Source organism: Stomoxys calcitrans, chromosome 3 (genome assembly GCF_963082655.1).
Source record: "Stomoxys calcitrans chromosome 3, idStoCalc2.1, whole genome shotgun sequence".
NCBI classification, from domain to species: domain Eukaryota; kingdom Metazoa; phylum Arthropoda; class Insecta; order Diptera; family Muscidae; genus Stomoxys; species Stomoxys calcitrans.
In genome coordinates, this window is record NC_081554.1 from 12,113,957 (window position 1) to 12,258,135 (window position 144,179).

Below are 144,179 nucleotides of genomic sequence, written 5' to 3' on the forward strand. Positions count from 1 at the left end.
TATTAGGAGTCAGAAGAATTCTTTCTGCCAAATTTTGAGAGACTCGGTCAAAAAATTACCACTTTTTTTCAATATTAGTCCATATCTGACGAACACATATATGAGAGCTATATCTAAATCTGAACTAGCAAACTTCTTAGATATTGTGGTAGTCGTCGGGAAAAGCGCTGTACAAAATTTTGGCAAGATTGGTCAATAACTGCGCTTGCAGTGACCATAGAAGTGAAAATCGGGCGATATATTGGGTTGTCCAAAAAGTAATTGCGGATTTTTCATATAGTCGGCGTTGACAAATTTTTTCACAGCTTGTGACTCTGTAATTGCATTCTTTCTTCTGTCTGCTATCAGCTGTTACTTTTATCTTGCTTTAGAAACGTGTAAAAAAAGTATATTTGATTAAAGTTCATTCTAAGTTTTATCAAAAATGCATTTATTTTCTTTTAAAAAATCCGCAATTACTTTTTGGGCAACCCAATATATATATGACAGCTGTATCAAAATTTTAACCGACTTCTATGAAATTCACCAGCAATATCAAGAGTCATAAAAAAATCTCCCCTACCAAATTTCGAGAGAATCGATTAACAAATGACTATTTTATTGCATTAATACTAAAAATCGAACGAACATATATATGGGAGCTATATCCAAATCTGAACCGATTTTTACCAATTTCAATAGGATACGTCTCTAGGCCGAAAAATATAGCTGTATCAAATTTGAAGACGATCGGATGAAAACTGCGACCTTTAGTTCGTACACAAATTAACATGGACAGACAGACGGACATAGCTAAATCGAATCAGAAAGTGATACTGAGTCGATCGGTATAATTGTCTATGGGTCTATCTCTCTTCCTTCTAGGTGTTACAAACAAATGCACTAAGTTCTAATACCCAGTACCACAGTAGTGGTGTAATTTTCTTTTTCGTCAAAAAAAATTTCTGCGTCAAAATTATTGTTTGTTTCTCTTTCGAGGCGAGCTTAATGATAGGAGATTTTCTTTGCAGAAATCGCAACACAAAATACAACAAACGAAATTTCTTTTTATATTGGGTTGCCCAAAAAGTAATTGCGGATTTTTCATATAGTCGGCGTTGACAAATTTTTTCACAGCTTGTGACTCTGTAATTGCATTCTTTTTTCTGTCAGTTATCAGCTGTTACTTTTAGCTTGCTTTAGAAAAAGTGTAAAAAAAGTATATTTGATTAAAGTTCATTCTAAGCTTTATTAAAAATGCATTTACTTTCTTTTAAAAAATCCGCAATTACTCTTTGGGCAACCCAATAACTCTCAATGCTACCGGAGGAGCTCCCTGAAATGTAATCAATCAGGATTAAAACTTGTTTTGCCTAATCCCAGTAATCTCAAGTTCCCGAATACCTCACCAGGCCGATGTCAGCCAAACAAAAATAAAACAGATTTATATATTTGGGTGTTTAACTTTACTTGGCTAACCTATACTAAATTTAAAACTGTAATCTAGCCTTATTTAAATATTAAATTATGTTCTCTTCTTCTTGGCATCGTTAAACATACACGATTATTTACTTTTTCTGTACTTGTATTTGTACTTGTACTTTTTCTCTTTCTGTGTTTTAAAATCTGTTTTCCTGATATCTACACAGTTTCAAAAATTCCATTCTCAAATTGTTGAGAGTAAAAAGATTACCTGATATTGATAATTTTGTAATCAAGAGGAATCAAACGAGGTTTCACAAAAATAAAACTATATATGTTGGTCACCACACAAAACACCACAGTTCAAAAAAATGTCTTTATGTGCACTCGCAACTAAGAGTTCTTTCTTATTCTGCTTTTGACTCTAAATGGATTGATCATCATCATAGCAAGGTGTGCTTGGACTTAATCACTTCCATATTAACCATCTTATCGAAACCCTTCTATCAAAAGTTATTCTATTTATCCCTTTTTATTTAGCTACCAACTCCCTCTTAATTAATCTCTCACACCCAATAATATTACACATACCTTTTTCTCACTACATGGTTACCCTCAGTACGCTTTTATGCAACTACGCATGTCAAAGTGATATGTCATCTAGACAAAATCATACAAGTTAAAGTCATTAGCCACTTTGCATTTAGAATTCGTCTGAAGTGGACGCTTCGGGATTCGGTGCATAGTCATCGTTATACTCAGTACAGTTATAACTGTACATTGTTTTTAATTCTGTAATTTTATTACACGTGTTTTTATATACAGTTGGAGGGGACACCTACTTCGGAAGTACAACCTGGCATATAGAGTCGTACTCTGCCATTTCAATTAAAGTCCAAAAAAAAAAAAAAGTCATTAGCCCAGTACCGTAATTCTGTGACTTAAGGGTGGTACTTTATTTACTTTTACTTACTTTTTATTTATTAATTTATTTAATCAATACGAACCCAAGTGGGTTTTATGTTGATAGAATTTTAAACAAAATAGGGATTAATACATCTTGACATAATACTTGAATATTATGTACGCACATCCTTTTAACAATAATAAAATATATGTTTATAAAACGTAAAGGTGATGTGGTAATTGTCAATGAATGATTTATTCTTTAATTAGGTTAATTATTTAATATTTAGTTATTTTGAAAGTTTGAAATTAGTCTTTTTTTAAATGTGCTAGAACTTACTGAAAAATATTTCATATCAGCAGATAGATGATTCCAGAGCCTTGCAATGCGAATTACGAAAGCTTTTTCGAAAATATTGTGGGTAAAATGCTCCACAAGAAGATGAGAGTTTCTAGTAGTATTTAAAAAATTAAAATGCGATAAAACATAGGAGGGCTGGCGGCGTTTCATAACTTTAAAAAAGAAACAGAGACATCTACCGAGAAAGCCCTTGGTAAAATGAAGGTAGTCACGTCTACAGCTTTTTCCATAAAAAAACCGGAGAATGCAGTGAAAACTGGATTGCAATCTGGTAATGTTAGAACGATTTGATCGCATGTAAACTTTAGCACCATATAAAATATGAGGCACGAACAAGGATTGTGCCAACATATATTTAATTTGAGTTGGTAGTATAACATTTAGACTGTAAAGTTTCTTAAGAATTAAATTCAGTTTCGCACAAATATGAGAGATATGAGATGTGAGATGAGACGAAAGATCACTATTAAGTTCGAAGCCAAGTGAGTTTAAAGAAGAAAACTGTTTTTTGCATGATCATTTCGTGATCGATTAAAAACAATACATTTAGTTTTGCTAATGTTGATAGTAACCCTATAGCAACGAGTCTATTCACAGAAACGACAAATATCAGAATCCAAAATTGACACACAAGTCTCTATAGAACTATTTGCACTAGTGCTAAATAATTGAAAGCCATCGGCATATATAGCCAAGACAACATTTTTTATATAACGATAAACATCATTTACGTAGACCCAAAATATACCCTTGGGGTACACCTGCTTGAATTGAGTCGATATTTGAGCTATGGCCACGGCATAAAACAAACTGTCTACGATCAGAAAGAAAATATCATATAAGCTTACATGATGAATGCGAAACATTAAATTCATGTTTGAATTTATTGCAAAAACGATTATGATCAACAGAATCAAACGCCTTGCTTAAATCAAGTACAGCAAGAACAGCAGGATTCCGATTATCTATTGCAAGTTTATATCATCCGTAAATTTAATCATAAATAATGTAGTGCTATGAAATTTCCTGTAGCCAGAGTAACAGGAGGCAAATAAAGAAAAACGATTAACGTGATCAATAAATTGGTCTTTAATTTCAGATAATTGATCTTGAAGCAAAAAAACTTCCTGATTTCATTCAGTAGGACATTCCCTCATTACTTGTAAAAAAAAAATTTATAAAAGTATTATGTTATCATTGAGATTGAAAAACATGTGTTTTCACCGGTAAAAAGCGAACGTAGCCATTATAAGGAAAATATTTTAGTTAAATTTGTCGCCAAAAAAATCGTTTGCACTAACGATTATGTTATTCTCTAAATCCTAGTTAATGGTAAATCGTAATCTATTTTTTCTCTTTGGCAACTCTACCCAAAAAAAAAAAACGAAAAGCACAAAAAGAAATAGACAATTATAACAAATTATTCTTGCCATAGCCTGAAAATCATTTTATTTAAATTTAAAAAATCCCTAATCTAAACAAAGTGTAAGCAATTAGGAAAAGTGTTATCAATACTTTTTTTCATATTACGAAAAGCACGCTACCGCTTATTAATTGATTGCGCAGGGGTATCCGAAGTGTTTTAGGAAAAAAACCAGAGGAAAATACTCTGAAGCCACTATAAGTAACGATGTTCATTTCCCGTCGTTAAAGTAAACACCAAATAATTGTCAGTCGTTTTGTTTTCTTTTCGTCAACAAAAACAGCTGATTTTAATGATGTCGATTATCGTTGAGAGGCAACTGAATACCAAATTCGCTAACTTTTCTGTTATCTCTTTTTAACTTAACGAATTTCGTTAAAACACTTTACAGAATTCCACTACAGCTGGAGGCCACCGTAGCGTAGAGGTTAGCGTGTCCGCCTATGACGCTGAATGTCTAGGTTCGAATCCTGGCGAGAACATCAGAAAAACTATTCTGCGGTGATTGTCCCCTCCTAATGCTGGCGACGTTTGAGAGGAACTATGCCATATAAAAACTGCTTCCCAAAGAGGTGTCGCACTGCAGCACACCGTTCGGAATCGGCTATAAAAAGGAGGCCCCTTATCATTGAGCTTATACTTGAATGGGACAGCACTTATTGATATGTGAGAAGTTTGCCCTTGTTCCCTAAAGGAATATTGATGGACAAATTTGCATGGGGTTGTCGAAGACATATCGTTTAGGAAGAAGGTTCAAGGAATATTGAAATTTTTACTTATGCGAAAGAAGAAACATCGACTAGTGAGGGGAGAAGGTTCAAGGCTTGCATGTACTAAAAACGGATATTAAGATAATTATAGTGATCTACTATTACGTACATTGTTCAGGTTGCAATTTGAAATTTTTACTTATGTCAAAGATTGGGGTTGTCGAAGAAACATCGAGTAGGGAGAAGGTTCAAAGCGCAAGACTGAGGCTGAGTACGTTCTGAATTAGTGCATTCTACCATATCAAATTTGCGCATCAAAGATCAGCGAATCATCCACCCCAACCCATGTTTATCGACTACCCATTTTTGTCCAAGAATACCTCTTTCATCCAAGCTAACAAATACTACTTACCTGTCGTAATCCTTGTAACAGTAAATCGGGATTTAAAATCTTTTCACCACATGCTGCCGTCAAATTGGCCAATAATTTTGTGGTCATTTCTGAATCTTTAGCATCATTGGCTTTCTGAAAAAGTCAATTCCAACTTGTAAACAAAAAAAAAAATACTCAAGCGCAATTGATTTACCTCGTCTTTTTTCACCAAATTATTATTGCCTTCCGATGTTGCATCGCTTAATTTATTATTTTTAGCCTCATTTAAAGTCTCTTCATTTTCTCCAACACACTCAATTGCTGCAGTAGTTGAGCTATTAGCTCGTTGAACCGCCTGCGGTTCATCTTCTGGCAGCTTTATGACAACTTGCGAACGTACGTCATAATCAAATTTACAAATATTATTAACCAAAGGTTTGGCCCAACCAATATGAAGTATGGGTGTCAAACTGTCCTCTTCCCATTGGCAAATGCCATCGTAGAATCTTAGCAAATTGGCAAAGACCTCGGAATCTCTTAATATGCTGCGTGCCGAATGGCCGGAACTTTCAGTTTTCATAACATATGGTATCATTTCATTGGCTATATCCAAGAGCTCTTTGTAGATTTCTTCATCGTCTCGACATTGATAGGTATAGAGACGTATAACATCGCCGGCATTAGCCCAGGCGGCAAAAGCTTCACGATATTTGTTTAAACGATTGTAGTAATTCCCTTGATAGGTATAAGGATAGACATGATGATTTTGATAATGGGCCTTGGCTGATTCAATGGCCTCGCGATACAGTTGGTCACAAGAAGCTCGTTTGGGTGTGGGATTTATTTCCTCCAGTTCCCCCAAAGTACCTAAGGATTTAAATAATCTCTTAAAATAATTGCCTTTATAGATATTTCTTTTTCAATCACTTACCTATGGCCATGGGATATTTTCTTAGGTGGCCCATATCATACAGCAGCCACAACAATCTCTGCTGCATTTCGGCAACTTCTGCACAATCACTATTGCTTGATATGGAAATATTAATGGCCGAAGCTATCGCTGCCACCTCCATGGGTTTATCGCAGACCACTGCCAACCCTCCAAGATATAGCCACGAACCAGATTCAACGCCTGCTTGAATATCCTGACCGCGCTTATCTTCACTGCCTTTGCCATGCCAAGTTATTTCAATTGTCTCCACTTTCTTGTTGCCAAACACAACCCAGGCATGATCTTCAGATATGGCCAAACGCACATCGCGATAACCCAAAAGTTGACAGCCTGCAACTACGGCCAAGGCCACGCCAAAACAATCCAATTTATTACCCGATAGATAGGTATAGAGATTTTGTAAATGAGCTCGATCCTTATAGCTGCTGCGTATTAAAGAGTGCCATATTACATCGGAGACTTTCTTAATAACTTCCCTAGTTGCTTGACGACTATTACAAGTCGATGAAATTTTTGGCTTGTCCACAATGGAAAGTATGCTTTGGAATTTCTTGTATAGACCCGATACAAGTTCAAATGTAACCACGGGAAAAGGTACGGAGTTGTTGCTTATAACATCGCCATTTGCTGTTAAAGATAGAAAAAGACCTTTTTTAGTATATAAAGTATAAAATCGATTCTTGTAATCAGATAGCGGGAGGAACTGAAGAATGTCTCAAACTGCCATGCAAGCCAAGTCTTGATAGCCTTTGATAAATACCAGATAGCAGACTCACGGTAAAACTGTGAACAAACCATTACGTCTGATGGTTTGTCTACCAACTAGTGAGAGATAAGAAAGTAATAGGTACCCTAAGAAAGCGAAGAAACTATCAGTCGAAGGCAAACCACTGTTATTTAAAGGCAAAAAATTGCTGAAGTAAGCGAAGGCAATTATGACAAGCTTTTGATCAAAAGAGATATCAAGATTGGTGCTCCATCATCTAGTTGGCAGTTGATTAGCGCCCAGAATGAACCCCTCCAATTTGACATAGTTTTTGGAATGGTATTTGCTACACATTGCATAGGAAATAAACATTTCAACTACGAACCACCTCATTTCCTTTTGATGAGTTCTATTCCTGATACCATAAAAACAATTTTTCGTTTGATACATACCTTGTTCTAGCGCCGCTTGGGCAGCATCTCCCGTAGTCAATGATAGCTCAATGTAGCCCGCTACTATTGATAATAATGTCAAATCGGGTTCTACACAATGGGTGTGGTACAGTTCCAGGGATCTTTTGAAAAAATTAACCACATCATCTATGGATGTGAGAGGAAAAAGGCTGGGATCCAGAGGTGAATTCAAATTAATCGAAGGACTATTGCTGCTACGTGTTACTGTGGCCATGACGATGATGCGGATGGTTTTTGTACAGACGACGACAGATGGATGTGTTGTATTGTGTGGGAAACGCAATGCAATTCCTTTACACAAAAAAACTTGGCTTAACTTAGCTCTGGTGACAATCTGCCGCACAATCTTTGCTTTTCTCTTTTTGTGTGTTTTTTTGGCAGTTGGTGAAATGCAACTGCTCTTTAGTTTAGTTCTATGTTCTGGACTCTTTTTTGGTCTTTTCAATTATTTCTTCTGCTACTTGTTGTTGTCGTTGTTGTATTGCTTATTGCAGCAGGCTAAGAGGCTGGTTTGTTTCGTCCAAGAACGAAGACGACGACTGCGACAACGATGAACGCCACAAGTTGACAAACCACTTTTTGATTGGCCTGTTTTGCACCTTGTTCGCCCAAATGTACGTATTACGTGCATCAATATGTGTAAAATGTGCAACAACTTCAAGTGTACAACAACTTCCTTTTCTCCTTATTTCCCATTCGATTTATTGCCGTAGGGCGCATCGGGTTGTATCATCAAATTGTGCAAATTTTCCAATTTGATGACAGATTTTGCTGATTAATAATGATGATGATGATGATAGTGCGTAGAAATGTTTCAATTTTTTTTCTTCTAATGGACACGTTACTTTTTTTGGTAATTTGGTTATGAGACAACCATGTTTACGTGCCCATTAGCATGTTGATTCAATATTGTGAAAATGATTCACATACACATGGAAGAAGGGCTGAAATTCCTTTACCTTTACCACCAACATTGGCAAAGCAGGTATGGTTGCGGCACTTTTTTTAGCCCTTTCTTACAACCTGACCACCTTGCAATCTAATGATTTTGTTTTTTTTTTCAAGCCCCCGTGGTAACTCCGCACTATTCGGTATTTTGATAAGCTGCTGCTACTAGTCTAATTTCACAACTTTCTCTTATTTTAACAAAACAATGATTTAATAAAATGTAAATAGTTTGCTTTGTGAATATTCATATATTCTCCTTCAATTGTAATTTATAGTATAATCAAGTCATATGTAATCTTTTTATTTTATCCAGCATCAATGATTAATTCAAAATATTGCAATACAATTAGATTCGCTTTTCCAGATATCAGTTTTCCACACTCACTATGTTTTGTTTTTTACGTCTTTAAAATTGAGCAGATACGCAGATACCAGATACGAAGAAAAGTTGAATAACCGAATACGTTTATCGAAAAAACTTGAATAGCCGAATAAGTTTATCAATTGATTTATGCGTTATCGATTCGTTCACTCGGAAAATATTTAATGGGGAGTTTACATAACACATCATAATACTTAGGCCCATATTCATAAAACAATATGCGAGAAAGAAGATAACAACAAAGAGAATGCAAACAAAATCTGATATCTTATCAAACCTGGCCGATTGTAAACAGCTGTTCGCGTGAGACCACCGTATTAAATCCGCCTTGCATGTCCATGAAAGTCCTATGTAGTCAAAAGCAAAAATAAACATTTTTTTATTGGTGTCTCCCATTTTCCAAATCCATTGGAATGCATTGAATTCATTAAAAATTCAGTGAATGAGTTAAAGGCGTTATATAAGCCAATAGGAGTTGTTCTAAAGTTACGCTGGTTATAATTCATTGCAATTTGAGATGTTCCGATGGCTATTTGTGCAATTTTTTGATTTTGTAATAAAATTGCAAATAAATGAAACAAAACTCAACATCCGACCCATGGCGAAACAATTAAAGGTGGTCTCATATGTACAACAATAACAATTCATTTGGTGTAATCCGCCATCAAACTGATGGACGTTTTGCAAACACACACAAAGAAATTTGTGTGCGTGGATGTATACGTATGCGTACGTGAGCAAAGAATATGCGAGAAAGAAGATAACAACAAAGAGAATGCAAACAAAATGCGTGAGACCATTGCACCGGTTTATAAAAATAAACAATATTATTATGTTTAAAATTGCATGCTTATTATATCGCAGCTGCTTAAGGCAAGAGCAACTGCATTTGTTCTTAGTGAATTATTTTTTAAATAATTATTACACAAATAAGTTTGATAATATCCGAAACCGATTAGCATTAATACGGCATTTGGATACCAAAGCAAAATAAAGGATAGCAGCTTAGTTATTAAACTTCTATTGGAGGTTTTTGAATACGAAATGCTATATTGGGTTTATTGTACAATAATCGTTTAATAACTTTTGTGCACTTTAACATTTTATTAGAAAATGTTTGTGAATACGGCTATCCGACTTTTGTACAGACTTCTGAACGACTGATTCCTGGGCAGTTTACTACCTGGATAAATATGTCTTGGGTTCTTCACAATTTTGCGAAAATCGATAGTAATATGGCGGCGATTAACGATAACTGATTTAGGCGCAAATGGCTATACGCCATTGTTTTTGAACTAAGGAACGAAGCAACCACACAAAATCAATAAAAGAAACTATAAAAACAATAAGTATAATTAAATAGAAATGTCTCAATTTAACTTTTTCAACGAAATAAATAGTGCCCTTACCATGGATGGTGAGATAACTCGAGGCCCAATACCAAGATGGCAAAAAAAATTAATGGAAGCTTCTTCGACAAGTTTAAATCAATCAACAAATCAGCGCTCAGTGCTTTCGGTGTCCTACAATACAAGCTTTTCGGGAGCCAATCCACCAACAAAAACGCCCGGTAAAAATGGTGATGCTAAAAACAAAAAGACTCCTACGCCAAGTAAGGGCTCTAAGACACCAGGTGGAGGTGGAGATAGATTTATTCCCAATCGCGGTACAACAAATTTTGAATTGGGTCACTATCTGGTAAGTAAAAATGCTTTGGTATAAAATTTGCTTATAGTACTAAGGTACAATTGTTTCAAAGATAAAACAAGAGCAGGAGAAAAACGAAAATGACGAGGAGAATGAGAGCGGCAACTCCAATAATAGCAATAAAATGACACCAGCCAAAGCAGAGCGTCAAAAACTTATTTCTGACTCCATGCAGGTAGCTGATAGCAAAACAACTAGAATTTTATCATATCAGAACAAAGCACCTGCAGCCCCTGAATCACATACAAATCCTTTAAAAGTAGTGTATTCCATTAAAACCCCATCATCGACAAAAAGCGGATCACGTTACATACCCACAACATCGGATCGTATTTTGGATGCCCCTGATATCATCAATGACTATTGTAAGACGAAAATTGGTAGATTATTAGCTGTGTTTTATTTTAGTACTGTAGAGTGCAGTGAAATTTGATAAACTACCAGTGCAGGCTAATGAAGAACATTTGTCGTCAGGATTGCCATGATATGTTTTTCACACATTAGTATGACCATCCGCAAATAGCCTCTACTGGGAATGGCCAAATAAAATCCATTTATTTATAAAATTGTGCGCATAAATCTCAGTAAATTTTATTTGACTGAATCCCACAAGTTTTGCAAATTTTATTATAAATTTTACAAATATTTTCCCTTTTTACTGGTATTGTTTTGACCTTCACGTCTTGTCTAACCAGTGCTAAAATAAAACACAGCATTTTTTGTCATTTCATAATGTTTCGTTTTTTCCAGATTTAAATCTATTGGACTGGAGTGCCGATAACATTGTCACTGTAGCTTTAGGAAATTCAGTATACCTTTGGAATGCTGTTACCGGCAACATAGAACAATTGGTAGAATATGACGAAGGTGATCATGCCTGTGCCTTAGCTTGGATACAAGAGGGACAAATTTTAGCAATAGGCAACAATACCGGAGCTGTCGAACTCTGGGATTGTTCCAAAATTAAGCGGCTACGTGTAATGGATGGCCATGCAGCTCGTGTGGGTTCATTGGCTTGGAATTCCTTTTTAGTTTCTTCGGGTAGTCGTGATGGCACAATTATACACCATGATGTCAGAGCTCGAGAACATAAAGTGGGCAATCTTGCGGGACACACTCAAGAGGTGTGTGGCCTTAAATGGTCAACTGACTTCAAATATCTTGCCAGTGGTGGCAATGATAATTTGGTTAATGTTTGGGCTGCTGCCGGTGGAGGTGTAGGCACTGGCACCGAACCCCTTCATATTTTAAACCAACATCAGGCTGCTGTTAGAGCTTTGGCTTGGTGCCCTTGGCAGCCCAATTTATTGGCTTCAGGAGGCGGTACTGCAGATCGTTGCATTAAATTCTGGAATGTTAACAATGGCGCTTTGGTTAATTCAGTGGATTCCAAGTCACAAGTTTGCGCTTTATTATTTTCCAAAAACTACAAGGAGCTAATATCAGCCCATGGTTTTGCAAATAATCAACTGACCATTTGGAAATATCCCTCAATGGTTAAACAAGCCGAGCTAACGGGTCATACTTCGAGAGTATTACAAATGGCCTTGTCACCTGATGGCAGTACAGTAATAAGTGCTGGAGCTGATGAAACCCTACGCCTCTGGAACTGCTTTGCTCCTGATCCACATGTGGCGAAGAAAACCAGTTCTGCCTCAAGCAAAGCTAAACAAAGTGTTTTTCGCCAAAGCATACGATAGAGTAAGGAGATGTTGAAATAGAACTTTAAGGATGAGTAACATCTGAATTTTTTGTATTTTTTACATTTTAACTTTTTTTAAACTTTTTCAATTGTGTTTTATTATTTTTTATGTTGTGACTACTAAAATAAAATTATTTTTATACCTACCTACTAGAATTTTTATGATAATCATAGAAAAATATTGTAATCACATATTTATTCGAATAAAACTTTGCCTAATTTTTCCACAAAAATCATTTGCTGTTGATAATGAAATAATATACTTTATGGTTCGCAGTAAGCAAAAGCTTGTAACACTTTTGTCAACATGTCGAAGACACTGTATAGCCTCGAATTGCTAAAGACCATAGGGTACTTAGCTTCACTTTGAACCAACCATTAAAATAAAACTCAAACTCAGTTGTCATTACGCACTTTTTACATATATATTCCTCTAAATGTTTATTTCTCTTACATATTTTTCTTTTTTTTATCTCTTAAACATACTTTCTCAGATATATACTCTTTCTTATTTTATACATTTATACTTTCTAATGTACTACTTGCTATGTTCATAAAGTATACTCAACTGATTAGCTTACACGTAAATATTATAAATATATATATATACGTTCTATTTCATTATATTTTTGCATTATTTAGTTATCAATGTATGTATGTAGGCCCTTGTATATCTTTATTCTTTAAAAGTATGTAGTTATATGGCGAAACTCGTAAGATATTTCTTTTTATCAAGTGATCGCTTTTAATATTATCTGGAAAACAACAGAATCCTTTTAAAGCAATTTTAACTTTTTTTCCTGTCAAAGAATTGGAGATGTAAAGGCTTATCCAAAAGTTAGGTGTTAAAGATTATGAACGTAAAATACCAAGGAAATAAAACGCCAGGTAAAATGTCTCGTGTGAAACTTTCACTTCCACTTTAGAACGCAACAAGATAGTACAAGATTCCCTAATTACCAGAAAGAAGCTGACCAATGACTGCAACCCCCTCTATTTTAGAAGGAAACCACAACAAGAAGGATTTAATAGATTAAAAGAGGTAGTGTAGGAGCAAGAAGCTATAATTGTATGTTAAGGTGAAATTGTCTGAGTTTCATATCCCTGCAAAAACAGTAGGACTTCATTAAAGCACCTTAACTGAAACTCAATCTTCAGTTAAAATAAGGGAGAACCTCTTCATACCAGTTGATATTTTGTTAACAGGTTTATGACAAGGATTGTCATCCTATCGTGTGATCATTTTAACATCCTACAGGAGAAGGTTGTACAAAATTCAAATGTGAGTAGAAAAGGCACCTTTGTTTTTTTTCGTTCTTGTAGCAGTGTGCTGTACACTGAGGCGACAGCCCTTGCCGATGAAGGATTCCATCGGGTCAATCCGGAACATTCAACCTGCTGCCATGACTGTTAGTCATTCCGACTTGTAAAACCTCGAAATATTGATCTTCTGGCATCCGGTTCTGAATATCAGATTGACCCGATGGAAACCTCCATAAGCCAGGGGCGGCAGTCTCAGTTAACGTGTTCGTCCTTTTTTCGTCATGGGCCCTGGTTCTGTTTGGTTTTGCCAGAACCGCCTTTATCATTGGTATGTGTCAGTGTGGTGTAACCGGTTCATGGCGTGCGTGCATTTTCGATCTTCCACTGGCCTAGCATCACTAACAGAGTATAGATGCAACGAATATGTTGAAAGGTGTTGTGCTATCAACAGTGGGTCCCAAGCGTCGCACCATGTGACCCCTCCCACTATTCTGGTGCTGCAATATACACATCAGCAACACCCAGCCCCAATACCTCCGGGGAGAGCAACTGTCTTGCAATTGAAATGACTTTTAGACTTTTTAAGTCGGAAAAACATAAAGGTTTCAGCGATCCAGCAAACCAACTGATCAGCACCTGCAGCCTACACCGTTGTCACGATTATGCTACGTAAGAATCGCATACGGAATGGAGGTGGGGAAATGGCTTTCGTGATACACTATTTCATGCAGCATAGACGCATCTCGCCTTTACCTGGTGCTAGTGACCTCTTCATGGCACGTATGGGGATAGCAGTAAGGTCCGGTACTGCCGAGATAGAGCTTCACTATGTGTATATACCTCTGATTGACAGTTGTATAAACCTCTGATTGACAGTTGATTGACCCACATGATGCCCAAGTTTATATGTCCGACATTAGTGGCCTATTGTCTGGCCATAGCCGCCTGGTTCTAGAAGACTTTAATAGGCAACACGTATCATGGCATTTCGTCAATTTAATTGGCTATGACAGAACGTATGTATGTCAAATTAGCTGAACTTAGAATAGCGTTCTAAGAGCCTCGATCTTCTGCGCTCCTTCTATAATCTCTGATACCAAGTTTAGAGGTGTCTCTCCCCACTTGATCTTTCCATCGAGCTTTTGGCCGACCCGGTTTGCGGGTACCATGGCATTCAACCCTAGGTAGCGACAAGCGGGCTATAGCTTTGGCCAAGCGGATTGACGCTCCTCTGATTATCCTGGCAAGCCGTCTTTTTCTTTAGGATCAGAACTCCTTCCTTTAACACTCACCATTAACTGGCCAGCAGGTTTCATAACCTCTGAGCGCCAGACTTATATCAATCAGAAGAAGGCTGATTGGGTCGACCTCAGATAGTACACAAATCGCAGTTAAAAGGAAATTCTGAGAAATTTTTTAAGCAGCAGCCGGTCGAGTATTCTAATTGCGACCCAACTTCGTGGCGCAGGCAGTGTTAGTCGCAGACGAGCATGACGGGATTCTACTGACCCCAGAAACAGGGAATTGAATCTGGTCAAAGAACATAAGCTCCAATCCCGGTGGAGTCCTTCATCGGCAAGGTCTGCCGCCTCAGTGTATATCGCACTGCTACAACAATATAGAGTTCGTATCATATGCGGACGATTGTACGATTATGGTATCAAGTCCCCCACCCATTGATGACATCTGCAATATGTTGAACGTCTTTCTCAATGAACTTGCCTGTTATTTTGCTGCAAGAGATCTGAAGATATCTGTCGCCAAATCTTCAGCCACATTTTTCACTACAAATACGCGTGAGGTGAGTAATGAGATGAATGTGATCGTCGATAGAGAAATGATTCCAACCGTCAAGTGTCCCAAAATAATTGGCGTCACATTTGTTATTTAGTCGTAAGGTTTTTAGTATTATATTGAAATAAATAAATAAATAAAATAGAATACGATCCGGCAGATGCAGTCGATTGTGTCCAGTGGTCCCTGGTCACAATCGGGCTGTTTAATTGTCATCAGACCCAGATCCACCAATCAGACCCAGATCCTTCTGGACGCACCCCATTTTAGTCACAGATTTCCTGGATCCGTATACTCAACAGAATCAAGCGGACGATAGTTAGAGCACAACACACTGCTACAAAATAAGCAAAAAATTATGGCTAGAGCAATTGAAGCAATGTTACTTAGTCGTGGGTTTTGGCAGGTCTACTGTTGGGTCACTTTTGAACCGCTGCAAGAGGGATGACAGGACCTATCACTTTTAGCAATGTAACAGTGACTGATCCGAAGAGATTCGGTCATTCAATTTATTGTGCACCCCGAGAGTTGCCAGGAGGAGAGCCATTAGCACACATATTAACCGTGGTCTGAATCAGGCCAGTCCCACGGCATTACTGTCCTCTCGAAGAGGTCCAGAGGCACATGGCCAATACGTTCTCCAAGCCGGGAGAACGTATTATATGCGGACGAAATTGTACGATTATGGCTTCAGGACCCCTCGTTGAAGAGGTGAACAGCTACCGAATGAACACCTTATGAATTTAGCAGATTCAGTCGCCTCAACTCGCCGACGCTCGCTTTCAAGCGTCAAAGTTGAATTTTGTTTAAATTTTCTTATGTGGGATTCTTGGCCAAAACATAACGTCCGCGTTGAGGAGCGTTGCGTTGAAAAATACAACTCTGCAAACAAATCCCACAAAAGCACGCGCAAAAATTAAATAATTTTCAATATTGACGAGTGACATCGAGCGTCATTTTGTGTTACAATACATGACATGATATCCCATACGTGTTCATTGCTTAGCTGCGGCCTACCGGGCGCGTCTACAGGATGCGGATAGTATAATGCTCCATACGGAGTAGCTGCAATCGAGCGGATAGTCTCAGTAAGAGGCCGGGCGACACCGGCTCTTGCACAAATACTGAGTGCCTATGCTCAATAGGACAAGGCGTGTTATTGGCGCCATAAACCAATGGCCACCTTGTCCCTGCGGCGATCGGTCCTTTGGACCGGAACGAGCTTGCTCACATACAGGAACTTGACAAGAATCGCAACCTCCACATGAAAATGTGGCTACAGGCGTCGAATATTTTTTTTTTACTTTTGCGCTTTGCTTTTTGACATTTTTCTGCTGTTTTGCTTGCAAATTTTTTCAAGAAAGTAAACTGGTTCTTGCTCTCTTGCAAATTTTTACAGGCAAATTTTTACGGAAAAGTACGCGAAGAGACCTTTTATTTACACACACACAACCCGAGCTGCATTTGGGTGTACCTGCTTTTTCCAACATGAAGATTTATTGATCCGTGACGATTTAAAGTTTTCTTCTTGCAGCCTATAAACAAACAAATAAAAACGCGCTAAGTTCGGCCGGGCCGAATCTTATATATCCTCTACCATGGATCGCATTTGTCGATTTCTTTCCTGGTATCTCTTTTTAGACAAACAAAGGATAAAAGAAAAGAATTGTGCTAATTGAATTGAATGTTGTGGACCACAGAGTAAGTCTATGTGTAAAATTGCATCCAAATCGAATAAGAATTTTGCCTTTTAGGAGCTCAAGAAGTAAAATAGGGAGATCGGTTTATATGGGAGCTGTATCTGGCTAAAGACCGATTCAGACCGTATTTGAAACGTATGTTGGAGGTCATGGAAGAAGCCGTTGTAAAAAATTTCAACCAATTCGGATGATAATTACGCCCTCTTGAGGCTCAAGAAGTCAAGATCCCTGATCGGTTTATATGGCAGCTATATCAGGTTATGGACCGATTTGAAACATATTTGGCACAATTATTGGAAGTCGTAATAAAACACCTAGTGCAAAATTTCAGCCAAATCGGATGAGAATTGTGCCCTCTAGTGGCTCAAGAAGTCAAGACCCGAGATGGGTTAATATGGCAGCTATATCAGGTTATGGACTGATTTCAACCATACTCAGCATAATTGTTGGAAGTCATAATAAAACTCCTTATGCAAAATTTCGGCCAAATTGAATAAAAATTGTGCCCTCTAGTGGCTCAAGAAGTCAAGACCCGAGATGGGTTTATATGGCAGCTATATCAGGTTATGGACTGATTTCAACCATACTCAGCATAATTGTTGGAAGGCATAATAAAACACCTCATGCAAAATTTCGGCCAAATTGGATAATAATTAACCCCCTTGAGGGTCAAGAAGTCATGATCCCCGATCGGTTTATATGGCAGTTATATCAGGTTAAGGACCGATTTCAACCATACTCAGTATAATTGTTGGAAGTCATAATGAAACTCCTCATGCAAAATTTCAGCCAAATCGGATAAGAATTGTGCTCTCTAATGGGTCAATAAGTCAAGACTAGAGATCGGTTTATATGGCAATTATATCAGGTTAAGGACCGATTTCAACCATACTCAGCATAGTTGTTGGAAGTCATAATAAAACTTCTCATGCAAAATTTCGGCCAAATTGGATAAAAATTGTGCCCTCTAGTAGCTCAAGAAGTCAAGACCCGAGATCGGTTTATATGGCAGCTATACCAAAACATGGAACGATAAAGCCCATTTACAATCCCAACCGACCTACACAAATAAGAAGTATTTGTGCAAAATTTCAAGCGGCTGGCTTTACTCCTCCGAAAGTTAGCGTGCTTTCGGCAGACAAACGGACGGACATGGCAAAATCGACCTCAAATGCCACGACGAACAAGAATATATATACTTTATGGGGTCTTAGTCAAATATTTCGAGTAGTTATAAACAGAATGACGACATTAGTATACCCCCATCCTATGGTGGAGGGTATAAAAATTAGTTGCCGAAAAATCCCACAAAACTGAAATTGGCAACTTCAGTTGAAAGTTGCCACCCTTAATTTTAATTTGTCAACTGACAACGCAATTGAACTAAGGTTGCCATCCATAATCGACCAAGTCTCGTTCGAAATGAGATTGATTGTCACCTTTAAACTCTGTTTGCCAATGAATTGCCTTGCTGTAAGGGTATGAGTAAGCAATGTAGCCATAATGGGAAATTCAATACACCTTCATAATCATGAAAATCTTCTTCTTCTTGCAGAATTATAACACAACATTTTTTATATATTTCCTATAATTTGTTTTAGATCATAAATATTTCATTTAATGTTGTTATTTCCCCATAGTTGTTTATTTATTTATTTATTTATTTGATGAATACCTACACAACAAGATAAAAAATCTTATAATTATAGTGCAGGCTTATAAGAACAGTCATATATCCTTTGAAAAAAAAAAATAATAATAAAAATAATATAAAAATTTTAAGGAAATATAAAAGAAATGTAAAAAAATTTTTTGAATATTAATGATGGAAATACAAATTATTGAGAAAAATAATAAATTAAAATAGTTTTCACTTTAAGGAAGAAGTTAACAATGTTTAAAAGGAGAGAAAAACAATTTTTGAATAATTAGTTACTAAGAAGAATAAAAAGTCTTTTCTTAAAGTCTGACGCGTTGCTGATGTTTTGGATTTCGTGGGGAATGGTATTCCAAAGACGTATGGTACTCGTATAAAATTGCCATTTAGATACTAGACTCCTTCTTCGAAAAGGTACAAGTTTTCTACCCCTTCTAGATCGGGCGAATACTAATTTGTCGTAGAGGAAATTGGGTGTTTGTGTCACAATGATCTTATGCAGGAATTGTAGAGATCTGATTCTGAGTAAATTGTCAAAACTACAGCCATAAAGGGAATTCGCCATGGTGGAAATATGTTGATTTCTTCTTACACCATAGACATACCGAATAATGCTGTTAAAAACTACATTCAATTTCCGTTGGCTTAGTGAATCGCAGTTCGCAAACAGTTCACAGCCATAGATCAAACCAGGAATTAGAAACATCTTCGCTAATAGAGTCCGAACCTCAATAGGTGTATAAGAGTGTGTGATCCACAGTGTACGCAGCTTTGCATATGTCTGCCCTGCTATAGCATTCACATGATTAGACCAAGTCAATGAGCTATTAAAAATTACACCTAAATTCTTCGCACTAGACACAATATCAATCTTCTGACGATTTATAGTGACATCCAAGTCTCGTAGAGTAAATCTTTTACTCTTGTGAAAAACAATAATTTTCGATTTATGAGGATTCAGAAATAAACCATTTGCTGTGGCCCAGTTATAAACACGTGAAAGGTCCTGGTTGAGTTTTGTAACGCATTCACCAATATCATCAACAGAACCGCTAAGAAACAACTGAACGTCATCAGCATACATGATGATCTGACTGTGGACTAGCTGGCTTGGAAGATCGTTTGCGTAAAGTGAAAAAAGAAGCGGACCTATTATAGAGCCTTGGGGAACCCCCTTGGGCACTATTATTGACTCTGATATGGCATCTCCTACGTACACTGACTGCTGCCGATTACTGAGATACGATTGAAAAAGCTTTATAGAAGTATCACTGAACTTGAAGAATCTTCTGAGCTTCATATATAGATTACGATGATCAACCGAGTCGAAAGCCTTTGAATGGTCAAGAAGGACGAGAAAACTAACATTACCATCATCAATTTTACTCCTTATCGATTCCGAAACTTCAACTAATGCACTAACGCAACTATAATGAGCTCGAAACCCGGTTTGTCTATCAGATAACAGCGATTCCCTTTGGAGATATTCAGACATTTGTCTATGTAAAATCTTTTCGAAAACTTTCGAGAGGTAGCATAATATCGAAATCGGACGCAAATCGCCATTGGATTTAGGGATAGGAATTATCTTTGATCGTTTCCAGATACTCGGATATCTACTGGAGATTAGAATTGAGTTAAAGAGATGAGTAAAATAAGGTAGTAGGTAAGGAATCAGTATTTTAATAAATCTTGGGTCAATACCATCAAGACCAATGGCATTAGACTTCACTGACATAAGACTATGTATAACTTCATCGTGCGATACACATCTAAACTCAAAACTGCAGTCAACATGTGTGTTGTCCACTACCCTATTAGTGACTTGATAGAAAGTGGTGTCTATATCCAAGGTCGGAATATTAACAAAAGATCTATTCAATTCGTTGATATCTCCATGGTAGGTAGAAATCGCCTTGGATTTACCAACTCCGATATCATTTATAACCTTCCACTTGCTTCTCGTGTCTAACGCCGAATAATATTTGGATGAAAAATATCGTAACTTTGCATCATTAATAACTTTATTAACCTTATTCCTGGCCGTGCGAAATTCTTCCTGAAGTTCAGGAGTCTTAAAACGTTTCCACCTAGAGTAGGCTAGGTCCCTATTTCTAATGAAATTTCTAATAGTGGAATTAAACCAAGGCTTAGTGTTTGATCTTTTCATTTTCGTTTTAATAGGGACTGTTGTATCATAGATACGAAGAATGTTTTCTTGAAGAAAGCTCAATTTATCATCAACAGATATAAGTCCATATATTTCATGCCAATCGACTTCCTGAATCCTCTCATCTAAAGCAGAATAGTTCAAGTTCCTGAAATCGCGGTACGAAAACTTCTCCACTTTCTCCGACAAGGTGAAATTGTAAGCTAGATAAATCAAATCGTGTTTCGAGAAACAAGGAGCAGATATTTGTTCATTAAGTAAAATATTGGAGGCATTATTTACAAAGAATAAATCTAAAAGGGTATTAACAGTTGAAGAGAAATGAGTAGGGTTTGTAGTATTAGTAGGGTAGAGACCCAGTGTCAACATATTGTCCGTTAAAAGCGAGTCTACAAGAATATTGGAATTAAAGTCTCCAGTTATGACAACGTCACTATATCCCAATGTCACGGACTCTAAGACGTTATGTATTTGATCCAAATCTATCGTATTGTTTGGCCGGTAAAAACAACCAATCAAAATTTTCCTCGAGTTACTTGAAAGTTCAACGAAAATATACTCCGTCTGATCCTCAGGATTAGATCTCAACCGCAGTTTAGCTTTCAGAGCGTTCCTTGCATAGATGGCAACACCACCTCCACGACGTTCTCGATCCGATCTGAAAACCGTGTATCCTTTCAAGTTTATCAAGCTATCGGGTATAGCACTGTGTAGCCAAGTCTCCGAAAGACATATAATATCAATTTCCCCATTCTCAAATATATATTTAAACTCATCCACTTTGTTTACTATACTTTGGGAATTTATGTGACAAAATTTCAAACCATCTCTTTGTTTTGCTAGTATGCGCAGTAAATTTCGAGTTACGTCTTTGGAATATCTATCAAAATTAATCATGTGTGTCACAGAGAGGCAAACAAAAGTAAAGAGTAACATCAGCATCGCGTTTGAAAGAGAATGTCCCTGTTTGTATTAGCCAAAAAATATAAATATGATAAATAAAATTATAAGAAAAACAAATTAAAAAACTCTTTGGAATATTAAGTTGTAAATTCGATAATACATACAAAATCAGGAAGATTATAAACAAGCGTACTATAAGTCTAGCTATGAATTTCTGCATGAGGAGATATTATTTCTCAGCAACGTATACATTATGGATTCTAAGTTTGCATTTAAAAAATACGCTTACATATCTTTATGTATTAGATTATTTCTATGAACATACTTTATTAGCTATTTTATGCATTTACTTGTATGCTTTGTAGTAGTGTGGGGTATCTATCATAAAGTCTATTCTATTTGCCTATATTTTATGGATGTACCTTATGATTTTTTTTATTTTCTGTGTTTTTCCCAATTTTGTTTTTTGTTTTATCTATGAACTATATCAGTATGTATGTGATGTAATTTTTTGTATAAATATCTCATAAATTATTGTTTTCATCTTTTTAATTGGGTTTTCTTTTGTTTCTTGTAAATATGTATGTATGTATTTGATTAGCTTTTTTTAATATGGCTTATTATTTTCTTTGCGTTAAACAATTATTATTGCATCTAGGAATCTAGTTTGATGATGATTTGCTATGGTATGATAAAAAAATATTTATTTTTTGATCCCTGCTGTTTTGGAACAAAGGTAGTACAATCGACAATTGTGCTACTTTCATGTACAAGGGGGGTTTGTATAAGGAAATATGAAAGGAAAATTTAATATTAAAATTAAGGACACTCGAACACAAAAGTGATTAATACACAGACAACATTTATTCTCACCCATTAAACGACCTAAAAAAAATTTTAAAAAATCTGGTTAATCCTTTGGTTATTTTCTTAAAAATCTTCAATCTATAACTTAATCTAAATCATTTGTAGAAGTTTTACATAACTACAATAAAATACAATTATTTCCAGCAAGGTAGTTGTTGTTGTTGTAGCCACATTTTCATGTGGAGATGGCGATCCTCGTCAAGCTCCTGTAGGTGAGTGAGCAAGCTCGTTTCGTTCCAAAGGACCGATCGCCGCGCGAATTGGGTGGCCATTGGATATTTAAAGGCGCCAATAACCCACCTTGTCATATCGAGCATCATAGGCACTCAGTATTTGTGCAGGAGCCGGTGCCGCCCGTCCACTCAGTGAGACTCTCCGCTCAATACCGCTGATTGTCCGCGACTGCCGTTGCAGCTACTGCGGAGCATTCCACAACCTGTGGACGCGATAAACCAAATTGATCATATTGTCATATATGAAAGGAAGTTTTACAGCTTCCTAGACGTACGATCGGGTGCTGCAAAAGCAATAGATTGAAGAAAATACTCTATATCGCGATGATTAAGCGGCCAATTATCCCTTCATGTAAATGATGAAAAATCTTGCATACCAAACACCTCCCCTAAGAAGGTTGTATACAAATATAAATGTAAATTTGCCTATCCATTAAGGAACAGGAGCAAACATATTATATTTCAATAAATGTTGTTGTTGTTGTAGCAGAGTGTTATACACTGAGGCCGATGAAGAACTCCATCGCGCCAATCCGGCTGCCATGGGATTGTCAATGAGTGCTGTCCGATACAAGTTTTAGTTAGCTCAATGATAAGGGACCACCTGTTAATAGCCGAGTCTGAAAGGCGGGCCAGGACGCAATGCTACACCTCTTTGGGGAGACGTTGTTACATGGCTTCTATGCATGGCATACTAAACTACTAAATTTCTCATAAACATTCCATTAAGGAACTGGGGATACTTCTCTGATACCAATGATAGCGTCATAGGCGGAAATGCTTTCCCATGTGCTACTGCAGCCTGTGATTAAGGGTGTCTTATTAATTCGTAGTTAAGGATGCCTCATAATTTCGTTTTCGCCAAATTTGACTTTCGTATTCGAATAACGTGATACATACTAAAAAGAGAATTTTCGCCTTCGACAATCATACTACCATATTTTATACGACCGTAGGATAGGGGGTATATTCATTTAGTTATTACGTTTGCAACACATCGAAATATCAATTTCTGACCCAACAAAGTATATATATTTCGGACCGTCGTAAAATTCTAAGACGATTTAACGATGTCCGTGTGTGTAATCCCTCTACAGTATTCAAAAATCAAGATATAGAGCTGACATTTGGCACAGATACGTCTTTTTTATGCACGCTGGCTAAGATCTTGAACGGGCCAAATCGGACCACGTTTGGATATAGCTGCTATATAGACCGATCTGCCGATGAAGGGTCTATGCCCATAAATGCTTTATTTTTTATCCGATTTCGCTGAAATTTGAAACAGTTAGGAGTTTAAGGCTTCGGACTACTGACCCATATATGGTTCAGACCGGACTATATTTATATATAGCTGCCATATATACCGATCTGCCGATAAAGGGTCTGAAGCCTATAAACTCTTTTTTTAACCGATTTCGCTGAAATTTGAAACTGTGAGTAGTTTTACGCCTTCCAATATAGGACCCAAATATGGTTCTGATCAGACTGTATTTATATATAGCTGTCATATAGATCGATATGCCGGTTAAGGGTCTGAAGCTCACAAAAGCTTTATTCATTACCCGATTTTGGTGAAATTCGAGATACAAAATTCAACAGTGATTTATATTTATTAGACCACTCAATGTTCGTGCCGAATTTGAGTGCATAAGTTATCCAATTTTCACCTGATTGTGACGAAAAGGGGTTTACAGCTGGTGGGTATCCAAAGTTCGGCACGGCCGAACTTAATGCTTTTTTATTACTAGTTAAAAATGTCGAAATTCGACTACGCCATTGCTAACCGGAATATGGGTGATTGTCAAAATGTTACTTAAGTCAGGATGCGGTGGGAAAACTGCAGTTTATAGGGCGCACCCCCTTAATATAACATCAGCTCGAATCTGAAGTCGGTTTTTGGGGCAAAGTCTCCTGGCCCACCCTAGGGGCCAAAAACCTCCCTTTTGGGGGGATGTGGTCCATCCTAGGCAATATAGATAAAAATGGGACCCGGGAAGAACCTACGGGTCTTGAGAAATGTTTCTTTTTTTTAGAACTAAGTTTATTTTTTTGCATACTTATCGAATTTACTTTTTCTCACCTTTCATATCATACCCATATTGCCTATGTTAACAAGGTGAGAAATTCTCAAGACCCCGTAGGTCCTTCCCGGATCAAAGTTTTAGGCATGTTTTAGCATATTCATAATCTACTCAACACTATTTTTCATTTGATACCAATATTGACTAGGTAGGACAAGATTTGAACTCCACAAAAAGAAGATAGAATGTAACACTAATGGAAGTGACAAGCTGCGAGTGTGACCAAACCGAGATCTTCAGCTGTCAGCAGAATGAAGCTTGAACATTTTACCAAAAAAATTTAACTTCAAACTAATTGCTTTGGTACATGAATACCTCCTGCAAAGACAAAGATAGATATCTGGTAGCAGATAATATGATATCCAGTTTTCCCACCTGCTGGTTTCCATTAGTGGCGACAACGAGAATACTCAAGAAGCAATTCCTAATCACTGTAAAGAATACATAATGCTTAGTCAGAATGAGCCCGGTGTAGCTGCAAACCGGCTAAATAACAACAAGGCATTAGAAGCCCATGGGTGCTAACTGAACCAACCCTACATGCTGATGAGGCGTGCGCATCAGCTCTTCTGCTAGAAGAATACATCCCCGATGATTGGAGTCTCAGCATGCGATTTATGGTACATAAGAAAAAGTGACAGAACAGTATGTGCCAACATCAAGTGGCTAATTCTGCTTCCCATCGCAAAGAATATAATGTGTAAGGATTAAATTCTAAGGTCGGGATAAATATCAATTTAGCTTTAGACCTGGGGCCCAATTCCCGCATCCGTAATCGACTTCTTACGATCAAGTTTCGCATTTTTTGGATGATGGTATTCGTTATCGATTTATTCTATACGAAACTTCGAATATTGTAAAAATGTGCGAGTTTTTACCCGCAAAATTGGCAACGCAAATTATTAAACTGTCCACCAACATGAGAAAAGCAAAAATTTTGTGGGTCGATTATGGATGGCAACCCAACTGAAGTTGGGTTACATTTGTTACAGAAATATTTGTATGGAATTACGTACCTTTTTACAAATGTCTTAGTAGCTGAACTTTAAAAATACTGATATTGAATGAAATTGACAAAAATGTCCAACTTTATACCAATTTTTACTTCGTGGTTTTGTCTCTTGGCAACGCAATTGTAGTCGAGTTGCAATCCATAATCGACCATTAATTCTGTCTTTCAACCACTAAAGTTAATGCGGCAGGACATTTTTCGAGGAAAAGCTTCTTACCTTATCGAATTTTACATTGTACTTTGTATTGTACGTAAGCCAAATATTTTTTAGTCCTCTTTCACAATAAATAAATTATAAATAAATAAATTATTGTGTTAAAACAGTAACACAATGGGGTATTGTTTAAGAGTGTTTTTATTTATTCTGTTACTAGTAATACATTTTTCGAACAACCACCATTTGCTTTGTTTACCTTTGAGATGGTCTGATATGCTGGGTTTATCGATATTTTCTTTTCCGAAATCGATAATTAATTTTTAAACAAAAACTCGTTCGATAACGGATGCGAGAATTAGACTCCTGCCAAGCCCACCATACCCCAGATATTCAAACTACGCCATACGCTTGAGAAAATTCAAGAGAGCTAGGCACACACTTACCAACGTTCCGTTCCTTTTACAGCCCTGAGCGTTCAAAGAAGTTTCAAGCCATATTTCGCTAAGTTCGGCCGGATCGAATCTTATATACCCTCCAGTATAGGCGCATTTCTCACGATCTTTGAATTACTTTTTCAAATATATTAAAGCTATATGATGTCATTGACCAATATGGACCGTACTTGTTATGCCGTACAAATCATAGAAAAATATCACCTTCAAAATTTCAGGCAAATTCAATAATAATTGCGCCCTCAAAAGACTCAGAAAGTCAAATTGTGAGATCGGATTGTATGGCAGCTATATCATGTTATCAATCGATTAAGTTCATATTTGGCACAGTTGTTGGAAGTCATACCAAAGCGGCATATGCAAAATTTCAGCCAAATTGGATAAGAATTACGGCGTCTTGGACTCAAAAAGTCAAATCTGGAGATCGGTTTATATGGCAGCTGTATCAGGATATGGACTGATTTAGACCATACTTAACACAGTTGTTGGAAGTCTTAACAAAACACTTCATGAACATTTGCAGCCAAATCGGATGCGCCCTCTAAAAGCTCAAGAAATCAAGACCCAGGATGGTTTATATGACAGCTATATGAAAACATGGATCGATTTGGCCCATTTACAATCCAAACCGTCGTACACTAATAAGAAGTATTTATAACAAAATTTCAGACGCCTAGCTTTAGGTTCGGTTAGGTTGAAAAGAGGGTGCAGATATTAATACGCCCCATGCTACTATGGACATACACCTAAGCCAGTAATCGGCTTGTTGTGCTCTCTAAATACAAAAAAAGTAACCTCGAAAAAGAAAATCTAAGTTAGAAATTCCGTGCTACTTACAAAATCCTTGCTTGGTTTCCATGCCACTCCCCTAAGAAGGTTCATGTCTGGTGTAGTGTCCCCACCTAAATACCGGTATCTGTCAGACGCGGAAGCCAGGCAATGACAAAGGAAAGCTCCAAAGTCTCATCATTTTACATAAGTGAGCTCGTAGTCCTATGTGTCCCGTCATGATACCAAGAGCTATACTGACCTTTTTAATACTTCCTTTCAGTAATAGCCCCGTCTTCTCATGATCTGGATCCCCCATAAGATTTTCGCCGTCCTACTGACCGTTTCGCTGTTTCACGGGGTTGCATCCGCATTCGTCGCCGACGCCCCTAACCCGGACTGCGTCGACCCGAAAGGCTTCGGATTAACCAACCTTAGCGCCTACCTTTGGTTTGGCTGGATCGACTTAAAATGTCATGACGATATATACCTAATGGGGTCTTAGACGAATATTTCGAGGTGTTACAAACGGAGTGACGAAATAAGTATAGCCCCATCCTATGGAGATAAACATAGTTGATGGTATCAAAGAGGCTTTCAGAGGAAATCCTCTCGCCCTTCGACGCTTTGACTGTCAAGTCACATGTTCTGGATAGAATAACATACATAAATAAATACGATAACAGGCAGTACTAACCGATTAATCGTGATTTGCAGTATAAAGCATAGACAGTGGAAGAGAGAGAGAGTGGAAGATGATTTGTCGTACTCTTCAAAAAATTCTTGAGTTGCAACGAATAGAAATCTGACATTTTCTTTTACTTCTTTCGTTAATTCTTTAGCGAAAATACAAGTAATACATTTGATAGGGTCTGACACGGTACACTAATATCAAAGCTTGTCGCATTTGGTGTCGCTAATGGCTTCGTTCGATTTATTTCGAGCTCACTCAGAGATCGCACTATTCGAGTCTTTGTAGATGAGTTCTCATCCAATGAGCATAAATTGACCGCAGGTGTACCCCAGTGCTCTGTTCTTTCTCCTTCTCTTTTTCTTATTTTCATTAACGATCTGTTGGGTCAGCCATCGAATCTGATCTACTCATCTACTCTGTTATTCGTACTCATTCGAGCATAGACCGAGTCTTCGAGAGATTGAGGACAGGAGACGGGTTATGGATGATACACTCTGCCAGGATTTGTTGGCCATTTCTGAGTGGGGTCGAATGAATCGGGTAGATTTTAATGCACGGAAGACCCAGTGCTGCTTATTGCCACACAAACGATTCGCTCACCCATTACGATCATCTTTCTCTATCAACGGTATAAATGTTGAATAATCAGAAGCTCTCGATGTTCTGGGCATGAAAATACAAAGGGGTATCCAACTCTATTGCCTCCTCTGATCATCGTTGTAATGTGGATTGTTTGGCGCTGTTCTATCGGTACTTTCATAGTGTGTGTTCGTCTGATATTCGTCTTCTTATTCCTCATGTAAGGATTTATGTCAGGAATACTAGACATTCCAGGAACTCACACCCATTTGTACTTGATGGGCCAGCGGACCGCACAATGCATTATAGAGAGAATTCTTATTTCGCCCGAACTGTTCGTATGTGGAATCGACTTCCGGCTTATGTTTTTCCCACTCACTTTGACATTCAAAGATTAAAGACAAATGTCAGTAAGCACTACATCCTTTTCCCCCCCTCCAATTCCTAATTTGCTCTCGCCAACGCAATGCACGGCATTCAAAGGGAACATGCCATGCGTGTTGGCTGATAGAAAAAAAAGTAATTACTAGAAAGAAAAATAAATAAAAACACTTTTTAAAATATATGCCATAGTTTTTTAACGACATGTTACAGTTTTAACCTAATAAATTGTTGTTTTATGTGGGGGAGGACTTGAAAAACGTCGCTTCTAACAGCGTCAACAGTGCATCTTTTTCTGGCAGGCACAAAGAAAATAACGACCAAAGTACAATTGGATTGACCCAATGTATTGTTTGGTTATGTAAGTAGAAAATTTGAAATTTGGGTTGCCAATTTTGTTTTAAGACTAGTACTGACTTCATTCACAGCGAAAATGCCTATTAAATTATTGGGAAACCTGACAGACTATTTTCTTTGTCAGAACCCAAACAAAAGTTAAATAACAACACACAACAGTATTGAAGTTGATTCGGCTCATTCCGTGAGCATTTAATTACATTTGCGAAATTTATCCTGATGCAGCAACATGACGCTACTATTTGGCTCATGGAACTCAGTGCCACTTGTACGGAATGTGTTCGCGTACTCAAAAATTTGTGCAAATTTGTACAAATTGTTACTGGAAGTCGTTCGCGTACTTTATTTGCCAGCAGAAGGGAGCGGGAGAGTATGTGAGAGAGAGCCAACTTTTGAGTGTTTGGTAATTAAGAGCTTACAAATTACTACTGAAGGTTTTTTCCCAGCAGAAATTTGCAGCATCGCACAGCTGTTTTATTAAATTCAACTGTTTAATTCAAATAAAAAGCAAGAGTGTAAAGGCTGTTCTTACTCTCCTGCAAATTTTTACTGGAAAAGTACGCGAACAGTGTTCGGAAACTCAAAAATTTGTGCAAATTTGCACAAATTTTTACTGGAAGTCGTTCGCGTACTTTATTTGCCAGCAGAAGAAAAAGCAAATATTGGCAGTTAGAAAATAGAGAACCTGCAAATTGTTACTGGGTATTTTTTTGCCAGCAGAAATTTGCAACTTTGAACAGATGTTTTGTAAAGGTCAGCTGTTTTATGAAAAGCAGCCGTTACAGGAAAATACAAAGGCTAACGCCAATTTAGATCAAAAAGGCAGAGGTAAGGAAAAAATAATATATATTGTTTATTGGTAATTATTAAATTTGTTTCATTTTTATTTACTTTTAATGAAGATTCAATACAGCAGCCAGTGTTCAGGTTAAGAAAACTAGCCAAATGAAGTTGCAATTTTACCTCAAGTAGGTTGTTGTACATAAGAAGGTAAGTGCAAAATTTGCGAAATTATTTGGGAAAATCTTGAAAAATTAAAAGATTGTATTCTTTCAGACACCAAGAAAAGAGTAATTATCGGTTTATTAAGTGTTTTGATGGAATCATCCTCACTGAAAAGCTCTAATAAAACCAACACTGTTCCTTTGAATTTGTTAAGGGTGGAAGCACACCAAGTCTCCTGACAAGGGCCCTGAGAACGTTGTTTTTATTTTTATGTATGGTGATTGCATGTAAAGCAGTTGTAGTCATATGCAGCCTCCGAAAATCATGCTGATGCTCGGCGAATGGAAATTGTCCAACGGGAGGAGTAGTCCCTCATGCGCCTTGGCTACTGATGAGAGAAGGGAGATCGGTCTGTACGACTCCCCCTTGCTTGTTCCTTTTCAGGTTTCAGTAGCGGGATCACATTGATCATCATCCAAACATCGGGTACTATAATAGTCTTCAGACAGGCTGGGGATAGTTGTTAGGTACTCGACTCGAGGCAGATCCAGATTCTTCAGCATCAGTGTAGAGATTCCGTCTGGGACCAGCGCCTTGCGCGTCTTGCGTCTAGCTTCGTGCGCGGTAAACTGCGATGGCTGTCCAGCGGTACGGAGATCACGGATACGACGAATGGCTCCCCTTCTAGCCTCGTCACTCTCGGGTCAATAAATTGACGTTTAACTAAGGAAAATAACTCACAAGTATCGCCTGTATTTTTATTTTAAAACAATTGAAAATCCAATCAAAACAAAAATCAGCTGTTGTTTTGCAAATTTTCACTGGAAGTCGTTCGCGTAGTTTTGCTTGCAAATTTTTTAAAGAGAGTAAAAGGGCTCACACTCCTGCAAATTTCTACTGGAAAAGTACGTGAACAGACACATTTTTTTATAGTGCGTTTTGACGAACAATTCGTGTGAAAAGTCAAAGTCAGTACTAGGCTTTGTACAAATTAAGGGAACAAAAATTAAATATATTATAATTATAGTTTAATTTTATATAATAAATACTTTGATGTCCTATTTTTTGTTTAATTTCTTGAAAAAAGACGAAAATTGGTTTTCAACGATAGGTTAATTGCGGCTGGCAAAAACTCGCACATTTCTATACGAAGTTTCGAAAAGAATTAGTTGATAACGGATGCCATAATCCAAAAATAAGTGAAACTCGATCGTAATGAGTCGACTACGGATCCCTGAATTAGGCCCCAGAAAAATCAAATTTCGATCAAACGAACAATTCGTGTGAAAAGTCAAAGTCAGTACTAGGCTTTGTACAAATTAAGGGAACAAAAATTAAATATATTATAATTATAGTTTAATTTTATATAATGAATACTTTGATGTCCTATTTTTTGTTTAATTTCTTGAAAAAAGACGAAAATTGGTTTTCTACGATAGGTTAATTGCGGCTGGCAAAAACTCGCTCATTTCTATACGAAGTTTCGAAAAGAATTAGTTGATAACGGATCCCTGAATTAGGCCACAGAAAAATCAAATTTCGATCAAATAGAACAATTTTCAAAAATTCTTTGAAATGTGAAACACATTTAAAATTTTTCATTTGATTTAAAAAAGACTAAATGATGACTATTTAATAGGTAGCCATATAGTCAATTATAGACAACCACCACATGATGGGATCATCATCCACTCCAAGCGAGTAGCACTAACATTTAAATTAGTGCCATCTTCTGGCTGTTTTCAATTGGATTTAGTTGGTCCAACAGTCAGTAGATGGCGCTAATTTAGAGAAGCCAACATGAATTTAGAGAGGGTAGAGCATTTTTCTTTGTTATGACAACCTATCGGTCCTTTGAATAAAGGAAAATAAAATATAGGAATTTCGTTGCGGTTGTTTGCGGTATTATTTTTTAACTTTCCCACCCAAGACGGTGTTTAAAGAAGTGTAAGTGCTACTCTTTGCCATGGAAAATTAAAAATAGATATAAATACAAATAATTTCTATAGAGAATTTGGAAGAAAAATCTTATTAGTTAAAATGTTGTCAAAATTTTAGAGTAGAATAAAAAAATGAAGGCGCAGCAGGCCGCACTCAGCTATCTATTATATAAAAATGAAATTGATTAAGTTGCAGTGTTTTAAGAAGGTGAGTTTTTAAAACCACAATTCGAAAGCACCGGATTATTGTCCACTCTAGGCAGAGGGTCAAGTTAGTGTAAATCCTACTAAAGCGGAAAAATCCTTGTCGGAAAATGGAAATGCATTTTAAATGGTTTTTCATGTTTCAGCATAAAAAAATTAATCAAATTAAACACATTTAATTTTTTAATTATTTTTTTTTTGTTTATATATACTCATTATTAATTACATTTTAATTTTTTTTGTCGCAGTAAATACTAAAAACAAACTAAATACTAAATAATTAGTACAATTACAAGGTTACACACTACACTCTTGGGGCGGGGTGGAGGGAAGAGAGAGAGAGAGAGGAAGGGAGTCAACGAAAGAAAATCCATTCTTCTCTCCTGTGGCTTATGTTCTGCTTTCTTCAATGTTGGAAGTCGAATTTTCGAATCTTCGAACGTGTTTCTATACAACTAATTTCGGATGACGAGAAAATGTTACGTTTTTTATACGATGTTGTGTTGATTTCTTTTTCTTTCACTGTTTTGTTTAGTTTTATTTTAGCATTTTCCTTCTTTTTGTTTTTTTTGTTTTTTTGATTGATAATAATATTAAATATACGTTTTTGTTTAACATCAAATGTATTGTTTTGTTTTTATTTTACGTGTTATATTGTTAATTGTTTTTAAAGCATATTACTTTGTTGTTTTTGTTTTATATTAGGGGCAATATTAATATTAAAATAATAATAGTAGTATATCATTTTAAATTATATACTCTTTTACATAAAAATACTAAAAAAAGAAATGTGGGCTTTTTAATGGAAAATAATTATTAAAATAAAATAAAATACATTTTCAAAAACTCTTCTTTTAAAATAAGCAATTTCGTTTGTTGTTGTAAAATCAATAATTTTACTTGTTTTAAACAAATGTGTGGAGTAACAAATTACATACATATATGTAGGGTAGGTATCTTCTTTTATGTTAAATTTTTTTTAATCATATTCATACAATGATTTACTGTGGTGAAGTTGGTTGTTTGTTGGGGTTTTCTAAATTTGTTTTTCTTCTTCTTCATCTTCTTGTAGAGAGAATGAGAAAGAGAGAAATGCAAAGTTTTAATACATGTTTGCCTTAAAGTGAGTTTTTTGCATTTTTTAAAAGCAATAACAATTGTTTATGAATTCTTTTTCGTCTTCTACTTCCTATTCTTTTAATTTTCTTTTATGCGTGTGGGGTTTTCTTTTATTTTATGTTTTTTTCTTTTCGTTTTCCTTTTGTATTATAAGATGATGAACAATAAGTGAACTTGTGAGATTAGCAAATAATAATTAAAATATAATAATAAGAATATATAGATAGAATAAAATAGAACTGTTTTATAGATATTTTTAATGTTTGGTGTGGGTGTGTGTATGAGTGGTGTCAATGATGTATATACTTATGAAAGGCGGCATGTGTTTAAAACAATTGTTTATCATCAACTTATGGTGGTGAGAGTGGCGAATTCAAGATTATGGTCTTGGTGTTGGTTATGTGTTGAGGGTGTTATATTTTTGTTTCTTTTTTTTTTAATAATAATTAATGTAAATGGGGCATGTTTTTGTTTTTACTAAAATCTAATAGTTTTTTTTTATTGTTTTTATTACATATAATATGTAAAGTAAATTGTTTTTTTTATATTATATATATATGTATGTGTAGTATTTATAAATTATATGTAAAGCATATTTCAAGTTGGAGGAAGAGAAGAGTTTTAGTTGGTTGCGCCTTTCTTTTTCTTATATTGCAATTAAAGCAATAGAGCTGTCAAAGTGCAATAATATTTTTTTTCTTGGAATTATGAATTCGTATCTAAAAATTGAATTTTTGTTTAATATTTTTTTGGTGTCCATCTTCTATGACAAATAAAATGTCTATAGATATACCAAAAAAATCGCCAATTAGTATATATCACACATTTTGTTTCAGTGCAAATCAAATGTACTGAGTAAATTTTAAGTGTACACTTCTACTAGTAATCGATATTGTGCGAAAAAGATGGTCCCTTATCATTGAGACTAAATTGGCAGCGGACTGCACTCATTCCTTAGTGCAATATTCATGGAAAAATTTGTAGATGTCACTTTATAACCACCAGTGGATGGATATTACGATCAGTCAGAATCAATGGATATTGCCTTGTGCTGTACCAACTGTTCATTGTCCGTTGGCCAGTTGGAAATCACACTAGATAACTCCAACTTCAAACGAGGTAGAGAAGGAAATGGTTCGTTCCAGCCCAGCGCTAATGCAAAGTCGATCTGGGGTTAGTTCAAGCGTTACTTCACTTTAACGAGACGGAGATAAGGGGGACACCTTGTAAAATTGCAAATTTTGCCCATGAACATTCCACTAAGAAACAGGGGCAAACTACTCACACTTTAAAATGAATATTTAATAAATTGTATTTGCTGCTGTTATGGTTTTAAAACTTAGGGTATATAATGGTACGCGTTTAACAACCTCATTCACTATCAGCTTCACTCAGGGAACTTAGGTCCATTTTGTCGCCCCGAAAGATTCAAAAAGCGCAGAACAAAAGTGATTACATTTACATCAGTACAATGCCAGACATTAGAATGAAGCAGATTAGGAGCCAACATGCATGACAAAACGGCCAGGCGGTCTAAAGGAGATACCTCCAATATGCCATTTAACGAAACTATTGCACGAAAATAATTTAGACAGGAAAATAGGTGTTTTTGTAGCCATAATCCTGCACTTACTGTCACACTTTCAGGGCAATTCCAAAATAGGTGCTCAACCGTCTATGACTCCCCCTCATTCTCACAAATCAAGCTTAAGTCCGCCATGTGTCCAGCGCAAGGTCAAAGTCCTGACATTGCAATGGCTTTTCAGGACTTTCAGTAGTGAGAACGACAGCTCCTCACATCTAGGAGAGGTCCCCTGAATATACCAAGCTACCTTTGATTGGTGAATAGTACCAATTTTATCTTTTGGGAGTTTACGTCAAGCCCATTGGTCAATTTTGGCAGCATACTATATGCACTCCGAACGGCCCATACTATATGCACTCTGAATGCCCCACACCATGATGACAACGTCATCCTCGTAGCCAATAAACTTTAACCTCCTTTTCAAATGACCTGAAAATCCCACAGATATCCAAGAGCCAAAAACGGGGTACACAACCCCACCTTTTGGCGATTGAGCTCTTACCAAAATCTTCCTATTTGAGCCATACATTAATTATGCCGCCTATCAACATCGGCATTCGCTTGGTAGCTATCCACGACTATAATAATCTTTGGTTGGTTTTGTGGGTAAAACCTCTGCAGCTAATTGAAATTTTAAATATATTTAATTATGCGTTTTCTTGCTTGAAACTCAAAAATTAATAAACTTTTTTCTTCTTGCTCTGATTGGTCGAAGCAAATTTGCCTAAACTTTTAAATGTCAAGGCAAATTGAATTTTTTTCGCCCTGTTTACAATTTTGACATATCAAGTTCCCAAAAAAGATGATTTGTTGCAACAATTCGCCGATGCGGCCACCTTAATAAATATGCCTTGCCAAAAATTAATGTTTTGAAAACTGCTATTCTCCTATTCTATTTCACTCTGACATCTATTACAATTTATTGTTAATAATAAAGCTTAAGAACAGGTGGTCAGTCTGAACGGTTGTGAAAAAAGCGAGACATATGTGATATGTCGTATCCGCTAATCCATGTTGTCATTGTGAAACTAGGGTCTATTCAGGGATTCCTCACACTCCTCCACGCACTTCGACCTCACTATACTACAGCCCACGAACTTGAGGGCCGCCATATACGCATACTGATTTTGACCCGGCACGCGACGATTATAAGCACCACATCGGTTGAAACTCTGAGATCCAATTGTTGTTTGGTGTTAATCGTCATTACAAGAAGCTAAGCTGAGATCTACCTGTAACTAGCTACTGTAAATCCCTTCCCAGAAGTTCTTTTGGGTCTATCGTTATGGCACATTGCTTTTCCTGAAATGTTGTGTGCGTCGCAGTCCGCAGTGTCCTTAGTCGGCTCACCGCATCCATGGGTCCAGAAGGGAAACTTGGCCGTATTCTGTCTCCCCGTTCGGCTTAGAGCGATGACTGTCGACCCATCTCCTCGTTGTTTAATGCCCTCTGAATATTCGAGAAGGCCGCCATTGCGTACTCCATTAGTTGGAGAGACGTCTCAACAACAAGCATCACAGCGTGGAGGGTCCTCTTCTCCAACCTGCCCTTGAGTTATGCCTGAAGTCTTTCTCTCTCACCTTCAAGTCTTTTTTTTTTTGTTAAAAAAAATTGTTTTGTTTGAAGTGTCAAATGCAACGTTTGGTTTTGTTCTACATTTACGCTGCATTTACGAGAACATAACCAGGCCTTTAGGCTAAATACAGAAGTTTACAAAAAATTATCGGGCAACATATGAATGGTTACAAAAACGGTTCGTTGACATACCAATGTAATCTGGAATGGAAACGAATAGTTATAGATCATAGCTGTTGTTACTTCTTGTTTCCTTTATCTATCAAACGCTAATTCATCGACTTTATGTGTTGATTACGAGTTGATTTCCCAAAAATGATGCATCGTTTTCTAATCTTCTTTGTATGAACTTTCTTCGCTTACATATTTGCGATATGTCTTTTTAAACGGTAATCGATTGACGTCAATAATCGAAAAAAATCTAATGATTTTGATTTTTTAGCAAAAACTGATGGTCATGTGAACATGTGACTATGATGTGCCATAAACATTTATTTAATTTAACTTGTTTTCTGCTGCCCTCTAGAAATGAAATTGAAATTACCCCACAGTTATAGATGTGTTGAGTTATCGCTGTCTGAAAATCAAATGCAGTTATTTTTCATATGACAGTAGGTCTGTTCGCGTACTTTTCCAGGAGAATAAGCACAGACTTTACTCTCTTTTTTATTTTCATTAAACCAGCAAGTAGAAATTTGAAAGCTCGCACAATTTTGCTCGCTCTTTCGCACTTTCCTGCTCTCTTTTGTTGGCAAATAAAGTACGCGAATGACTTTCAGTAGCAATTTGTGCAAATTTGCGTTATTTTTTCCCAATCTTTTTTCAATTGTAGATCATTTTAAGAGATTAATTAAAGGAGAAAATAAATCATTTCAAATTATCTTACAAATCATACTAACGCGGACAAAATAAGGTATTGGGAAGGCAAAAAAAACCCAAGATCAGATCCGAATTCATATTTCCAATCATCATATAATACAAGTCTGCATAATTTAAAAAAGGGGTTACATATCGAAGCCTTTAAAATGTATCATTTTAAAATACTTCCTCATTAAAAGTACTTTAATCATTTTTAGTAGCCCAGCTACTTACTTAAGAAAGGAAATAATAATAATGTAGGTATTTCATACATATACAATTATTGCACAAGTCAAGATAAAAAGGATTTTAGAGGGATATGCATAATGGTCATTGTTTGTTTAGCTAAATCGATACCAAATAAAATTCTAAACTAAAAAAATTATATTCATACCCAAAAAAATGGTATGAAAATTATAGTATTTTTTTTTAAATAAAAATTAATGATTGTGTTTAAAATATAAAAAAAAAATTATGATTCTTATAAAATCTTACCAAAAATAAATATTTGAATATTATTGGTCACAATTGCTTTAACTGCTTGGTGGAAAATTAGTTTTAGGCGCAAAGACCTTTCGCAAATAACCCTTTCTTCCTCCTTTTGACTGAATATTATTAATTTTGCCGTTACCAAATTATGATATTGGCATTTTGCTTTTGTTGTTAGTAAACGACTGGATGCTGTTCCACATTGGGTGGCATATGCATAGCAGCGCGCGCCAAAGCTTCAGGGTCCGTCGTTTGTATTAAAGCAATTGGCACTTGTGGTGGCGGTGGTTGCTGCTGCTGTTGTTGTTGGGCTTGCGATTGTTGTTGTTGTTGTTGCTGCTGCTGTTGTTGTTGTTGTTGCTGCTGTTGAGTCGTTTGATGAGACGAGGGCTGTTGTAATTGCTGATGAGCTGCCGCCGCTGCGGCGGCCTGTTGCAATGATAATTGCATTAGCTGCTGTTGTTGATGTTGTTGTTGTTGCTGTTGATGCAATACTTGTTGTTGGTGTGCCGCTGCGGCAGCTGCAGCAGCTTGCTGATGCATTAACTGTTGTTGCTGCTGCTGCAATTGTTGGGCTTGTGGTGCCTGCGCCTGCTGCTGTTGCGGCGGTTGCGCTTGCTGCTGTTGCTGTGGTGGTGGTGGCGGTACTTGTTTCTGGGTGGCATGAGATGTTATTGTGGATGTAACCAAAGGCACTAGACCTGTGGGCAATTGCACTGTATTACCTCCAGCACCACCTGTTAACTGTTGTATGGTATGTGCAATTGGAGCTGATTGTAAAGGAGCTGCAATGATGAGAGGGAGTTTTATTTTTGTTTAATATTAAAGGTTTTCAAACTTTCCATAAGTACAATAGTAGCTAAGATTATGTAAAACGTCAGTTTGTATGGAAGGGACAGATAGGAGAGAGGGGTAAGGGCTGTGACTCCCCTATTCAATCCCCTTAACTGTCTCTGTGAGCCAAAACAGACTCTTAGAGTGTTATCAATCTTAGCTTTCTTTTAAATGTACAAGGCTCACATATATTGGGCACTATGTAGACGGGCCCTAGGCTCGAAATGGGGCCTGAATCCGAGGATAGTTCACTGGCTCTACAGGAGCGTGATTAGACCAATACTTACTTACGCCTCAGTAGTTTGGTGGACTTCTATGGAGAAAAAGTGCAACATGAGGACAATACAACAGGTTCAGAGAACATGTTGTCTTGGCATAGGCGGAGCGGTGAGGACCACGCCCACTAGGGCACTGGAGACTATTCTAGATATCCGACCCATTGACATACAAATTAAGTGTGAGGCAGCCACTGCGGCAGACTTAAGGCGATGGGAGAATGGATTGAGAATGGGAGCAGCTCATACCATCGCGATATAATCGAGGCGACGATAGGAAACCTGGAAGGAAGGGAAGAGGTTTCCGATCGGATACCTGAGATGAACCTTGAAGTCGAATGCGAGGCACTGCTGCCATCGGCACAGTCTTGGATTGACGGAACCCTAGTATTGCCATTTGGAAGATCATGTTACACGGATGCATCAAAGTAAGAGGACCTAGTGGGCCTAGGGGTCTACATTGAGAACCCAGGGACTGAAATCTGTTTTAGACTGCCTGACGGAATGCGTGAAGTGGTGTGGTGCTAACTCGAGGACGTCGAGTGTGAACATCTTTACCGACATCAAAATTGCCATAAGGGAAAAACAACCAGGACGGTTAGGTCACGAACAGTATTGCAGTGTAAGAAGGAGATTAACTCCCTTCTCTGAGGATGGCAAAACCCGCATCGTTTGGGTACCGGACCATAACAGAGTAAGGGGAAAAGAAAGGACTGCCGTCAATAAACTTGGTTAACCTGAAGCCTTGCGGGTCGACGAAGTCCAAGTTAAGGGAGTAGGCGACGAATGCGCATGCAACATTGTGGAACAGCGAAACGGTCGATAGGACGGCGAAAATCCTATGGGGGGATCCAGATCGTGAGAAAACGAGGCTATTACATAAAGGAAGATAGAGGTCAGTAAAGCTATTGGTATCATAACGGGACACATAGGACTACGAGCTCACTTATGTAAAATCGGTGCGGCAAGTGAAAGCATGTGTAGGGTATCCGGGGAAGATGATGAGACGTTGGAGCATTTCCTTTGCCATTGCCCGGCTTTCGCGTCTAACAGATACCGGCACTTAGGTGGAGACACAATACCAGACATGAACCAACTTAGGGGAGTGGGATTGAAAACAATTAATGATTTTGTAAGTAGCAGGAAATTCCAAACTTAAAATTTTATTTTTAGAGGTTACTTTATGGTTTTAGAGCGCACAAGCCAATAAGCCGATTACTGGCTTAGGTGTATGTCCATAGTGGCATGGGGCGGATTAATATCTGCATCCTCTTTTCAAACTTACCTAACCTTTAAATATACAAGGACTTTGGGCGTTTAACTGATTTTTAAATGGACCAGGGGCAAATCTGCGTCATAGCAATGTCATTACAAATAGATTTGTCAATCGTTTCATTTGTCATTTGGACAAGAGCCGATGTCGATAAATTTGCTTGCGAATCGAGTGGTTTTGGCAGTTAATATTAGTTCTCTTTGACTTACTTAATTCACTTATAACTGGTTTAATTTCTTGTTTTATCTGCGGCAATACACCGGCAGGTATTATGGGATGTGGCACTGGTGGAGGTGGCATGGGAGCATTCGGATGATTCATTTTCATGTGACGTTTTAGATTTCCTCTCTCCACAAAAGCCTTGCTGCATAAAGTACACGCATGTGGTTTCTCACCGGAATGAGAGCGCATATGGGACACCAAATGACCTGAAATGAGAGAGAGAGAGAGAAAGGGAAAAACATGTACATCTCTAAGCTGCTGGCTTGTTTATCTTTAACTTACCCTTGCAGATAAATGTTTTGGGACATTTTTCACATGAAAATGGTCTTTCCATTTCCTGACCCTTTGTATGACTACGTTGATGGAAGAGCAAATTACCCTTGAGAGGGAACGATTTGCCGCATGTCTCGCAAGCAAACGGACGATCGCCGGTGTGGCAACGAGACATGTGATTGATTAAATGTTCCTTGCGCGTAAATGGCTTATTGCAGACGTTACAACAGTGTGGATTATCGCTCGAATGCTGACGCATATGATTATTCAGATGTTCCTTGCGCGTAAATGTCTTTTGACAGTATTCACATTTGTGCGGCGAATCGCCCGTATGCAAACGTATATGATTCGTTAGATGTTCCTTGCGCGTAAACGTCTTTTTGCAATAGGTGCAACGATGCGGTGACTCTCCGGTATGTTGACGCACATGATTTGTCAAATGTTCCTTGCGCGTAAAGGTTTTGGCGCAAAATGTGCATTTGTGCGGCGATTCGCCCGTGTGCTGGCGCACATGATTAACCATATGATCCTTGCGTGTAAAAGCTTTGGTGCAATAATTGCACTTGAATGGCGTCTCGCCGGTATGTTGACGTATGTGATTGACCAAATGCTCTTTGCGCGTAAACGTTTTAAGACAATAAGTGCAGCGATGCGGAGATTCACCCGTATGTTGTCGCACATGATTTAGTAAGTGTTCTTTGCGCGTAAAAGTTTTCGAACAGAAATCGCAACGATGGGGAGTTTCGCCTGGAAAAAGCGAGACAAACAGTTGATGAAGAAGAATTGCATTGAAATGTATTTTGAGTTGCGATTGCGGTGTATTCCATCAACATCATGTCACAGAAAAGATTATAAAATAATTGATTACTATGGCACATATCAAAAGTCCAATTTGCAAATGCCTTAAAACAAATAAAAAAGGCTTCGTTTAAACATAATACGCTCTAGGATTGCTACCATAATGAATTAAGGAAATATGCTACGTTCTTCCTCTGTTGCAGTTGTAATAACTCTGTAGCCATTCAAAGGTATTGAGCAGAAATTTTGTACAAATTCCTTTTTTGTCCATAAGCTGGGTAAGTTATTGAATGAGTCAAATGAAATCTTCTTTGTATATAGCAGTCATTTCCATCCTATATTTAAGGCATTGAGCCGATAAAAGCCGCATTTGTTATACGAATTTGCGTCCCCTTCAAAATACGTGACACATATAGTCCAGAACGAACCGTGCTTGCATATGACTGCCCATAAAGGCCGATTTTTAGAAATTTGATAACAAAAAGTTACTGAATCTTGGCTTCAGAATAAGGTATACGGATATTACATTCCAAATATCAAATATATAGGCGTGATCGGAACGACAAAATGAAAAAATCTTGCGGTGGTGTGCTAATAGCGGTCTCCACTGATTTTCCTTCTGAAGGAATAATAGTGGAATCTTCCTTGGATATTGAATTTGTAGCCGTAAAGATATTTTTGAAAAATGTTTCAATTTTTATTTTATGTTCTTACGTCCCACCCTCTTCAAGTGACGATGTTTTTTTAAAACACGTATCTACAATGCAATCAGCATTTCAGTCATCTCCACCAAAAGCCACATTGATTGCCCTTGGTGATTTTAATCTTCCTCCAATTAACTGGATTTGTTTGTCCGAGTCAAATGATTTAACACCCGTGATACCAAATGGCATTTCTAATGAATGAAGCATTGGCATTATTAAATTTTGGTCCTCTTTAAACAATTCATTTTCTAAATTACTCGATTTTGTTTTCTCTAATCAACCATCCGAGTTATGTTTAAGTTCTAATGATTCGGTTGTAAGTCCTGAGGATAGACATTATCCGGCACTCAAATTACTTATATCCTATCCCACTCTTAAAGTTAAAAGAGATGTAGCATTGAAAAAGTGTACTGTTTTGCTAAAACTGATTACATCAAATTGAACTCACTACTCTCGTCTGCTCATTGGAACGAAATTTTCAGATCTAAAGATATCGACGAAATGATTTCAACTTTTTATACTGTGCTACTTAACTTTATTTCTCAATCTGTCCCTAAAACTACTTTTTGCAACGCATCTGGTCCTCCATGGAATACAACCAATCTTTCTAGACTGAAGAACAAGAAGAAGATAACTTTTAATCCTAGTCCAGATGGAATTCCATCGAACATTTTAAAGCATTGCGCTCTCGAACTTTCATATCACCTTTGTACACTTTTCAACAGTTCATTAAAGAATGGATATCTGCCGGAATTGTGGAAGCAACCTTAAATAAGTCCGTCATTTAAAGCAGGAAATCGCAATGAGGTTTCTAATTACAGGGGCATTTAAATTTTGAATGCTATTCCGAAGCTATTAGAGGAAATTCTGACTGACACTATTTCACATCAAGTCTCTTCTATATTGTCTCCCTCTCAACATGGGTTCCGGAAATCGAAGTTAAAAAATATTTTAGAATTTACTTGTTTGGTCAACGATGGCTTTAGGGAACGCTACCAAACGGATACTATCTATACCGATTTTAGTAAAGCATTTAATAAAGTCAACCACAACCTTCTGTTAAGAAAAATAGACCTTATTGGTTTCAGTGCATCTTTACTAAAGTGGATCAGATCACATCGGTACTGCAGTTTCCAAATCAATTGTTGTCTCTTCAGGTGTTCCACAGGGTAGTCATCTTGGCCCTGTGCACTTCAGATCAACTAGAGTCTCTCTATCTTCTTCATATCAACGAGAGACTCTGATGAACAGTGTTATCTACAGTATGACCTTGATACTCTTAACGAATGGTGCAACCAGAACTTTATGGAACTTAATATTTCCAAATGCAAACGTATATCTTTTTCAAGAATAACCTCTCTTAAAACTAGCTAATTTTTGGGTACCAATCAACTTTAAGTAGTCTTCTATAGCTTTAAAACCTTGGATTTCTTCTAGACCAACTTCCGTCAACACATCTCAATGGTTGTAAACAAAGCACGTCGTGCTCTTGGCTTCATGAAACGCTTAATGATTTCTCTGTGACGAAAAACTTATATACGTCGCTAGTCAGAAGTAATCTCGAGTAGGGTTAGTGGTATGGGATCCGTACCACAATATTCATTCTGATTTGATAGAATCGGTTCAAAAACAAATTTCTATTATTTTGCCTCCGTCGAAATGGATGGGACAGAAGTGCATTAGCTTTGTATGACCGATTAAATCTTATAAAGGTTCCTACATTAAAAAGTTGTAGAACCATGCTAAACATTACGTTTTTGACTAAATTAATTCATGGTCAAATGGATTCTTGCTTTCTTTTGAGTCGAATTTTCCTTAACGTTCCTATCAGACCTACCAGATATTGTATTTTGATCTTTGGAAAATGTTTTTATTGTAGAACCAACTTTACCAATAATGATCCTTTTTGGCACCTATGTTCTCAATTTAATCAACTGAAAGATATAATAGAACTATGTGAGAATCGAGAAAATTTAAAAAGGAAAGTTATATTATTTCTATTTTCTTAGGTTAATACATTTGTAAATATATTGTTATTAGTCTGTAAGGGTATTTATTATCTATAGACCTAAATTAAAAAAAAAAAAAATATACGCCTCGAAAAACCTGTGGAAATAGTCTAGACCGGTCCCTATTTCGATATTGCTGCCATATAGACAAATTTTACAGTTAAAGATGTTGGGTCTATAAAGGCGTATTTAATTCTCGATTTTTACGAAATTTGCGGGAGTAGGTTTTATTAAACCTCTCTTACGAAATATGGTCTAGATGCGAAAATTTTGACATATATAGGTGGACTCGGCCGAACTAAGCGCTTTTGAAGTTGTTTCATTTGCTCATAAATTATCCCAGCCGTTAGAGAGTTATTAATCATTTATAGTGTGACAATTTGACAAATTTATAAAAATATAAAATTACAAAAATAAAGTTCATGTAAAGTTAATTGGACATTTGATTTTAAATATAAATTTTGTTTTTTTTTATAAATATAGTCACCTTTCCGGTGAATCTGATGTTGATCGTCTCTCTACGTACTATCCAATTAAAATACAATACAATAGTTGTGATATTATGAAACTTTGGATAATCCGAGTATCTGTGGCTAACGCATATGGATAGTATTATTAGAAAAAAAAGGAATGACAATATGGAATGGAAGGAATGATAATATTCAAACTCATATCCAAACTTTGTCATTTGGAAAAAGTTCAAAGACATAAGAAAAGAACTGAATTGAAGTTTATAATGTCAAAAAAGGGGTGGCAATTAGTGAAATCCCAATTCTTTTAATATATAAAAAAGGGGGACTAAAATATTTGTATGTGCCACCCATTAACCGTTGTTTATAAATATGCGAATTTAAATTTAAATATTTATCATTGTTTTCTTACTTAAGCAAATCACAAAACTAACCATATGCATTTTTTCACATTAATTAAGAAGGATTGAAACTCTTAAAAATTATTTGGTTTTTTTTAAATATTTCTGAACGTAAGGAAGGTAGGTGTCTCACCGGTGTGTTGATGTATATGATTTGTTAGATGTTCTTTGCGCGTAAACGTTTTCGGGCAGTAGGTGCAACGGTGCGGCGATTCGCCCGTATGTTGTCGCACATGATTTAGTAAGTGTTCTTTGCGCGTAAAGGTTTTCGAGCAGATGTCACAACGATGGGGTGTTTCGCCTGTAAAAGCGAGACAGAACAAAGGGATTTGTTGAGCCTTGTTGTATCTTGTATTTTTATTTTGATTTTAATTTGTTATACAAAAATTAAATATAATGTGATGATTTTTCTGATCATCCAATTAAAATTCAATAGATTAAAAAAAGAAAAACCACAAAAAAGTCTTTACATTTTATCGTACGAAAGGATATGTATGGATTTCGACATGAAAGGTGAAGGGGGTAAAGCAGAAAACTTGGCGAATACATGGGAAGTTTTTAAGTTTATTTCCGTGACAAGGAGATTGCTTTTCATGGATATAAAAAAGTTTAAATCATTTTTAAAATGCCTCTATATACAGTACTTGAGAGAAAACAAACATATACTCAAAGCGTAACTCAAAATAAAAAACCTCTGTTGACTTTTATTAAACTTCCAGTCCCAAGGTAGCGGGAGACAGAAACGATAAAAAAAGAAATATTTATTGAATCTATCTAAACGATTTTATTATTAACCTAATTAGCATGGCGAAACAATTAAAGGTGGTCTCATTTGTACAACAACCACATATCATACGGTGCAATCCGCCATCTTGCCATCAAGCTGATCGACGTTTTGCCAACACACATAAAGAGATTTGTGTGCGAGTGTGTATACGTGCGCGTACATGAGCAGATAATATGCGAGAAAGAAGATAACAACAAAGAGAATTCGAACAAAACGGTAACGGTATTAAGATGACAGATACCGTTAAAGCTGGCTGGGTACTAACAGCTGTTCGCGTGAGACCCCCTTTTTAAATCCGCCTTGACCTAATAGATGGCGCAATTTTGTTGCTTTTAGAATTTTTGAGCCATTGTAACGCATAGATTAGTATGCCCGGCTATAACGCTGAACGCTCGATGATACATTTTTCTTAATTTTCTGATTTTTTTTTGTATAGATTTCGAAAAAATATTTGAAAGCACACTCTAATAATGCGTTCAGACCAATGCGGTTTTGAGCAAACAATAACAGATTTGCACAAATTTTTGAGTACGCGAACATACATAAAGTGGTCGAGGTCTGCAATCTATGTTTTGTATTCAATCATGAAGTATAATAGAGAAGATAAAAAATGTTCCCCATCAAATAAAATCATATAACAGAAATTTATTCAAATCCAACCTCAGCTTGGGGAAAAACAAGACACAATTTTCATTTTTTTTATATCCACCACTATAGGGTGGGGTTATACTAAGTTTGTAATACCTCGAAGTATTCGTCTAAGATCCCATAAAGTATATATATTTTTGATCGTCTCGACGTTTTGAGTCGATTTGTCGAAATCACGATAGCGTTCGAATGCATAAAGCTAGCCGCATTAAATTTTGCACAGATACTTAGTATTGACGTTGGGAATTGCAAATGGGCTATATTGGTTCAGATTTAGATATAGCTCCCATATAAACCGATCTCCCGATTTGACTTTTTGAGCCCTTACAAGCCTCATTTTTGGTCCGATTTTGCTGAAATTGCCCTTAAACTAAGTTTAGTTTCTATAAATTTTTGCCCTTAAACTAAGTTTAGTTTCCATAAATTTTTAGCAGAATCCATGGTGGTGGGTTCCCAAGATTCGGCCCGGCCGAACTTTGCACCCTTTTAATTGCTTTTTTTTTAATTTCTGTCATACTCGTACTTTCTTCGAGTAATGTTTCAAGAAATAGTTATGTATGTACATCTACTTCAAACTGACTCAACGATAGAAGCGCGAAGTGATATGTGCCAAAAGGGCCCACTCGTTCACCCCGAGTCCTGTTGGTTCGGCAAAACGCTCGCTGCGAAGACCGTTATTGGACTGTCTGGGATAAGTGCATTGCTGGGAGGTGAAACGTGGCTTGTGAACAGATGGAATTTGACGCTTTTATCATTGTTGGTGATTGAGGAAATGATAATAGAGTAAAAGATAGCATGGGCGGATGGCGTATTACATGCTGTCGTTACTCGTAAGTTGGCCGCTTAGACCCAGACCGATACACTTCACGTTTATGACTGCGATTGAATTCTCAGAAATTGTTGTATTTGTTAAGTTAGGACGAAAAGAGAGTGCGAATGTTCATTGTTGTCAAGAGAAGCTTAGCTGCGAGCTGCTGGGGGCGTTCACAGGTTGTGGATAGTGGAATGTTCCATACGGAGTAGCTGCAATGGCAGTCGCGGACAATCAGCGGTATCGAGCGGAGAGTCTCAGTGAGAGGCCGAACGGCACCGGCTCTTACACAAATACTGAGCGCTTATGATGCTCGATATGACAAGGCGGGTTATTGCCGTCTTTAAATAAACAATGGGCACCCTGTCCCCACGGCGATCGGTCCTTTGGACCGGAACGAGTTTGCTCACCTACAGGAGCTTGGCGAGGATCGCCACCTCCACATGAAAATGTGGCTACAACAACAGTCCCACCTAAATGCCGGGGTCTGTTAGCTGCGCAGTTCACTACTGAATCGTAAGTAAGTCAAATCACGCTCCCGTAGAGATAGTAGACCATACTTGTATTCAGGTTTCAAGTCTACGGTCCGTCTACAGATTGCCCAATATATGGGAGCCTTCTCGTTACGCTTTGGAATGCAATACTTTTGGGACAGAAAACTGAACAGAAAGTTTCAGTTCAGAAATCCCTCCCCAGTCAGGATCCGTAATATGTTATTCATGGTGGTCACCCATAGGAGTAGCGATAAATAAATCCCATATTGTGTTGACCGGATAAATATTCGCTCGGGTGACTACAACATTTTAACCCATGCATAAATTTGGTCGTAACTCCTGAATTCTCATCTAAAATTTTAATGTCGGTTTCTTAGTCTACGGTCAAATACTTTCCATCAATGTCTGATTCCGATGGGTTTACATGTCCGACCGGGTATAAACTGCACAAGTCTTTTACAGTCGCAATATTTTGCCAGTTTTATACTAATCCCTGCAACATATTTTCAAAACATTTTTAAAATTTGATCTAAGCATAAATTTTTATTCAAAAATCAATGTTTTTAACTTATAAAAGTTCCCATAGTAAATAAAGCCAAGAAAGGCCTACCTATGCTCTGGGTCATATCTCAAACACAAATACCGTATATAGAGTTCCAAGATGGTCTTAAACAGCTCTTGATCCAACAATGCAACAAATTAAAAACTAAAAGGAGGAAAAATCCCGAACCATGATTGCATTGGATTTGTTTGAAAAGCAAAGTTAGAACATTCCGATAAGTTAGTTTTTGGGTATTCTCAACAGAATACAGAACCGCGCAAAGCAACCCGTTGTTTTAACGCATCGCATACACACAAAGACTATTATAATAGGGATTACATATGCGCGCACTCATTTCATTACATTTTTATATCGATTGTATTTTAATTGGACCTTTACAGAAATAATGGTACACACATACGATACATATAGATACTTACTACAATACTTGGTGTATAGTAGTAAGCATCTATATGGGATGATCGATCGATTGATCGATCCTCAATAACACATACCTGTATGCCATAAAATGTGATTGGTAAAGTGTTCTTTGCGACTGAAACTCTTGCCACAGATTTCGCAACGGAAAGGCGTATCGTTGGTATGGGATCGCATGTGATTGGCCAAGTGTTCCTTGCGCGTATACTTTTTGCCACACACCTCGCATTGATGAGGAGTTTGACCTGAAAAATGAAAAACAAAAATATGGGAAAGAAACATAAAAGAGATTTTTTATTTAAAGGCCAAAAAGCAAGCAGTTGCTTCTCATTTTCCCTGCGGAGGATTGTTAACCTACCGGTGTGCCACATATAATGATTGACATAGTGTTCTTTACGCGTAAACGACTTCTTGCAAATGTCACAGCGATGCGGTGTCTCTCCTGTGTGCTTGCGCACATGATTGACCATATGCTCTTTGCGAGTAAAGGTTTTTGCACAGTACTGACAACGGAACGGTGTCTCGCCGGTATGCGAACGGAAGTGATTTTCCAAATGCTCTTTGCGCGCAAAGGTCTTCTGACATATCGTGCAGGCAAATGGCTTATCCGTCGAATGCCGCTTCATGTGGCGTTCCAGTGAAGCGTTATTAGCGAAGACATTGAAACACACCACACAAGTGAACATGGGACCACCTATGTGAATTTTGCCATGACGAGTCAGATCTTGAGAGGTAAAGAATCCCTGACCACAAACCTGACAGTTGAAAGGCTTTCGCTCCGTATGATAACGGCGATGCACTATTAATTGATAACGAAAGGCAAACATTTTGCCGCATATGTCGCAAACATGTTCTCCAGTAGAGACCACTGTGCCATCGGGAGCCAAGGTGATGGCGCTTTGATCGACGGCCGCAATACCGCCCTCCATTTTGGGCAATAAGAGGCCAGCTGCCGCACCACCAGCCGTCGTGGTGGCCGCTGCTCCAGTACTATTGGCTATAGCCGTAGCGGCACTTGTGGTAGTGGCGGCTACAGTTCCGCTGCCTGTAGCCGTTGTAGTTATGGTCGATTCCGATGATTGCTGCATAGCCACGGTTCCACTGATGGCCACTTGTCCCCCAGCATTGGCCTGCTGATGTTGCTGTTGTTGTTGTTGCTGCTGCTGTTGCTGATTTGCTTCATTCGCATTCGCGGAGGCGGCTGCAACTGCGGGTGCAATACTGCTGTTGTTCGATGAAACCGGTATGCCATGTGCCACCGCCAAAGGATGATTTATGACATCGCCATGCATCTTGCCAAATACTTCGTGGTAGGCGAACAATTGCGAAATGTCTTCAATATTAACCTTGTACATTTCGATGCCAGGGTGTATTTTACCGCCAACTACCACACTGCCATCGTCCTTAATTTCAGCTTTGGGAGCGCCCAAAGTTATGGTAGTGGCTCCTGAGGTTGCTGGAGCTGCCGTCGATGCTGTTGATATATGCTGCATGATTATCTGTTGATTGGTGGTGGCAATTTTACCATTTGAAGTGAATGAAGGCTTTTCATCTTTAATTGCATCATTAGTTTGCAGAACACCGACGTGCTGTTGCTGCTGCTGCTGTTGTTGATGTTGTTGCTGCTGCTGTTGTTGGTGCTGCTGCTGTGCTATTTGTTGTTGTTGTTGCTGTTGCTGCTGTTGTTGTTGCTGCTGCCTGTTATCTTCTGCAGAGTTTAAAGCTTTGAAAGAAATGTAAATTTGTTTTTGTGTAATTAGTTTTCAATCCATAATCATTTCCCCCATGATAATATGCTTGATGCGTGATGATAATGGCCCCCATAGAATGCTATGCTTCGATAGCGGACCAAGCTAATCCAAATATAATCCGAAAATTTGAAAAATTTTAAAAATATTTAGAGAATTTTTTGCCAATAAAATTTTTTAAGTTGGTCCACCATTTCATTTTTAATTTCCAAATATTACATAATTACTATTTTTTCAATACAACCACAAAATTAGAAGTAGCTCAATGTCCGATCAGATCAAATCCAATTTTGCATATATTTTTAAACCTCCCAAAAATACACTCCTTTAGGTGAATTATTTTAAGTATATGTTATGGCAACTTTAGCATTATCTCTCATAGGGCACATAGGTATCCGCATACATGCTGAGTAAAGTTGTAAACAAATAATATAATCTAATCTTATAATCTAAAGGCCATTTCGTAACTTTTTCCAAATTATATTTTTTCATTTACAGGATTCAAGTTAAACTTTAAATCGAAAAGCTACTTGTTATGTTCGACCAACTCTAAAAAAAAATAACAGACTAATATTATAATCCGTTTTTTTTTGTGCACAAACCAAACATCTTTCATTTGTCACGCATATTGTCCAGATTTTGCCTAATATGTAACACGATCTAGAAGATTTTGGGGATGGCATGTTCCGCCAAGATATCGAAAGGAAAGGGGACAGAAGATTATTTTCACGACAAACGGTTTAAATAAATCCGTTACCAACAAGCTTATTGTGAATTATACCCGTTAAACAGGTGGGTATTATTTACAATAACGCTTCTATCAATAGTTTGGTTGCTTTATTTACCAATTTAGCGGATTAGCTAGCTAAAGGATAAATAAAAAACTCTTCCCGGTAAATGTTTTGCATTAAAACGCAGCCAACGCTTACACACATCCGAAATAATCAAAAATCAACAAAACAAAAACATCAGCCATTTTTAATTTAAATAAATGTTTCTCAGAGCTCATAAATACGATTTGAATAAAATCCTTGCAAATTTTGCATTCTATTGGGTTGCCCAAAAAGTAATTGCGGATTTTTCATATAGTCGGCGTTGACAAATTTTTTCACAGCTTGTGACTCTGTAAATGCATTCTTTCTTCAGCTGTTACTTTTAGCTTGCTTTAGAAAAAAAGTGTAAAAAAGTATATTTAATTAAAGTTCATTCTAAGCTTTATTAAAAATGCATTTACTTTCTTTTAAAAAATCCGCAATTACTTTTTGGGCAACCGAATCGAACGTTTAATCATTGAATAAATATGTTGCGTTCTTCCTATTTAAGTTCTGTCATTCCGATTGAATGATGACACCATATGTTTTAATGAACGGCGATAATAGGGGTGTTTTATTTACCCATTAAACGGATTTTCTCGCTTAGTTTGTATAGTGAAAAAAGCTATACCCGTTTAGCTAAGTGGCTAATCTTATCGCCGCTTACTACCGCTGTTTATTAAAATATATAATGTCATCATTCAGCTTGAATGACAAAACTTGAAGAGGCAGCACACAGCATATTTATTCACTGATTAAACGTTCTGACATGGCAAATTGCTTAGGATTTTAATAAAATCACATTTATGAACTACTTAAAATTACTTATTTTGTTTGTTTTGTTGATATTAAATTATTTCAGACGTGGTGCCAGTGCTGCCAATGTAAAAGTACAAAAAGGGAAGAGTGTTTTATTTGTCCATAAGTTAAAGCTCTATTACACGGCATGTAGTTGTGTTATGGAATGTCAAATTTACCACATGTTGAGTTGTACGTATCGTATGATACAAACGAAATTAACATATGAAAATCACTTTTCAAAATAGCACATGTACCTTCTGACAAAAACATAAAGAAATCAGCTGGTTTTGTTGTCAGTCGAATGAAAGCAACCCCAAATTAAATTGTTTACACAAATGTATGATTTAACCAGTTTTCTAACAACTTTAGTAATTATTATGCGAAAAAAAACAGATTTTGCTCAAATTTTAAGGTTATGTCATACGAAAATACAGATGTGATTGCAAAAATAATGAATCGTATGTAAATTGACAATTTTGACAAATATTTTTAACTACATTTGACTACAAAAAGAGACATGTCATAAGACATCTACATGCCGTTTAATAGTGCTATTAGCGAATCCGCTAGACTGGTAAAAAAACAGCAAAAAACACCAAGCCGCTTTGTAAGCATTTTGCTTTCTGTAAGCCGTTTTCTCGACAGAACGATTTACAAAACCAAAAAGGTCAATAACTTAAGAGTGATCTTGGACAGCCGTAATCGTAGGCTCAAAATGGGGCCTAAATCCGAGGATGATCCACTGGGGTGATAACACAAATACATACTTTCGCCTCAGTAGTTCGGTGGACTGAGATAGGGGATAGGAGCAGGTCTTGCCATAGCGAAAGGAACGGAAGAGCTATCCTGGAAGGAATGAAAGAGGTTTTCTGGAAGTAATGGAAGAGGTTTTGCATCGGATACCAGCGACGCACTGCTGCCAGTAACATAGTCTTGGATTGATGAACATCTGGTATTGCCATCTGGAAGTTCATGCTACACAGATGCATGAAAGCTAGAGGACACACTCGGCCTCTGAGTAACCACAGACCAAGATCTGATTATAGTACAATGCTGGAGGCGGAGATCCGGGCGCCGGGTATGAACATGTTAACGGATTGTAAACTAGCCATTAGGGTTTTTCTTGTGGTAGCAGTGTGTTGTACACTGAAGCGGCTGCCTTTGCCGATGAATGGTGGTTATGGAGATTAACGTCTTCGTCTTGAGGATGGCACGATCCGCATCCGGGAGAGTGAAAGAACAGAGGATTTGGTCCTTAAAAACCAGAGGACTGCCGTTAGTAATCTTGGTTAGTCCAAAGTCCTACGAAGCCACGCAGTCCGAGTTAAGGGGCGTGGACGACGATTGCGCATGTAGCACTGTGTTGAGTGAAACGTACGGATTTTCGTACAACGAAAATCCCATGGGGGATTCGGATCTTAGAAAGACGAGGCTATTACTGAAAAGAAAAGCTTTCGGTATCATAACGGAACACATAAGACTGCTATGTTGTAGGGCATGAGAGGAAGATGATGATATGTTCAACTTTAAGAGTTGCTTTTTTTAAAATTACATATGACAAGCCTTATCGTGTAATAGCAGCTTAACCTGTCGATAGCATATGATAGCAACCGAAAACTCAAAATTTGCATTTAGTGCATAAACAAAACAGGACCCTGGTAACGGTAACCCGGATCGCCCTTGTGTTGCCCTATGGCAACGCAAAAGTACACGCAACTGTAAAATTGCAACCGATTGTCTTCATTGTAAATAGCTGCATATTTTTTATCTTTCAAGTGGTCATTATTTTAATCGTGTGATTGGTTGTCAAATAAAATGGTTGCAAAATTGCATGGGTACTTGATAAAGCAGATGAGGCAGTGCTTGGAGTATTTGAGAGAAATATTCTTCATAGAAAATATGGACCAGTTTGCGATAATGGAGAATATGGGCGACGTATGAACCACGAGCTGTATGACGACGATAGCATAGTTATGCGCATAAAAATACAACTGCTGCGTTGGCTAGGTCATGTTGTCAAAATGGATGAACAAGCTCCAGCAAAGAAGTCTTTTGAAGGCAAACAGGGTGGTAAATGCAAACCGGGAAGATCAAAAGCCCGTTGGAAAGATGGTGGGAGACAGCTGGAAACTTGGTGTTGGTATTTTGATTCAGAACATAAAAAATGTAAAAGGTACGCTTTCTGGAAAGCTTTGGAGTGGTTTTCAATTGTTGTGTAAACTTTTAATGATATATTTGAGTTTTTATGATAGGATAGTCGTTCCTACTGCAATCGGTTTTATGTACCGGAAAGATTCAGCCTTCCCAGAGGGTGGTCAGAAATAACAGATTTAACTTCTTGAGCCCTTAGAGTGCGTAATTCTTTTCCGATTAAGCTGGAATGTCAATGTCTTCTGTAATCATTTTCATCCTATATGATACACAAGTTTGGTATAAAACAGTCTATAATCTGATATAGATAGACGAATCTGGATCAGAGTGAATGCTTTCCATTTGTCTGGATTCCTCTTACTACATCGACAAATAAGGTATTAGGCTAACAACTTTTTCGAAATCCAAGAAATGCAAGAGGTACTTAAAAAGCTTATTATAATTTGAAAATTTAAAATTTGTTATTACTAATAAAATATTTATTCATAATAAATTTTGAATGCCGAATTTTCTTAGATCCATACATATCTACTTTGTCTCACAAAATGTAAATACAATTGTTGAAAAATACTATTTCAGCTAAACTCAACTCACCATGCACATGTAACTGTTGTTGGTGTTCTGCATGTCGTTGCTGTTGTTGTTGTTGGGCGGCCTGTGTTGTTATTATAGTACCATTTGGCAACTGTTGCCCTAAGGCGGCTGCCTGTGACAACATTTGAGTTGTTTGCGGTATTTGCAGTGTTCCCGCACTGCTACTTGATGCCGCTTCCGATGGTTTTGTAACACCAGCTGAGGCTGCTGTTGTTGATATTGCACGTACCAAAGTCGATGATGGTATACCAGCTATAGATGTTTGGGTATATGTGGCACCGCCAGTGCCGCCACCGTTGGCAACACCACTTTGGCTATAGGCAACACTCGTAGGTGCAGGCGGCTGCTGTCCGTGTTGGCCTTGAAATAAATTTGTTACCACCCAATATTTGCCCAACTGAAAGGAATACAAATCGCAGATACATTAATTAAAATATTTGTTTATTAAATCTAAGTTTCAAGATAGGAGGAAAAGGATAATGAAAAAAAATAATGATAATACAATACCAATAACTCCATGTGTATAATGTGAATTTTGAGCAATTAAGTTGATAGGTATTTGATACATTGGTCGCATTCTAAGATAAGATTGATAAAACACTTTAATTATGGTTTTGGGCGTTTGAATATGGGCGTAAGGAAACTAGGACACATTTCGCATAAATACAACATCTGAGAATAGCGAGAAGATTTCTTCAAAATTACCTTATTTTCTTTTAGCATTGAAAGTTAAATGGAAATAATTGTCGTATTTTATTTTAGTACTGGGTGGACAAGCCGTGAAAGGCTTGTCCACCAACCTTTCAAAACAACACGTGGAAAAAGTGAAAATATATGTAAAATTTATAAATAAATTTGCAAAACATGGGTGGGCATATAAGTCAAATAAAATCTATTAAGATTTGTGCACGCAATTTTATAAATAAGTATAAGTTTTACATTGTTAGAAGAAAGTCGTTTGAAATTGCTACGAATAATTGAAATTACCTGAGGAAGAAAACCGGTAGTTTTTAAAATATTGGATATTTCAATAATAAAACAATTTTCAAAAACAGTAACATCAGTTTTTTAACAATTGTTTTCATGACTTCGAGCCAAACGAACCAGAATAAGAATAATATGTTTTAGTTTTATTTTATTTGTGAAAAGCATATCGTGGAAATCCTAATGACAGATTTCATTTCATACAAATTTCATTGCACTGCACTATATAGTACTTAAATAAAACATAGCTAATGTACATAGTGCAAATCTGTTTTAATGGGCATGACGTGGAAACGCAGTTTGAAAACCTTGAAGTCACTTCGAGATCAAAAGTAAACATATTTATACAATTTTTAATTAAAACTTGCACTCGTGTACCTTTGCAACTGAATATTTTTTTTTTTTTATATGTGCACATAATTTTGTAAATACATAATTTGTTTACACTTTATACTATTATTCACAATAGAGGTCTTCTTATTCGCAGGCTTTAGAGGACATATGTAGTCAGAATTGCCATATGTTTTTCACAAGTGTGGTCACCTGCAGAAATACCTCTATTGTGAATGGCAAAATAAGATTAAAACCAAATTCTTATAAATTGCGCGCACAAATTATCAATGAAACAAATGTCTTGTAACTGTCATTTCTAGTTTGACAGATACTATATACCAGTGTGAACTTGGTAATACTTAGCTCCCTAAAGAAATTCAATTCAAAGTAAAAACGTGACAAATCTTGGGGACCTACAACCTTATATTCTGCTTAAAATTTCCCTAAGGGTACTTTGGTACTTTACGTGCGAAACTTTTGCTACACCAAACAAAAATTTAATCTTCTAGAGGCCTTATAATGTTGATCGGGAGATCGGTTTATATGGAAATTATATAAGGTTATCGTTGGATTTGGACCATATTTAGCACGAGTGTTGAGAATCATAACAGAACACTATGCGCAAAATGTCAATCAAATCGGACAACAGAGCTCAAGATATCAAATCGGAATATCAGTTTATATCGGAGCTATATCAGGTTAACCAGGAAACTATATGAAAGGAATGGCAGTTATATAAAAATAAATTCATTTAGCTCCAATATATATGTATGTATATGTATATATCGATTAATTTTAACTCATGGGGCCATAACAATACGATTTATTAACAGATTTTCGCGATATTTGCCACGATATTTTCCTCTATGAACACCGTAAAGTTAACTATATACATGTCAACCCGATTTGACCTCAAACCGCCATAGTATGCTCAATAATTATGCGAACTACAAGAAATATTGTTAATGAATGTCTTGATTGTCAAAAAATTTGATAAGCTAGTTGGACATTTTTTATGGGTTTTTATTTTATTTTGGTAGACAATTTTTGTACTGTCAACAAATTCAGATATACTACAAGCATCATAAGAAACAGGATTCACTTAATAAGGTTAAGCCAAGCGATCAGCCGACATAAAATTTTTTAATTTTTGGTAATACTTGGCATTGAGGATGTCAACTTGTTCTCTTTTTACATTTTTTCTTTGTTTACGTTGTCTCTTATTTGATGACATTTTCAATCGGCAGATTTGACATCCTTAATGATGTTCATGGGGCCTATCCACTTTATGTTTGTGCAAGTGACCTAACCTTCTATTAGTGAATCCTACATAAGAGGTTAAAATTTAGAATTCAACATATTTACAAATTTTTATTACACTTTACTGCAAATTTCGCCACGAACAAGGAACAGTGGACAAAGTACTCACATATCAATCAGTGCTGTCCTATTCAAGTATAAAACAGCGTGGCGCAGGGCGATACCTTTTTGAGGGGAAGTTTTAATCTGGCTTAATACCTCACAAGTGTCGCTTGCATTGTCAATTATAGTCTTCATAACACTTGTCTCATAATTTATAAAACTGATATTTGCTCAAAAAAATAAATGAAGGGATGTTCCATATAAAATGCATTTTAAATTCGCAACAAACATTGCAGTTCTCAATTAAAATGCGTTTTAATTCAATTTTTATTGCCAATCAAGAATAGAAGAAACAACACACAATGGTTTTTTGAAAAGTGGATTTTGTTTATGGTGAATATGATGTTTTTGCAAGACCATATCATCCACTTAATGACATTTATAGAAATATATAATTAATAAACATTACACACACATATATCTTACATTTTGAGGATTATTGGCTAAAATTGTAGCCGTGGTCTGAGACTGTGGTGGATTGGTAGCCGCCGTTGGTGTTGAACCTGAAGTTGTAACCAATAAAGCCGCATTTGTAGACGTTTGATTGACAATATGTTGTTGTTGATGGTGCTGTTGTTGGTTTTGGTGTGGCTGAGGTTGGTGTTGTTCATTAGAAACCTGCGCTGTTGCGCCAGATGCAATAGCTGTGGCTGTAATAGCATTATTATTATTAGCAACAATACCAGAAACAGACGATTCAACCGCTGCGGCTGCAGCTTCTGTCGTTGCCATCACTAATGTTGAACTTGTATTACTGGCAGTTGTGGATGCTGCCGACGTCGAAGACGAAGAAACAGCCGTTGAAGACATGATTACCAACTTTTGGGAAACAATATCGTCATAAGCATTGCCAGCACCAAAATTCCTAATAAGATGATTACCGTTAGAAATATCAACAATCGATGAGGTATCTGAGAGGGGTATATATCGATGTTGTGTTGTTATCGATGAATGGAGCAAAGTAACGCTATCTTCGGAAGTAGTGTTGCCGCACGACTGTAAACATTTTTCTTTTTAAATTTGAGTGCATCATTTTTGGCTTTTCACATGTTACAAAAAAAAATTAAGTGAATCCTTAACAGGATCTTTTAACAATGTTGTAACCACCAACAAACATAAAAACAACATACATTTATAAACAAATGCTTTTCTCCAAATAATGCACACAATTGTGTTAGAATTCACATATAAATAATTAGTGAGTGAAAAGTGCGAGTGGGTATATTTTCAATGTTTCTGATGCTGTGGTAGTATGTATGTGAATTGCAAATGGACGATCAAAGTAGTAAAAGAGATAGCATGTATATATTGCAGAAGTAGGACTATAAATTAACATAAATGAAGGGAATATTTTGGGGTATAGAATATTTATGAAATATCTTCATTTACATATACAGTGACAATATTTTTATACCCACCACCGAAGGATGGGGGTATATTCATTTTGTCATTCCGTTTGCAACACATCGAAATATTCATTTCCGACCCTATAAAGTATATATATTCTTGATCAGCGTAAAAATCTAAGACGATCTAGCCATGTCTGTCCTTCTGTCTGTTGAAATCTCGCTACAGTCTTTAAGAATAGAGATATTGAACTGAAACTTTGCACAGATTCTTTTTTTTTTTTTGTCTATAAGCAGGTTAAGTTCGAAAATGACCTATATCGGACTATATCTTGATATAGTCCGATATAGGTCCCAGATCGGTCCACATTTGGATATAATGAAGGCTCCAATTCAACTGAATCAAATAGCTTAAAATCTGAAAAAAATCCGTGAAAGGATGCAACATACATTGAAAAGCGGGTTCAAAGTAAAGCCTACAAGTTCCCAAAAGCATACGAATTTACAAATATGGTTAGACTCAAAGATTCGTGGTGAATGTGGTATATTTCCGAAAATCGTGTTCTCCGATGAGAAAAACTTTCCAATTGAGCAATTCGTAAACTTCCAAAATGATTTTGCTTAGTTAACCGAGCGCATGCAGAGAATTAAACTTTCGAAGGGCCACCCGAAGTAAGCTGTGACCGCCGATGCAGCTTGCAACTCGTTTTTTGATTGACTCAGAATAATAGTCAAGGCAGAAGATGGTCATATCGAGTTAAAATGAATAGATTCTGAAATTAATGGGCCGATTATGGATGGCAACCCAACTTCAATTGCGTTGCCAACGACCAAATTTGTTATAGAAATTTTCATTTTTGTATTGAGTTACGTACTTTTTACAAATTTCTTGGTAGCTGAACTTTAAATATACTAATATTGACAAAAAATTTTTACTTCTTGGTTTTGTCTCCTGGCAACTCAACTATAGTCGAGTTGCAATCCATAATCGACTTATAAGTTTACTTCCCCACATATTTGTCATTTGAATGAATAAAAAAAATTTCAGACAAAAAAATTAGGTCGTGTAAGCTTCCCTGTATAAATATAGGAAATAGTAGGCATCTCTGCACTTTAATAGTGCATACTGAATTTTAATTCACAATAGTCAAGTTGCGGAATTTAAACATATGTCATTACCAATCCCAATTAAAAACGATAACTCAACAATTTTCTCGATTAATTTTCCCTTAGAATCTATGATTATTATTAGAAATTATTTAAAATACTGAGGAATCCTTAAAGCTCAAAAATTTCAATCTAAAGTGTGGTGTCAAATAAACTGTATGTATATATGTATAGTTTCAAGGATTATGTTAATGTGTTTGTGTTATATGACAATATTTATATAAGGACTTGTTATTACATAGTAATAAATACAAATGTACGTGTAGGTATAACGGAAATACTTCAGAATAAATAAACATATTCAAACAAACACTTGTTCAGAAATACATAATCAAAATGATGTAATTTTTAATGGAAAACTCCCCTCTCACAAGGACACCCACAGTGTGTTTATTGTTTGTATGTTTGTAAGGGTAGAGGACACTACATAATTAAGCGATGAGTGAAACAATGGGTGGTGGTGGTTAAGAAAATATAATATCCATTTTATTGTAGACAAAATCCTAAAACCATTAAATATGTATAAACATATGTACATAGATGTTTACGAGTAGACGTTTCACAGAGTTTTGCCAAAACTGAGAAATAAATTCAAAAACTTTGATTTTATTAAAAAAAAATATTGTTGTCATAGAAATCTAAAGCAATAAAATTCTCCACTCTACTAACCCAAAGTAATCCTCTTCTGATCGACATTTCGAAAAATTTACTTGTTCGGCCTTTGGAAAATGCAATGGCCATACCAAAGTGGGAAAGTAAGAATTTGTAAAACGTGATTTTATAGAAAATTATTTGAAATTTGATATTTATAAAAAATTTGTATGAAATTCACCGAAATTTGGTATGTAGGTACAACTAAGAAATGTATGTTGGGTGATTAAATGATTTTTTCTCAAATCGTACATTTTGGTACCAAAAAGTACTAAATAGTACGCAATAACTTATTTACGTTTACAGTGAACGGTGACATATAAAATTAAATAATTTGGTAAAAATGATCGTAGGTTGCACCAAAGAAAACGTACTTAAGTGCGGTAACTGGTACTATTTGGTACTTTCTTTACAGATTGAGCTGGAGCTCAGAAATTCGGGATACAGGGCACCTTGACAGTATATACAGGGCACCTTGACAGTATATATTGGGGGTGTGTCCCGTACTAGCAGTCAGGAGTTCCACTTTAGGTTCTCATTTCTTTGGGAACCTGTCTGACTTTGCGGATCTGAACATTCGCAAGTTGGTGGGCTTTTTAAAGCGATCTGGATGGTTCAACGGAAGGAACTAGAACCATAGGATGGGTTGTGGGTATAAAACCTCCATTTATAACTCCTCGAAATATTCGTCTAAGACCCCATAACCCTTTAGATGGCGCAATTCTTGTTTTGTTTTAATTTAAAATAACTGTGCCAAGTATGGTCTATGTCGGTTCATAGCCTGATATAGCTGCCATAAAAACCGATCTAAGGTCTTGCCTTTTTGAGCCTCTTGAGTGCACAAGTTCTAACCGTTTTGGCTGAAATGTTGCACAAGTTTTATTTTGAGTTTCAACAACTGTGCTAAATATGGTTCAAATCGGTTCATAATCTGATATAGCTGCTTCAAATAGCTCCCATATAAACCGATCGGTCAATTTGAAGCACATTTAGAAAATTTTACAATTACCTTTGAATTTTTCGCTATTATTAGATTGGGTTAGATGGATAAAGAGTATGGGGATATTAACCAACTTCATGTCACTATGAACATACTCATAATACTAAAAAAATTCGTCGTCCTTCCGATCGTTTCACATTTCAGTTCTTCGCCCACGCCTTTATCTCGAACTGCATCGCCTCAAAAGACTTCGGAATCCCCAAGTTTACTGATGGTAGTTCTCTAGCCGTTACGGCCAAATCGGGATGATTATGAGCATCGAGTTTCGATTTGTGTTCACTGCTATTGTGACTACTATAACAACATCCAAATAATGCGGATCGTGCCATCTTCAGAGAAGGCGTTAATGTTCTAATGCTTCAAGTCCGTCCGTCATCTTATTGTCCGCAAAAAGTTCACAACCGACATCCTCGCCCTGATCTTATGTTTACGCAATCGGAATCATATCTCAGTCTCTGAGTCCACAATGTAGGTCTCTAGCAGCGTTACCGTTGGAAATTTTCAAATAGTGGCACAAAAAATGTCATTTGTAAAAAAAGTGGCATTATGATTGTTATGGATTGTCTAAGATTGAATTTAAAGAAAACGATAATTTTGTAATTGAATATATAGAGTTGTATCATTTGGTACTGAATTTTTAAATTTTACATAGAAGCCCTGACTGCAAGAACAGAATGATTAGAATAGAGAGAGACTATAAAATGTGTCTCTGTTGGAGTCGTTCGGCAGTCGTCATTTAAAACAGTAGCTTTGCTGTAGTGGCAGCAAGAGGCCTTTGTTACGTAATAAAGTTATATTGAATTGGAGTAGAGGTTGTTTTCTTTAATAATCCGTAAACTAACGAGATTAACATTTGGTGCCGAAACCCGGGACAGTGGTCCCAAAAAACAGAGTTATATAAAGAAAACAAATCGACAGTGAGCTTGCTTGTGTCTTTGGATGGCTAACTGGTGTAACATTGGCTGGCTGAGTTGAATACTGTTGTTGGGTAATTTGTTGTTTTTAACAGAGCTGACGCTTAACAGTGATTGTCGACATACAAACTGCTGAACTGCGAGCTTTTGTTAACATTAACCAACAGTGACAAGCCGTAGCAATTGTTTTCAAACTTTACGTACAACGATTGAAAACGTAAGACCACAACAAAGAGCGACAACAGTATATCTGTCAAGCGCTTTATAAGGAGATCGAAAAACAAAGAGATACTGAGAGCAAATTTTTATTCCGTCATTATCCCTTGTTTTCTAACGGCATTTGACTGAAAATTAAAAGATTTTTTTAAATTTTTTAATTAATAATGGCTGGTGATCCAGAAATCGAGCGTGAGGATGACTTAGCACAGAATCCCATCCAAAAAATGACAGAGTTGAAGCAGTTGAGGTCCAGCACGAAGGGAAACATTGGCCGTATTAAAAATTTCATTGTGAAAAAAGGTTCGGCGTTGTCAATAGAAGAGCTTGAATGCAGACTGGGCATTCTCGAATCTTATTTTAAGCAATGTATAAGCGTGCAGGCGAGTATAGATAAGATTTGTCCAACCGCTGATGTTGCTGCAAATGCTGCTGTTGTTGCCGAAGTGGAAGAGACTTATGTTACGACGAAGACCAAGATTATGACGTTCTTGTCAAAGCGTCGACCGTCAGCTCCTGATACTAGTTTCCTCAACACAACCACGTCGGTGTCTGTCCCTCGAATACGTCGGGAGGTCAAATTACCGACATTTGAAGGGAAGTATTCTGAATTTCCAAAATTTATTTCACTTTTTAATAAATTAATTGATCAGGACAAATCCCTTGATGACTGCGAGCGTTTTTTGATTTTGAAAGAGCATTTGGGTGCAAGACCATTGGCAGCGGTTGCAGACTTTGACGTCACCGAGGAAAATTACCTGAAGGCTGTTAAGCGGTTGACTGAATGCTTCGACAAGAAGTCTTTGATGTTCGAAGAGCACGTTTCAGCTCTATTCTCAATACAAAGGGTTAGTAAACCATCAGCAAATCATCTACGGCACGTCATAGATTCCGTCAACGCACACATCAGTGCAATGTTGTCACTGGGTGACTATAAAAACATTGCCAACTCTATGATCATCCACCTGGTAATGGAAAGGTTGGACGAAGAGTCACAAGTGAAGTGGGAGGAGTCCGTAGACTACCGAAAGATTTCTACATGGGAAGAATGCTCTGCAGTGCTGAGTAGGCGTTGCCAAAATTTAGAAGCACGTGAGTCAAAAGGCTTGTCATTAGAATCAAAATCAACTTACACACAGAAAAACAGCAAAAATAAACAATCGTCGCTGGCGATTACCAAGTCGTCAGGTGGTATATGCAATGGAGGAAGTCATGACCTAGCTGAATGCAACGAATTTCTTCGAATGACATTACGAAACCGGTACATAGCAGCGCGAAAGTCAAAGGTTTGTTTTACTTGCTTACGGAAAGGCCATTGGCAGAAAGTATGCACAGCGCAGAAATGTAGCGAATGTGGTGCTGCCCACCACAAACTTCTACACAAGATTTCTTCACCGCCTGCGAATGTTGTTGTCGCGCAACACCAGCAACAAAGCGATAAACTAAATGATTTGGTGGCTGCTTCGACTTCTCGCTCAGCTGTTTTGAGCACTGTCGCTGAGCCGGAGGTGTTTTTAGCTACTGCAGTGGTGTTGGTGAGTGACAGCTTTGGAAGATTCCATCGTGCTAGAGCGATTCTAGATTCTGCCTCTCAAATAAATCTGATGTGCGAGAAATTAGCTCAAAAATTGTTGTTGAAGAGGTCACCTTGTGAGCTAGCTGCTATTGGGGTTGGTGAGGTTTCCACAACACTCAAAAAGTATGCCGTAGCAAAACTGAAATCATCTGTAAACGAGACTGAATACAATTTGGGATTCTTTTTGTTGCCTCGTATAACGACCCCAAAACCAGACAGGCATTTTGATGTTTCGTCTTGGAGTATTCCAAAGAATATAATACTTGCTGATCCAGACTTTAATACACCGGGACGCATTGACTTGCTGCTAGGCGCTGAAATTTTTTTAGATTTATTGTGCGTCGGCCGTATAATGCTTCAGCCAGATTTACCAAGGCTTCAAAAGACAAGACTAGGATGGATTGTTTCTGGAAAGGCAGCAGAATGTTCTGTTCCGTTCCGCTCTCACAGTTTGATGATAAACAGTTGTGAGTCAGCTGATATTAAGCTCGACCAGCAATTGGAGAAATTCTGGGAAGTGGAACAAGTAAATAATAAGAAAAAGTTCTGGACAGAGGAAGAGGCAGAGTGTGAAAAAATATTTTTGGAAACTACTCAGAGAGATGATACGGGACGGTTTGTGGTTAAGATTCCCTTTAAGAACGAAGTTAGCCAATTAGGCGAATCGTTTCATAATGCTGAACGTCGTTTTTTGTCTTTAAGGCGTAGATTGAACAATGATTTAACAACTAGGGAGTTGTATGATGACTTTATGAAAGAATACTTACGCCTAGGCCACATGACTGTGGTGGAGAAAGACGAGCTCGAGCACATAAAATATTACTCGCCCCACCAGTGTGTGCTGCGACCAGAATCATCAAGTACAAAATTACGTGTGGTGTTTGACTGCAGCGCCAAGACAAGCAGTGGAATGTCGTTGAACGATGTGATGATGAAAGGGCCTGTTGTACAAGATGACTTGCTGTCCATAGTGCTACGTTTCAGATGTTACAAGTATGGTATTACTGCTGATGTTTGTAAAATGTATAGGCAGATGTGGGTAACAGAGGAGGATGCGAATTACCAGGCAGTGTTGTGGCAGCCGCCAGAGAGTGAAGCCATACAGGTATATCGCTTAAAGACAATTACTTATGGCACCACATCAGCCCCATATTTAGCCACAAGGTGCTTAAACATGCTGGGAGAAAGCTGTGTCGCAGAATATCCTATGGCGGCTAGAGCAATAATGTCCGACTTTTATATGGATGACTTGATTAGCGGCACTAACAAGGAAAAAGAAATATTCGAATTGTATCACCAATTAACATCAGCAGTGGGTACTGCCCAGCTAAGCTTGAGAAAATGGTACTCGAACAGCACACGTTTTTTAGAAAGTTTGGGATCTTTGGAAAAGGAAAAAACTCTTCGAGTGAATGAAGCCGATATTATAAAGACCCTTGGAATAGTCTGGGCCCCAGTTGAAGATACATTCCGATACGTATGGCCGATGTTTGATGTCACAAGGGCAGTAACAAAAAGGATCGTCCTGTCGGAATTGGCTAAGTTGTTTGATCCACTTGGACTTATTAACCCCGTAATCGTAAAGGGTAAAATATTCATGCAGGATATGTGGATATTGAAGTTAAACTGGGATGAGTCTTTGCCGCTAGATATGTATAATAATTGGGTAGAGTATCGTGGAAAGCTGAAAGGCGTCGAAGATATTGCAGTGCCGAGGTATGTTTTGTCAGATAATTTCTGCAGAGTGGAAATGCATGGATTTGCGGATGCGTCTAAACGCGCCTATGGTTGCTGCATTTACATTCGCACCGTGGCCGAAGATGGTAGAATAACTGTCCGCTTGTGGAGTGCAAAATCGAGAGTGGCGCCGCTGAAGACCCAATCTTTGCCTCGTTTAGAGTTGCTAGCGGCTGAGTTATTGTCCGAATTGGTGTGCAAAACAAAAGCTAATTTTCCCTTGGATATTAATGGCACTTATTTATGGACTGATTCGGAGATTGTCCTCGATTGGCTGAGCGAACATCCGTCTCATTGGAACACGTTTATTGCCAACCGTGTCTCGTCTATACAAGAACAATGTAAAACGGCAATTTGGAGGCATGTTCCATCTAAATTAAATCCAGCCGACATAATATCAAGAGGTGCGTATGCATTTGAACTACATGACTCTATTTGGTTTACAGGGCCACAATTCTTGCTGAAGTATTATTGTGATTGGCCAGTAAATAAGACAAGACAAAAAAGATCAGAAGTGGAAGAAGAGAGGGTGCGCTCCCCGGTAAGCTTACTAGTGCAAGCTGAAAAACCAGTTTTTGTCTCATGGATGGAAAGACACAGCGATGTACAAAAATTACTTAGACTTGTTACGCTCTTGAGATTTGCTTTCCGAAAACTCAAGCCAGAGAGCGAATCGTTGGATGAAAGCCTTATGCGCATTGTGTATGCTTTACAACAACACTACTTTCGGGAGGAATTTGCCATACTCTCCAAGCAGAGAGACTTGCCAGCAAGTAGTAAATATAAGAGTTTGAGCTTGTTTATAGAGAATGAGAACGCTGTGCCTTTGATCAGGGTGGGTGGTCGGTTGGCGAACGCGAATCTCCCTTATGATTCAAAACACCAAATACTATTGCCAACAGACAGCAAGCTAGTAAAGACATATGTACGTCACATTCATCGAACGCATTATCATGCAAGTACACAGGCTCTTATGGCATTACTTAGGCAAAGATTTTGGATTCCACATGCGCGGAAACTAGTACGATCTGTTGTTGGAAGTTGCCTACACTGTTTCAGATACAGGCCTAAAGTGTGTAACCAGCTGATGGGTGACTTGCCTGTCTCCAGAGTCTCGGTGGCCAGGCCATTCACTGTAAGCGGTGTGGATTTCTGCGGACCATTTATAACAACAGTTAATCTAAGAGGTGCCCGTACAACGAAAAGTTACGTGGCTGTTTTTATTTGCTTTTGCACGAAAGCTGTACACATGGAGGTGGTCTCTGACTTAACAGCTAAAGCATTCATTGCAGCGCTGAAGAGGTTTGTCGCTCGCCGTGGTCTGTGCGCACAACTATTCTGCGACAATGCGACCAATTTTGTAGGTGCACGGCGTGAGCTGAAAGAAATGCGACAAATATTCTTCGACCAGCAGGTGCAGAATAAAATATCAGCGTACTGTATAGCGAAAAACATTGAGTTCCACCATATACCTCCTAGGTCGCCCCATTTTGGAGGCCTGTGGGAGGCGGCTGTTAAATCGGCAAAATATCATTTAAACCGTGTGTTTGGAGAATCTCATTTAACATTTGAAGAATTATCAACGGTGGTAGCCGAAATAGAGGCTATATTGAATTCGCGCCCGTTGACAACGATGTCGAATGACCCAAATGATGAAAGTGTGTTAACACCAGGTCATTTTTTAACAGGTGGACCGATCGCCGGCATTGCAGAGCCAATATTGGATGCCAAAGAATGGTCGTATAAAGACAGATGGCTGCGGGTGTCCGCCATTCAGCAACACTTCTGGAAGCGTTGGTCAATGGAGTACCTACACGAGCTTCAACAAAAGGTAAAATGGACGAAAAAGCAAAAGAATTTAGAGGTCGGCGAACTGGTGCTGGTTGCAGAAGATAACTTGCCCCCTAAGCAGTGGCTTTTGGGTAGGGTGGTAAGCGTTCACAAAGATGCAAAAGGTGTGGTCCGGGTAGCCGAGGTGAAGACAAAAAATGGCCAAATTCGAAGAGCTATTCACAACTTGGCCCCTATTCCGAGGTCAAGTGGTTGATGTCTCCCTAGATCCATCAAGGGCGGCGATATGTTATGGATTGTCTAAGATTGAATTTAAAGAAAACGATAATTTTGTAATTGAATATATAGAGTTGTATCATTTGGTACTGAATTTTTAAATTTTACATAGAAGCCCTGACTGCAAGAACAGAATGATTAGAATAGAGAGAGACTATAAAATGTGTCTCTGTTGGAGTCGTTCGGCAGTCGTCATTTAAAACAGTAGCTTTGCTGTAGTGGCAGCAAGAGGCCTTTGTTACGTAATAAAGTTATATTGAATTGGAGTAGAGGTTGTTTTCTTTAATAATCCGTAAACTAACGAGATTAACAATGATTTTTGAAAAGTGGAGCATTTTTTTCGTTTTTATTAAAAAAAATGCATAAATAAACCTTCAGCTTTTTACAGAAAGCATAAACAAATTTTTAAAATTGGTCCAGAATTTGGCACAATATTCTTATAAAAAAACAAAAATAAAACGTGCAAAACAAAAACAAACAATTCAGTTTTTTTTTATAAATAACGTAGAAAGGTGTAAAAAAAAATAAGTTCGGTCAACCAGAATCTTACATTCCCACCACCGTAAATCCATCCTACATTTTTGGTCGAGACTTTTTAGAACCAAAAAGGCAAAATCAAATTTGGACGGACGAGCGAACTTCGCAAACTCGATATAAGGTCTACAGAACATGTATTTGTAGGATTTAGAATAAATGTGTTGACGAGTTGCGGTGGTGGGTATTTAAATACTTAAGTGTGTATTTCACAAACATAAACAAACTTTTTTTTTAATTTTGTCCAGTTACGTTCGATCAGCTCAAAAATTTTAAATTATTCAAAAAAATTTACATTTATATGCGATTTATTGGACGACAAACAATAGATAATCGCTATATTTTTGAAAACTTGGCACAAATCGATTGATAAGTGGCGCAAAAATGTTAAAAGTATGGCATTTAGTATCAAAATAAAAAAGTGACACACTAGTGGCATCGTCCAAAAAAAGTGTCAAATTTGATACTAAAGTGGCACAACGGTAACGCTGGTCCCCAGGTCCAGTCTGTCGTCTAACTTTTATCTATCCGTGTAGCATAGACTTCCAGATGGTAATACCAAACCCGTGCCGATGGCAGTAGTGCTTTACACTACACCTCCATTCCATTCAGGTACTTCCCTAACGTCGCCTCGATTATACCACGATTGTATGACCTGATTCTGTTCTCTATCTATTCTCCCACGGCCTACGGCCTGAAATGCCTATATAGTACCAAACATCTGTGAGCCTATTATGAAGTTCAACGATATTTAATGTATTTTTTTAAACCACTGTGCAGTTGTATTTTAATTGTTGTATACATAATAGCAAATATGTCCTTAGAAATCCCTTAGTAACCCCTTTAAGGCTTTATTAAAAGTGACGAAGGAAATGGGCACCCACCCAACAAAGTTGTTGGTTCAGACGCATTTGTTTTAATCCCATTCGTATTATATTTCCTTATAAATACGTATCCATATATACATACATACATACATGTTTATAAATATATGTGTTTATTGTATACTTGTCTGAGCTAGTGTTTGTTTATGAGAGGAGGTTGTAGAGATGGTGGGCGGAAGGGTGTCGGGTTAAAAATGGACCAACCTCATTCTCCTTTATGTATCCTCTGAACTCACGCAATTTCCACACCCCTTTTCCTATTCATAACACAAGTTAATCGATTTAAATTTCTTTATAGAAGTGTTTGTCCGCAGTAAAAATCATCAACGGCTTTTATTATTACTACTATGTTTCCCCATTCCCTTTATTCCTATTTTTCTTTACTTACCCCCGTTCCCATTTCCCACGTCTATCCATATTTGTACATACCTACACATGTATAGACAAATACACTCCTCTCTTTTTCTAATGACACTTTCGAAAACCCCATTATTTAGTAGTGTTGTTGGCTTTTAGAGTATATAAATGGCAGAGTGTTAATTAAATATTGGAAAAACTATAGACCAGCTAGTTTACATTATCTGGGTGTTATCGAGCCAAGAGTCATCGATAGTAGCTATTAGTGCGGAAAGAATTGGAAGCGCTATTGATAGGTACATATAAAAAGGCTAATATTTGTTTATTTCTTAAAAGAGGCAAAGGGCATAGGTGTGGGTCTATTGCACATTCGAGGCTAAATCGGAGATGTTGGAATGGTAAAAAACTCATAAATAAAAAGCTAGTTTATATTGTCAAGAATAATCGAGCTAGAGAACTTCATTGTATACGGAATAGCTGGTAAGAAGTGTTACTAAGTCCACACTGGTATTTCTGTCAAACTATCAATGACAGCAAAACTCAAACACATCAAAGTGAACAAAATGTTTGGGTATCGCACCATAAATCGTTATGATATTGGTAGTGTTGCCAAACGCCATGATGGTGCTCCAGTGATGGTTTGGCATATTGAAAATCAAATGTGTAAAGATTTTAAAATATTCCTTTAAAGGATGCAACACATATTAAACACCGAGCTCAAGGTATAGCCTTACAGGTTTCAAAAAGCACACGAAAGCAAAAAGTAAGTCTCGAAAGAGCAAAGTTAGACTCGAAAGAACAAATGAGTTGCTGCGCTTGCACCAACGTGGGGAATTTCCGAATATTAAGGCCACGCCAAGTAATTTTCCATCTCAATTGAAGGTATGGGCAGCTAGCTGTGATCACTGAAGGCCGTTCTCCAACCGCTTTCATCAAACCTGGCGTCAAAGTAAATGAGACTCATCGAGAAAATATTTTGTAAACAGCTTTGGAGCCTTGGACACGCAAACATTTCGGTCGTAGACCACGGACGTACAAACAAGCCTTGGCACCAGGATTTACTAATAGAAGGTTAGGTCACTTGCTCAATTATAAAGTGGATAGGCACCATGAATATCATTAAGGATGTCAAATCTGCCGATTGAAAATATCATTAAATAAGAGAAAACGTAAACAAAGAAAGAATGTAAAGTTCACATCCTCAATGCCAAGTACAGCCAAAAATTAAAAAAATAGTATATCGGCTGATCGCTTGGCTTAACCTTATTCAGTGAATCCTGCCCTGCACGTGTAAACCAAGAATGGGTATAAAATCATGCTCCGCTATTCATTTCATCCACACAGTGCCAACCCCTAAATATGCCGCTATTGTACCTATTGTGAATTGTTGCGAAAACTAAAATCAGTGTTGCCACCTTATTGAGGTATTGAGTATGGTAATACTTCCAAATGAATAAAGCCACCATCTTTGAACATACGATTAGACCGTTCTGATGGTGATTATGTATGTCCTTAACTTATGGGTGGTTGCAGTTGTCAAAACGCCACTAATGGCGACAATGAAATCTAAAGAGATGTTGTTCAAATGTAATTTATTGAACATTCCGGGAGCGAAAGGCGAGAAGGAGTGCCATTCTTCACACTACCAATTTATCGCGGATTATGTTAACAAGGTGATTGAGCCCAATGCATAAGCTCGTATGCCATATGGCTGCCCAAGTTCCCAATGTCTGAAAAATTAACTTTGTGATTTCTCTTCAGTGCTGAAAATCAGCATGGACATTGTAAATTGCATTGCATATGCACTGCTTTGCACATCATCACCACACATAACATATTAGCCGAGAACTCAACCAAGCCGTAGTGTAGCATATTCCCCTCAGTTCTTGATGTCGACTTGGTTCTTGACTTGTCGAGGGGTTTTGATTGGGTCAGCTACGACTCGTTGTTTGAGGACAATGCCAATAATTCACTCTGGGACTAAATCATTTGCGAATAATTTGTTTGGACTCTAATTGCAAGTTCTCAAAGCTGTGGGATTCCGGCACTTTTTAAACTTAACTCCTTCTCTTCTGAATGACATTGATATTGTATCGTATATGGATGTTTGTACGATGTTGGTTGCGATGGTTCGTTTGTCGAAATCACGATAGCGGTCGAACGAATGAAGATATCTAAATGAAATTTTTGGAAAGTTGGGATTGCAAGTGGAATGAAATTCAGCAATAGAATTACAAAATTTGGGAGAAATTTTATAAGTGATGTAGGTTTATGTATTTCAAATTCCAAACCAAGTCAGGCACTGATAGGTCCACAAAATAGATATAGCCAACATATAAACTGACCTTTCAATTTTACTTCAGCAACTAGAAGTCTCGATTCAGCCCACAACCGATCCCGCCCAAATAGGTCCATAAATATAAATATATAACCCTATTTAAACCGATTCCTGAATTGACTTCTTGAGCGGGTAGAAACAGTAATTGATGCCCGATTTGGGTGTAATATGGTGCGTGAAGAACCAACCAGGTAGGGGCATAAATTGGCATATTTCCCATACAAACCAAAATTTCAATTTCAGTTTTTGTATATTTATGATGTAGCACACATGTAAGCATTTGTCCTACTTTACACAAAACTGAAAAAAACTGCTATAATGCCTTAAACATGTCGGCTTGCCACTTGCTGATTGTTCATTTTTTCTATGCCTTGAAGAGTTTTTTTTAACGGTACAAAAAATTTAATTTAAAAAGAATTTCGACTTTTGTTGTTGCCACTGTATTTAAATATGTAGTATTCACAAGTTATTTACTTTCTTTACTTATTGTTATTTATTATACTTCACTTCAAAAAAATACACAAGACACACATGAATAATGCAATGTAGACTTCGCGATCTAAATAACTATAGTGGGGAATAGATCAATGTATGTAGGTATGTATGTACAAACACGCCGATAACTTCGACTGAATGAATATTCGAGACACGTAATGGAGTTAAATGATAATGATTATCAGAATGAATTAAGGAATACAATATGTAGAAGAAACACAAGACAGAAAGAGGAGGACATCACTGTTAAGATTATGGTATCAAATCAAATTTAAATTTACCTCGTTCAATTGTGAATGAGCAACGGCGGGATGATGATGGTGATTGTGTGCTTGTTGGAGCGGTGAAGGTCGATTGTTGTGTTGTTGATGCCGCTGATGATGATCATATCCATTCGCATGCGCTGTATTTGCTATAATTGCTGCCAAATGTGCTGCTGCTGTTGCCGTTGACTCTCCAGGAGCTATGGCATGATCAGTAGCATTCATTTTTTGTTAGGCAACAAACAACCAATGTTGTTAGCAACATTGTTTTTATTAACTAGAAATAGAGAAAAAAAAAAACAATATGGCAAGCAAGGATTAGTCGGGTGGATAAAAAAAATAAACTAGGAAATTCTTATAAAATTGTAATGAGAGTGAAGATGAAGTCTCAAAGTTCTAGTCATTTTAGCAAGTTTAGCATAGTGCAAAGTGGTATACTTTTGTTCTGCAATAAGTTTTCATGCTTTCTGGCTAAAAATGTGAAACTAAACAAGTAAAAGCGTGCAAATCTTTTATACCCTCCACCATGGATCGCGTATGTCAATTTCTTTGCCCGGTTTCTATTTAAAGGCAAACAAAAGAATAGTGGATACAAATTGCAATGCTATTGGGGTTATATCAGTTTATGGACCGATTCGTACCATACTTGGTTTGCAGACCATAGTAGACGTCATTGTGCAAGAATCGGATAAGAATTGCGCCCAATAGGGGTCAAGAAGTAAAATCGGAAGATCGTTTTATATGGGAGCTATAGCAGGTTATGGACTGATTCAGTTCAAATTTGGCAAAATTTTAGTCAACTATCATAAGAAATGCGCCCACCAGAGGCTCAAAAAGTCAAGATCTTAGATCGGTTTATATGGCAGCTGTAACAGGTAATGAACGAATTTGGACCATACTTAGCAGATGTGTGCCCCTGAACATTCCACTAAGGAACAGGGGCAAACAAAACAACTCATACAGAACTTCTGCTAAAACGAATAAGAATTGTGCCTTCTGATGCTCAAAAAGTCAAAATCTAAAATCGGTTTATATGACAGCTATATCAAAACATGGACCGATTTGGCTCATGCATAATCCCAACCCACCTACACTAGTAGGAAGTACTAAAGTAAATTTCCCATGAACATTCCATTAAGGACCAGGGGCAAACATCTCTCATAGCAATCCGATTAAAGTTTAAGCTCACTGATAAGGGACCAAAGGTTAGCATGTCTGCCTATTACGCTGAAAGCCAGGGTTCGAGTCCTGGCGAGAACATCAGAAAATATTTTCAGCGGTGGTTATCCCCTCCGAATGCTGACAACATTTGTGAGAAACTATGCCATTTGAAAAAATGTTATGGCAGCTATGTATGTAAAAACATCTCCCCAAAGAGTCGCACTGCGGCACGTCGTTCGTACTCGGCTATATAAAGGAGGCCCCTTATCAAATGTCCTGTTTGTGCCTGTTCCTTTAATGGAATGTTCATGGGCAAATTTGAATGTGCCGCATAGTGACACCACTTTGAAGAGAAGTTTTAACATGGCAGGATACCTTACAAATATAGCCAACATTAGTAAGGGGATAACCAACGCTGAAAAATTTTCTGATGTTCACGTCGGGATTTGAACCCAGGCGTTCGGCGTCATAGGCGTGCATGCTAAAAACTGCGCAACGGTGCATAGCTAGCTTTATTTCTTCGAAAGTTAGCGTGCTTTCGACAAACGGACGGACATGGCCAAATCGACTTAGAATGTCAAGACAATCGAGAATATATACTTTGTTGAGAATCCGATCAATATTTCGATATGTTACAAATACACCATAAACAAGTAAAAAGACGTTAAGTTGGGCCGGGCCGAACTTTGGATACCCACCACCTCGGGTATATGCGTAAACCACCTTTCGTTAAAATCCGGTGAAAAATTCATAAATACCAATAAGTACAAGCCATTGTTCTATTGTATAACAAAAATTGATCTTTTTAGTAGCTATATCTAAAAATTAACCGATCTGAACCATGTACGACATGGATGTCGAAAAGCCTAATATAAGTCGCTGTATCAAATTTCAGTGAAATCGGATTGCAAATGCGCCTTTAATGGGCCAAGACTTTAATGAAAGTTATCGGTCTATATGGCAGCTATATCCAAATCTGGACCGATTTGGGCCAAGTTGCAGAAAAATGTCGAAGAGCCTAATTTCAGTCCCAAATTTCGGCGACATCAGACAATAAATGGCACCAAAATCTTAAATCGAGAGATCGGTCTATATGGCAGCTATATGCAAATCTTGATCGATCTAGGCCAAATTGCAGAAATATATCAAGGGGCTTAACTTTACCAGCGTCATCGGACAATAAATGCGCCTTTTATGGGTCCAAAGCCTTAAATCGAGAGATCGGTCTATATAGCAGCTATATCCAATTCTGGACCGATCTGGGCCAAATTGAAGAAGGATGTCGAAAGGCCTAACACAACTCAATGTCCCAAATGTTGGGAAAATCGGACAATAAATGAGCTTTTTATGGGCGCAAGACCTTAAATCGAGAGATCGGCATATATGGCAGCTATATCCAAATCTGGACCGATCTAGGACAAATTGAAGAAGAATGTCGAAGGGCCTAACACAACTCTGTCCCAAATTTCATAACTTTACTTTGTATAAATTTGCCTAGAGAAACTCAGTAAAGTTTCCCCTTCATATAAGATTGCATGTTCAACTATTTTTCCATTTATTCTCGGAAAATACTTTTCCAAGGTAAAAAAAAACAGGGTATACTTAAGACGAAGAAATTAGCTGGCCTTAAGGACAAGTGTCTCTCAATATTAATGTGCATGGTCATAGTGCATAGTTATCCACATTATGAGGGGAAAAATGCTCATCAATATAAAACTCCATTAGAAGGATCTCAAAACTTAAAACTGGCGCAGCAATTTTCTTCATACCGGCTGTCTTAGTAGGCTGCTGGAATATTCCAGAATAGAATCTCTTCTATTTCAAACCTTGTAGGTGTCAGATATTAAAGTTACCTCTCTTTGAACTAGTTCGTTTAGAGGGCGAGCTGTTCTTTATTTTCAATTAAAAGTGCTGGGAAGGATCAAATGAATTTTTAAAGGTTAACTCTTGGAAGAAACAACCAATGAGGTTAATACAGTAGGCTAATACAGCTAATATTCTGAATATGGTGCTATTTTAGCAAATAAATCTCCACCATTGATGTTACGGCAGTTTTGTGATGGCAGAATGTTCTGAACCAGAAACCATGAGTATGTGGAGGCATGATAATGGCTGACTTTGTGGCCATATTCTTATAAAAGGTACAACCCAGTGTGGAAGTAAGACATATTGTTGCATGAAGGCCACTGTATTGCAGAGGTTGAGATGTCCGTCTATGACGCTGCACCCCAGGGTTTGAGTCTTGGAGGGAATACCTCACTAATGCTGGCGACATTTATGAGGTACTCACCCATGCAAAACTCTGTGGCATGCCGTTCATTGATCTAAAATCACACAAGCCATGCACACAGCTAGTCGAATTATCTTGACGAATAGTTTTAAACACCACTGTGCAAATCAAACTTAAATGAAAAGTTATTACTTTTAAATTGAAGCTCTACAAAAAAAGTTCTATGTTAAATGGCAATTTCTCTTTACTTTGACATTTTTGCGCTCAATACTCTCTTTCTCTCTCTCTTCCGTGCATGGACAATCGACTGGCTACAGTAAATCAACCACAAGATTAAAGTCAAAAGAAAAAAAAAGAAAAGTTGCAACAAAGCAGTGGAGAAACAGATGAGAAGAAGAACAATATTACTTCCTATTGATTTTTATGCTGCAAAGTGTACCCGCCACATCGAGGCCGTCGTCGTTTGCCAAGACGCCCCTTCGGCCCGACCGGCCGTATACAATGTTAGTACATTTACTTCAACTTTTTCTCCTTCTACTTTTTCGCTGCTCTTCCGATATCTTTTTAACTCATGCCAATGCTTCTTCTTATTCTGCAGTTACTTTGTAGCCCCATCACCATGCCAACAGAAGAACTGTTGTATATTCATCTACATACATCCAATGGTGTGCATAAACACCAGCAAAAAAAAAATCCAAAAACAAGAAGGAAAATCCAAAGGGAAAGAAGCAACAAAAAAATGCCAGTCAATTTTCGTTTCACTCCGGCCATTGCCGCCGCCTAAAGCTAAAGTAAAGTGCAACATAAAAAGGAGAAGCAGAAGTAGAAGAACAAGAAAAAGTAAAAACAAACCCTACCTCCATCCGCCATACAACACACAGCATAGACCATAGCCCCAACATTCTCATCCGTCCAACCATCCATTCAATCACACACAATTCAACAAACTTGAATTAACAACTTGCACACAGACATTGCTGCTGCGCTGATGTGCGATCTGCACATGTGAATGTATGAGTGTATGGAGCAACGTTTGCTTTTCTGTGTTGTACGAGTCCGGTTCCCCCACTAGAAAATCACAAAATCGTGAGACGTTTTTTAGATACATTTACTGCTGCTGCTGTTAGTGATGTCGCCGACACGAATGCATTCATATATATGTGCGCACATGCACACTCACTCTGCTGCCTTTGTTAACAGTTAATGTTGTCGTTGTTGTTCTTGTTTTGGAAAATGCGCTCTAGAAAGCCAGAAGATACAAACAAACCAAATATAACCAACCATATGATGCAAACAATGCCAAGTAAAAGCTCAGAATGAAGGGAGGCATAAATGTGAAAAGGTAACAATACTGTCCTCAGACAAATTCAAAATGCTTCATGAATTTTATACGAGAAAAAATTTAGGATTTTCCCCAAGAGAGGAGTTACCACCACGATTTTCGAACGAATCGAAATCTGAAAGTGCTACAATTCAACGAATTGGGGCTGATCGATCTATAAAGGAGCCATATGAAAATATTGCCTGATTTTTGATTTAGGTCCTTTCGACCTCACTGACATCGAACTTAAGCCCTCGCGCCACCATTCTGTCCACATAAATCAGGAATTTCTCCAGAATTTCGATTGTAGCTATCCTAATGGCACATCTGTTCCTGAAACATCGTACACTCGTCCGGCAGTATTTGAATCGACATACAGATACTCGTGCCCATAACTAAGAGTCTTAAACATAACTTTCGTCAGAGAAGGGAATTAAAGCCTCTACATCAATATGAGGCAGAGGAAGAACTATGTGGTCTACGGACTGATTCGTAAACTAAATCTGCCTTTAGACGATAAGACATGCCATATGTAATTTCAAAACAGCAACTCTGAAAGTTATATACATCGTTTGGTACGTATGAACAATTTAATAAAACAAATGGATTTTGGAATAAATATGCAACTTTTCGAATAAATCGAGCTTTTATTTCAACGGTTCTACATTTCTAATAAAAAAAATACAATACATGCCGATTAGAGCGCGATCTATTCATATTCGATGTATATAAGACAAGTCTTATTAATACAGAATGTAACTTCTCATATGTCTTATAGTCTAATGGCAGCTTAAAGATCAAGTAAAATTTGCACCAAAGAAGCCAATGCTAGAATGGGAGGCAGAGGAAGAACTATATGGTCTACGGACTGATTCGTAAACTAAATCTGCCATTAGACGATAAGACATGGCATATGTAATTTCAAAACAGCAACTCTGAAAGTTGTATACATCGTTTGGTACGTATGAAAAATGTAATAAAACAAATGGATTTTGGAATAAATATGCAACTTTACGATTAAATCGAGCTTTTATATCAATGGTTATTCATGTAGATACATTTCTATAAAAAAAAATACAATACATGCCGATTAGAACGCGATCTATTCATATTCGATGTACATAAGACAAGTCTTATTAATGCAGAATGTGACTGCTCATATGTCTTATAGTCTAGTGGCAGCTTAAAGATCAAGTAAAATTTGCACCAAAGAAGCCAATGCTAGAATGGAATGGTCTTCTTTACTCCCCAGATCTTTGGCAAAGTGTTACCTCAATTTATGCTCAGCAAATTTTTCAAGTTTTTGGACTTTGATCGAATATTTCGTTTTTAATCAACTTCGATTATTAAGGAAATTGTTTTTGCCATTTATGATTATACTTAACCTTATAGAAACATTACATTACTTTGTTGTTTTTGTGACCACAGATTTTGAAACTCATCTTATTACAATATACGAAGTCAATGCATGTCAAAGTAACGAACCTGCATTTATATCCTTCACATAATCAAACCTCATTTCGCTCAAATATTTTGGCAACTCTAATTTTTTGACGCCCTCCTCACCTTTCTTCATCCTTCTCATTAATTAAACGTCCCAACAACATTTATTACTATACGTTTCGCTTAATTGCTTTGTTGTTTTTGTACCCACAATATTTTGACACTCATCATATTACAAAATACAAAGTCAATGCATGTCAAAGTAGCGGACCTACGTTTATAGCCTTCAAATAATCAAACCTCATTTGCTCAAACATTTTGGCAACTCTAATTTTTTCGAGACTTACCTCACCTTTATTCATCCTTCTCATTAATTCAACGTCTCAACAACATTTATTACTATACGTTTCGCTTAATTGCTCAGAGAGTGGTGATAAATGTTTTCGAAAATAAAAATAAAAAAAACAAATCTCACCACAAAACCAGAGAGAAAGAGTATAATATTTGCCCCCCATCCACACATACACATGGATGACGGCAAACTGACACAGACATGTTATATTAATTTTTCACTCTTTTGCGTTTATTCATTAGCGTTTTTGTTTTAACAAAATTCATCGTTGTTCTTGTTGCAGTTGCTATTGTACTTGTATATCGTCATTTTGGTTTCATTTTAATTAGAGTGCACTTCATAATTGCTAAATAAATAGCAAAAAGCCAAAACACACAGATGTTTTGTTGTATAGAAGAGAGAGAGAGGGAGAGAAGGGAGCTCTTCACTAAACTTATACATCGATACAAACTACATGAATAGATCCACAATTTGGATAGCGAAATGACGAAGACTAGTTTTTTCGCTAATATCTTGACAAAATACGGTCGTATGTATGTATATATGTAATTATAGTGACAATGATAAGCTTTATAATAATATTCCCAAAGAAGACTATTTTAGCAATGTGATAGGAAATAGGAACCTGTGTATCTTTGTTAATAAGAATGGATAACGATTTTTTCTCTTCATCCCCCTATATTTTAAATTTCTAATCTACGTACGGTGGTGGCCATCGTAGCGCAGATGTTAGCACATGCTATCCATGACGCTGAATGCCTGGGTTCGAATCCTAGCAAAAAAAAATGAGAAAATTTTTGAGCGTTGGTTATCCCCTCCTAATGTTGGCGACATTTGTGAGGTACTTTGCCAGGTAAAAAGGTGGCTCCTTATCATTGAGCTTAAAAACTTTAATCGGACGGCACTTATTAATATGTGAGGAGTTTGCCCCTGTAAAAAATGAAATGTTCATGGATACAAACGTTTTTATTGATGGACAACAAATTAAAAATCATTGAGAAAATCATAACTATAAAAATAATACAGCCTACATACGTGAGATAGCCTAGAACAGACATAAATTTCTTCTCATACAGACCACTCTGCACGCTGAGATTTTATTAAAAATGTTCTTTAGCCTAAATGGAAGCTAAATTTCTTGTTTTGTAGACCTTTTCTAACAATACCTGGTTCGGAACTCTAAATACAAACTTAGATTCTAATCGGATAAGAATTGCGGTCTCCAGGTGTTTCAGGGTCAAGTCTGGTAATCGAGTTTTATGACAGCTATAGAGATCAACCACCATTAGATCGTTTAGGTAAAGCCGCTCACACATTGAAAGTTGTATACATATTTTATTTAAAACCTACGCATACAGATCGATTTATATTGGCCCTAGTGAGTTTACATCAAGAAAAAAAAATTTTTGACAGCTTATTTAGTTTGATTTTCCTAATTGACAGTAACAAACGCAATACGCCTCTTAATTCGGGGCACCAAACATCAATTCGAGATAGTTGAGTGTGGTTGAGAAAATTTAAGCTTAATCTGTTGTACATAGCAACATATTCGAATGCTCACAGTGGATTATCGATTAAAGGAATAAGGGAAGTTTTTCTCGTAACTGACCACTGACCACCTTACACAACATCTAGCTTAACGTGATAACAATTCCGCCCTCCAAATGCTTAAAAAGTCAAATCTCAAAATGGGTTTATATGGGAATTTTTCCACAAATCAAACGAAAGTCGTTTGTTCGAGTGGCAGAAAGTCCTTTTTTTATATGTATAAGCCTTTGCGTATGAGTAACATTAATACAGTATTATTCATAGGCATTGTGGTTCAAATTGGAATACATTTACCTTCAATAGAAGGAGACAAAAAATTCTTTGCAATTTTCAAAAAAGTAATCCAAAGATGATAAAGCCCAACATGGGACATTTTTAAAGGCGGACTGGAACCAAATTAACGATGATGTTGAAGTATGGGATTTATTACAAAAACTAAAGAAAAACCAATAAAACAAAAAATCGGAAACCTAATTAGTTGTTCAGATGGATATACCCCAGCTCACAAAGGTAACGGTCTTCATCAAAGGATGCAGCAGCAAATTCGCGACAGACAGTGTAGTGCAATACTTTAAGCAACCAAAATAAATGTTTGGTTGCGAAGAAAAGGGAGGTCTTCCACAGGGAGGAGAAGGAAAATTTTTTGTGGTGGGCCTTAAACAAGTTTTCTAGATCGGAGGAGCTGGATAGGCAAAGATCTTAAAATTAAAACATCAGGCATTCCAAAGGCAGGAGATGTCATACAGCATAACGATCAGAGAACCGGCGATGAGACCATCACCGACTCCCAAGAATCTTCGAAAGGACCTATGATTGAGGTCATTTAGATAAACCTTCGCTCTGATTGGTATAATCAGCAATGGCCAGATCCATGCTTGAACTCAGGAGCCATGGACGATCTGGATCAACATTTTTGGATTGAACCAATACAACTACCAATTTTCCTATGCTTACGCGAAAACTAGGCCGAGGACCTGCATAGAAATTTAAATTATCTCTTTTCCCAGTGTTGTAAACGTCAGATGCTGATAAAGTGTGACGGTGAAGAATCCCTGGCATCACTTTATCACACCACAGACTTTACGGTAAAGGAATCCTTGGGGGCCAATTTCACGCACTACGTTTCACTACAGAACGATTTTGATATCCGACGATCAGTGGCTCTACAAGAGCGTGATTAGACCATGGGGATGGAGTAAAAGTGCGAGGTAAGATTAACGCAACAGGTTCAGAGAACATGTTGTCTTGGAATAGACGGGCAATGGGGACCGCTCTCTAGTAGAATATTCTGGTTATACGACACTTAAACATACATATTAAGTGTGAGGCAGCCTCTGAGCCTTACGGCTTAAAGCGATGACAGTAGGGTACGAGCAGTTTACATAATCGCGGTATAATCGAGGCGACATAGGAAATCTGGAAGGAATGGAAGAGGTTTCAGATCGAATATCTCATACCACACTTGAGGACAAATGCAACGCATTGCTGCCGGCGGTACAGTTTTGGATTGATGTAACTCTGGCATTGTCATCTGGAAGTTACTGCCACGCAGATGGATCAGAGCAAGAGGACAGAGCGGGCCTGGGGTCTACACTGAGAACTCAGGAACTGAGATACCGGCGTAAGGTGGTATGCTGTTAAGGCGAGGACGTCAAGTGTGAACATATGAAGAAGTTGATAAAAAGCTGTAGCATATCCTATGTTATTGCCCGCCTTTCGCGGATAACAGAAACCGCCTCTTTGTTGGCGAAACAATGAGCCAATTTATGGGCTTGGAAGGAAGTACAATTAGGGTATTGCTAATTGCATGGAATACCTGACATTGAACTTTTTTCGAGATACTTTTTTTGTATTTAGAACGCACAACAAGCCAATTATTAACCTTCGATGATTTCGAATGTCCAAAAACGTGATTTTCGACATGAAATCAAAATTTTGTGTTCATTCCAATTTAACCCCGCCACCGGGTGTTGTGTTCGCATGTAATGGTGTTGCCTACAGAGAGTGCGAAGAGGTTGCATTTCTTACATCATGCCGAGTCTACGGTGGAGATTGCAGCACTTTAAAACACCTGGTATCATTCCATAGCAGCGATGTCCAAAATGAAAATGTGACTTTTTAAATGTATTTAATTCTCTCAATATGTAAAAAATTATTTTTTGGACTGACTAATTGGTATTTTGCAAAATAAACATAAAGTAAGAAAACTTAAATACTTTTTTATGCCTTCCAAACGTTTAATCGATAAAAATAATTATTTTTAAAATAAAAACAAAAAACGATCCGCATGTTCATTCGTTGCTGTCTCAACAATGACTGAAACAAAAAGAATAAGAATAGGTGTGACTTGCCATCAACGCTACCGTAAGTGGCTGGACATCGCTGTTTGATAGGCACCTAAACCTAGTGGCGTACACTGAATTTCATGTATATTTGGATCGCCTAAATTTAGATAAAATTCAGCTGTTTTACGCGCGAATTTAATGTAAATTTAGGCAATCATTAAAGCATAAGTGATAAGGTAAAATCAATCAATGTTTAGATTTAGCTGTCATATAAAAAGACCTCCAGATTAAACTTCTTTTCCGATTTAGCTGAAATGTGCGAACATCTATTACGATTTTCAATACCCATGCCAAGTATGGTCTAAATCAGTCTAACCTGAAATATAAAGATTCCATAAACCGATCCTCATATTTGGTTTCTTCAACACCTGGGTGGCTCAATTCCTTTCCGATTTGGTTGAAACTTTTTCGCAGACTTCTAATAAACCAACATCCAAGTTAAATAAGATTCAAATCGGTCTATAACCTGACAGGTCTCCCAGAAACTCATCTGTAGTTTGGACATCTTTAACCGCTTGAGGAAGCAACACTTGAATTATCACACAATTGCAATCTATAATAGAGGGGATATAAGATTCGGCCCGGCCGCGCTGATTTGGTATTTATAAAGAATCCACTGTTTATATTAAAACTGGTCTATGGGGTATTACATTGGCATTTTTACAAGCAGCAATACAATATACACAGATTTCGATGTTAATATGCACGCATGGAAGTGCACGCTGCTTTGTGCTGACTGCATTATTATTATTTCATTATTACTACCTATGCCCATTAAAATACATTTTATGTGAAATTGGAGATTTTCACATTTCCCCACATTTGGCGATCAGTCTCAGAATTCGAATGCTAGCAAAAAAATGCAAAGTATTGCGTTCAAATTGCGGTAAGAAAGGTAAGCTACAATACAATGAATGACATTTATCGTTGATTTGATGATTGATTTTTTTGTTTGCTTGATTGGTTACTTGGTCTACATTCAGATAATGTCGTGTAGTGTAATGGCCCAGTAGCTGTTTTTTTTTCTTACAATAAAGTTATTGTCGTTTTTTTGTTTAACAAAAAAATATTACTCTGGTTGAGTAGAGTTATTCACTTTGGAATAAGATCACAAACAATAAAATTAAAGTACAAATGAAAGACAATAACTATACTCATGTGCATACAAACATACATCAATTCATCCATAGCATGGTGTTGGTATGTATGGATGAGTATGCATGCATTCATACAATTATTGCTTTTGAGAATGACACGACCGACGATGACGTTCATCATCATCAACATCATCCTTATTCTCATTGTATTGTGTCTTGTGTCGTCTATTCTCAATTTTTGGTTTTGTTTTGTTTTTGACTTGTTTGCTTTTTGTTTTATTTTTTGGTATTTTTATTGCTATATATTTATTCTTATTCGTCTCGCGTTCTACTACAGAGAGAGAGAGCGAGCGAGAGTGTGAGAGAAAGAGTAGTAAAGCGCGCGCCAAAGTACATTTGTTTGGTTGTTTGTTGATGACACACTACAGCAGCAGCAGCAGCAATCGTCGTCACTCGACAAGTCAATGTTTAGCGTATCTATGTGTGTTTGGTTTTTTGAGTGCTTATGTAGTGGTGTCAGTGTTTAGTGCAAGTTTTGTTCTCTGCGTTGTGTTGCTGCTGCTGCTTGTGTCTAATTTTCTCGTTGATACCAATTGGATGGATATTTTTGTGGTTCGTTTTCATTTTGTATTTTTCTAATTTACACTTTGTGCTTCTGCTCTGCTCTCTTTATTCGAAATGAATTATGACAAATACACATACATTTTTAATGCACTGATTAAATAGAATACAGAATAATTTCGTTTTTTCGTTCGTTCGTTTGTTCATTCGTGCTTCTTCTTTGCCTTTTACGTTTCACATAGTCATTTTTAGCAAAAATGAATTAATTTTTCCATTTAGCAAAAAATAAAAAAAGCAAAACGAAAAAGAAAAGATGAAGTGTCGAGATATACGAAATTCTTTGACAGCTGTTAGCTTCTTTTTCTATAGAATCGGAAATGGGAATCATCATTTTAGGTGTATGTATAGAGAGAGGGGGGTTAGGAGCAGTGTAAGATTGGTGGGGAAAAAGGTGTTATAACATTTGAATTATGAATACGTCATATGACAAATAAATCAATGTGTAAATATTTAAAAGCCATGAATACCCCTTATATCCAATAATCTCCCCAATACTGTAGGAAGGTAGTTTGGCAAATTTTTTGTTATTTTATTCAGCGTATGTTGTTCTTGTTGCTGCTGCCTCGTCAACTGCTGGTGTGACGGCGGAGTACTCTGTATTATTTTTTCGAAGAAAATATACAATTTTTTTTTAAATACTGTTCTTTCTTTTTTGTTGTATCACTCACAGTAAAAAGTACTATACAATAACAAAAAAAGCAAAATATACACTGCGCGCTCTATACTGTCAGCGCGGAGGTGAGGCGCGATTTAAGGTGCGTAGACTAAATTCAACTACTAAAGTCAATGAGAAGAATTTTTTACAAATCGCGCGGCGGCGGGCACAATTTGAACAATGTTGTCGACGAGACGTAGCCGAATACACAGAGACGAACAACACGAAGAGGCAGCAGCAGGCAGACTCACACAATGAATTTTATGATGGTATGTGCGGCAGCAGGCACGACGTATGTATATTTGATTGTGTATTTAGCTTAGCTGTGCTTTGCTTGACTGTTGGCTATCCATAGTGATGGAATTTCTAAAGTTTTCCACAATAATGGTACGTAAAGTTAATAATCTAAGAAGCTTTAAATAGAGTGAGTATGCAAGATAGTGAATAAAAAAAAAAGTTAGGGAAAAATATCGCGATTTTTTGAAAATCTTTTAATATTTTTTTGTAAAACTTTTTTTTACATTTTCGGGTTAAACATTTTTCTAAAAAGTCGGGCGTTTTTTGGATTTTTTTTCTCATTTTCTTCTTGTAATGGAAAAATTGCAATTTTTTCTGTTTTTTTTTATAAAAATTCTTCCCAAAATAAGGCTAAAATTTTTAGAAAGCCTCCCATTCCAATATTGGGGATGTACATTATAATTTTTTTGTCATATTCGTCTCCTACAAGAACTTTTCTTCAATTTGACTACAATATACTAGGCGGCATTTTGCTTGGTTACGGCAAAATAGGGTCCAATTTTGGAAGACGCCCTCCTACACGCAGGAGTCTAATTTTTTAGTTATTTTTTGCATATTCATGTTCTGTAAGTAATTTACTTTAATTTGAGTGCCATATTGCTTACATTCCGTACAATTTCATTTTGCCCGTTTGGGCCCAAAACATAACTTCATAGTGGTTTTTCTGTGGCCATTTTAAGGGGTTGTGCAAAAAATTCGATTTTTTTGCTATTTTCCCCGTAAAAACTTGGAAAAACACGACACGATGCTAGTCACAACTCGCGTAACATTCACGAGAAAATCACTATAATTAAAAAAAAAAAACCTAAAACAAAATTTTTGGCATTCTCTCAAATCATACAGTATTTTAACGTACGAATCTGTTCACAGATGCATAAAAATGAAAAGGTCAAATAGCTGCAGAGCTGATACATTGTATGTATTAATTTTCGTACCTTCAAATGCTGTATAATTTGACACGCGTCAAAAGTTTATTATTCACTTCATAGAAAAATATTTGTTTACCCGTGGCTCGTGAGTCGTAATTTTCTGGTGCGCCGTGTCTCGTTTGTCGTGAGTTTCATGTAATTTTCTCGTGCGTGAGTAAAATTTTCGTCTCGTTAGAGTGCGTGAACGTTAGTCGACAGAAAAAAGTCGTGAGTGAAGTTTACGTGAGTAAAATTTTTTTCTCTGGAGCGTGAGTGGAAAATCACTCTACTTTCGACAAATGCTAAAAGCTTAAATTATAATGAAATTCATATGGGCAGAAGCTAGTGATGCGTCGTCTAGAGACTCAGAAGACGCTTCACTAGCTGCTACTAAAGACCTTTCTAAAAAATACACTTCGCTAAAGTCTGGTGAACACCCCTACCACTTCATCAACCAAAGGAAGAGCATATTGCAAGACATGGTCCGACAAACTCTGTTTGAGTGGATCATTTATTTGGACTAAAATTGTGCGCCAGCGAAAAAAGACGAAGGAACTTAGAAGGTTCTAAGACAGCAGCAGTTGAGGAAAAATCTTAAAATTAACCGTCTTTACCGCAAGTATCCAGCGAATGAGGTGTGCCAGATCTCACTTAACTGTGCATGGCTGCGTAATGAAAAGATCAAACGAATATTATGAGGATGTCTGACAAGAACAGAGACGATGATGGCCATCCAATTGTTGTGGAAGAACTAGGCCCTGACAACGTGTGTCTGTATTTTTGAAAAAGTAGCCATTATATTTATCTTCCTTCATTTTTCTTTGGGGACGGGTAGATTTATTACCATTTCCCCTGGGGAAATGTACTTCTATTATCCTTTCCCTTGGGGAAGTGTACCTTCATTACCATTTCCTTTGGGGAAGGGTACTTTTATTACCCTTTTCCCTTGGGTAAGCTTACTTTCATTACCTCTTCCTTTGGGGAAGGGTACTGAGTCTGTAATGAATGGCCCTTTAGAGAAGGGCAATGAAAGTATTGCCCTTTCCCTTAGGGAAGGGTAGATTCACTACCTTTTCCTTTAGAGAAGGGTACCTTCATTACCCTTTCCCTTGGGTAAGGGTAATTTTATTGCTCTTTCCCTTGAGGAAGAGTACTTTTTACCCTTTACTTTAAGGATGGGTACTTTTATAACCTTTCCCCTGAGGAAGGGTACATTTATTATCTTTCCCTTGAGGAAGGGAACCTATATTATATTTTACCTATAGGAAGGGCTATTTTATAAATCTTTTCCTCGGGGAAGGGTAAATTCATTATCCTTCTTTCCCGTGGGGTAGGGTACCTTCATTACCCATTTTCTTTGGGAAGGGAACTTTTATTACCCTTTCTCTTGGGGAAGGGTACTTTAATTCCGCTTTCCTTTGGGGAAGGTTTACGCTTTAGGAAGCGCCCCTTTACAATCGCTTCGCTTGGGAAGGGTACTTTACCAGTTTACTGATATTTTTTACGTTTTTATTCTTTTTTAGTCCCATTGCAAAAATAAGGAAGCCGGATCTGAAAACACGGAGACGAATACACGTTCTATGTCTTGCAGAGCTGAAAATTATGTGAAAACTGTGGAGGTCATTGATATAATGGTCAAGGTAGACACGAAAGCCCAGAACAACTCTCTTAAGCCTGCAGAGCAACAAACAGAAGCAAACTTTTACTGGGTGTGATTGGTCTAAGGATAGATGGCAGAAAGCTTTCATTAAGATGGTAGTCACAAGGGCAACACAGCATCAAAACTGAGTTAAGATTTGAAAAAGGTTCAGAAAAAATCCCGGTTGATATTCTGGTGCTCCATGAAGACACATTTATTCGAGAACTCTAGGCTCCAGAAAATTCTACACACCTACTAAAATTAGGTTAAAGTCAGAGAACTAGAGCTGGCAACTTTTGATTTTCGTTCCATTCGATATTTTTCTTCTTAGCTGTCGATACTATTGATACTATCTATTAAATTTGTTAATCTTTAGAATCAATTCGACTGGGACGAGCTTTGAATACCGACTACATACCTGGATACCAGTAAAACAACCAATCGCCCATACTAAGACCATCACCCAGAAAATGTTCCACAGCGTTATTAGCTCAGTTTACATGAAAATAAATTTTATGAAAGTAAATCTGTCAATAGCTACAGTTTTAGGGATTTAAGAAGTGAAGCCGCGCGTTGGGGTCATTCGAGCTCTACATTTCAGTGCGATTGGCTAATAATTGGGGTTTTTGGGGGTTAAGAAGTCAAATTCTGTGTTAAGATGCCATACAGAATTTCAGAGGGCAACAATCATGGATTCTAGATGCAAAAGTCAAACATACAAAATTGCGTTATATTACAGCCCAACGTAGGCCACCGTAGCTCAGAGTTTAGCATGTCCGCCTATGTCGCTGAACGCCTGGGTTCGAATCCTGACGAATCGGACTCGACTACAAAACGGAAGCCCCTTATCAAGCACTCATTTATATGTCAGAAAATTGCCATGTTCCTTAATGGAATGTTTATGGTCAAATTTGCATTACAGCCCAGTAAATTTTTTTTAAATTTTATTTCTAAAGCTACAATAAAAGTCATGATTTTAGCATAGGCCGCTCGACCATTTCGGTGAATTATACGCTACTTTTTTTCAACATTTTTCTAAAAAACGTAGAATATAATTCAGTGAAAACGCTGAAGAAAAAAGCATTTTCGTGCGACAACCCTAAGTTGCATGAAGTTCATGAAATTTAATGTAGCTTTGGAGATAAAAGTTTAAATAATTTCTGGGAGACTCGACCTATCGACTGCTTTTTTCTACTCTGCCATTGCAGAGTATTCTTTATATATTATTCTTTATGTAAAAAAGATGGCCGAAAAGCTCGGACACCTACGTAAAACATCAACTATTGATGACCGTCGATTAAATGATATAGCAAAGGGAACCCTACTGTGCCAAATACACAATATGCAGGCCTGTTCCGGTTTTCGAATTTTCATAACGCAAAAAAAATTGTTTTGCCTATATTTTCAAAGTTTATTTATTTTATGATTTGAAATAACTTGAGATTCCCATAACTATATAGAGGTTTGATAACGGAATGCATTCAAACACCGGCGTTGTAAATTCAATAGTTTTGCGTTTTCGAAAGCTGGAACTGGCCTGATAGTTCACAATTTACAAAAAAGGCAGTCAAACATGTTAGGGTAAAAGTATTGATTCGTTGGAGCTTTTTCCACAACGGTATATGTTCAATAATGAAATATAAGACATCATTAATATGTTACAACTTTAGAGCAAGTAATGTTACATTATGCGGACTATTGTATAATGTTACTATGCGGACTATTGTATTATGTTACATTATGCTTGTGAACGATATAATGACCTGAAACATACTATTGTAGTAATTTGGCAAGAGGTGAAAGGGGTTTAAGTTGAGCTCTGATCTGTACAGTCTTCTATCGTCAATCACACTGAACATTTATAGGGAGACATTGACATTACAGGGAACCGAATGTCAAATACGGAAGAGCTATGGAACGCAGTATGTAATGTCAGGCACAAAATCCTTTTAAAGCTATCCCAGGATAACCCTGTAATCAGATTTTAAGACTCTATGCATGCTAGATGTTATTAATCCAGGCACAGAAATAATTTAAGTTTTTAACATTTTTTGTTTTCCTTCGTAAAAAACCCATTTTACAATATTTCAAGCGCAACTTTATATAGACAGGTTCCTTCTTTAAAAATTTTATTATGTTAGGTATATTAAACTTTTCAAAGCTAGCTGACTAATACCCATTTTTCTTGTGTCATCCCACTTTGTGACTTAATGTCGTGCACCCGATCCTATATTAGATTAGTGGCATTTTTTTCGCCATTAGATTTCTTTTATTTTCGCACGACATTAAACTTTTTTTGATTGAATATCATCATAAAAGTGCATTACAGAAATAAATTTTGTACCAAAAAACGTACCATTTCACATCTATGCCCTAACTGGCTGGCTGTCTCTGCTCAAGAATTGTTATTGGTGTATTAGTGTAAAGGCGACAAACGGCTAGAGAGTATGGGTATGCCCGAGAGGGGGTAATGTTGAAAATGTTAGTTCTGTACTTTGTCGTATTGTTGTTTCATTTCAAACTCAGTATGTGTGTGGCTTTGTTTTTTTTTTCTTTTTGGCTTTTTTGCTTCTGCTGTTTCTTATTGGGAAAGGCAAAGCAACCACAGGCAACGAAGCATACACAGCAGCATACAATCACACAAAGATGCAAGGCTTGTTGTTGTATTCACACTATGTCGTCGTCACTGTCGTTGTGTATGTAGTTCGCTGGTTTGTTGCGCTTATTTGACATTTTTAGCATGATTTATTGAATGTTTAGTAGTTTTTGGGGGTAAAGAATACATTTTTGTATGTTGTTATATTTTTTTTTATTTTGTTTACAAAACTTAGCATATTGGCAAAAAATTATAAAAAACACAAAGGAGAAATAAGAAAAAAATGCTAACAAACAAAGAGAAGAACAAGTTACGACAAGACAGTTTAGTTGGTGATTATTTAAAGCTTAATCGTTGGCTTTCGATTCGTTGCTGATGATGAACGGTGGTGTTCTTACCAAACATGTTGCCATATGGCAAAGGAAATATTTAAAACGGGAAAAAGATATTTATCCCACTGAGTATGGAGATATATTGTACTTTTGGTGGTCCCCAAAAATGATATTAAATTTAAAAACATCTTTACGACAGATTTTAGTTTTAAGAATCAAAATGTTATCGCTGCCAAACAATAGTAAAGCAAAAAGAATGATAACATGATTGTATTTTTATTATATACCTACCGACACAGGTAGATAATACAGCCAGTTACTGAATTTGTAAAAATTTTGGGTAATTAACCCAACCCAACATGGTTTGGTTAAAATTTGGTATGCGACCAGAAGGTCCGAAATGCCTGCATGGAGTAGCAAAGCGTTAGGCGAAGGATAGGTATTGGGAGAAAAAAGAGAGCAAAACCGTCTACTCCTGGGAAAGAAGAGATATGTTAAGTAGTCAGAATGAGGTCGCGAAATTCTACCAAAGGATGAAACAGGCACCTCCTCATGCAGAGTCAAACAAGGTAATCTGATAGCAGATACAGATAGTGTACTTAGGATATGAACAAATGTATTCCAGCAGCTATTATCCGATACCGCAGAAGCAGACACTGATGATGATGAAGAGAATTTAACGGTATGCGTAGCCCTCCTGAAGAACAACAAGGTGGCAGGAGCCGATTGTTTGCTTATTTAACTATGAAATACTGAAAAGGACACGCTGAAAACGCGTATGCATATGCTCGTCTGCGCATATGACTACAAGAACACATACCCCAACCTCAACAATTTGTGCCGAATACAGGGGAAAAAGTCCCCTCCTTCTCCGTACCGTTTGAGAGAAAACGATTTTTAGACGGGGTAACAGCTTATCGTATGATCTATTTAATATCCTGCTGTAGAATATTATACGAGATGTAGGTGGGAATGGGTATGACAGACGATTCACAAAACAAAACATGCTACCCGAATTTGCCGACAACATCGTATTCATGGTTAGGTAATCGAAAGCATTTGCAGCCTTCGAAACCAGAAACATCCTGTAACAATCTCGGAGTAAAGGCTGGTGACTTTTTCTAGATAACATATTTTAAAGCAAAAAAACAATTTAATAAAATTGTTATTTTATCATCGTTAATTTCGTATTGTTTCAAAAAAGTTATAGCGGTAAAAAGGGTTTTCATAAGTTTGGCTATAAGTTTTGCGCTATAATTTAGAAAAAGTCTGCTTTTTTTGTCTACCCCGGAACGTCATATTGCAAACGAACGACAGCGGCTTTGGAATAAAATGAAGAATAGCTTGACTAAAAGATCATTCTTTTGATTAAAGAGGCAGTGTGAAAGATACAGATACTGACCTCGGCACGGGATGACTATGAGCGTCTTCTCCGATTTGTGTGGTGTTCATCGTCATTACGAGTAGCTTAGCTACCGGGCGCGACGAGAACAATCAGCAATATCATTGAATGACTATGATTCTCCTCCGCCTTTCAATAACCAATGGCCATCACGTTCCCGCGGTGATCGGTCGTATAGACCGGAAAGAACTTGCTCGCCTATAAGCCTTGTAGCCACATACCGGAGCTATTCGGTCTCTCACTGCCCGTGTGATGCTCATAGTTATCCCGTGCCGGGGTTAAAATTGTAAAGGGACATTATCGCATCATGTCCTCTAACTGTATTATATAACGATCATCGGAAGGGCCCAACTGTTTTTCAAAATTTCGGTTTGCATGAATATTAAATTTTTTTGGGGGGCTCGGGCTGGGAGACGCTCAAGCCAACCAAAAATTTAAATTGTGCGGAATATGGGCAATATGGTCATCAAATTAAAGAGAGTTCTGCGTCGAACAAGAATATGGAAAAAAGTGTTGAAAGGTTTAATCCAGAAATCAACAGGAAAGAAAAATGTTATCCAAAATAGATCATACAATCCAGAGGGGCCTCTTTTTTATTACATATCCCTGTTTTATATAAATTTTCTCAAATTTGAGTGCCACATAGCGCTTTTTTACCCTTATTTCAATGCAGGGACTCCATATTTGCTCACCTGGTGTCATTTCAAATTATTTTATTTCTTCAAATTTTCTCGTACTATTTTCTTACTTTGGTGTGTCACAAACAATTTTCCCCTAAGTGTATCTGTGACTGATGCAAAATTTCATTTAATATTATTGTAGTAGACGCACTATGCTTGTTTTTTGAAGTTTGGATGTTTTGATATAATTTTTCTTTTTAGAGGTCATTTTGTAGGGTATGTTAAAATTGTATCCTGTCTTGCAATGTAATCTTATAGAAATCTAAGTACCTATTAACATTTACTCGCAAAGAATATTAATTCAACAAATATATTAACCCGCCAAAACTATGCTTTCTCCATTTGGAGATTAAAGTGGCAACACTGTATCGCGTTAGTTACAAAATATCTGATATTTTGTACTTTGGCTTAATTGAACTTCACAATACATATTTGAATATTATCATCAATCAATTTGACTTCAATCTTTGGGTATGTGCACACGTATTCTCTTTACACACACAAGCACACAGCCATCCAGCCCATTGTTTTCTCCATACATTTTGTCATTTAATCCATCACACTCTTCTTTCTATATGGCATCATTAATGTAGTTAGTAGAAAGCCCCTCCCCGACCCGCTTCAGAAATAAAGTATTAGGCTTACGAAGCAACGACCACAAAAAAGAGGGAAAACGGCCCGACACAAAAAAAGAAATGCAAAAATAAAATCAACGCATGCTCAAACACAACCTAAAAAATTACGCGCACTTTTTACAAACATATGTTAGCAATGAAAGTTACAACAGCAGTAGCAGTTCAAGATACTTTAATTGATTTCGTTTGGTTTTATTCAGGCAAACAAACGACATATCATCGTTTGATTTGTTTAAGAGAGTGATTAGTAAATAACACACACATACTTGCACTTTTGGCTCCTCTTTGGTTGTTGATGGGCGAGCAATGGCTTTTTTAACAGTTGGAATGTGGATTGAATGTACTTTGCGGTGGTGATCTATCTGTTTAATTCATTTTCTATTTCACTTTGCTTCTTAATTCCAATTAGAATGCAAACACAAACACACTTACACCATACTCTTAAGCACAACTGAAGTGTAAAGCAAAGACGAAAAAACCACTCCTTACTCCACACACAATCAATTGATGTATTAGTATTTGTTGTTGCTTGCTTGCTGTTTCTTATTTTCTTTTATTCATTCCCATTTTACAAACAAACGCACACACACTTAAAGCATTAATCGGGCATAAAGCAAAAAAAAAAACAAAAAGTATATATATAAATTACCCGACCGCGCAACCCGAACGCCAACGACTGTTTCACGTAATAATTGTCATCTTATCGAAACTCCTTTTTTTCTTTCTCAATTTAATAAATATAACAACAAATATTCACACTTCATAATTAATTCCAAAGAAGTGGGTGGTGGTAGAGGAAATGCCTCAAAGTTTTCCTCCTTCGTTTCTTATAAGAATATTTGTTGACCCGCAATTTTCCAATCTGCTTAGAATTTGGTCTGCTTTCGTTTCAGTACAGGATTTTTTATTTAACACAGACTAAGTTCCACTTGAGTTTTATCACTTTGTTTGTTTTATATGTTTTTTTTTATTACAAATTAACAAATTTTAATTTTTTTTAATATTTTTGGAGGATTAATGATTTTGTTTAAAAAAGTTTCTGTTTCGCTGAGAAAGAATGAAGGAATGCCGTGTGTCGTTCTCAACAGAAAAGGAGAATGAAGGAATGCCGCCTAACCGAAAAATAGAATGGGAAAGGCGAATGCAGAGGCAAGGAATACAGAGATACCACAGAATTCTCTTTGTCGCGGCGTTTATGGGGAAATTTTCAAGATGGCGCTGGAAACCTAAAAATTTCCCTCCAATAACGAAAAAGGCGAAAATCGTTATTGGAATTTGAAAAAGTTTTCAACTTGTTGAAGCTTTTACTCAATTTGGAAGTTAATGATGGCCGTTTTAGATGAGTTTTCGGAAATTGAAAATTGAATTTGAAAACTGGCAAAGAGTAAATAAGAAAGGTGTTGTAAGCAAAGTTAAACAAACTTTGTTTTAAACATAAAACATATCAATTGTATTAATGAATGCATCATATTAAATACATTGTGTGAATGTTGTTAAAATATAAATGAAAGAAATTTGAAAAATGTCACGACGTTGCATTTTTAATTGTAAAAACTGCAAGCACCTCCATAAATTCCCGGAGGAAATGTGTGAAAAAATAATATGATGTCAAAATTTTAATATTGACCCAAAAAGAGTCTTAAGCAGTCTCGTAATTTGCCGGAAGACTTCGACAAAAAGAAACTGTTGTCCAATGCAATTCCAAGTAAGTTTTCGCCTTTACAAGAAGTGTACCAAATTCAATTCAATATAAATTTTTTCATAATTCAGTCGTATTATATATGGATTTAATTTCGTGTGTGGAGAACATTTATGCAATTTTATATGCACAACAACTCCGATCAATGAAACTCCTTTAAAATAATTACTAGCAATTATTTAAACGGGGTTTTACATTGCTCATTAAATCCGGATTTAAGGCTTTCGTCAGCTGATTTTATAAAGGGAAAACAGATGATCGAGCCATATTTAATTTTTTTACTGAATATCGATTGATATTTTTCCGATGGATACTATCGCAAAAGTTAAGTTTTTGCAAAACTAAACAAAAATGTATCCTTTAAGATACATTGCGCCTATAGAGGGCGCAATTTTCATTTGATTAGACTAACATTTTGTACAATGATTTCTCTCATGACTTCCAACTGACCTTATTAACCATGGTTTTATTAAGTTTGCGCATTGATATTGCTACTATATAAATCGATCTCCTGATTTTTACTTCTTATTTTCGTTTAAAAATAGGTGATGAGAAATTAACGATAGTATCGAAACTATCGATATTTATTATTAAAACTATCGAAAATATCAAATGTTGCGATTATCGATAGTTTGGCTGCACTATCATAAACCCCGTTTACGCAGTTCTTTAAAACCGGGTTTAATGGCTTGGTCATCTGTTTTTCCTTTATAATATCAGCTGATGAGAGCCTTAAATCCGGATTTAATGAGCAGTCTAAACGGCGTTATAGTCATAACGAGAATATCAGCTGTGAGCTATAGGGCCACAGGTTAGGGATAGGGGAATGCTTCGTATTGATAGAAGATAGAATTGCAGTCGAGGACAATTAGCGATACCGAGTAGAGAGTCTCAGTGGGAGGCCGGGCGGCACCGAATTTTCTTAAATACTGAGCTTCTATGATACACGACATGACACGGCAAGTTTAAATAACCAATGGCCACAACGTTCAAGCGGCGATAAGTTCACCAATGGAGCTTGACGAGGATCGCTTCCTCCACATATAAATATGGGTACGATAACAACAACAACAATAAGTATTCCAGACCTGTTAACCCACTTGCCAGTGGAGCTGAAAAACTATCGATAATCGCAACATTCGATATTTTCGATATCGATACTATCGTTTCTCATCACCTATATTTCAAAATGAGAAGTAAAAATAAGAAGATCGATTTATATAGAAGCGATATCAATGTACAGACCGAATTAAACCAAATTTAATAAAGTGAGTTACAAGTCCTGAGAGAAATCATTGTTCAAAAATTTAGCTCAAATGGATTAAAATTGCGCCCTCTACAAGCGCAATTAATCTTATAGGATACCATGGCGAAACAATTAAAGGTGGACTCATTTGTACAACCACCACAAATCATATGGTGCAATTCGCCATCTTGTCATCAAGCTGATCGACGTTTTGCCAACACGAGCAAACAAATTTGTGTGCGTGTGTGTATACGTGTGCGTACATGAGCAGAGAATATGCGAGAAGAAGAACAACAACAAAGAGAATGCGACCAATAATCTGACATCTTAATACTGCCAAACCTGGCCGGCTGTTAACAGCTACTCGCATGAGACATCCTTTTTAAATCCGATAGGATACATACAGGGTCGTATCGCTTATTTTTTTTAAATTTTTCAAAAAAAAAAAAATTTTGTCGATTGTATCGATAGGAAAAGTAACAGCTGATAACTGACAGAAGAAAGAATGCAATTACAGAGTCACAAGTTGTGAAAAAATTTTGTCAACGCCGACTATATGAAAAATCCGCAATTACTTTTTGGGCAACCCAATATATCAATCGATATTCAGACAAAAAATAAAATATCGATAGTGCCATCGATATTTTGCCTGCGAATCCGTAAGCTTGTGTAATCAATCAAGCTCACAGTTGTGATAAAGTAGCGAACAGACCTAACAAAGAAAACATCTGTCGTGCGTCTAGTATTTTTGGAATTTTCATCTGATTGTTATCAGTTTAAATATTAGTCTTGGAATTGATTGATCTTTTTGGACACACAATTAATTAATTTATTTTGTACTAAGTCGGTGGCCAAGATGTCTGAGGGGGCCAATGTAAGGCAAAATTTACAAAATATACCCTCAATCTTTGAAATATCTGCGGCTGAAACATTGGACAATCTCATCTATCCGGCCTTAAGTAAAATATTTGATTTCTTGGGTCTGCGATTGGACTTTAAGCTTTCGGATACAAAGCGCATTAGGGAAGAGATATCACCTATAGTAACATGGATTCTGCAATATATGTATCTTCGCAAGCGGGGCTCTTCATTTGGCGAAAGTTTTTACGGTTTGCAGAGGACACACACGACGACTGGTGAATTGCTGAGCAGGCAGCAGGAACTAATATCTGCCTCACTGTTAACTTTACTACCATATGTCGAGCGTAAATTAAGGACCAGAGTGCAAAATGATGAAGCTTCGGCCTGGGAGGAGTATGCTTTGAAAATGTTCAATGCCTATAAGGCCTCCAAGGCAATACACACCTTCATGTATTTGGTTAAATATGCTGGAAGTCATTCGCCCATTTTTCGAGCTTTGAGGCTCACCTTACGCTATCCCACAGAGCCGCCCAAGGAAGATAAGGCAACCTATATTGTACTCAAGTTGTTGGAAGTATTGGCCTTCTTTTTGCAATTCATACAATGGTGGTATTCGAATGAGCAGAGACGTAAAATAGGCGGTACTCTTCAAAATCCCGATGCCATGGAGGAGAATTCTGACATACCCAAAAAATGTGATACACCGCCAGGAGAGTGTCCTATATGTTTGATGAAAATTGACAACCCTACGGCATGTGCTGTATCGGGCTATGTTTATTGTTGGAAATGCATAATGACGCGTTTGAAAACTCATCCCACATGTCCGGTGACGGGTTATGCCATTAGTATTGATGATCTTATAAGAATTTATGAATCGTAGTATTATTAGGCAAGGATTTGTTAAATGTTTAGATAAGTTAAGGGATTAAAAATTTGGCTGTATTGTATGCAAAGATAGCACAACGGTTTAGGGATTAACTATTTTATACCAAATACAATGATATTAGCTACAAAAACAATAAAAAAAACTCCTTTATTAAGTTAGAACGCCTGGGCCCTTCTAATGCTGGTGACATTTGTGAGGAACTGTGCCAATTGAAAAAAAAAATTGGTATGGCGGCCAGTAAAAACCAAAGAGGTGTCGCACTGGGGCACGCCGTTCGAACTCGGCTATAAAGCTTCATTGAGCTTAAAGTTGAATCGGACAGCACTCATTGATGGTAGAAGATTGCCTCCTGTCCCTTAATGGCATGTTAATGGGCAAATTTGCATTTGCTATCTTATTTGGAATTTAGAGATGACAAGTCGAAGCACCGTGGAATAAAATATGGAGTTGACCGAGGTGGAATATAATCCCGGGCCCGGCACGGGACAGCTGTGTGCACCACACAGGCTGGGACATTGAAGCCCGATCTGTGCGTGAGAGTCTCAGTGAGAGGCCGAGCGGCACAGGCTCTTGCACAAATATTGAGTGCCTGTTATTGGTATAAACATAGAAAGGCTAAGCATCCCAAGGAAAGTTTTAGCTCCCCGCCAGAATTTAAAAAATTTCACAGTTTTCGATAAAATTGGCTAATTTTACTACTATACAAACAACAAACAACCATGAACATTCCACTTAGGAACAGGAGCAACCTTCTCACATATCAATGAGTGCAGTCCGATTCAAATTTTAGCTCCATGCTAAGGGGCCTCCTCCGAGTCGAGTCCGAGCCGAGTCCGAACGGCGTGCCGCAGTGCGACACCTCTTTGGAGAGAAGTTTTACATGGCATAGTACCTCACAAATGTTGCCAGGAGGGGAAAATCACCGCTGAACATTTAATCTAATAGTCTCGCCAGGATTCGAAGCCAGGCGTTAAGGGTCATAGGCGGACATGCTAACCTCTGCGCTACGGTGGCCTCCATTTACTATTCAAAGGTTTTAGTTGAATGTGATAGCCGGTGGCATAACGATTTCCAGCACCAACTATTGCAAATTACTTGGTGCCACAATTTCCATCTTTTACAGGTTCTCGGCATATCCTGCAATTCGAGGCGCAGCAAGAATAGGAACAAGGTCCTCAGGTCACTTGGCGCACGAATTAGGGTGATGACCAAGAAACTTTGTTGACTACAAACAAAGCAATTGGCCGATGTTGTTGTAGCCACATTTTCATGTGGAGGTCAAACTCCTACAGGTAAGCAAGCTCGTTCCGGTCCAACGGACCGATCGCTGAGGGAACAATGTGGCCATTAGTTATTTAAAGGCGCCAATAACTCGCCTGTCCGTCAGTGTGGTGTTCATTGCTGTCACAAGAAGCTTAGCTGCGAGCTATCGGGCGCGTCCGCAGGTTGCGGATAGTGGAATGCTCCATACGGAGTAGATGCAACGGCAGTCGTGGACAATCAGGGGAATCAAGCGAAGAGTCTCGGTGGGAGGCCGGGCGGCACCGGCTCGTTCACAAATACCGAGTGCCTATGATGTTCAGTCATATCGAGCTGCTCGATATGACAGAGCAACCTGCGGACGCGTCCGGTAGCTCGCAGCTAAGCTTCTTGTGACAGCAATGAACACCACACTGACGGATCTCACTGTTCCAGCATGTGTGGTGCTCACGGCTATTCCGTGCCGGGAGTGTTAAACGATGCAGCGTCAGTGTGGACTAGTCAGCTGACGGACACGCAATGAAATAAGATTCAGAACTATCAGAATGTGCCTTTACGTACTTCTACGGGTTGCCTCTTCAGCAACCTGCGGACGCGTCCGGTAGCTCGCAGCTAAGCTTCTTGTGACAGCAATGAACACCACACTGACGGATCTCACTGTTCCAGCATGTGTGGTGCTCACGGCTATTCCGTGCCGGGAGTGTTAAACGATGCAGCGTCAGTGTGGACTAGTCAGCTGACGGACACGCAATGAAATAAGATTCAGAACTATCAGAATGTGCCTTTACGTACTTCTACGGGTTGCCTCTTCAGTTTTCATGTGGAGAATCGCCATTAGAAGACAAAGAACCTAACCGCGCGAAGGCAGCATCAGTACAGTATCTATTGGGCTGCTATTGCAGAGATCACCCCAATTGACATCCACGCCCAGACACATCAGGTTGGATCCACATGATCTACATCGAGAGGTTCAGAAGAAGAAAGAACCTCTAGATCAGTTTCTAGATGGAGACATTTAACCGAACCCAGAACACGAATGGATGAAACGTAACACCCTGCTACAATAACTACAATAACAACTGTGTATGAGTGTATGGCGGCATCTAAGTGTTAGAATCGATGGGGTAACAATTCCAACCACCAACAAAGTACTTGGTGTCTCATTTTACACTCTTGACAGGTCCTTCACATATGCTGCTGGAATTCGCGAGTAGGAGAAGGTTCTCAAGTTACTTTCCGGCACATCTTGTCGGTAGGCATCTAGAGCCCAGATGATATCCGTTTTGATATATAAGATCTAGAGCGACAGGTTTAGTAATTCAAAAGAGAACACTAGGTCCAGCAGCGTATCAGGCTGGTCTAAACAGCATTCCCCAGAAAAAGGAGGGGTGAAAAACTTTTAAGTAAATATCGTTCTTGGGTACCAAACGCCAGCCATAGCACAGCAAATTTATTCGCTTCGTCAAACCAGAGTAGTTCCGGCTCAACTACGTGCCGACAGATGCAGCCATCTCAATTCCTACTAATCTAGTACTGATACCAACGTGCTAGACATGTATCCCGCTTGGAACCAGGCACCGCACGTGACCTGTTCAACTGTCCAGAAAATCAAACTAGATATAGGACCAGATCGCCCTGGACACACCCAACTCAAGTCGCAGTTATTCAATCTGGATATTTAGCGGAACGTAGCACAACAACCGAAATAGGCGACGTAATGGTAAGTCTTGTAAACTGCTGCAATCATCCAAAAATCTCTTGGCATCTTCATATACAGTCGTTGTTGTTGTAGCAGTGTGTTGTACACTCCATCTAGAAACTGATTCCATCGGACCGGTACGTGCAACCCGCTGCCATGGAATTGCTCATACACAGTAAAAACGTGGAGCTGGAATCTTTTGTGTTGCCATGGTGACGTCCTTCTAGAAACAATGTGAAAACTATTTTAAATGGTTCCGATCATATTTGGCATGAATTATGAAAATTTTCTGGGATCAACTCTGGCATAAGTCCCAAGGGCTTATGAAATCAAAATGAGGTTATGAAGTCAATTTGGATTTATATGACACTCATAAAGATTTATTACGTAGCCATTCGATTCCTGTTTAGTCACTGTCAGCATTATTTTTTTTTTATAAATAAAACGTTTATTTTCTTCTTCGAAATACTCTCAAAACACCTCCTCCTGCTGTCCATTAAGTGCTGGCATTTGTATGCCCGCCTCTTTCATCTCCTTCATTATTTTCTTATTTATAATATTTCTAATATTTGCATTCACATCTGGCAGCAAACCGCCACATCTTGCTGCATGCTCTATACGCTGCACCACATCAATTTCACGCCTTGATGATATCAAATTTGTCACTGTGCAGCGTTCCACGGTACCCACACGACCTATGCGACCACTGCGATGTATGTAATCGGAAATATGCAGAGGGAAATCATAGTTGATGACATGACGAGCTCGTGTGGTATCCAGACCACGACTGCCCACATCGGTGGTAGACAAAACATCACATTCACCATTTTGAAATTGATCGAAACGGCCCAGACGTATTTTCATAAGCATGTCACCATTCAGATTAAGGCAATTGATGCCACTGTTGTTAAGGAATATGGAGACATAATCACAAGCTGGAGTTTTGTTGGAGAAAACAATTACCGGCCTTTTCTGAGTGACTTCTTTCTTTACCAGACTCAGCAAATGGGCTGGTCTCTCTGCTTTAGTGACACGCATAAATCTTTGCTCTACATGTGGCATGATTTTGTGCAAATGGGGACTTGAAACCTCCTCTATGGTTTCCACATCGATGACACGATGCAAAAGTTCATTGATATTGGTGGGCATGGTGGCGGAAGCTAAGATCAGTTGAGTGCCAACTTCGGTATCGGTTTGACTAAGGTTTTTGTGAAACTGAAATAAAAGCATTTAGCAAAACTATAGGCAAGACAATTTGAATGTTAAGGTAGATGACTCACCGGAAATCTCTTCAAGAAATGTACCAATTTATCCGAAAAACTATCATCCAGCAAAGTATCTGCCTCATCCAAGACCACATGTCGCACATGGTCCATGCGATAAATGCCTGTTGTCACTAATTTGCTGAGAGCTCCTATGGAGGCTATTACCACATCGACATCTTCAAATTCAGGGTTCATCATTAATTGTTTAGTATTACCTCCCAGAACGGTCTTGACACTAACATCCATATCGGAACACAGTTTGCGCACCACATTGCCAATTTGTGAGGCCAACTCACGGCCTGGTGTCAAAATAATGGCCAAAGGTGAATTCATTTTTCTTTGATTCATACCCGCCTGCTTCCTCTGCACTATTCTTTGTAGCATGGGCATAAGGTAGCACAATGTTTTGCCACAACCTGTTTCCGCAGCTATCAGTGTATGATTGTAGCCATATATCTTAGGCCAACCCTGACATTGTATGGACGTCAACTGTTTTATGTCAAATTCGTTTCGTACATTGTCCACTAGTGTTTCATCGAAAACCAAGCCCGACGTGGTCAAAAACCTCTGCATATCATGCATTTCTTTGAATCTCTCCTCCTCACTCACTGTGGGACTTATGGTAAACCAATCACCTTTCGATTTGTTGTGTAGCCACCCAGATGAAGCTAGTGGGAGTGTTCCAAACTTACAAGTGGTCTTACTAGGCTCGTACAAATTGAAGTGTGGTCGTTTACATTGTATAATCGCGGGCCGTGTTTCTTGCTGTTGTTTACTTTTGGGTGTTTTGTGTTTAAGGGCAGCATTGGTGGCAACAAAACGTTGCTGGATATTCATTCGCAGTGATTTCGTTATGAATGTCAACATTTTAACATTTTTATTATAAAAAAATTTAAATTATTTTATATTGTGTGAATTTGCACCGGCTCCTCAAGAGCGGTTTCGTTTTGGAAGGTGGATAGACAGTATGGTCATTGAGGAATTTATAGTTATCGATTATTTACCATAATCGATTATATTAGGGGTACCCTTTAGATTGGGTAGCAACCATCAAGGTGGATTTATAAAGGACTCACGCGAACAGCTGAAACAGCCGGCCACTTTGATGGTATTTCTTTGTTTTTGTTTCTCTTTCTCTCATTTTACTTGTACACGTACCAGACGAGGGCGGATTGCACGACATGATTTGTGGTTGTTGTACAAATGAGACCACCTTGAATTGTTTTGCCATCTTGCTGTCAATTTTGAATCAAGTGGATTTGGGATCTAGTGTAAACTTGGTTTAAATTTGTTCCTTGGGATGCAAGGCGGATTAAAAAAGGGGGTCTCACGCGAACAGCTGTTAACTGCCGGCCAGGTTTGACGGTATTGAGATGTCAGGTTTTTGTGTGCATTCTCTGTGTTGTCATCTTTTCTCTCGCATTTTTTCTGCTTATGTACGCACACGTATACACACACACACATTCAAATTTCTTTGTATGTGTTGACAAAACGTCGATCAGCTTCATGGCGGATAGCACCATATGATTTGTGTTTGGTATACAACTGAGACTACCTTAAATTATTTCGCCATGGTCTGAATATGGATTCATATTTTTCCTATCGATACTATGGGCAAAGTTCAAGTTTTTACAAAATTAACCGATTGTGCTAAAATTTCGTACAATGATTTCTCTAATTCCTTCCAACCGACTTTATTAAATTCGGGTTTCTTGGGTCTGTGCATTGATAATGCTTCTATATAAATTGATCTCCTAATTTATAAAGGCCAAAACAGAATGAGCACATTGAGCTTTGTTTTTGAGCGTTGCATTGAAGAATGCAACTCTGCAAACCAATCCCACAGAAGCAACGCTCAAATCTTAAACAATTTTTAACTTTGGCGTCTTTAAAAGTTTTTTTCACGTATGGCAACACAAAATGAGGCTCGATTTCACTCGTCAAAGATAAAAATTATTTAATTTTTTGCCTGATGCTTTTATGGGATTTGTTTGCAGAGTCGAATTTTTCAACGCAACGCTAAAAAACAAAGTTAACGCGCTCATTCTCTTTTGTCCTTAAGCCTAGTACTGACTTCAAGCACAGCGAAAATGCCTATTAAATTATTGTGAAATAAATTCTCATTCTCATTTTCGTTTGAAATGCAGGGTAAATAAAAGATGGTATCGATATTTTTTATTAGAAATATCGAATGTTGCGATTATCGATTGTTTGCAAGCTCTAGTGAGAGTCGGCACCTGCTGTTTCTTAAAAACTGAGTGCTTATGATGCTCGACAAGACAAGGCGAATTATTGGCGACTTTAAATAACCAATGACCATCACGTTCCCATGTCGATCAGTCCTATGGGCCGGAACGAGCTTGCTCGCATTTAAGGAAATACAAACAATTTAAGTTAACTCAGGAAAAAGCGCGTTAAGTACTGTCGAATCCCCACCATAATTATGTGGCTACTACAACAACAACAACAACAATACTATGCTGTTCCTCAATTCTGATAACAACATGGACATAGATTTCTATGAAGAGATAGTGCTCCAGGGAAGATTGGGCTTATCATTTAGCTATGGGATGATGTTAGTAGGGCCCTTAAACGTTGGCAATATGGATCGGTCCAGCGCCCAATACGCTGTATATGGCATCAAGCTGTATTAGTTTGTTATACTATTAGATAGGGAAATTGTCACTGTTTGCTGAAGATTCAAATGATATTTATAGAGGAAAACTGAGTGATAAGAATTTGGGTAGTATATGGGTTATTTTCTGTAGTGTTCGTCAGGATGAAGTTTAATTGTTTTTTTTTATTTTATCCGATATTCCATTCATTAGCACCAAAACAGTGTTATAATGATAAAAAACAACTTTAAAACGCATTTGAAAAAGACATTACAATTTGTCTTTTATTTATTTATTTCTAAAACCACTTTGACATTTGCATTTACGGCATTTGCCAATCAAGGTAGTTTCGTTGGGGGTATATGTTTGTTGTTGTGGTAATGACGCTTCCTCTTAATTGTACCATGAGTTTTTGTTTAAGATTTTTAACGCCTGAATGATATTTTTATACCCACCACCTAGGGGGTATATTCATTTAGTCATTCCGTTTGCAAAACATCGAAATATCCCTACAAAGTATATATATTTGGGACTGTCGTAAAATTCTAGACGATTTAATGATATCCATGTGTCTGTCCGTTCGTCTGTTGTAATAACTCTGCAACGTTAAAAAATTGAGATGTGCTGAGCTGAAATTTGGCACAGATATGTCTTTTTGCTGCACGCAGGCTGCCATATAGACCGATCTGCCGGTGAAAGGTCGGAGGTCCATAAAAGCTGAATTTGTTAGAAGATGTCGCTAAAATTTGAAACAGTAAATTGTTCTAGGCTCCCGATATCCGACTCAAATATGGTTCAGATCGGACTATATTAAGATATAGCTGCTATATAGACCGATCTGCCGATAAAGGGTCTGTAGCCCATAAAAGCTTTATTTATTAGCTGAAATTTGAAGCATTGAGTTATTTTAAGCCTCCCGACTCACATATGGTTCGGCAGATCCTCCAGTTTAGGGTCTTAGTCCTATAAAAAGATTTATTTTTCAGATTTATTTTTAGATTTCGCTGAAAATGTTACCAAAACCAAGAAATTTGGATTTTTATCGGTGGCCACTTTACTCTGCTTGCGTTGGCCATTACAGAACATTTGTTACTCTGACCGAACGAAGTATAGATTTCCAAGAGCCTTGATCTTCTGCGCTCCTTTTCCAATCTCTGACCCCCAGTTACGAGATGTCTTTCTCCACTTGGTATCTCGTTCGCAGATTTGGTCTTTTCTTTTTTATACCCTCCACCATAGGATGGCGGGTATACTAATTTCGTCATTCTGTTTGAAACTACTCGAAATATTCGTCTGAGACCCCATAAAGTATATATATTCTTGATCGTCGCGACATTTTATGTCGATCTAGCCATGTCCGTCCGTCCGTCTGTCTGTCGAAGCACGCTAACTTCCGAAGGAGTAAAGAAAGCCGCTTGAAATTTTGCACAAATACTTTTTATTAGTGTAGGTCGGTTGGTATTGTAAATGGGCCATATAGGTCCATGTTTTGATATAGCTGTCATATAAACCGATCTTGGGTCTTGACTTCTTGAGCCTCTAGAGGGCGCAATTCTGGTCCGATTTGACTGAAATTTTGCACATAGTGTTTTAGTACCACTTCTAACAACTGTGCTAAGTATGGTTTAAATCGGTCCATAACCTGGTATAGCTGTCATATAAACCGATCTTGGGTTTTGACTTATTGAACCTCTAGAGTGCGCAATTTTTATCCGATTGTAATGAAATTTTGCACCACGTGTTTTGTTATGATATGCAACAACTGTGGCAAGTATGGTTCAAATAGGTACATAACCTGATATAGCTGCCATATAAACCGATCTTTGATCTTGAATTCTTGAGCCTCTAGAGAGCGCAATTCTTATCCGATTGGAATGAAATGTTGCACGACGTGGTTTGTTATGATATCCAACAACTGTATCAAGTATGACATAAATCTAATCGGTTTATAACCTGATATAGCTGCCATATAAACCGATTTGGGATCTTGACTTCTTGAGCCTCTAGAGGTCGCAATTATTATCCGATTTGCCTGAAATTTTGTACGAGGGATCCTCTCATGACCATCAACATACGTGTTTATTATAGTCTGAATCGGTCTATAGACCGATACAGCTCCCATATAAAGGGTGATTTTTTTGAGGTTAGGATTTTCATGCATTAGTATTTGACAGATCACGTGGGATTTCAGACATGGTGTCAAAGAGAAAGATGCTCAGTATGCTTTGACATTTCATCATGAATAGACTTACTAACGAGCAACGCTTGCAAATCATTTTCAGTGAATGGGCCCTAGAAAAGTTGGCAGAAAATCCGCTTTTTTATCGACAAATTTTGTTCAGCGATGAGGCTCATTTCTGGTTGAATGGCTACGTAAATAAGCAAAATTGCCGCATTTGGAGTGAAGAGCAACCAGAAGCCGTTCAAGAACTGCCCATGCATCCCGAAAAATGCACTGTTTGGTGTGGTTTGTACGCTGGTGGAATCATTGGACCGTATTTTTTCAAAGATGCTGTTGGACGCAACGTTACGGTGAATTAACACATTTCGAACCGCACACTGATTTTGGTAATAAAATTCAATGATTTGCAAGCGTTGCTCGTTAGTAAGTCTATTCATGATGAAATGTCAAAGCATACTGAGCATCTTTCTCTTTGACACCATGTCTGAAATCCCACGTGATCTGTCAAATACTAATGCATGAAAATCCTAACCTCAAAAAAATCACCCTTTAAATGGATCTCTCTATTTTACTTCTTCAGCCCCCAAAGGGCGCAATTCTTATTCGAATTGGCTGACATTTTACACAGGTCTCCAACATATAATTTAATTGTGGTCTAAACCGGATCATGTCTTGATATCGCTCTAATAGCAGAGCAAATCTTTTCTTATGTATATCATTTTTTGCCTAAGAAGAGAAGCCGGGAAAAGAACTCGACACGCTTTTACTTGTTCGATTTTCATTGTGGTCGCCTTCAAAACACTTTTTTGCTGGAGCTTCTTCATTCATACTGACAACATGATCTAACCAAAGCAACCATTGTATTTTTAAGCGTTTAGCTATGGTATTGACATCATACAGCTAGTGGTTCAAACGACGCCTATATTTTAGTGTTACGGAGATACAGGCATTTTAAGTTTGATTTTAAGTTTTTCGATTAATCTTATCAAAAATTTTGATTTTCACCAATTTTGCAATTTTGTTTTCTAAATCCCTTAAACATTTTTATTCTAATTTTCTATAAAAAATTTTTAGGCTAAATCTAAGAATTTCAGTTAAATCCATTGCCAAATTATTCTCATGGAATTTGGTTTATGTTTTTATTAAATGCTCATAGAAGATGTCTTGGCACTCACACTTACACATGATGCCTGCCCTTATGCCTGCCAATCGATAGACATTTAGTCCTTACGATGTTGACGGTGCTTACAGCCACTTGTCCTTAACATATTACATGATAATCAACCATTAATCCCCCTCAGCCATGTTTGACTTCCAACCGAGCAAATGATCTCCAGCCTCACACGCGTTGCACTAATTTGTATTGCCTGTATTTCTACTCTGTTAGCATAAACTTCTATGTTCTGGTCCTTGTATTGCTGCGAGCGCTATGTGGCAAAGCGCAAGTATGGATGGGGTAGGATGGTATCATATGAATGTCGTGAGTGTATTGAGCATAAAAAGGATATCAATCATAGCAAGGACTCAGGGCGTATAGGTATGGCAAATGTAGCAACAAAAACAACAGAGATTGAAGAAAAAGCGGGTTTACACTTCGTTAAGCATTTAATTTCCGGTTTATCGACAATTCTTCAAATGTGTCCTGCATTCATATGGCTGTGGTAATACATACTTGATATGTGATTAGGATTCATTTCTGACAATGGCATAGATGCTACCACATAACTACACATGATGTAATACTAAGACAATAGTACTGATTGCTTTGATTTTGCAGGCTTTGCTTTTGATATGGTAACCAAAAATAATGCCAATTTATCGAACGTATATCGGTTAGATGCGTATTAAGGGAAATACAAACATTTTAAGTTAAATCAAGTAAAAGCGCGTTAGATCTTTCCGGGACAAATCTTATATACCCTCCACTAGGGATCGTATTTGATGTGTTCTTTGAAAGACTTTTAAATATTAAGGAGATGCATCATGTTATGGATCGCTGTGAACCGATATGGACCGTACTTGTCATCATTATTTAAAAAAATACCACGTTTAAAATTTTCATCCAAATTGAATAGAAATTTCGCCCTCGGAGGCTCAAAAGATCAAATTGGGGGAGCTATATCAAATTAAAGGCCAATTTGGAACATACTTGGAACCGCTGTTAGAAATCAACGAAAAAAATTTATGTGCAAAATTTCAAAAAAATCTAGTAATTGCGCCCTCTAGAGGCGCAAGAAGCCAAATCTTTAGTTAGGTTTATAATGCAGCTATATCCAGTTATCTCTTGTGATGGCTTAATTGAAACACAATTAAATTAACTAAAAGAGAGCGAGCTTTATTGTACGTGACTACACAATACGAAGTTAAACAATTAAAAAGGCGTTAAGTTTGGCCGGGCCGAACTTTGGATACCCACCACCTCGGGTATATATGTAAACCACCTTTCGTCAAAATCCGGTGCAAAACTCATACCTTATGTCCCATAGCAGAAATATGTGGAGGGGCTTAACTTAACTCTTTGTCCCAAATTTCGGCAACATCGGACAATAAATGCGCTTTTTATGGCCCCAAAACCTAAAACCGAGAGATCGGTCTATATGGCAGCTATATCTAAATCTGGACCGATCTGTGCGATAATGCAGAAGTATGTCAAGGGGCTTAAATTAACTTACTGTCCCAAATTTCGGCGACATTGGCCAATAAATGCGCCTCTTATGGGCCTAAGACCCCAAATCGGAGGATCGGTCTATATGGCAGCTATATCCAAATCTGGACCGATCTGAGCCAAATTGACGGAGTATGTTAAAGGGCCTAACACAACTCACTGTCCGAAATTTCAGCAAAATCGGATAATAAATGTGGCTTTTATGGGCCTATGACCCTAAATCGGAGGATCGTCTATATGGCAGCTATATTCAAATCTGGACCGATCTGAGCCAAATTGACGGTGGATGTCGAAGGGCTTAACACAACTCACTGTCCCAAATCGAATCGGGAGATCGTTTTAATAGGAGATATATCATGTTATCGACCTATTTGGATTGTACTAGGCACAGTTGTTGGAAGTCATAACAGAACACCACATGCAAAATTTCAGCCAAATCGGATACAAATTGCGACTTCCATGGTCTCAAGAAGTCAAATTGTGAGATCGGTTTATATCGGAACTATATCAGGTTCTTGACCGATTTGGACGGTACTTACCACAGTTGTTGGAAGTCATAACAGAACACCACATGCAAAATTTCATCGGATATAAATTACGGCTTCCAGGGTCTCAATAAGTCAAATCGTGAGATCGGTTTATATGGGAGCTATATTTAAATCTGAACCGATATGGCCCATTTGTAATCCCCAAAGACCTACATCAATATTAAGTAACTGTGCAAAATTTCAAGCGACTAGCTTTACGCGTTCAACCGCTATCGTGATTTTGATAGACGGACGGACATGGCTAGGTCGACTCAGGACGTCGAGACGATCAAGAATATTTATACTTTATGGGGTCTTCGAGGTTTTAACAAGTAAAAAGGCGTCAAGTTCGGCCGGGCCGAACTTTGAATACCCACCACCTTGGGTATATGCGTAAACCACCTTTCGTCAAAGTCCGGTGAAAAATACATGCCTTATTCCCCATAGCAGCTATATCGAAATATGTTCCGATTTGGACCAAATACTAATAAGTACAAGTTATTGTTCAATTGTGTATAACAAAATATTGATCTTTTTAGTAGCTATACATATCTAAAAACAAATCGATCTGAACCTTATACGACACGGATGTCGAAAAGCCTATGCCAAATTTCGGCGACCACTAACAATAAATGCGCCTTTTAAGGGCCCAAAGCCTTAAGTCTAGAGATCGGTTTATATGGCAGCTATATCCAAGTCTGGACTGATCTGGGCCAAATCGCAGAAATATGTCGAGGGCCTTAACCTAACTCACTGTCCCAAATTTCGCTGATCACGGACAATAAATGCGCCTTTTATGGCCCCAAAACCTTAAATCGAGAGATCAGTCTATATGACAGCTATATGCAAATCTTGATCGATCTAGCCCAAATCGTAGAAATATGTCGAGGGGCTTAACTTAACTCACTGTCCCAAAATGGTGGTTGTCTATGAATGACTATTCATAGACAACCACCACTCTAAGCGAGTAGCACTAACATTTAATTTAGTGTCATCTGGCAGTCTTCAACTGAAATTTTTTGATCCAATTGGATTTAGTTGATCCAATTAAAAACATGAACAGAGAGAGAGAGCAGAGTTGTAAAAATTAATCTTCAGCATGTATCTTTGTTATGACAACCTATGAGTCCTTTGAATAAAGAAAAATAAAATATACGAATATATGAAGGTTCTAAAAGCAAAAAATTTGGTGTCAAATTTGGGGGTGGGATGTCTAGGAGAGCCGCCCACCCCCAAAACCCGGCATACGGATTTATAGACCAACCACTACAATATGGGACTCCAATTAAAGGTATTTGAGAGTAGAAAACGAATCTGATATCCAATTGCGGAACTAAGTGTTTCGAGGGTCACCCCACTCCTATAAAATCCCTCAAATCGGACATATTTACCGACCATGGCAATATGGATCTTAAATTAAAGGTCTTTGGGAATAGAGCACGAAATTGACTTTCACTTTTGGGACAAAGTGTCCACACCCCAAGAAGGACTTTTACTCAGCGTTGCAATGTGGGGTTAAAATAAGAGGTACTTGAGTGTAGAAAAATCCATAGAAAAATTGGAATACATTTTCAACTAAAATTACGCAGAAATGTTCAAATTTAGAGTAATTCTCTCCAATATAGCAGAGCGGGCCGGGCTCAGCTAGTATATACATATATATATTGGGTTGCCCAAAAAGTAATTGCGGATTTTTTAAAAGAAAGTAAATGCATTTTTGATAAAACTTAGAATGAACTTTAATCAAATATACTTTTTTTACACTTTTTTTCTAAAGCAAGCTAAAAGTAACAGCTGATAACTGACAGAAGAAACAATGCAATTACAGAGTCACAAGCTGTGAAAAAATTTGTCAACGCCGACTATATGAAAAATCCGCAATTACTTTTTGGGCAACCCAATATATATATATGAGCTATACCTAAATCTGAACAGATTTCTATACAATTCACCAGTAATATCGAGAGTCATAAGAAAATCCTTCCTGCCAAATTTCGAGAGAATCGGTTAACAAATGACCATTTTATTGCTGTATTACTGCAAATCGGACGAACATATATATGGGAACTATATCCAAATCTGAACCGATTTCTAGGTAATTCACTTTTAATATCGAGAGTCATAAAAAAAATCCTTCGTGTCAAATTGCGAGAGAATCGGTTAACAAATGACCATTTTTTAGCTGTATTACTGAAAATCGGACGAACATATATATGGGAGCTGTATGTAAATCTTAACCGATTTTTGCGAAATTCACCAATACTATTGAGAGTCATAAGAAAATCCTTCCTGCCAAATTTCGAGAGAATCGGTTAACAAATTACCATTTTATAGCTGTATTACTCCAAATCGGACGAACATATATATGGGAGCTATATGCAAATCTGAACCGATTTTTAAGAAATTCACCAATACTATTGAGAGTCATAAGAAAATCATTCCTACCAAATTTCAAGAGAATCGGTCAACAAATGACCATTTTATTGCTGTATTACTGGAAATCGGACGAACATATATATGGGAGCCATATCCAAATCTGAACCGATTTTTTCCAATTTCAATAGGCTTTGTCTCTAGGTCGAAAAACATGCCCATATCAAATTTGCAGACGATCGGATGAAAATTGCGACCTGTAGTTTGTACACAAATTAACATGGACAGACGGACGGAAGGACAGACAGACAGACAGACGGACGGACAGACGGACGGAAATAGCTAAATCGAACCAGAAGGTGATTTTGAGTTGATCGGTATACTTATCAATGGGTCTTTCTCTCTTCCTTTTGGGTGTTACATACTAATTCACTAAGTTATAATACCCACAGTAGTGGTGTAGGGTATAAAAAGTGACAGGGTTGCAATCAGGATGGCCAAATTTTTCATACCAACATTATTGACCTATGTGGACCATACTTGTCACAGTTGTTACAAGTCAAAATAAAACACCTCATGCTAAAGTTCAGTCAAATTTTATAAGAATTGCGCTCTCTTTGGCAGGGTAGTGAATTACTGTCCCTTTGCACTCATTTCTCACTCTTTGTAGCTATTCCAAAACACTCCAATTAAAATGCGATTTCTTGTTTTTTCGATTTTTCCTCTAAACGAAAAGAGAAACTTGAACAAAGTAAGGCATTTTCATTTGATTTCATGGCTTGTTTCTACACTTCATCATTGTTAGTACGATTGTTTTCTCGAAAATAATAACCTTGGGAAAACTCAACAATCAAGACAGGGCTTAGCCAAATATGAACGAAGAAGATTGAGAACTTTTTTTTACTTGGCCATAGGTAGTTAACCTTTATTTTGTTTTGTGGTCAATCCCCCCCATACGCTACATAGGTCTGGTGCAAAAATCAAAAGAGTCCTCAACGAAATATGAAAATGGGTTTTTCATTTACGATCTGGTTTTGTTTCGATTTCGTTGAGTTTCAAACAATGCAAAATACCAGCGAAGAAGCTATGCAATGAGAATATGTTGTGAAGCCTTGGCACCACCACCAACTGCCCTTCTTTACTCTGGACCAGAAGGTTTCAAGCATTTTCTCAACTATTGAATAAATTAAAAAAAAATGCCTTTTCTCCGCGCCTGTGTAGGGGGCCAGTTGAAGAACTGCTGTTGTTGTGGGGTTTTTTCCAAAGACTTGTAAATTTTCCTGCTTGTTTATGAAGACGGGGATTCGTGAAGCTGCCAAGGATGTAAACGGAGTTGCAATACAAAGAAATGCTAATTTCCTAAACGCTTCTACTCTATATCATTGCAGGGAAACAACTTCCAATGCCAACAACAATAACTGGGGAAATAGCAACAACAAATTGTAATGCAAATTAAAATTTTGGCATGTCTTTCAAATCAACAGAACAAGGCATGTTTTCCATTCACCTCCACCTTCTCCTACTTCAGTCTGCAAGGACCAACAAACAAAATGCTTCATATTTTAAGTTATTCGTGGAAAGTATGGCGCCTAAAATAGCTCAGGGTAGAACAAATCGGTTTATTTGAATTTTTCTTGCTTCAATGTTAGTCTAAGATATTCAAGATAAATATGGATGAGCATCGGAATCGAATGAATTATAAGACTATTAAACGATACACAAGTCAAAATGGCAAAAAAAAAGATTGTATTGTTCAAAATGAAAAATATTGAAGGAATTTGAATCGCCAACACGGTACAAAGATAAAACGTTTTATTCTCGAAGTGAATTTTTTATCCCTCACATAAAGCGAATCCTTCAAAGAAACGAGAAGTCATTTATATTAAAACTAGTCACGTAGAGTTGCGTTATTTCCACTCCATATCAATAATAGACTTCTCGGAAGACGCTCTTAAAACGTCTCCTATTTTACCTATTGTGCCAACACATTTAAATTATATGATTCTATGACATAAAATAGATAGGATGGCACACCATCGGTTCCTGATGCTTAAATATACCCACCACCGAAGGATGGGGGCATATACATTTTGTCATTCCCATTGCAACACATCGAAATATCTATTTCCGATCCATTAAGGTATATATATTCTTGATCAGCGTAAAAATCTAAGACGATCTAGCCATGTCCGTCCGTCTGTCCGCCCGTCTGTCTGTTGAAATCGCGCTACAGTCTTTAAAAATAGAGATATTGAACTGAAACTTTGTACAGATTCTTTTTTTTGTCCATAAGCAGGTTAAGTTCGAAGATGGGCTATATCGGACTATATCTTGATATAGCCCCTATATAGACCGATCCACCGATTTAGGGTCTTAGGCCCATAAAAGCCACATTTATTACACGATTTTGATGAAATTTGGGACAGTGAGTTGGAAATAACGCAACTCGACAACCTTCTTCAATTTAGGGTCTTAGGCCCACAAAAGCCACATTTATTGTTCGATTTTGCTAAAATTTAGGACAGTGAGTTGTTTTAGGCCAGTCGATAACCTTTTACAATTTGGCCCAATTCGGTTCGGATTTGGATATAGCTGCCATATTGACCGATCTCTCGATTTAAGGTTTTGGGCCCATAAAAGGCGCATTTATTGTCCAATGTCGCTAAAATTTGGGACAGTAAGTTGTGTTAGGCCCCTCGACATATTTCTGCAATGTGGCTTAGATCGGTCCAGATTTGGATATAGCTGCCATATAGACCGATCTCTCGATTTAAAGTTTTGGGCCCATAAAAGGCGCATTTATTAACCGATTGCACCGAAATTTAGTACAGTGAGTTGTGTTAGACCCTTCAACATTCTTTTTCAATTTGGCTCAGATCGGTCCAGATTTGGATATAGCTGCCATATAGACCGATCCCTCGGTTAAATTTGAGCCCATAAAAGGCGCATTTATTAACCGATTTCACCGAAATTTGGAACAGTGAGTTACGTTAGGTTTTTCGACAACATTCTGCAATTTGGTCGAGAACGGTCCAGGTTTGGATACAGCTGCCATATGGACCGATCTCTTGATTTAAGGTTATGGGCCCATAAAAGGAGCATTTACTGTCCGATGTCGCCAATATTTGGGACAGTGAGTTGTATTTGGCCTGTCGACATCTTTCTACAATATGGCCTAGATCGGTCTAGATTTGGATATAGCTGCCATATAGACCGATCTCTTGATTTAAGATTTTGGGCCCATAAAAGGCGCATTTATTGGCCGATTTTGCCGACATTTGGAACAGTGAGAAAAGTTAGATTCTTCGACAACATTCTGCAATTTAGTCCAGAATAGACCAGATTTGGATATAGCTGCCATATAGACCGATCTCTCGATTTAAGGTCTTGGTTCCCTAAAAGGCACATTTATTGTGCGATTTCGCCGACATTTGGGACAGTGAGTTGTGTTAAGCCCTTCATCATTTCCCTTCAATTTGGCCCAGATCGGTTCAGATATTGATCTCTCGATTTAAAGTCTTGGTCCCATGAAAGGCACATTTATAATCCGATTTCACTGAAATTTGACACAGTGACTTACATTAGGCTTTCGACTGACCGATCTTACTAAAAATACCAATATTTGGTTCTACAAAATTGAACAATGACTTGTACTTAATAGACCACTTAATATCTGTGTCGAATTTGGCCCAAATCGGACCATATTTGATAAAGCTGTTATGGGGGCATAAATTATGAATTTTTCACCGGATTATGACGAAAGTTGGTTTACATATCTACCCGAGGTGGTGGGTATCCAAAGTTCGGCCCGGCCAAACTTAATGCCCTTTTACTTGTTTTTTCTTTCCAAGGGTTACGAAAATGATCGTTTCCTTAGGAAAAGGGTACGAAAATTAATATTTTCTTAGGGAGAGGATGCTAAAACTACCCTTTCCTTAGGGAAAGGGTACAAAAATTACACTTTTCTTAAGGAAGGTATGCAAAAGTTATCCTTTCCTTAGGGAAAGGGTACAAAAAATACCCTTTTCATAGGTAAGGGGTACTGAAATTAAACTATCCTTAGAGAAAGTGTACTATAACTGCCCTTTTCTTAGCGAAAGGATACTTAAATTACCATATCCTAAGAGAAAAAGTATAAAAAATAACAATTTCCTCAGATTTCTCTAAGATGTGCTCAAATTGCACTTTCTTTAGGGAAACGGGACTAAAATTACCCTTTCCTTGGTGAAAAAGTACTAAAATTATCCATTCATTAGGGAAAGGGTACTGGATTTACCATTTCCCTAGTGAAAGAGTACCAAAATTATCCTTTCGTTACGCAAAGGGTACTTAAATTACCCTTTCGTTACGCAAAGGTTACTTAAATTACCCTTTCGTTACGCAAAGGGTACTTAAATTACCCTTTCCTTAGGGAAAGGGTCCTAAATTACCCTTTTCCTTTGGAAATCGTATTAAAATTAAACTTTCCTTAGGAAAAGGGTATTAAAACTACCGTTTCCTTAGGGAAGGGTATTGAATTAGACTTTGCTTAGGGATCGGATACAAAAATCAAACTTTCCTTAGATAAAGGTTACTCAAATTACACTTTTCTAGGGAGAAGATACTATAAAATTGCCTTTTTCTTGTGGAAAACTGCTCTTTCCTTCGAAAAAGGATTCCGAAATAACCCTCTCCTTAGTACCTTTTCCTAAAATTACCCTTTCCTTAGGAAGAGGGTACTAAAATTACCCTTTCCTTTGGGAAATGGTACTAAGATTAGTCTTTCCTTGGGAAAAGAGTACTAAAACTGTCCTTAGAGAAGGGGTGCCCCAATTGCCTTTCCTTAGGGAAAAGGTACTCAAATGAATCTTTCCTTAGGGAAAGGGCACTAAAGTTACCCTTTCCCTAGGGAGAGGTATTACATTTACCTTTTTCGTAGGGATTAGCATTTCCTTACTAAAATTACCATTTCCTTAGGGAAGGGGAACTAAGATTATACTTTACTTGAGAAAATGGTACTAAAATTAACGTTTTCTTAAGGAAAAGGTACTAAAATTAGCAGTTCCTTAGAAAAAGAGTACTAAAATTACCCTTTCCTTTGGCAAAGGGTACTAAAATTATCCTTTCCTTAGGGAAAGGTTACTTAAATTACTCTTTCCGTAGGGGAAAGGGTAATAAAATAACCCTTTACGGGAAGAAAGGGTACTAAAATTACCCTTTTCTTGAAGAAAGGTTACTAAAACTACCCTTTCCTCAGCAAAAATACAAAACAAATTCCCTTTTACTTGTGAACCTTACCCTTTCCTTAGGAAAAGGGTACTAAAATTACTCTCTCTTTAGGAAAAAAGTATTAAAACTACCCATTCCTTGGGGAAAGGGTACAAAAATACTAATATTCCCCTTACTTTAGGGAGAGGGTACTCAAATTACTCTTTTCTTGGGAAAAGAGTACTAAAGTTAACCTTTCTTTAGGAAAAAGGTACTTAAATTAACTTTTTATTTGGGAAAAGGGTACTAAAATTACCCTTTCCTTAGGGAAAGAGTACTTAAATTACTTTTTCCTTGGGGAATGGGTGCTAAAATTATCCTTTTCCTAAGAGAAAGCGTACTAAAATAACCTTATTCTTAGGGAAGGGTACTAAAATTAACCTTTTTTAGGGAAAGGGTACTAAAACTTCCTCTCTTTAGGGAAAGGGTATTCAAATTACTCTTTTCTTGGGAAAAGAGTACTAAAGTGACCCTTTCCTTAGGGAAAGGGTATTAAAAGTAACTTTTTATTTGGGAAAGGCTACTAAAATTACCCTTTCCTTAGGGAATGGGTACTAAAAATTACCCTAAAATTACCCTTTCCTAAGAGAAAGGGTACTAAAATTGTCCTTTGTTTAGGGAAAAGGTACAAAATTAACCTCTTTTTTGGGTACTGAAATTACTTTTCCTTGGGGAAAGTGTACTAAAATTACACTTTCCTTAAGAAAATGGTACTAAAATTACCATCTTCATTCCTTAGAATTTAAAGTTGCTCTTTTTTCTTTAGGGAAATGATTACCTTAATATTAGGGAAATGTTACTTAAACTAGCCTTTTAGTGGAAAAATTATGCTAAAAGTTTCCTGTTTTTTTGGGCAGGGGTACTAAAAATTACCCTTTTCTTAGGGAAAGGTTTCATAAACTAACTTTTACTTAAGAAAATTATATTAAAATAGACCTTTTCTTGGGGAAAGGAATGCTGGAAAGGTTTTTATAACTAACATTGCCTTAGGAAAGTAAAACTAAAGGATCCTTAGCAACACTTTCTTTAAGAAAAGGTTACTTCAAGGTTACATCAACTTGAGGCATAGCCCTTCTTATTGTAAATTGCATAGAATTCTCGAATTATCGTCGATTGTATTATTCTAAATTTATTAAATAAATCAAGTTTATGTTAACATACCCATTCCACTTTGTTTTCGCTTCATTTTATATAAATTGCCATCCACAAATTTTGACAAAAATAAAAACAAAGGACAAAGCATTATGATAATATCCATAAAACACCTCTTAATCACCAGCATCCCATGGCAATGAGGGTTGTCCTTGGCATTGCATATAACATATTTGAAATTTATATTTTTTTTGATAATTTAATATGCCAAGCTGGAGAGTACCTCTTGCTTTTTTAAGGGACCTGTTGTTGTTGTGCAAAAAATGCCTCTACTAAGTTACTCACTATATGGTTTCTCCTTGGAGGACCTTTTCAAAACAGCCACGAATGGCGGAAGGTGCAGTGGAGGCTTTGTTGCCTTCTCTGCGATTATTTACATACGTTGTGACTACATAAATTTCCCTCAAACATACTAATCTAAATAAATTTATTGCAAATGAACATACTTTCATACTTTCCTGCCATGTAATTTCTTTTTTGTTACTTTACAGTCTTTTAAATTTTCTTTTCTGGAATTTTTCAATTCTCAAAACATGCAGACGCACATGCCCAAAGTTTTGGTTTTTTTATTTGGGGCGAAATTCTTCTTGATTGTACACTTTCAGAAATAACGTACACTTGTACACTTCTCTTTGGAAATGGTCACTAAAACTAAACTTTTCTTAAGGAAAGGTACTAAATACAACTACCCTCTTCCAAAAGAAAGGGTACTACAACTACCCTCTTCCTAAGGAAAGGGAACTAAAACTACCCATTCCTTAGTAGAGTACCTCAGGAAAAGAGTACTAGAACTACACTTTTCTTTAAGAAACAGTACTAAAATTGCCCTTTCCTTAGGGAAAGGGAACTAAAACTACCCTTTCCTTAGGGCAAGGGTACTAAAAGTACCCTTTCCCTAGGGAAAGGGAACTAAAAGTACCCTTTTCTTAGGGCAAGGGTACTAAAACTACAATTTCTTTAGGGTACTATTAATACCCTTTTCTTAGGGAAAGGGTACTACAACAACCCTCTTCTTAGGGAAAGGGTACCAAAACTACCCTTTTTTAGGGAAAGGGTACAAAAACTACCATTTTCTTAGGGAAAGGGTATTAAAACTACGGTATCCTTAGGGAAAGGGGACTAAAACTACAATTTCCTTAGGGTACTCTTAATACCCTTTTCTTAGGGAAAGGGTACTACAACAACCCTCTCCTTAGGGAAAGGGTACCAAAACTACCCTGTTTTAGGGAAAGGGTATTAAAACTACGGTTTCCTTAGGAAAAGGGGACTAAAACTACCCTTTCCCTACGTAAAGGGTACTTAAGCTACCCTTTCCTTAGAAAAGGGTATTAAAACTACCCTATCCTTAGGGAAACGGTTCTAAAACTAAAATTTTCTTAGGGAAAGGGCACTAAAACTACCCTTTCCTTAGGGAAAGGGTACTCAAACTACCCTTTCCTTAGGTAAAGGGTATTTTAGCTATCCTTTCCTTGGGGAGTGGGTGCTAAAACTACCCTTTCATTAGTGAAATGGTACTAAAACTTCACTCTCTTTAGGGCAAGGGCACTAAACCTATCCTTTCCTTGGCAAAGGGTACTCTTAACACCATTTCCTTAGGGAAAGGGTACTACTACTACCCTCTCCTTTGGGAAAGGGTACTAAAACTACGCTTTCCCTAGGGAAAGGGGACTAAAACTACTTAGACAAGGGTACTAAAACTACCCTTTCCTTAGTGAAAGGGTGCTAAAACTAAAATTTTCTTAGGGAAAGGGCACTAAAACTACCCTCTCCTTAGGGAAAGGGTACTAAAACTAACCATTCCTGAGGGAAAGGGAACTAGGACTACCCTTTCCTTAGGGAAAATGTACTAAAACTACCCTTTCCTTAGGTAAATGGTATTTAAACTACCACTAATTGTGGAAAGGGTGCTACAACTACCCTTTCCTTAGGGAAAGGGTACTAAAACTACCCCTTTCATTAGGGAAAGGGTACTAAAACCACCCTTTCTTTAGTGAAAGGGTACTAAAACTACCCTTTCCTTAGGTAAAGGGTACTTAAACTATCTTTTTCTTTAGGAAAGGGTACTAAAACTACCCTTTCCTTGGGGAAAAGGTACTATTACTACCCTCTCCTTGAGGAAAGGGTACTCTAAATACCCTTTCCTTAGGGAAAGGGTATTACTACAAACCTCTCCTTAGGGAAAGGGTACTAAAACTAACCTTTCCTGAGGGAAAGGGAACTAAAACTATCCTTTCCTTAGGGAAAATGTACTAAAACTAACATTTCCATAGCGAAAGGGTACTAATACTAACCTTTCCTTAGAAAAGGGTACTAAAACTACCCTTTCCATAGGGATATTAAAACTACCCTTTACTTAGGAAAAGGGTACTAAAACCACCCTTTATTTAGTGAAAGAGTACTAAAACTACCCTTTATTTAGTGAAAGAGTACTAAAACTACCCTTTCCTTAGGTAAAGGTTACTAAAACTACCCTTTCCTTGGGTAAAGTGTACTTAAACTACCCTTTTCTTGTGGAAAGGGTGCTAAAACTACCCTTTCCTTAGGGAAAGGGTACTAAATCTACCCCTTTCCTTAGGGAAAGGGTACTAAAACCACCCTTTCTTTAGTGAAAGGGTACTAAAACTACCCTTTCCTTAGGTAAAGGGTACTTAAACTACCCTTTAATTGTGGAAAGGGTGCTTAAACTACCCTTTCCTTAGGGAAAGGGTACTAAAACTACACTTTATTAAGGGTAAGGGCACTAAAACTACTTTTCCTTGGTGAAAGGGTACAAAAAGTAGCCTTTCCTGAGGGAAAAGGGCATTAAAACTACCCTTTCTTAAGGGGAAATTTTACTAAAACTACCCTTAGGGTACTAAAGATACCCTTTCCCTAAAACTACCCATTCTTTGGAAAAGGGTACTAAAACTACCCTTTCCTTAGATAATTGTACTTGAATTGCCCTTTCCTTAGTTAAGTGTACTAAAATTACCTTTTGCTTAGGGAAAGGGTACTAAGACTAGATTTCCTCAGGGAAATGGCACTAAAACTACCCCCTTTTTAGAGAAATATTACTAAAACTACCCTTTCCTTAGGGGAAGGGTACTAAAACTACCCTTTCGTTAGGGAAAGGGTACTAAAACTACCCTTTCTATAGGAAAAAAGTACTAAAACTACCATTTCCTTAGGGAAAGTGTAGTAAAAATACGATTTCCCTTGGAAAAGGGTACTAAAACAACCCTTACTTTGAGAAAGGAATTTAGACAATCCTAGTACTTAGACCACCCTTTCCTTAAAGAAGGAATCCTAAAACTACCCGTTTTTTAGGGAAAGTATACTAAAACTATGCTTTCTCTAGAAAAGGGGTACTAAAACCAGCCTTTCCTTGGGAAAAGTGTCCTTAAACTTCTCTTGCCTTTGGGAAAGGAACAAAAAGTATTCTTTCCTTTGGAAAACGATACTAGAACTAATCATAGCTTTGGGAAAGAATACTACAAATATAATTTCTTTTGAGAAATTACCCTTTTCTTTGGGATAGGGTATTTAAATTACTCTTTTCTTGAGAAAAGTGTACTAAAATTACCCTTTCCTTTGAGAGAAGTCTTTGAAACGAACTTTTCAAAGTGGACTAAAACTGGCCTTCTCCATAATTCAAAAATATCATTTTGTTTAATATTTACACTCAAAATTTTCCATGTGTATGTTAAATGGCCTTGTGATTGGTTATTGCGAAGGTTTAATCATGGCTTCAGCTTGGCATGTGCATGTATGCATGTATGTGTGTTGCCATGTATGGACGAGTGAACTTGTGTTCTCGTAGATTAGCAAAGTTGTATCAGTCTTTCATTGCCTTGGGTTGTAACAGATGGCGAAAAGAAGAAAAGGAATGATGAAAACAATGATGATGGTGAGATGATGATGTTACTTTGACTGCTGTACAAGTGTCGGCTACAATGCTAAAGATGATAAGAAGTTCATAACTAAGGAGACAGTTTAAGTCACACACAGCCAGCGACGACATGAGGATATTCGTATATATTCACGGAAGAAGAGTTCATAATCAGAAATTCAAGAAAAAATTTTAACTTTTTTTAAACTTAGATTTGCCTCTTTTAAACTTTTTTCTAGTTGACATGGGCATGCAATTTCTTCCATTATACGATTCGAGTTTAAAACTTCTTGTTCTTTAAGTTTTGTGTTATGGAAATTTTGGTATTATTTATATGGTATGGTGGGTAAAGTGAAAGTTTTGAACTGCATAGAAGGCCTATGTTTTAAGTTATGACGGAAAATACTTTCCTTAGAATTCATATTCAGTTCATGTTTAAGCTCAAAAGCTTTGGAGTCAGAGAAAAGTTATGGTGGGAAAAAGTTCATATAATTGAAATTGATAATCAGCGAAGTAAAAAGGGAAAACAATATCCATGGGGATTCTTATATATGGGCATAATAAAAATTTATTGGAAAAATGGGTATCAAAATGAGGTCAAAGTACCAGTAACTTGGGTGAGGTATACCAAAGCGGCAGGAGCTGGGTTGTTTGTTTATTCAAAGGCTTCTTTTTTTAGAATTAGATGGTGACCAATAAGCGATTTAAAAAAAATGTTAATTGCAAAATTCCTAATTGTTTTCCCTACTATGCCCCTAAGGTGGTTTATGTCTGGTATTGTGTCCGAACTAAGTGCCGTTGTATGTTAGCCGCCGGGTAATGAGATAAGAAATCTTCAAACGCCTCATCATCTTCCCCACATACCTCACGTCCGGATCTTCTAGCAGCATTTTCTTTGTCATACCGACTAGAGATGTGCGCGAGAGTGACTTTCCACTCACGCAATATCAAGTGAAAACGAAGACTCAAGAAACACTCATGACTCACGAAAGGCACTCACGACTCATGAGAAAATGACGATCACGAAATACTCAAGAGATACTCATGAATCACGAGGCACTATTGAATATACCCAGTAAAGGAAACCAGTTGCCCTTCTCTTAAAGACCAGTGAAAACTGACCTTACAGCTGATAAACATAAACACTCAACTTCTAAAATCTTGTACATCTTATTGCAAATTGCAATTTTTGCCCATGAACATTCCACTAAGGAACAGCGGCAAACTTCTCACATATCAATGAGTGCAGTCTGATTCAAGTTTAAGCTCAATGATAAGGGGCTTCCTTTTTATAGCCGAGTCAGAACGGCTTCTCTTTGGAGAGAAGTTTTACATGGCATAGGACCTAACAAAAGTTGCCAGCATTAGGAGGGAAAACCACTGCTGAACATTTTTTCTGATGGTCTCGCCAGAATTGGAACCCCAAACTATTTGGTGGCATGGGGAGCTACGGAAACTAAGGCGGGCTACGAGAAGTCTGTACAACAAAGCCAGTTGTACGGTACGGATTGGGACCTCTGAGGAGTTCCTCAAGCGGTGAAATTAGCAAGGTGAGATCTGCTAAGAGGTTTTATTGGTTGGCTTCTGTGAGTCGGTGGAGGCTGCGGGGGTCTTCTAGGTGTTGGAAAGTGTTATCCAAGGGCCTAAGGACCCTTGGGGGTGTCCTGAGCTGTGATGGGACTTGGATGGATTCTGGAACCAAAACTCTCGAATTCCTGCCTACAACGCACTTACGCACTTTTTGGGGTATTCGGATGTGACCAGAGGACCGGTCACAAGTTTAGAACCACAACTTTGAGATTGTCAGCAATTTTATCTACCTTGGACTATATGGACCAGTTTTCGTTAATATTGGGAATATTGGCATCGTACCAAGGTCATGTTGTCAGAATGGGTGAAGAAGCTCCAGCAAAGAAGTCTTTAGAAGGCAAACATGTTGGTACACGCAAACCGGGAAGACCAAAGACCGATGGAAAGATCAAGTGGTGGGAGACACCTTGAAACTTGGTGTCAGAGATTTTAGTATGAGCGCAGAAGATCGAGGCGCTTAGAACGCAATTCGACGTTCGGCTAGTGGAACAAATGTTCTGTCATAGCCAACTAAAGTAAAGTTAAGAATTTTTAGAAGGACTTTTGCCCTTCCAGTAAGTAAGGCAAAAGTCTGACGGCGCCGACTATATAATACCCTACACTTACCCGTTAAGTACAAAGTGGGAACTATATCTAATTCTGATCCAGTTCTGATGGACCTCGGCGGATGTTTTCAGATGGGTTATTAAACAACCCGTACCAAATTTCGAGCAAATATGTTCAAACTGTAATAACTAAGGTTGACAAATGACAACATTATTGCAAATTATCCAAAATCTGACGAACATATATATGGAAGTTACACCTAAATCTGAATCGATTCTTAGAACCAAACTTCTTAGATATTGTGGTGGGAATCGAGGAAAGCGTTGTACAAAATTTTGGCAGGATTGGTCAATAAATGTTGCATTAGTTTCGAACCGAACACTGATTTTGGTAATAAAATTCAATGACTTGCAAGCGTTGCTCGTTAGTAAGTCTATTCATGATGAAATGTCAAAGCATACTGAGCATCTTTCTCTTTGACACCATGTCTGAAATCCCACGTGATCTGTCAAATACTAATGCATGAAAATCCTAACCTCAAAAAAATCACCCTTTATATATGATATATATATGGTAGCTATATCCAAATCTGAACCGATTTTTTATACCCACCACCGAAGGATGGGGGTATATTCATTTTGTCATTCCGTTTGCAACACATCGAAATATCCATTTCCGACCCTATAAAGTATATATATTCTTGATCAGCGTAAAAATCTAAGACGATCTAGACATGTCCGTCCGTCTGTCCGTCTGTCCGTCTGTCTGTTGAAATCACGCTACAGCCTTTAAAAATTGAGATATTGAACTGAAACTTTGCACAGATTCTTTTTTTGTCCATAAGCAGGTTAAGTTCGAAGATGGGCTATATCGGACTATATCTTGATATAGCCCCCATATAGACCGATCGGCCGATTTAGGGTCTTAGGCCCATAAAAGCCACATTTATTATCCGATTTTGCTGAAATTTGGGACAGTGAGTTGTGTTAGGCCCTTCGATATCCTCCGTCAATTTGGCTCAGATCGGTCTAGATTTGGATATAGCTGCCATATAGACCGATCCTCCGATTTGGGGTCTTAGGCCCATAAAAGCCACATTTATTATCCGATTTTGCTGAAATTTGGGACAGTGAGTTGTGTTAGGCCATTCGACATCCTCCGTCAATTTGGCTCAGATCAGTTCAGATTTGGATATAGCTGCCATATAGACCGATCCTCAAATTTAGGGTCTTCGGCCCATAAAAGCCACATTTATTAGCCGATTTTGCTATGATTTGAGACAGTGAGTTGTGTTAGGCCCTACAACGTCCTTCGTCAATTTGGCTCAAATCGGTTCACATTTGGATATAGCTGCCATATAGACCGATCCTCCGATTTAGGGTTATATGCCCATAAAAGCTACATTTATTATCCGATTTTGCTGAAATTTGGGACAGTGCGTTGTCTTAGGCTCTCCGACGTCCTCTGTGAATTTGGCTCGGATCGGTCCTGATTTGGATATAGCTGCCATATAGACCAATCCTCCGATTTGGGGTCTTAGGCCCATAAAACACGCATTTATTGTCCGATGTCGCCGAAATTTGGGACAGTGAGTTAAGTTAAGCCCCTTGACATACTTCTGCATTATCGCACTGATCGGTTCAGATTTGGATATAGCTGCCATATAGACCGATCTCTCGGTTTTAGGTTTTGGGGCCATAAAAAGCGCATTTATTGTCCGATGTTGCCGAAATTTGGGACAAAGAGTTAAGTTAAGCCCCTCCACATATTTCTGCTATGGGACATAAGTTATGAGTTTTGCACCGGATTTCGACGAAAGGTGGTTTACATATATAGCCGAGGTGGTGGGTATCCAAAGTTCGGCCCGGCCGAACTTAACGCCTTTTCACTTGTTTCTAATTTCAATAGGCTTCGTCTCTAGGAAGAAATACAAATGTACCAAATTTGAAGACGATCGCATGAAAACTGCGACGTGTACTTTGTACACAAATTAACATGAATAGACGGACGGACAGACGTATAGGCAGACGCACAGACAGACGGATAGACAGACGGACAGACAGACGGACAGACAGACAGACGGACAGACAGACAGACAGACGGACGGACGGACAGACAGACAGACGGTCGGACAGACGGACGGACAGACAGACAGATGGACAGACAGACAGACGGACAGACAGACGGAAAGACAGACTGACAAACGGACATTGCTAAATCGAATCAGAAAGTTATTCTAAGCCGATCGGTATATTTATCAATGGGTTTGTCTCTCTTCCTTCTGGGTGTTACAAACAAATTCACTTAGTTATAATGCTCTGTACCACAGTAGTGGTATAGGGTATAAATAGATCATAATCTAACCACAATTTCCATAATGGTTGACTTATATATTTATTAAAATTTCAAATCTCACATGTCTATCTAGGCTTAACAGCTTTATCTTCTCATGCTTAAGTAAGTCACAAGCCAAATCTTTATGCTTAAATGTATTAATACAAAACTGTCCTCCTTGCATGACTTGCTGGGTTCAAGCCTAGTGTTTAGCTCGTTGTGTGTTTTCCTGCTCATTTTTAAGTTTATTATTTATGTTCAAATCTCATAGAAATGTCCATGATGCTGAATTATGGATGTGCCATTGAAAAGCCGAATAAATATTACCAAGTCATTTTTCAATCCATTCGAATGACACATTAAATAATTGAATGAATCCTTAAATCCGCAGCAGCGAGCAAGCACATTTCCCTTATGGTGCGTTGTAGCTGTCGGCATTGTGAACAGTTGTGATTATCCTTGCGCTATCTCTTCCTGCTGCTGCTGCTTAGACTTCCTCTGACAGATTACAATGCTTAGTCCAAAGGGGGAAAACTCATCTGATATAGCCGTTGTGCAGTTGAGTGTTTTTTTTTTTGTGTGCGTTTACTGCTTGCTTCATGCCTCGTTGGTCCAAAGTATCTCCAGGGCAAAAGATTTATATGTCGAAATGGAGAGTGCAAATAGACATAACGTCGTCTTCCCACATTCCTGCATGTCTTTCTGCTAACGTGAAATGGATGTAAGTGTATTTGTCTCTCTGGCATTTCAAGCATAGGTTTGTAGGTGAGTTTGAGGGAGCACTGCCGTGACTATCTCTTCGGTTTGTAGCATGATGTCGTTTAGTGATATTATTCTTGTGATTTCTTATTCTGTCTTTTTTTTTCGTGAATTTCCACTAATGTTGTATTCTGTTCAAGAGATAGATGTTTTCTGGCATTCAACTGTGGCAGCAAAACTATTTCCCCAGGAGTGCAATTTTCTTTCACTTTCCTTTTCGAAAAGAATAAAAACAAAAAATGCCAAGTGAAAATGCTGTAAAATTTGGCTGGGGTTGAAATTTGTATACCCATCATCATAGATTTTCTGTAATGTTTTACTGAGGAATCGGACTGAAAAAGAGTTGAGGAAGTTGGAGAAACCAAAGTAGAGAAATTTCAGAGAACAAACGCGCCGATTTAAACCATAATTGGCACGGTTGTTATAACAAAGCGGCAAGTGCAAAAGTTAATCCAGATCCTGTAATAATTGCGCCCTCTAGGGGCTCAAGATAAAAACATAGGGGCCATTTACAATCCCAGCCAACCTACGTCATTGGGAAGTATTTGTGCAAATTTTCAAGATAGTTTTACTTATTCGTGTCTGTCTGTGGAAAGAACGATGGACGGACATGTCTTCATTGAGATGAATATTTCGATGAGTTACAAACGGTATGACGAAATTGGTATACTCTCGTCCTATGGCAGAGGGTATGAAAAACCATTTCTCTCATAGTAGTGTATCTATAAACAGAGTTGCCGTTTTGTTTTCTGTCTCTTATCCCCAAATTTTGAAACCTTTGTCCCCAAAAATCTCCAATTACAAGTGAATATCCCCAATGAAAATCCCCCAAAAAATTTGAAAATCTCCGTTTGTTTCTCTTTCGAGGCGGGCTGAATGATCGAAGATGCAAATGGAAAAGGAAAGCCAAAGGTAGCAACACATACCAACCACTATGGGACGCGTTTCGTCTTTGGTTAGAAGTCTTTTCAACCATATTAGGTGTGATGGCTTCAATGGTCGTTGGTATGTTGTATTTAAATCGTATTTAATTGCGAAAACGCATCTATGATACAATTACCACATTAACCAAGCTCGGCAACCCTGCTTATTAGCTGTACCTTTTTCCAATGAATTTATTTTTTATTAAAAAAAAAAAGTTGAGTTCGGCCGGGCCGAACTTTGGATACCCACCATCTTGTGTATATATGTAAACCACCTTTCGTCAAAATTCGGTGAAAAATGCATTCCTTATGCCCCATAGCAGCTATATCGAGATGTGTTTTGATTTGGACCAAATACTATATTTAAAAATAAACCGATCTGAACCATATACGACACGCATGTCGAAAAGCATAACATAAATTGCTGTGTCTCTGTGAAATCGGTTTGAAAATGCCCCTTTTATGGGGCTAAGACATTAAATAGTGATATCGGTCTATATAGCAGCTATATCCAAATGTGGACCGATTTGGGTCAAAATGCAGAAAAATGTCAAAGAGTCTAACACGACTCACTGTTCCAAATTTCGACGAAATCGGACAATAAATGCGACTTTTATGGGCCCAAAACCTTAAATCGGGAAATCGGTCTATATGGCAGCTATATCCAAATCTGGACCAATATGGGCCAAACTGAAGATAGATATCGAAGGGCCTGACACAACTCATTGTCTGAAATTGCGGCGACATCGGACAATAAATGCGCCTTTTATGGGCCCAAACCCTTAAATCGAGAGATCGGTCTACATGTCAGCTATATACATATCTGGGCCGATCTGGGCCAAATTGAAAAAGGATGTCGAATGGCCTTACATAACTCACTGTCATAAATTTTAGAAAACTCGGATAATAAATGTGGTTTTTATGGGCCCAAGTCCTTAAATCGGCGGATCGGTCTATATGGCAGCTATATTCATATCTGGACCGATCTGGGCCAAATTGAAGAAGGATATGGAGTGGTCTAACACAACGCACAGTCACAAATTTCAACAAAATCGGATAATAAATGTGGCTTTTATGGGCCTAAAAACATAAATCGGCGGATCGGTCTATATGGGGGCTATATCAAGATAAAGTCCATCTTCGAACTTACCCTGTCTATGGACAAACAAGTAAAATCGAGCTATGTTCGGTCTGACCGAATTTTGGGAACCCCCCACCATGGATTCTGCTAAAAATGTATACAAAACAAGTAAAAAGGCATTAAGTTCGGCCGGGCCGAACTTTGGATACCTATCACCTCGGGTATATATGTAAACCCCCTTTCGTCACAATCCGATGAAAATTGGATAACTTAGTCACCGTTGAATTTTGTATTTCAAATTTCAACAAAGGGTTATAAATAAAGCTTTTATGAGTTTCAGACCCTTAACCGGCATATCGGTCTAAATTGACAGCTATATCTAAATATAGTCCGATCTGAACCATATTTGGGTCCTATGTTAGGAGGCGTAGAACTACTCATTGTTTTAAATTTCAGCAAAATCGGTTAAAAAATTAAGCTTTTATGAGCTTCAGACCCTTTATCGGGAGATCGGTCTATATGGCAGCTATATCTATATATAGTCCGATCTGATCTATACTTAAAATAACCCACTGTTTCAAATTTCAGCTAAATTGGGTAATAAATACAGCTTTTATGGGCTTTAGACCCTTTATCGGCAGATCGGTCTCAAGGGCAGCTATATCTGAATATAGTATCCGATCTGATCCATGATACGATAACGGGAGGCTTAAAACTATTCACTGTTTCAAATTTCAGCAAAATCGGATGAAAAATTAAGTTTTTATGGGCATTAGACACTTTATCCGAAAATGGGGCTATATAGCAGCTATATCCAAATATTGTCCGATTTGGTCCGCTCAAGAAGTTAACCAGCGTGCATCAAAAATACGTATCTGTGTCAAATTTCAGCGCAATATCTGAATTTTTGAAGCCTATAGAGTCATTATAACAGACGGACAGAGACACGGACATCGTTAAATCGTCTTAGAATTTTACGACGATCCGAAATATATATACTTTGTAGGGTCGGAAATTGATATTTCGCTATCCTGCGGTGGTGGGTATAATAAATTTAGTTGAAGGCCACAATTTTATTCTACATACCCAACTTCTGTCAAACCAGCAAAAATTTAAGTTTCTGGGAACCGAACAAGGATGATCGAGAGACCGGTTTACATGGGAGCTGAAGGGTGATTTTTTTGAGGTTAGGATTTTCATGCATTAGTATTTGACAGATCACGTGGGATTTCAGACATGGTGTCAAAGAGAAAGATGCTCAGTATGCTTTGACATTTCATCATGAATAGACTTACTAACGAGCAACGCTTGCAAATCATTGAATTTTATTACCAAAATCAGTGTTCGGTTCGAAATGTGTTCATTCACTGTAACGTTGCGTCCAATAGCATCTTTGAAAAAATACGGTCCAATGATTCCACCAGCGTACAAACCACACCAAACAGTGCATTTTTCGGGATGCATGGGCAGTTCTTGAACGGCTTCTGGTTGCTCTTCACTCCAAATGCGGCAATTTTGCTTATTTACGTGGCCATTCAACCAGAAATGAGCCTCATCGCTGAACAAAATTTGTCAAAATTTGAACACATTTCGAACCGAACACTGATTTTGGTAATAAAATTCAATGATTTGCAAGCGTTGCTCGTTAGTAAGTCTATTCATGATGAAATGTCAAAGCATACTGAGCATCTTTCTCTTTGACACCATGTCTGAAATCCCACGTGATCTGTCAAATACTAATGCATGAAAATCCTAACCTCAAAAAAATCACCCTTTATATCAGGTTATAGACTGATTTTGGCCATATTAGGCACTGTTGTTGGAAGTCATAACGGAATATCGCATGCAAAATTTCAGCCCAATCGGGCAAAAATTGCGGCTTGTGAGGACATAAGAAATCTAATCGGGAGATCGGTTTATATGAGAGCTATATCAGGTTAAAGACCTACTTGGACTGTACTTGGCACAGTTGTTGGAAGTCATAACAGAACACTACTTACAAATTTTCAGCCAAATTCGACAAAAATTGCAGCTTCCAGGGGCTCAAGAAGTCAAATCGGGAGATCGGTTTATATGGGAGCCATATCACGTTATAGGCCCATTTGGACCGTACTCAACATAGATATTGGAAGTCATAACAAAACAATACATGCAAAATTTCATCCAATTCGGACAAAAATTGCGGCTTCCAGGGGCTCAAGAAGTCATAACGGGAGATCTGTTTCTATGGCAATTATATCAGGTTATAGACCGATTTGAACCGTACTTAACACAGATGTTGGAAGTCATAACAGAACACTACAACCAAAATTTCAGTCAAATTAGACAAAAATTGCGGCTTCCAAAGGCTTAAAAGGTCAAATCAGGAGATCGGTTTATATGGGAGCTATATCAAAATCTGGAATGATATGACCTATTTGCAATCCCCAACGATCTACATCGATATTAAGTATCTGTGAAAATTTTCAATCGGCTAGCTTGACACGTTCGACCTCTATCGTGATTTCGACAGACGGTCGGACATGACTAGATCGATTCAGAACGACGAGACGGTCAAGAATATATATACTTCATGGGGTCTTGGACGAATATTTGGAGGTGTTACAAACGGAATGACTAGATTAGTATACTCCCATCCTATGGCGGTATATATATAAAATATTTATAAAAATCAATTTGTTTGTTTGTAGATTTGTTTGTTTGTTTGTGTGTTCCTTATAGACTCAGAAACGGCTGAACCGATTATCTTGACATTTTCACAGATGGTACATAATGACCCCGTGGTGAAAATAGGGTACTACATTTTTTGATATCTGAAGGGGGGGCGGACCCTCCCCCTTACCCTAATTTTCAAAAACGCCAGATCTCGGAGATGGGTGGTGCGATTTAACCGAAATTTTGTGTGCTCTCATATAATACCCTAAAAATAAAAATTTGGTATCCAAATTTCGGATGGGGTACCTAGGGGGGCCGCCCCACCCTAAAACCTACCAAATATATATTTAGACCAATCACGACAATATGGGACTCAAATGAAAGGTATTTAGGATAAGAAAACGAATCTGATATCCAATTGTCGGACTAAGTGCTAGGGGGACCACCCCAAGCCCTAAAACACCCCTATATCGGACATATTTACCGACCATGGCAATATGGGACTCAAATGAAAGGTATTTGCGAGTAGAATACGAATCTGATATCCAAATGTTTGACCACGTTTCTGGGGGTCCACCCCTTCCCCAAAACAACCCCCAAAATGGAATTATTTACTGACCATGGGAATATGGGGCTTCAATAAAAGGTATTTGAATGTAGAATATGAATTTGATATCCAAATATGGGACCAAGTGTTTGGGAAGCCGCCTCCCACCAAAAATATCCCCCAAGGGGGGAAAATTTACGACCATTGCAATATGGGGCTCAAATGAAAGGTCTTTGGGAGTAAGGCACGAATTTGACATCAATATTCGGGAAAAGTGTCTATGGGGCCAAGCCACCCCCACAACACCACCCAAATTGTAAGTATTTTCTGACAATTGCAATATGAGGCTCAAATAAGAGGGTTTTTTAAGCGGAACACGAATCCGATATATATTTGCAAGGCCAACTCACTGAGTCGCTGCCCATCCCCCAAAACACCCCCCAAGCCGGTCATGTTTGCCGACTATGGAAATATGGGGCTCAAATTAAAGGTATGTGGGAGTAGACCACGTATCTGATATTAACATTAGGGGCCAACTGTCTAGCGGACGTCCCACCACTATAACAACCCCCAAATAGGACGTATTTGCTCACCAAGACAATTTGGGTTTTAAAGAGAGTGGAACTAAATATTCATAGTTTTTAGGGCCAATACCCCAAACCGGACATATTTGCTGACTTTTGCAATAAGGAGTTCAAATGAGATTAGAAAACGAATTTGATATCCAATTTTGAGGGCAATGGTAATATGGGGTTCAAATAAATGATATATAGATATATGAGAATAGAGCACATTGCTGATATATTTTCCGGGCTTAGTGTTTGGGGGACCACCCCAATCCCCAAAACACCCCTAAATCGGGCTTATTTACCGACCATGTCAATGTGGAGGTATTGGGGGGTAGAGCAAGAATTGATACCCATTTTCGGGACCAATTTTCTGGGGGTCTACCCCTTTCCCAAAATACCCCACAAACAGCAGTTTTTTAGTGACCATCGCAATATAGCGCTCAAATAAAGGTATTTGAGAGTAGAATACGAATTTGATATCCAAATGTAGGAGAGCACGATGCTGATATTTTTTCAGGGCCAAGTATCTGGGGGACCACCTCTCCCCCGAAAACACCACTAAATCAGACATCATGAGAATATCGAGCTGAAATAAAGTATTTTACGAATGTAGTTCACCTTACATCCAAACTTACATTCGTAGACCAATAAAGATCATATGGGATTCAGATAAGGGCACTTATATTGTTAAACTGTTAGTCAAATAGGCATGGTATTTCACTAAAAGATCTTTAATCGTCGAAAATAAACATTCCAATGAGACTTTTGTTCCATATAGAGTAAAAGAAGGGGCAGTGGAGCGTGAGCGGGTCAGCTAGTACAATAGAAAAGATAAAATACAAAATTTTACACAAAAATTCTTCCCCAAAAATCCCCAATATTTGCTCCGAAGTTCAAAATTTATTCCCTATTTCCGAAAATAAATCCCCAATTTGGGAAGAAATCCCCAAAAGCTGGCAACACTGTCTTTTAAAAATAAATGCAACTAAAAATTATTTAAGCTTAAAATATACTCTCATGTCATGCAATGTATACATACGGGTATGGGTGCTCAAAGTTAAAATCCTTGAATGTTACCATAACTAAATATTCTTCACATAACAACTATCAGATGCAAGTAGGAACTGTGTTCAAATGTTCATGAGGTGTGTGTGTGTGTGTGTGTGTAGGTGTGTCGGAAGCGAACATCTCTTCTTGGATTTGCTGCATTGGGAAAAATCTACATGTACTAGTATATCATCGTCAAAAATACTACACATCCATAAGTATTTTATAAAGTGCTTAAGAAACCATGAAAACGTTGAAGCGTTGAAATACATTTGTTTCACTTTTAACCTCGAAATGTTTTAGCTAACTACGAGAGATATTTCACATTCATCTACCGGAAAGTGAAGTACAAGTACGGAAAGTAAATTGAAAAATTGTGTACATTTCCCCTCTTATAGATAAATGGAAATTATGTGCTTGCGAGAAGATGAACGTTGTTTTGGATTTTGAATTTGCAAAAGGTTTAAAGCCCCCATAGAGATGGCGGACTATGAGTCCCATTCGATGTATGACAGTCAAGAGGGTGTTCAACAAACAAGCCCTGTAGAATGAAGATCTGATGATCGGTACGTTTCCAGTTCACTCTTCTAAAGAGTTTGGACCTACAGATCATACGAAGCGGGAATCCTCTCTATTTGTGAAGATAGACGAAACTGCCATGGCGAATATAGCATCTCAAAAGGGGAGACAACCGACCAAATGGACATCAAGTTATCGGTAGCTGGAGGAGAATATTGCCTCCAGCTACCGATAACAAAAGCCACAGTGCAATGGATCTTGAAAGCTAAGAAAACCTATCAAAGGACTTGCTCTTACCTACGAAAGTTTTTCGTTATGAACGAATCCCATCTCACCCAGAGGGAAAGTGGACGTAGAGAAGAGATCAAAGCTATTCGTTTGCTTCGGACGGATGGCTGGCACTTCTTCGCCCGTAGTTAGTTGGAGAATGGGACCAATGAAGTTGCAGCCCCTTCACCAACATTGGGATGAAGAGAAGTGCAACACCTGATTAAATATCTGCTTAGAAACCCTGCAACAGAAAGGGAGGAAATATATAAAAGCAACCTGCAATAGCAGGGGTGAAGATGTCTGGTGGTGGTCTTGAACCTGACCTTGCCAAGGCAAAAGACACCTCTGTCTAAGCCTGTAGGTGACCCCTGCCACTTTTCGAGGGACCGTTTACTTCGCTGCAGGCAGATTTTTTTTAGCGAGAATTACCTTGTTGCAGTTTCTTTTAAAAGGCACAAATCCACCGAGTAGACTGGGCGGGCCTTGAAGAAGACAAAAAATGAGGTACCTGGAGCAGTTTCTCTTATCCAGCGGGAACCATGCGGGCAGCAAAATTGGAATCGAATCGTCAGCAAGTAACCCAAGTAAGTGTGTCCGGCTGGTTGCTTCGAGCCCGAGGGTTGCCCTTGTGGATAGAGTGGAATCTGATGGTTAAGTCAGCTCAATCATTGGAATCTACTGCACACAATGCTAGCCTATTTAATACTCTCGGATAGGAGGATTAGCGTAGCTTGACAGAGCCCATTAGAAAGGCAGAGCCAGAACTATCGATTGCACGAGCGTGAAGTGCATGGGTAATCGATAACGTTGAGTTTCTCTGGACAGCGAAAAAATGTTCGCATAGTGGCAACGGCATGGACCTGGACTGAAGGAATCGAGTCGAGCCTGCTGAAGCTACAGGTGAAGCAGAATTTTGGTCTTTATGCAGAAAGGTGGAAAGCTCTTTCCACAATTCTCAGTGAGGAGAGCGACAGCCGGATTAGATCGACGAGAACTGAGCACTGAGGAGGACAGGCATAGGGTTAGATTTCGATTTTCCCAAGTCAGTCTCTGGAGGTAATATGACGAGTGTGAGTTGGAGATTAGATTCATGATTTTATTCTGAAATCTGAACTGCGTATTTGTAACTTTCAAATGCGTATTGGCCAGAGGTGATATATTGGGTTGCCCAAAAAGTAATTGCGGATTTTTCATATAGTCGGCGTTGACAAATTTTTTGACAGCTTGTGACTCTGTAATTGCATTCTTTCTTCTGTCAGTTATCAGCTGTTACTTTTAGCTTGCTTTAGAAAAAAAAGTGTAAAAAAAGTATATTTGATAAAGTTCATTCTAAGTTTTATTAAAAATGCATTTACTTTCTTTTAAAAAATCCGCAATTACTTTTTGGGCAACCCTATACATAACTTTGTCGAATCTCTATGATACTACATTAAGGGATTGGAGAATGCCCGATGAGTACTCCTTTTCGGACCCTAGATATTTCTTCTTCGATCTGATGTTGTCTTCGGGCAATTATTTGCCAAATAGAAATTCCAGAAAGACCAATTTGAACTGAAACGGGGAGAGCATTGAAGAGAAGCTTCGCATATTGGTAAGCAAGAGCATGAATCGGCAACGAAACTTGTTTTTATGTTGCACGTTGGCTTTATTTTTCGACCGATTCTGTCGTTGAAGTTTTGTCTTCAATCTTTTTCTAAGTCGAACACAATGAGTATTGCCATCTAAGGTAACCTAGTATTGCCATCTGGAAGATTATGTTACACGGATGGATCAAAGCAAGAGGACAGTGTGCGCCTGGGGGTCTACATTGAAAACCCAGGGACTGAGATCTGTTTTAGATTGCCTGACCATAATACGGTCCTGCAGGCAGAGATCCGGGCGATCACGGAATGCGTGGGGTAGTGTGGTACTATCGCAAGGACGTCGAGTAAGAACATCTTTCCAAATTTTACCCATGAACATTCCATTAAGGAACAGGGGCAAACTTCTCACATATCAATGAGTGCTGTCCGATTCAAGTTTAAGGTCAATGATAAGAGACCTCCTTTTTATAGCCGAGTCCGAACGGCGTGCCGCAGTGCGACACCTCTTTGTGGACAAGTTTTTACATGGCTGCCATATCAAATGGTATAGAACCACACAAATATCGCCACCGAGGATAGGAGGGGAAAACCACCGCTGAAAATGTTTATGATGTTCTCGCCAGGCGGACATGCTAACCTCTGCGCTACGGTGAACATCTTTAGGGCCAGTTAACAGGCCATTAGCGCAATAATAACCAGAACGGTAAGATCTCGAACAGTCTTGGAATGTATGAAGGAAATTAACTCCTTCTCTGAGGATGGCATGATCCGCATCGTTGGGTGCCGGGCCATAGAGAAGAAACTGGATATGAGAAAGCAGACGAATTGACAGTGAAGGCCAGAGAACTGCAGTCATTAAACTTGGTTAAACCGAAGCCTTTCGGGTCGACGCAGTCCGAGTTAAGGGCATGGGCGGCGAATGCCCATGTAACCCTCTGGGGTAGGTTCAGATCGTGATAAGACGAGGCTATTACTGAAAGGAAGTAAGAAGGAGGTCGGTATAGTTTTTGGTATCATAACGGGACACATAGGACTACGAGCTCACTTATGTAAAATAGGTGCGGCAAGTGATAGCTTGTGTAGGGCATGCGAGGAAGATGATGAGACGTTGGAGCATTTCCTATGTCATTGTCCGGTTTTCGAGTCAAACAGATACCAGCACTTAAATGGAGACACAATACCAGACATGAACCAACTTAGGGGCGTGGCAGGGAAAACAATTAAGGATTTTGTAAGTAGCACGGAATTCCTAACTTGGATTTTCTTTTTCGAGGTTACTTTTTTAGTATTTAGAGCACACATCAAGCCGATTACTGGCTTAGGTGTATATCCATAGTGGCATAGGGTGGATTAATAGAATTAATATCGGCACCGTCTTTTCAATCCAACCTAACCAACCCTAACGTATCTGAAGCAGCGAGATTGCTAGTCGTATGCTCCTTAACATAACCTTACCTAACTTAGCCTAACCTATGGCCCTGATTAGATTTCAATCTCTCACCCAGTGCTGTCGAAAGTATTTTCTATGCGATAGGAAAGAGAATTAATCCTCTGTACTCCGCAGATATTGTCTTGTCTACTTTCTTGTGTAAGGGGCATAGGGTGTTATGGTCTATAAATTCTCGATTTTGCGATCCTTTAGTCAGTAGGTAGGTAGGGAGGGATTAGGTTCTAACATCCGGTGTGCGTTTTTCTAGTCATATTGCCTACAAGAGCTAATGCACACAAATACGTCGCTTGTCTGCTCCGAATTTAAATAGTTCAACCTTTGGGCTCTTGCTGCCTTGGGCTCTTGCTGCCTTGGGCTCTTGCTGCCTTGTTGTTGCTCAGCTGGGTTACGGCTACGCTGAACTTATCTTATCCTTCTTTCCGTTTATTTAACAGAACTTAGGATCTCATTCGACTCCTTCGCACTCAATTCTTTCTATTTCTCTCTCTCTCTTTCTATCACTCTCTCTTCTTAATGACTACTGGACGTTCTTCTAATTCTTTGTACCCTTCACTATAGGATGGGGGCATACTAATTTCGTCATTCTAGATCGATTAAGGCATGCCCGTCCGTCTGGCTGTTAGTCTGTCTGTCTTTAGAAAACAACTCCACCTTTGAAGGAGTAAAGCTAGGCACTTGAAATTTCCCACAAATACTTCCATTTAGTGCAGGTCTGTTGGGATTGTGAATCGGCCATATCGGTCCACATGCTAAGAATTCTGAATCGGTTTAAAACCTTATATGGCTGCCTTATAAATCGATCTCGATTCATGACTTCTTAAGCCTCTGGAGAAAGCAATTCTTATCCGATTTGAATGAATTCTTATCTGATTTGATATGATTATAAACCGATCTGGGATCATGATTTCTTGGAATCATGACTTCTTGCGATCATGACTTCTTGGAATCACGAGTTCGTGAGCCCCTAGTGGGCGTAATTTTTATCCGATTTGGCTGAAATGTAGCACTATGTGTTTATTTTGACTTCTAATAACTGTGTCAAGAATGATTCAAATCGGTTCATAACCTGGTATAGCTGCCATATAAACCGATCTCAGATCTTGCCTTATTTAGCCTCTAGAGGGCGCAATTCTTGTTCGAATTGTTTGAAATTTGGTTGGAGGTGTTTTGTTTAGACTTCCAACAACTGGGTCAAGAATAGTTCAAATCGGTTCATAACCTGGTATAGCTGCCATATAAACCGATCTCGGATCTTGACTTATTAAGCCTCTAGAAGGCGCAATTCTTATCCGGCTTCATTGAAATTTTGCTGGAGGTGTTTTATTTAGACTTCCAATAACTGTGCCAAAAATAGTCCAAATCGGTTCATAACCTAATATAGCTGCCATATGAACCGGTTCTTGAGCCTCTAGTGGGCGCAATTTTTATCCTATTTGGCTGAAATGTAGCACCATGTGTTTTGTTTTAACTTCCAATAACTGCAGACTCTAGAGGCCGCAATTCTTATCCGACTTGATTGAAATTTTGCTGGAGGTGTTTTGTGCTGCCTTCCAATAACTTTGCATGAATAGTTCAAATCGGTTCAGAGCCTGATCCCTGATATAAGCGGATTTGGCATCATGATTTCTTGAGCCTCTAGAGGGCGCAATTCTTATCCAATTTGGCTGAAATGTAGCACGTGTGCTTTATTTTGATTTCCAATAACTGTGTCAAGAATAGTTCAAATCGGTTCATAACCTGGTATAGCTGCCATGTAAACCGATCTTGGATCTTGACTTATTTAGCCTCTAGAGGGCGCAATTCTTATCCGACTTGATTGAAATTTTGCTGGAGGTGTTTTGTTTTTACTTCCAACAACTGTGTCAAGAATGGCTCAAATCGGTTCAGAACCTGACTTAGTTGCCATATGAACCGATCTGGGATCATGACTTTTTGAGCCTCTAAAGGGCGCAATTCTTATCCGATTTGGCTGAAATTTAGCACTATGTGTTTTGCTTTGACTTCCAATAACTGTGTTAAGAATGGTCCAAATCGGTTCAGAACCTGATCCGGAATGGTTAAAATCGAATCATAACCGCGTGTAGCTGCCATATAAACCGATATCGGTTCTAGACTTCTTGAGCCTTTAGAGGGCGACTTGATTTGAATTTTGTTGGAGGTATTTTGCTAAGACTTCCAATAACTGTGCCAAAAATAGTCCAAATCGGTTTATAACCTTTTATAGCTGCCTTATGAACCGATCTCGGGTCTAGACTTATTTAGCCTCAAGAGGGCGCAATTCTTATCCGACTTGATTGAAATTTTGCTGTGTGTGTTTTGTTTTGACTTCCAATGATTGCGCCAAGAATGGTCCAAATCTGTTCATAACTTGGTATGGCTGCCATAAGAACTGATCTCGTATCTAGATTTCTTGAGCCTCTAGAGCAATTTATAGACTTGGAATTTTCAGAACTTCAGTGTTGTTTTCATGCTTTGCCTTCCAACAGCCGTGCCAAGTATGATCCAAATAGGTTTATAACCTGATATAGCTTCCATATAGACGGATCGCAAGGATTTACATTCATTAGCCTCTAGGGGGCGCAACTGCGATTTTAAACATGGTATTTTTCATGACTTCTCATAGTCATGACAAGTACAGTCCACCAGTATCTGTATCTTCTATAAATTTAAAAAAAGTTTATTAATTTCCATTCTTAAGATTTGTGTAAACAGAAAGAGGATATATATGAGTTCTCATTTACATTACGATTATATTTAATTTAAGCAAATAATCTTCACTAGCAATGAAGACAGCGAACAAAAAACCAACCATGAATAAAACATTTATCCTTCTCCCAAACGCATGAAGAAGGCAAAAGCAAAAATGAAGGAAGGTGTTTAAATTCCATTAAAACATTTGCAGAGTTATTCGGTGGGATTGTTTCCCCACCACCACCATCAATATAATCCTCAACCATTTACATACGCTAATTCGGTATACGTACAATGGGAATAGGAAACAGAAACAGACAGACAAACAAACTGAGAGACAGCATGAAATGCGAGCGAGTAAATAAATGCTTATGGAACAATGACAACAAGCCATGGCAGCATAAAGTTGTCTGGCATACATTAAGACAGATGCGATGTGTATCTGGCACACTAGTGCACTGATGGAGATGGTGTTGTATGGTTTTCTTTGGGAGGAAAGGAGAACTGGGATATCATAAGTGACAACATGATTTTATACTTAAGACATGTGCGTTTTTTATGCCTACATCAGTTTGTCTATTAGATTGTCTGAGCATTTGTTGTATCAACAGACCAAATAAGAGCATTTATCCTTATACAGTTGCCATGGTTAGAAAGTGTGTAGCCAACAGGAAGGATTTCCCCATTAGCATCTCACAGTTTATAATAATAAAATGAGTGAACTCGTAACTTGAAATACATTTACAATTTAAACTCATATGTGTATTTGCTTGCCTGACGACTTTATTAGGAATTTAATACATTTTCAATTCGAAAAACTTCAGAAGAGCATATCTCCCAAACAAAGCATCCCAGAGGAAAATGAGCCTTAATTCGCGACTCCATCAAAAAATTCGAGATATCATCGAAAATCCATTAAAACTCGAAATTTCACATGCGAAACTTAAAATGGCTGTATCTCCTAAACTATGCGTCCTAGAGGGAAATGGGCCTTAATTCGTGACTCCATCAAAAAATTCGAGATTTCATCGAAAATCCATTAAAAATCTAAATTTCAAGTGCAAAATTTAAAATGGATGTATCTCCTAAACTATGCGTCGTAGAGGGAAATGGGCCTTAATTCGTGGCTGTATATCCTAAACTATGCGTCCTAGAAGGAAAAGGGTCTTAATTCGTGACTCCATTAAAAAATTCTAGAGTTCATCGAAAAATCCATTAAAAATCGAAATTTCACATGCAAAAGTTAAAATGGCTGTATCTCCTAAACTATGCGTCCTAGAGGGAAATGGGCTTTAATTCGTGAATCCATCAAAAAATTCGGAGTATAATCGAAAATCCATTAAAAATCGAAATTTAATATTCAAAACTTAAAATGGCTGTATCTCCTAAACTATGCGTCCTGGAGGGAAATGGGCCTTAATTCGTGACTCCATCAAAAAACTCGAGATTTCATCGAAAATCGATATTTCACATGCAAAACTTAAAATGGCTATATCTTCTAACCTATGCGTCCTAGAGGGAAATGGGCTTCAATTCGTGACTCCATAAATTTCACATGCAAAACTTAAAATGGCTGTATCTTCTAAACTATGCGTCCTAGAGGGAAATGG

General features: G+C 37.8%; 6 protein-coding genes and 2 long non-coding RNA genes across 19 annotated transcripts in view; 5 read left to right on the top strand and 3 right to left on the bottom strand.

The window, feature by feature from the left end:
- The window catches only part of LOC106084503 (menin), an 11,374-nt gene extending 2,714 nt beyond the window's left edge, over positions 1 to 8,660 (bottom strand). The window contains exons 1-4 of the mRNA XM_013248230.2: positions 7,285 to 8,660; positions 6,106 to 6,753; positions 5,389 to 6,041; positions 5,214 to 5,327 (exon numbers count right to left, since the gene is read on the bottom strand). Coding sequence (XP_013103684.2) covers positions 5,214 to 5,327; positions 5,389 to 6,041; positions 6,106 to 6,753; positions 7,285 to 7,519 — 1,650 coding nt within the window. The 5' untranslated portion in view covers positions 7,520 to 8,660. The remainder of the gene's footprint in view (positions 1 to 5,213; positions 5,328 to 5,388; positions 6,042 to 6,105; positions 6,754 to 7,284) is intronic.
- Positions 8,661 to 9,903: 1,243 nt separating this feature from the next.
- Positions 9,904 to 12,280, top strand: LOC106084510 (cell division cycle protein 20 homolog). Its single transcript, XM_013248242.2, has 3 exons — positions 9,904 to 10,333; positions 10,395 to 10,707; positions 11,093 to 12,280. Exons 1-3 carry the CDS (start codon positions 10,001 to 10,003, stop codon positions 12,040 to 12,042), a joined length of 1,596 nt encoding a protein of 531 aa, XP_013103696.1. The 5' UTR covers positions 9,904 to 10,000; the 3' UTR covers positions 12,043 to 12,280.
- A 20,478-nt stretch (positions 12,281 to 32,758) lies between these two features.
- On the bottom strand, positions 32,759 to 95,557 carry LOC106084494 (zinc finger protein 84). Of its 11 annotated transcripts, XM_013248204.2 has the most exons (11): positions 85,985 to 86,334; positions 85,784 to 85,910; positions 73,217 to 73,475; positions 58,080 to 58,649; positions 54,915 to 55,311; positions 49,167 to 50,531; positions 48,886 to 49,053; positions 45,223 to 45,390; positions 40,717 to 41,454; positions 40,422 to 40,640; positions 32,759 to 38,615 (listed from the first exon to the last, which is right to left on the bottom strand). In XM_013248204.2, the coding sequence occupies exons 3-11, from the start codon at positions 73,421 to 73,423 to the stop codon at positions 38,005 to 38,007; spliced, it is 4,443 nt and encodes a 1,480-aa protein (XP_013103658.2). In that variant the 5' UTR covers positions 73,424 to 73,475; positions 85,784 to 85,910; positions 85,985 to 86,334; the 3' UTR covers positions 32,759 to 38,004. The 11 variants fall into 11 exon arrangements, with proteins under 11 accessions (XP_013103658.2, XP_013103661.2, XP_013103660.2 ...); XM_013248207.2 differs by lacking the exons at positions 85,784 to 85,910; positions 85,985 to 86,334 and adding an exon at positions 95,110 to 95,557; XM_013248206.2 differs by lacking the exons at positions 85,784 to 85,910; positions 85,985 to 86,334 and adding an exon at positions 94,727 to 95,557.
- LOC106084497 (uncharacterized) lies at positions 56,573 to 57,188 on the top strand. Its single transcript, XR_001220823.2, has 2 exons — positions 56,573 to 56,999; positions 57,065 to 57,188. It is a non-coding gene; the product is annotated as an uncharacterized LOC106084497 (long non-coding RNA).
- On the top strand, positions 76,912 to 78,835 carry LOC106084496 (uncharacterized). 2 transcript variants are annotated; one of them, XR_009397800.1, is made up of 4 exons: positions 76,912 to 77,092; positions 77,188 to 77,931; positions 77,996 to 78,485; positions 78,689 to 78,835. It is a non-coding gene; the product is annotated as an uncharacterized LOC106084496 (long non-coding RNA). The 2 variants fall into 2 exon arrangements; XR_001220822.2 differs by lacking the exon at positions 78,689 to 78,835 and having other exon boundaries at positions 77,996 to 78,549.
- On the top strand, positions 85,077 to 89,341 carry LOC106084498 (uncharacterized). The gene is made up of 2 exons (XM_059365982.1): positions 85,077 to 85,307; positions 88,700 to 89,341. Exons 1-2 carry the CDS (start codon positions 85,110 to 85,112, stop codon positions 88,889 to 88,891), a joined length of 390 nt encoding a protein of 129 aa, XP_059221965.1. The 5' UTR covers positions 85,077 to 85,109; the 3' UTR covers positions 88,892 to 89,341.
- Positions 95,558 to 98,173: 2,616 nt separating the features above from the next.
- On the top strand, positions 98,174 to 99,289 carry LOC106084492 (peroxisome assembly protein 12). The gene has a single exon (XM_013248200.2). It carries the CDS (start codon positions 98,262 to 98,264, stop codon positions 99,144 to 99,146), a length of 885 nt encoding a protein of 294 aa, XP_013103654.1. The 5' UTR covers positions 98,174 to 98,261; the 3' UTR covers positions 99,147 to 99,289.
- A 3,170-nt stretch (positions 99,290 to 102,459) lies between these two features.
- LOC106084486 (probable ATP-dependent RNA helicase DDX28) lies at positions 102,460 to 104,307 on the bottom strand. The gene is made up of 2 exons (XM_013248196.2): positions 103,392 to 104,307; positions 102,460 to 103,326 (listed from the first exon to the last, which is right to left on the bottom strand). The coding sequence occupies exons 1-2, from the start codon at positions 104,241 to 104,243 to the stop codon at positions 102,583 to 102,585; spliced, it is 1,596 nt and encodes a 531-aa protein (XP_013103650.2). The 5' UTR covers positions 104,244 to 104,307; the 3' UTR covers positions 102,460 to 102,582.
- Between the last annotated feature and the right edge of the window lie 39,872 nt (positions 104,308 to 144,179).

Excerpts from the sequence above, each read along its gene's own strand:
- LOC106084510 (XM_013248242.2), top strand. The coding sequence starts at position 10,001 with ATGTCTCAATTTAACTTTTTCAACGAAATAAATAGTGCCCTTACCATG. Across the intron at positions 10,334-10,394 it reads TTGAATTGGGTCACTATCTG|ATAAAACAAGAGCAGGAGAA; the intron begins GTAAGTAAAAAT and ends ATTGTTTCAAAG. Across the intron at positions 10,708-11,092 it reads TGATATCATCAATGACTATT|ATTTAAATCTATTGGACTGG; the intron begins GTAAGACGAAAA and ends CGTTTTTTCCAG.
- LOC106084494 (XM_013248207.2), bottom strand. The coding sequence starts at position 73,423 with ATGAATGCTACTGATCATGCCATAGCTCCTGGAGAGTCAACGGCAACA. Across the intron at positions 55,312-58,079 it reads TAGCCAATAATCCTCAAAAT|TTGGGCAAATATTGGGTGGT; the intron begins GTAAGATATATG and ends TATTCCTTTCAG. Across the intron at positions 49,054-49,166 it reads TCATTATATGTGGCACACCG|GTCAAACTCCTCATCAATGC; the intron begins GTAGGTTAACAA and ends TTCATTTTTCAG.
- LOC106084498 (XM_059365982.1), top strand. The coding sequence starts at position 85,110 with ATGACACACTACAGCAGCAGCAGCAGCAATCGTCGTCACTCGACAAGT. Across the intron at positions 85,308-88,699 it reads ATTGGATGGATATTTTTGTG|TCCCATTGCAAAAATAAGGA; the intron begins GTTCGTTTTCAT and ends ATTCTTTTTTAG.
- LOC106084492 (XM_013248200.2), top strand. The coding sequence starts at position 98,262 with ATGTCTGAGGGGGCCAATGTAAGGCAAAATTTACAAAATATACCCTCA.
- LOC106084486 (XM_013248196.2), bottom strand. The coding sequence starts at position 104,243 with ATGTTGACATTCATAACGAAATCACTGCGAATGAATATCCAGCAACGT. Across the intron at positions 103,327-103,391 it reads ATTTCTTGAAGAGATTTCCG|TTTCACAAAAACCTTAGTCA; the intron begins GTGAGTCATCTA and ends CTTTTATTTCAG.